General features: G+C 40.5%; 4 protein-coding genes across 5 annotated transcripts; 2 read left to right on the forward strand and 2 right to left on the reverse strand.

The window, feature by feature from the left end:
- Nucleotides 1-44,796: 44,796 nt before the first annotated feature.
- On the reverse strand, nucleotides 44,797-50,341 carry LOC139448027 (uncharacterized). The gene is made up of 5 exons (XM_071229528.1): nucleotides 49,679-50,341; nucleotides 49,238-49,366; nucleotides 45,921-48,238; nucleotides 45,131-45,401; nucleotides 44,797-44,934 (listed from the first exon to the last, which is right to left on the reverse strand). The coding sequence occupies exons 1-5, from the start codon at nucleotides 50,339-50,341 to the stop codon at nucleotides 44,797-44,799; spliced, it is 3,519 nt and encodes a 1,172-aa protein (XP_071085629.1).
- An 8,680-nt stretch (nucleotides 50,342-59,021) lies between these two features.
- On the forward strand, nucleotides 59,022-119,848 carry LOC139447395 (cilia- and flagella-associated protein 300-like). 2 transcript variants are annotated; one of them, XM_071228724.1, is made up of 7 exons: nucleotides 59,022-59,164; nucleotides 75,892-75,973; nucleotides 77,115-77,187; nucleotides 79,330-79,496; nucleotides 80,669-80,841; nucleotides 82,651-82,717; nucleotides 117,335-119,848. In XM_071228724.1, exons 1-7 carry the CDS (start codon nucleotides 59,154-59,156, stop codon nucleotides 117,461-117,463), a joined length of 702 nt encoding a protein of 233 aa, XP_071084825.1. In that variant the 5' UTR covers nucleotides 59,022-59,153; the 3' UTR covers nucleotides 117,464-119,848. The 2 variants fall into 2 exon arrangements, with proteins under 2 accessions (XP_071084825.1, XP_071084824.1); XM_071228723.1 differs by lacking the exon at nucleotides 59,022-59,164 and adding an exon at nucleotides 72,746-72,843.
- On the forward strand, nucleotides 66,405-68,753 carry LOC139447397 (uncharacterized). The gene is made up of 2 exons (XM_071228725.1): nucleotides 66,405-66,463; nucleotides 68,126-68,753. The coding sequence occupies exons 1-2, from the start codon at nucleotides 66,405-66,407 to the stop codon at nucleotides 68,751-68,753; spliced, it is 687 nt and encodes a 228-aa protein (XP_071084826.1).
- On the reverse strand, nucleotides 95,135-98,827 carry LOC139447632 (uncharacterized). The gene has a single exon (XM_071229044.1). The coding sequence runs from the start codon at nucleotides 98,298-98,300 to the stop codon at nucleotides 97,326-97,328; it is 975 nt and encodes a 324-aa protein (XP_071085145.1). The 5' UTR covers nucleotides 98,301-98,827; the 3' UTR covers nucleotides 95,135-97,325.
- Nucleotides 119,849-121,896: the final 2,048 nt, after the last annotated feature.

Here is a 121,896-nt window from a genome sequence, read left to right on the forward strand (position 1 = left end):
GAAAAAGAACAAATGTTTATCAAATTGAACTCTAAAATGTATTAATACATTTGTCATTTCAATCGTTAATGTTACACTGCTACTTCACAAATAAAGTATATTTTTATTCAAATGCCGCCCTACAATTGTTTAATTACTTGGTGTCATCGCTGGAATGTGTAAATACATTATGACGTCACAGTTGTAATTTATGACGTCATTAATGTGTCATTGTCCGTGCCAACGAAGAGCTGTCATGAGACAGTGAAAGTACTATGTCTGAAACTGATATAAAGAAGATGTTGGACTAACGTGGACATTATTATATATTACATGTATAAAATATATACGCACGTATTTGAATAATATTATATGTCTGAAAAGTATTGATCTGTCGTGCAACTGTGACTCATCCACTATACTCACTCAATAAATTCAATCCTAGGTGAGTTTTGTATTTTAACGAAAAGCTGGGAGATCTCATGAAATGATATATTAGATGTGGCTTCGATAATACAGTTGTCCATCACTGCATCCACTGATGAGATCTACTTACCATGATTACCGAATATGTTCTAATATTTGCATCCAGTTGTTTTGCGTTTTCAAACGATATATATATATGTTAGTTACACTGGTAAATTCGCGGATGAGAAAATTAGCAAAGGCAAACTGATCAGACTTATTTACGATAAACAACTAATTTAAGTAATCTGCGAGTGTTGTTAACTCTGAGATAGAGTACGCTATTTGACAGATTGTGTCTGTCCGTAAATGTAAAACAGACTCATTTGAGACATTTCAGGAAATGACTAGTAAGAATAGCCCGGATTTTCATGTAGTCAGACTGTAACATTCACGCGATTTGTGAATAATTATTTTTTCTCATACACATCAGTGACTGTTAGGGAGGCGGACATATTGTGGGTACAATAACAGAGCACATCACCAGACACCATCCCAACGTATGTAGGGGTCTCTGTAAACCTAAAAATGATGTCGATATAAGCACATTGTCCATGTCATTAATTGCTTCTAATAACCCTGCAGAGTCCTAGGACTTACTTTTGTAGCTCACCGGACTGAAATTGAGCTTATGTCATGGTTTGTCTGTGCGCCATGCGTCATTTCGTCCTCAGTTGACATACTGTCCTTAAATGTGGCATTATTTGATGTGTCACTTATACCAAGTTCTTTGATGAAACAATTAATTTTTTAGTGATGCTTGAGTAGAATGATTATGCTATTTGAGGCATTGTCAGTGGGTGAGTGAGTTGGGTTTAACGTCGCTTTTAACATTACTCCAGTTATATCACGGCGTGTCAGCTTAATGTGGGAGGAAAGCCCGTCTCAGACGTTTACCACTTCGGTGAAACCCACGAGGACGGGTATGGTGCTGACAAACCTAGAAATATAATTGGGGCGAACCGGGATTCGAACCCACAATCATAGGTTTCTGCACAGCGAATCGCGGCGCCTTAGACAACTTGGCCACCCGTGCCCCCTTGTCAGTGAACAGCTACAAACGTTTCATGTTGAGCTGCTCAGATTTTGGATGACAGCTGGCTGTGACAAAAAAATGCTTATTCCACTTCTGTTTCCTCGGTTTCAGTTTGTGCATTCTACCAATGACAACAGCTTAACCTCTTCCGTAAGACATTCAACAGGTTCCTCTTCTCTTTTGGCCCATTGTTAGCATATGCTTCGTGAGTATCCATAATGATTTTAAAGTTGTGATCACAATTTGTAAGAGGCTGATCGGGCCAGTTGGTCCATATTTGAATAACTGACAAAGGTTGGTATTGGACTAACAAGCAGACTTCATTTAATTCACAATAAGAATGGTTTGGATTGTTATAACAAAAGTTTTGTCGCTGTGTGTGTTTGTGGCTGCTTGTACTTGTCCGAACTAACGCTGAGTTTTAAGTACTAGCTGACTGAAGATACTATGCTGCAGTTTAACATGGGTACCCCACTCATTTTATACTGACTCTAAGCCAGTCAGTCTTTGTTGTATCTTTTAGCGTCTGTTGGTATGACGCGCCAAGGGATCGACCCTCTTCTCTATGCAGACGCTCTAACCACTACACCACGGAGGCGGTCACCAGCCAGATGATTACATACAACATTTTATGTTTTGCAATTACACAGAGAGAAACAACTTTTTTCTTTTATTTAGATCAAAACAAAATTGAAAGAAACAAACTTCATTATAACAAATGCCACCATATTTGACGTTACTTTCTATATAGAAAATGTTAAGTGCATTTTCAAGGAGATATCTGGTACAGCTTTGTGTTCTGTCAAAGAGTGAGTGAGGGAGTTGGTTTTCACGCCACTTTTACCAAGGCAGTAATATCAGCAAAGGGACACCAGAAATTGACTTCACACATTGTACCCATGTGAGGAGGCGAACCCTGATGTTCGGTGTGACGAGCGAAAGCATAAGGCTTCCCCACCGTCGCTATCAAAAAGACAAACATGATGTACACAATACATGCTTTCATGTTTATTATGGTCATGTACAGCTGGGATATATATATATATATATATATATATATATATATATATATACTGTACCTATACTGTCAGTATAAGTATTTATAACAAAATGTATGTACAAATGTTGTTGGTGTGATATTCATTTCATCCGCTGATCCCCGGTGCCGCTGTAACAAGAAGGGTGAACTTTAGTTAAACATAAACCGACATCGTCCATGTGTACAACGGGATATACAGTGGTTGTCAAATTAGTGGGGGGAGTGGTGGGATCGTTGTTCAAACATGGGATTCTTTTTTTCCACAATGTAGAAGCATTTTAAAATGGCTCTCAGTTCGATAATGTAAAACCAAGCAACATCGCCGTTTCCTCTGTATTGGCCATGTTATCAAACATACATAAGCATGCTTGTGAATGATCACTGTCAAATAAGTATGATAACAGGGGTTCGCGAAAAGGTGTGTGTATCCCCACACTGACACCCGTCACAAACACATGCAAAGTCAAGTTAATTGTCAACCTGAACAAACATGGGAACACATGGTACAAGTCAAAATAGGGAATTGAAAAATAGGGAAATGACTAACATAAACCTCAAAGAAACTTTACTTAGGTCTTGAATTACATGACGTAACCTTGTTCAAACGACCTTTGAACAAGGGTCATATGATGTTCCATGATATCAAAGAAATCACTCCCCCCAACACCCCAACACCCCCCACCCCACTCCCACCATCCCTGTGAATATGGTGTAGACATACAGGGAATAACTAAACGTTTTATGAACACATAGTGTTTTCACTGTATTTTGACGGTGGTTGGTGTATGTTAGGTTCCATTTCGTTAAGAGATGAGAAAAAATGGCATTTAATTTACCGCCCAAGTAAAAGCTGAGCACCACTGAATTGAAACGTTGACAAGGTGTAGGTATATACACTTTACTTTTGGGATAAGAGATTGAGTTTGGTTCAAGACCATTTTTAACAGTATTCGGTATTACGGTTATATTATGTCTGGATTTGAGAAGAAGCCCGAATTGGCACATGTCAGAACTATGTGGCATCGGGGTAGGTACCGTGGGGGCAAACCTAATAACATGAGTAGGATACATTAAGGATTCGAACCGACAATGACTTGTTACAGGCACCGTCAACAACTGGACACCACTTGGGCCCCGTATTACACATAAAAAACTGATGTTTGTTCTTAAACGCCGCACTCAGCAATATTCTAGCTATATGATGGCGGTATGTAAATAATCGCGTCTGGACCAGACAATCCAGTGAGTGACATCATGACCATCATGACCATCGATCCACGCAATTGGGATCGATGACATGCATCAAGCAAGTCAGCGGGCCTGACCACCCGATCCCGTTAGTCGCCTCTTACGACAAGCATGGGTTGCTGAAGACTAATTCTACCCCGGATTTACACGGTTCGATTTTAATAACTTACGACAAAGGGCTCCAAGCTCGGTCGAGAGAGTACAGCACTGCTCTAGGACGGAGAAACATTGTCCTGGTGGACACGAATTGATCCCTGGAAACATCAACATAAGATATAACCTACACATGAGTACAGATCTCTGAGTCATAAATATCATGTTTACTGTTTTGGTGTATGTTCAATGTGTTCATCGCCTGTACAGGCACATATCATTCTCATGAAAAAAGGGGCCATTGCAGTCGCTTGTGTCAGGATCAGAACTACAACATTGGTGCAACAAATGTTCGTGCGTGAGCTTTGAACAGTATTCCAGTCATGTCACGGCGTGTCAGTTTAATGTGGGCGGAGAGCCTGAAGAGATGCAGGCCTTTGACGTTTACCACTTTGGTTAAACCTAACCTGCAAGGGTATGGTGTTGACAGACATAGACATATAATTGGGGCGAACCTGGATTCGAACCCATTACCTCGGTTTTCGGCCTGTCCAAGGGACTCAACTCTGGACAGCAAATTGCGACGCCTTAGACGACTGGGTCACCGCTGGCCCCGCAACACGTCATCGCGAACTATTCACATAATTGTACCACTATTTGGCCTTTTTTGCTAAATGGCATCAGTTTGGGCAGATAATTGAGACTGCTTATTCTCTGGCGTTGACGTTATTAAAGAGAGACTTCTTCTGTAGGTATTGGTCTAGCTTATGCTGTATCAGCGTAATGTTTAAAGCATTACGGTAGATATCACCAAATCACAAGATTTCATAACTAATGTAGGCCAGTGACGCAAAGAATGATCCATGGAGTCAGGGTGTGATACAGCGCAACCGATTAGGTTGCCGAACCTGACCATTCGAGCCTCACTTTAGTCGTCTCCTGCCATACAATAAGGATACACTCTGCCCAACAATGGAGTTCAGCAATGTTGCCCCGTAAAGTAGTAGCATGGGTGACTCCTGGGATTTTCCAGGGCTACATTAGGCAAGTGACTGTTCACCAATCAGTGAATAGATACACTGTAGGATGACATTATAAAGTGACGAATAACCTTCTAGCGCCTCAGAGGCAGCATGGGTTGTATACTCCCCAGGGAGCTGAGAATGAGAATCTTGAGGTCACTGATCTAATGACTGGGGCAATGATAGGTTGCATGTACGTGGGATCTGCTTAGACAAGAGACTGTTCGACATATGCCTCTCTTCACCAATCAGTGAATAGATACCCGGTACTGCGAGATGGTAATGTGACTAAATCTTCTAGAGCCACACAGGCAGCGTTAACTGCCTACAGCGCCGGGGGCTGAGAATGAAACTTGTGTGGACACTGATCCATTGACCGGGATAATAATAATGTACTTTGGTGTAGAGGAATTTGGCGTATCATTAACAGACGTATTATTTTTTAGGAAAATATTTTGTAAAGGAAAAAAGAGTGGAAAGAAAGACTTGTTCTATTATATTAACGTAAAGCGCAAACCTAATAAAGATAATTAAAGGAATGCGCCTAAGGGGTGCGACCGTGCTAAGCGAATTCTGAACGAGCCCAGGGAAGATGAGCAATCCGATACCTTGGTATCAAATGATCCTTTGAAGTTATGCTTACCAATAATGGTTCTGGCTCCATTGGGAAACAGCCGAAAACAGATAAACTGACGGCAGTTATCTGGATTCCTCTCACCACTCAAAAATGGCCCGAGCTGACAGCCAAGACGTCCAATTCGAAAACCTGATGCCAGTGAAAATAACGACAACGCCACAAACACGGCGATGAGGTTCATTTTGAACAGGACTACTCAAACAAAGCGTGTATGCTAATTAATCTAACTTAAGTAGTTTTGAGTTTGTTATTTTTAAAATTGTGTATAGACAGTTATTAAACGATTAGAACATTTATAATTAAGAATAAAATAGAAATTAGTGCAACAAAAAGGTAAGATGTTTATCAAAAGATATAATTCTGCCTTGGGCAGGAAGATAACCATATCAGTATGCATTATTAAGCAAATATTCACATTTGATTAAACAACGCATGGAATTATTGCTACAGCAGATAACGCCTCTCCATTACCAGTTCACCGGGTGTGGGCATTTTTTATGTGAAGAGCCACAGAGTTTCCCCGAGGGCATGAATGAGTTATCAGTCACTCGCAGTGAATGTCATTCACACTGATAATCGAGTTTGCATTCTGAAAAAATAAGGTCTGTCGGATAGGCTCAGGTGTGCATATAGCTTGAAAAGGAAGGCTTTGTAAATTGACTTTACATATGAACATGATACAAGAACAAGTAAAGGGAGTGTCAGATGTACGTCCCATGGATGGAATAATGCATTCACTCATACGTGTTGCGCCAGTCCTGACTATAACACCTATAGCATTTGTCCCTTCTTACTGAAATTAATGTGTGACTGTATGGGCGTTGAGATTATTTGCGCACATTGGTGTGACAACAACTAGCAATGGCATCCACGAAATTGAAAAGACTGTTCGTAATCTGAGAGGATTATACTATTTGTTTGATTGTTTGTTGTTTAACGCCGCACTCAGCAATATTGCAGCTATATGACGGCGGTCTGTAAATGATCGAGTCTGGTCAAGACAATCCAGTGATTGATATGATAAGCATCAATCTACGCAAATGGGATACAATAACATGCATCAACCAAGTCAGCGAGTCTGGCCACCAGATCCCGTTAGTCGCCTCTTACGACAAGCAGGGATATTGCTGAGTGCGGCATTAAACAACAAACAAACCAAACCTTCTTATCAAGAGTGAGTGAGGTGGGCGTGGTGACATCGACGAGGATGGGGTGGTGCTGACACCGAAGAACAAGCTGAGAAGCTATTTATAGCGACATCGTGACAAGGAGCAATTAAAATACAGTTTCATACACATGGTTTCACATCACATATACCCACAGTTGATGTCATCACCTGTTTCATCAGCCTCATCCCCAGTCATTAACAAGCATGCGCGCATGGTATCATCACCGTAACAATATGTATGGGGACAGCTCTCGAGAGAGAAACAAATTAACATTTTCCAGTGGTTCGGGCCCTCTCTGATGTTACGATGAAGTAAATGTTTTGGGGTTTTGTGGCTATTCGAGGTTCAATTAATCAATATTAGATGTTTGTCAAAGTTTGAGACATCGACACAATGGTTTAATCTTCATGCCATCAAACAGGCCGACATTATCCTATTACACAATATGCACCAAAACAATTATTGCAATAACACAGTGATGCTTACAATAATCTGACATTTATCAACCTGAAAGAAAGTTCAAACAATCACATCAAATCAGGGATCCATTGCTTCAAGACCATGTGCGTATAGATCACAGCAGACTCAAATCAGAATATTTTTACGCCGGTCGATGGATCCGTGTGCACTCGACTTTAGTTTCCCCCTAGGGATCATACATCCCGCGCTGCATGTGGGGAGAGAGAAGATTACCAAAAAAAGCAAATGGTACAACTGGGTACCCATTCACTGCTGGCTAAACAGAGGCATATTATGTCGGTGTGGGGTGGGGCCTAGAAACCTTCAGTTGTCCAGCTGCTCTCCGCGACCAAATCACCTGATTTGTGACCTGTACACATGACTACGTGCCACAGACAATATTCCCTCTGAAAGGGGCAGATGAACATTTAATACAGTACTTATCCAGCAAGCCCAGCTTACCATGTTTTCCCAAAACTTCACGAAAAATGATACTTATTCATCATTTTTGGAACAATTTTCTTTCAACGAAAACATATTCCTTCCCCCGGAATACGGAATGGTAGCTCCCAAAACTGATCAAAAATAGATAACCCTCAGGGAATACAGTTCAACGGAGTACATAATAAAACTTGTGGTGACAATCTTGTGGCGTTTCGATAAGAGACAAAACTATGATTCATCGCACCTTTCTCCAGGAGAGTGAATGAGTAAGATAGGTTTTACGCCTCTTTTAGCAATATTCAAGAACGAACACGGCGGTGAACACCAGAAATGGGCTTCACACATTGTTCCCAAGTGGGAAATCGACCCGACACTCTTCAGAGAGATATTCTATTTTTGTGCTTCCATATTTGAAATTTCTAGACAGTAGCGCTGAAGCCCGATGCAAATTCTGTATTAAAATAACAATATTAGATTAACTGTAGTTTTACATTGTTTCTAGGTGCTAAGGAGTAAGCACGATATCGTGATCGTGAATGGTAAATCTTATCAATGTCCTAACCTGTGTCCATCGAAAAGTAAATGTAAAATATCAATATTGACTGTGAATATCATCATGGCTATCTTCCCGAGGCAAGGGAGTTTCCTGCCTGTAAAAGTCCAGTTTCAACCCTTGCCGAACTAGCTGGAATTTCAGTGTTACAACCAATATTAAAATATACCACCGACACAAAAGGAACTAATGGTTTGAATGTACCTATCGTTGAATGACGATGAATGAGGACGACACCTAGACAAGATCGTCTCATTCTCATAGTATTCTACGCAATAAATGCACATCTGCTGGTATAATAACAGGAAGGTGACTTTCAACATCTACCGTTGAAAACCAGCTCTATTCACCACGCCTGAAAGCAAGGCGTCCTGTGACGGATGTGATCTCAACAGCTTACCATAGGCGGCAAAGACTGGGGTGGGCTAGGCAACGCCAGAAACGGTCAGTGTGCCAATGGCATTCTTCACAGAAGAATAAAGGTTTTGCCTCCGGTTCACAGATGGCAGAAAACGTTGTTGATAACGTAGCGGCGAGCGGTTCGACATGGCAAAAAATCGTGACCATAGTCGCTATTGGGGTGGTAGTGTCGTGGTGTGGGGCGGTATCACACACGCCAGGCGAACTGATTTTGTCATTGTGAATGGACCCTTGACTGGCCAGCGATATGTTGACGAAATTTAGCGTCCCGCCGTCCCATTTGCATAAATTGTCGGCCGGAATTTTGAACTGCAAGACGACGATACCAGGCCACATTGTGCCCAATTCGTCTCCGATTATCTCCGACAAGAAGGCAGAGAACATTGAACTGGCCCCCTAAGTCCCCTCACATGTCCCCTATAGAGCATCTAGTGGACTCGGGATGTTGTCGAGTGGAGAGTGTTCGCCAGACACCCAGCACCCGCTAAAGTGGCCCAGCTTTGGGTAGCTCTTCACGCGGAATGGCGGGCAGTAGAAAGGGCAACCATGCATGTGTTATTCAACAGTATGCCATCAAGTTGTCGTGTATGTATCACCCAACATGGTGGACACACTATATATTGATCTGAAAATCAACTTTGCAGACACTTTTCGTCATTACACCTTCACTATGATTACATCAGTTCCTTTATTTTTTGTCGCTAGTGTATATATGTTTTCTCATTCTTAGAATGTTGCTGAAACGCGGCAAAAATAGTTCTCTCAATAAAATGGTCGAAGTGTTATAAAATCAACAAAATGAATGCCTCGCTTTGTCACAGATTAAAACCATTGTTACAGACAAGTAGAGATTGCTTCAATGCATCAATTGTTCCCATCAATTGGAGAAAACTACACTCATTCTCGTTAGATACCATTTTTACGAAACGAGTGGACTTTCTATGTTTACTGACGAGTTCACGAGTTTCGTAAAAATGATATCTAACGAGAAAGAGTGTGTTATTTTATTTATTATCCACGTTAAATTTATATTTGAGTATAAAAACATAACAACTTTTGTTCGTTTACAGATGAAACTGAAACCGGTTGTAAAATCTGGTTGCGCATGAATATTGATATATGCCCAAATATGGGCATGTCTAAGCACATGCATTAACAACATGCGCCTGCCGTTGTGTTTGCAAACACAACAGCACCGACGCTCAAAATCCTTTTTTAAGAATTTCTTCAACTTATGGTAATTCAAGCGCCATGTTGTTAGTACGCAGGACACCTATAAGAGCATTTAAAAGTCACATTAGCGCCGCGCTTTGAATATCATACCAACAGTCTGTCACTCGCACTGCCGGTGTCACGTCTGTGCAATCAAACTGGTTCGGTTTCCTTGATCTATCAGCTGAATTTATATCATGTCCGTACCATTTTGGGAGAGGGAAATCAGTGCGTTCGCCAAAGACATTCATGTTAACTGTACCACCCTATACTGAAGACGTGAAAATCAACAACCTCAAGTCTGCTTGCATGTCAGTGGCAGCTTCGAACGAAGGGTAAGGTCCCCATCGGAAAAAGACAACCGTGATCTTCTCAGCGTTTTACGCTAGAGATAGGGAATGTTATTGTTCACATTTTGAGATATTTTGGGCCACATAATTAGAAGTAATTAGAAGTCAGGCACATTTCCGCGGAGTTTTCGAATGATTTGTATCGGAAATATTCACTTTAAATGATCTGGTGGTGCTGTCGTGAACAAACAACTCCCGAAACAGTGTCACAAAATACGCTTCGAAGGGGACATTCATGGCACAACCGGATCACCCCAAATAAGTCTTGATATCAGTCTAGATAGTTTAAACTGACTTTATTTCACCACGCTTACCCTTTTAGGTTAAATCAAATTGACAGTTGCGAAAGTGGTCAGGTGCGTCACGCTAATCTATTGATCGGTAGTCGTACAATGTAAATGGATATAGCTTGATTATATAATGTCTGTAGAAGCTCTATGCATAACCTATATATAATGCAAACCGAATTCGAAGCGTGTGACTTTCTTATTTTGGTTTGATAAAGTGTTTGAAAATATCTCTAGCTCTCTTGAGATTTCTTTCAGTTCTGCCTTGTAGTTGCAAAATGAATGACGTCTCGCGATTTTTTATGAATGAAAAAAGTAGTCCCGGTGTGACAGAGGTCACTGTTATCCAATCAAAGTGAATAAAACATAACACGTAACTGGTCCTTTCAGGCAGAACTCGGTATATACCCACTATTAGTACCAATAATATAAAAGAATCATTGCTTACAAGTTCTATATAGATAACACAACAATTGTCATTCTTAAACATGTTTTAGCATCAAATATCAATATTTCTGGTCACAATTTTGGATGGCTTAAATAAAATAAACTTTTGAAAAAGTAAACACAAATAAATGCAATGAATCTACTGTAAATAAACTTCAGTCCAAATGTAAAAATATGGACACGCATTCATTAAGGGATTCCCATTTATCTAACAGCATGTTAAGAACATACAAATTGGTCATGTCATCTTTAAATATTGAGAATTATCTTACATATTGAAAAAAATAATTTCACATTTCTCAAAACATCGTTTAAGTAATCACAAACTAAAACTTGAAACTGGTAGATACAAATAAACAAATCCCATTGGAAAACGACTGTGATACAACCAAGAAAGGGAATAACAAATAATCCTCAATCATGATACAGAATTTGGTACACTCTGTTAAAAGCTTTAAGGAACAGTTCTTAATAATTCAAAAACAGTTATCCAGAAACAACTTCCAAGATCTGTTATTATATCAACAATTATAAACAAATTCCTTGTACATGTACACCATTACCACATAAGGAAGAGAACATATGGATGTCAACTTCTTTATTATGAGGAACACAACGTTTCGGAGTATATGCTTCCTCCTTCATCAGGTAAATGAATGCCATGACGCAGATAGCATAAATATGTACATGTAAGGACAACAAAATTAATAAGATAACAAAAGGTGGAAAGCCAACAGATGATTGACGCTGATGGGTGATTAGCCATAGACAATGGAAGCCAACACTTAAGTTATCATAGCTGAAAATGTGTGTGTGTGTGTGTGTGTGGGGGGGGGGGGGGGGGATTAGCACTGATAGTGTAAGAATGGACATATCAAAGACAAATTGCCTAGCTTCAATTTGCCCCTTGCTATGTCCGAAACGTTGTGTTTCTCTTAATAAAGAAGTTGACATCCATATATTCTCTTCCTTATGTGAATCACTTCTAAATGCCTTTCAAAGACATAACATTACCACAGTTTTGTTCAATTCTTATGTTGTTTCCATATCATTTTAATACATTTGCTTTAGAATAAAATCGTTATAATGAACCTCCGGTGTATGTCGAATGTACCTTTGTTTTTTAATTGCACTTATTGTGCATATATTTTGTAGTTTGTGATGGTGTAATATTGCCACTGTTTCTTCATCGGATGTTACGCAATACATGTCTCATCTAAAACATCTTTGTTGTATGATAGGTTGGCCCAATCGCCTCAGGCGCTGCAAGTCGTTATGCAGAGTTGTGTCTCTTGGGCACGCCAATAACCTATGACAGTGTGAAAGAATCCTGGTTCGCCCCGATTATGTTGTCAGCACTGTACCCGTGCTCGTGGGTTTCACTAAAGTGGTGAAAGTTTAAGACATGCATCACTTCTGGCTTTCCTCCCACATCAAGCTGACACGGCGGGATATAAGTGAAATACCATTCAAAGTGACGTTTAACCCAATTCCCTCACTCACTCCTGTGTATGGTTCCGTTTGGTTAACTGGGTTTGTGTTGTGATTACTTCCGGTTTAGATTTGAAGAATGTTTAGAAGAATGTTACTATGCTGAACCCAAACATCGTAAATATATCATGCAACCGTATTATGTTTCAGGAAAGTAATTGCAATCAACACGAATGTCACTGACCCATGTATTGTTATATATTATAGCTAAAATGGATAGAATTATCATAAAACCGCCAGCACGTTATCAGAAATGGGCGGGCCACTGTAACTTGATAATGCCCTCATATTGCTTGACGACGGGCCATTATCAAGCCCGTTGTTAGGTGACGTCATAGGGTAGAGAAAGTGATGTTACGTATTATAGTCTCCTTCGTCGGGCAGTTCATGGAAGACCTCGGGCTTCTGAAAATGATAATGCCCTGAAAAATAGTGTTACCCTTATAACAATACTTTATCAGAACTATGGACAACTATGACAACCTATTCAACAGTTAACTTCTTTATGTTTTAGTTTGATCAGTTAGAACAGACACATGTTACAAACAAGATACACGTTGCACTGATCGAAACCACCAGATCAATTTCACTGAGGCCGCGGATATGGATGTTGCGTTTTGGTGCATTGCACATGTTTGTGGTAAATTATTCTCTGTTTCAACTCTTAATGGGAAAAAAAATACATTCAGGGATGAAGTGACAGATAATATTGTTGTTACATTTAGGGTTATCACTATGAAATAATACTTTTCGGACATTCATGAAACTTTGCAGATTTTATTGATTGTTTCTTTGTCTAGATGTGCAAATGACTAATCATTTTTAGATTCCCTCTCTATAACGACCAATATGCAGGTTTTATAAACGGGTTTATGACCCCTGACCCTTTTAACCGATTTCTATCAAACTTACTGTAGTACAAAGGTTATCATGCGATACTCTACAGGGTAACCCCAGTTCAGTTACCGTTCTTATACCATAGCGATGGACAGGAGTTGACTATGGTTTATTGAAATTTAGTTTTTGTCTGAGTTCGTTAATTATGCTTATGTGTTATGGAAACCCCACACTATGCCCACACCAATGAACCTAATACTGCTTCGGCGAACTCGACTTTTCGGTGGAGTCATTTTGGAACGGACTAGATCAAGTCGTAGATGGTGGAGGGTTTTTAAAATAGACCATTGACAGAGTTTCAGGCATAAATAAATGGACATTTTGAAGCAGTATTACGCACATGACGGCCAAGCATACAACAGAACCATATGATATTAAAGATGCCAGGAATACGATTGCAGTGATGTTTTCACGAGGGTTTTCAAAAGGACTTCATATATAGATATTTACTGATTTAGATTTTTTATAATACGAATAATTATAAGAAACCGAGTAAAAACAAAGAAAAATGTAAAAGTGGCATAAAGAATGCTTTATTTCCAATCAAACTGTTTGTAAGAATATTTTACAATAACGGGCGATATGTACGATGTTTACCCTTAGTGTAAAAAAAATAAACTATTCATAAACGGGGATTCAGTACAAAAATGGGTCGAATGTTGCAATCAATCTACAAGGACGTTAATGAATGTGTAAGGTTTGATAATCATATGTCCGAGGCATTCGATTGCCCTTTGGGTGTCAGGCAAGGCTGTGTACTTAGCCCGTTCTTGTTCCAGTTTTATAAAAATGAAAAAGTTCTTGAGATGGAAGAGGAGTGTCCGTTGGTATACAGCTCCATCCAGACATTATCCATATCCTTTTACTTCTATTTGCAGATGATTTGATACTCGTTGGTGATAGTGTTTTTAACCTCCAGAAGAAATTAAGCGTCCTTGAGCATTTTTGTGACACTTGGAAAATGTCAGTTAATATGTCAAAGACCAAAGTTGATGTATTTAATAATGGTGGTTGTTTGTCACGTTTCGAAAAGTGGTTTTACAAAGGGAAAAGGGTTGAAGTTGCTTGCGGTTATACTTACGACAGTTTGTATTTTAATATTAGGCTTAACTAGTCTAAAACTCTTGATAAGATTGCCCTGCAGGCGAAAAGGGTATGGATAACTACACTCTTTAAAAAAAGAAACGCATAGTTAAAAAATAAGGATATTTATTAAGCGTATGTAAAAGTATCTACACAGAATATGCGTGAACACAATCAAATGAAATTAGACATTGTGGTCGACAAAAGCATCGTCGTCATTGTCAACATAAATTCATTTCAGTCACTGCACATGTGTAGCCACAAGGGGGCGTCATGGTCAGTACCTGGTCACACCACCTCTTGCAGCCGTCACTGCTCGACACCTCCTTGGCACAGATCGCACAAGTCGTCGGATTTGTTCGTGGGGAATTCTTCGCCATTCCTCCTGTAAGGCGTTGGCGAGTTAAGCCAGTGCGTGGGGACGCTGGTGACGTTGACGGACGCGTCGGTCAAGTTCGTCCCACAAATGTTCAATCGAGTTGAGATCAGGCGATTTGGACCGCCATGGAAGGACATTGATGTTCTCATTAACAAGGAAATTAACTGTTGCATGTGCTGTGTGGGGCCGAGCGTTGTCATGTTGGAACAGCTCCCTCTGGCGGTCTGACGCAGAATTTGGTCTATGTATCAGTTTACTGTCAGATTGCCCTGGACAACCACTAACTGTGATCTACCCGTGTAAGATATGGCTCCCCACACCATGACTCTCCCTCCACCAAATCGGTCCACCTGTCGAACGCAGTTCGGCGCAAAACATTCATGTCGACGTCGGTATACACGTTGTCTTCCATCCCGTCGTTGAAGAAGAAAACGTGACTCATCGCTGAACCAAACGCGTCGCCAGTTCCTGAGATCCCATGCCTGTACTCTGTTGCACCACCGCACACGTCGTTGATGGTGTAGACGTCGCAAGACAGGTCTAAATTTTGGTCGTCTCGCTCGAATTCCCACTTCCCTCAGACGATTGCTGATGGTTTGGTCGGAAACTCTTCGCATACCAGGCACTTGTCCTGCAGTGTCCGTTGCTGTACAAATCGATTCCGAAGGTGATGCAACCGGATGTAGCGAGCCTTAGCAGGGGAGGTCACTCTCGGTCTTCCACTTCTATGCTGATCTTGAGTCGAATTAGTGCGGATATATCGATCCGAAAGTCGAGATATGGTGCTTTAGTGAACGTTGAAGTGTCTTGCAACGGCAGACTGGGAATCCCCTGCTTCCAAACGTACAATGGCGATATGTCGTTTAGCTGCAGTTAATCTTTCATTTTTCGATCTCCGTTCACGTCAGAAAATTCGTAATGAACTGATGAATTTTGTACGGTCTTTTATAGTCAGCGTCTCTACTCTTGTTTCCAACATTTTGCACGTGCATTGTGCTGAAAACTTTTTCTGAAAGCAATTTCCATGCATCCTTTGCATTTTGGCTGATAAACGTTTAAAAAAACATTTTGAGATGGGTTTGCACGCAATGCACAACACACATGACATGATTAACGGGAATCAAACATAAGAATTGTCTTTATAACGATTGCTGGGGAACAAAATCTAATTGGAATTCTCAAAACACCTATGCGTTTCTTTTTTTGAAGAGTGTATCCTGAGGGGTATACATTCGCTACAACCTTTTTCACCACATTTCTGCTTCCCAATTTTCGATGCGAAGATCATGTCAGTGATTCTGTATGGTGCCGAGGTCTGGGGGTTTGAAAATGTTGAAAAAATGGAAACTGTGCAGTTACTTGCTTGTAAACGGTTTTGGGGTTTAAAATTATCCGCATCAAATAATGCTGTATTGGGCGAGTGTGGCAGATACCCTATTTGTGTATATGTTTTGACCAGATGTGTGAAATATTGGCTGAACATGCTAAAGATGCCAGACTTCCGTTTACCAAGAAAGTGCTGCAATATGTTGTACCTGTATGATGAACATGGTCGTGTCATTTGGGTAACTAAATTAAGGAATTGTCTTTGTAAATTTGGGTTCGGAGATGTATGGAGGTTCCAAATGTATGGAAAGTGAAAGGTTTTTCTTCATATGTTAAAACAACGTTTGAAAGGCAATTGTCAGCAGATTTGGCAGAGCGAACTTCTTGCAAGTTCAAAAATGTCATATTATGCTTGTTTTAAAACTTATGTTAAATGTGAACCTTATTTGTCATTCTTAAATTCGCAAAATATGAAAACAGACCGCACGAGATTCAGACTGAATTGTCATACTTTGGAAATTGAGAATGGACGTCATCACAAAATCCCAAGAATTTTAAGAAAATGCAAACTTTGTAAATTAGAGTGTGTTGAAATCGAGTACCACTTCCTGATTATTTGTCCTTCGTATGTAAAGTTACGGCAACTATATCTCAAAGCAAAGTTCTATTGTCATCCCAACGTTCATTAATTGAATATGCTTCTGTCATCACCAGATACATATATTATTACAAATCTTTTATTTGCAAAATATCTATATTATGCAAATGAAGTAAGAAATGCGAAACTTAATGTTTAAAACTTTTGTACACAAAGATCTGTGACCTATATGTATTGGAAATAAAATGATTGATCACATCAACATCACAATGTCCACTTTTCGCTGATCGCCCAGCTGATGATGGCTTCGCTTCGCTGCTTTCATGAGACTGTTCGGATAACATTGATGCGCAAGGATATGAATTTTCTCCTCGTTGATTTACGATACATATGTAACATCTCTGTTTGTATGTATATGTTGCGAATGGAATATTGACAAGGTCATCTCAAGCAGAGCTTCAGCATTTGGAAAATCGATAGTGGTTATTTAGGAGATAAACCTACTGTGTTTTGAAATTTGATGTAGTCCCACTGTAGAATAGATACCTCTTTATTATAATTTTGAACCGAGCGCTTAATGGTGACGTGCGATGTATAGCGAAAGCCTTGCAAAAATTGCTTTGTTTTCTTTAGGAAATTTTATATTTGCAACAAAATCGCAATACTTTCTTTCACTCGACTTCTTCTTTAAGGGGATAAAACCAGGACTCAGTATACTGTGTATGAGTGGGGAATATATGTTACGATGCGGCATAATATCTCAGTAACCTAGCACTGTAAATCTGGCATTTAGTCAGGACGAGTTCATACAGCCACACACGCACGCACACATACGAGCATGCACGTCGCTAAATAAGTGAAAAAATCTTGAACGCGACATTAAACCCCACTTCACCTCACCTCTCATTTCAGCCACGTTCTCAAGCTTACCAATTTCTAATATTATTTACAAACTGACTTATATAAATAAAGCGACGAAACCCTTTCCATATCCAATAGAAATCTCTGCAATCATGAGCATGTGTTTATGAATCACTATCAAATAATAATGATACCAGGCGTTCGCGACAAGGTGAGCGAATCCTGCCCCACCGGTGTTACCCGTCACAAACACAAGCAAAGGCAAGTCAATTGTGCACCTAAAACATGGTAATATATGGTACAAGTCAAAATAGGGAACTGCATTGGACATCATTTTTGTCACTGATGCATCAAATTTGGAAATGTCCTCCGCATGTCTACCATAGAGCTTCTTGAAAGCTTTACTGACGCCTTGAATGTTGCAACCTTGATCAAACAACCTCAGAGCAAGAAAGGAGACGCTCTTTGAAATTTGAGAGGTCATGCTCGATATATAACTTACATGTTCTCATCTATGCAAACATATGATTTCCGTTGATATCTTCAGCCCTGTCTAAATCATGTGTCACTGGAAGGCTACGAACAATGTTTCAAACCATTTGTTCAGCGTGCGGCGAAGGAGTGATTGGAGTCTGGCGAAGAATTTATTTCTCACAAATACTTATAGGTTTCGAGAAACTTGACATGAGAAAAAGACATTAACTTAGTGGATGGTTGCAGTGCAAGACATGCATTATACTCAGATGGCGGTCTAGAGGGGAAACGCACAAACCAGTCTCTTCGTGTGTCAAGAGCAACTCAAGTGAATGATGCCAGGAGAGATAAGCAGATCATGAGCTCAGTGTTATGCTAACAGACATGCATGACGTCACAATGAGGACGGTGTCATTAATTTACACATGAATGTTACAAAATTTTAAGAATGTGACCTTTGTTAAAATGCCTTTGCCTAAGAATGCTTTAGGAACGTCATTGCTATTTGGAATTTAGTCGGGGTGGATTCCGTTAAATATATTGTAGGATATATGCATGAATGTTAAGAATGTGAAGGATGTGATCTTTGTTAAAATGCCTTAGCCTATGAATTATTTAGGAATGCCATTGAAGCTATTTGGAATGTAGTCGGGGTAGATTCCATTAGATACATACAAGCATGATCATCATCGAATGGGACCGCCTCCGTGATCTAGTGGTAGAGCGTCCACCCAGAGAGCGGAAGGTCAGGGGTTCGATCGCCAGCCGCTGCATATCAAAAGACGTTAAAAGATGGTGCTTGTTGTTACCCTGTCTGGCGCTCGGAATTAAGGGGCTAAATTAAGGACTTGTCACATCGGAGTCAGTATACTGTGTCTGAGTGGGGTATTCGTGTTAAACTGCGGCATGGTATCTCAGTGGGCTATCACTATAAATCGTTTAAAGATACAACAAAGACTGACTGACTTAGAGTCAGTATAAAATGAGTGGGGTACCCATGTTAAACTGCAGCGTAGTATCTTCAGTCAGCTAGTACTTTAAACTCAGCGTTAGTCCGGACCAGTACAAGCAGCCACACACACACACGTGCATGCACGTCGCTATATAAGTGCAATAATCTTGGACGCAACGTTAAACCCCATTTCACCCCACCTCACCTCATCATCAAATGGAATGTCATCCTTTCATGACAGAATGTGTTAATGCCCTTCTCGGTTTCGCCTAGGCTATTTCTCTTTACAGTAATAAAACAGAACCAATCACTTTAGATGTTAATTATAGATCTGATTCACGGCACATTCATTTCTGGAAGAAGACGTGAACGTGTCACTTCTCCTTTGTGCATTGAGCGTCGCCAGCATATTCCTGATACACAACAGTGGATACAGCCCTTTGAACATAGATCTGGCCTGCAGTGAAAGGTCGTCTTCGATCCATCATGATTCCTCTATTATCTACTCCAGAACGCGCAGCGGCAACGAGTCGAGGGTCCCCTAAATTAGAAGTGACGTCACAAAACAAGGATGTGGTCGAAAAGGCTGAGGCCTCTTAGATGCGAGACCAAACTATTCGTTCCTCATAATAGAAAGGTTTACATCCATAAATTCTCTTCCTTACGAGACGTATGTCTGAAAGTCGGCAAGCTGAGAATGAATACTGCTCTGGTTCTATTTCAGAAGGTCAATGCACTGTCTCCTTACATAAAAAAACGAGCATCAGAGAAGCCAGTATTAGTGCATCGCAGACTTGCTTACTTCTAGACCACTGTCATTGTCGGTTTCGTAAGTAAAGGGATGAGCGGTTCTTACACTCAAACTCCGTTCAACTCCCAGGGTTCAATCATTGCAACAGTGTGGCTGTCTCTGTGTTCCAGGTAGACCGGTTGAGTCAAACGATATCTATGTCAACTTGTTTGAGGGAATTAAGACCTGTAGAGAGAACAAAGGCAACGATAAAGAAAGACGGGAGTTTCAAGTTGGCAACGCGCTGATCGTCTTCAATTTAGAATCCTTGTCCATCGATGTCAATTATTTAAACTTAGTCCAATCAGGCAACCCCCGAACCGAAGCACAATTCGAGACGGCTCACACCAGTACACTCAACGCCATTATAGTCTCTCAGTCGCCCGCTCTTTTGGAAGTCGATCAAACACGTAATGTCTTTGTAAAGTTAAAAACATGAACGAACAACAGCTACGGTGTGCCATTGACAACAATCTCATACTACGCAAATGTGCAGTAGGAGTTTCTTTCATCGAGTTACGGAAGGACGGAGATATTTTTACGAGTGTCGTGGCGACGTTGCACCACCCCTTGTAATTGCGACTTAAAAAGTAGTTTCGCAACCTAAAACATCTTCAAGACTATAAAACAAAGTAATAAAAGATATTTGAGGTCACTAAAATTCTTTATCATACATTTGGATATGATTATATTCAAAATCAACTTTAAAAAAATATTCTTGAAAGCTACCAGCTGTTGGAAGCTGGCAAAGTAACAAAAATGGCACTTTGCGAAACGACATGTCTCGATTGACGAATTAAATGAGAAATGTACAGTTCTATAAAGAAACATTTTCAAGAGAAAAATAACGTTAAGAAGCGTTATTAACTCCATAAATGACCATCTGTCATTATTTTGCATTGTCAATGTGGAACTATCGTAAAATGGACGACAACAGTTTGTGTACGGGACAGATACTTACGATAAAGGGAGACAATTTGAGATGAGGTAAATCCTGTATGACAATAGTTCATGTCATGTCATGTTCACTGCAGTGAAATATCATGTTGTATGGTCGCTGCAGTGAAAATATCACTTTTCTCAGCCTCAGAAAAATCAGTATTTCCCACTGAAGTACATAATAAATTACGATTTCCTTAGGCGAATATTAGCATTCATTGACAGACGTGATATTTTGGAAGATATTATATTATTTTCTATGATCGAGATCGATTTTCAGACATGACTGATCTTATACATACCAACTTAAACTATCTCACCCTACTTCAAGAAGGGAAGGTAAGGCCGATCATTTCGTTATCAAGGATTCATTCAGCGAGTGAATGTGAATGGTGATAAGAAGAAGAAGAAGAAGAAGAAGAAGAAGAAGGAGATGTTTATTCTCATGAATCACCTAGGTGACATGAAGAAGTTGACAAGAGAGACATATATACAAAGAAATGTGACAATCGCTAGTGGAGCATACACAGTCCATATTTTACATACTGGGCTAGTCGTAAGAGGAGAGGTTTAAAAGAACAAGTCATAAGTGAAACAAATTTTCCAGTTTTTGGATATTTACAATAATATAAAGGGAGATAATTATTTCTTAAATGACCCAATTCATGGCATTCTAGTACAAAATGGAATTCATCACCATTTTTATTTTTACAAAGAGAGCAAAGCTTATCTTCCCTGTTGATGTTATACCATCGGCCAGTTTCAATCGGGAGTCGGTGGTTGGTGGTTCTGATTTTAGAAAGCCAGATGCGTAAATTATGAGGTAAATACAATAAGCAGTCTTCTACTGAGAGGATATCTTTAAACAGATTATAATAAGGTCCTTATGAGGAATTTACTCTGCTACTCCTCCAGCTTTGTAAAAACTGATCTATAAGGACAGTTTTGACGTTAGCCTTTATCCATTGTACACTGGGAAATTCCTGAGACAGCCAAATGTGATTCAGACCTGTACTGTGTAAAATACGTTGGATTTCATTTACAAGTGGGAACTTAAACTCTGGGTGGGCAATTTGGAGTTTGAACATAAGTTTGTACATTATACCTGATAATTTGGTTTCTGACAGAACTAATTTGCTCCAATATGATACCATTCTTACCTTAACATGGATGTAAATGGATATCTCCCTAATTCCCCGTACACCATGAAATCAGGGGTAGTTTGCTTAACCTTCAAAATGTATTTAAAATATCGTAAGTGAACACGTTCCAGTATAACAGTATATTCGAAGCCCCAAACTTCGGATCCATACAACAATAAAGGTTGAACAAGATAATCAAACAGTTTAAGTTGACAGTCAATTGGTACTTCTATTACTCGTATTTTTCTAAAAATAGCAAACATTGCTGTAGAAGATTGGTCAGATAACCGTTTAATGCCTTTACAAAATCGACCGTTGCTTGAAAATAAAATACCGAGAAAGACATATTGTTTTTCAATAAGGAGAATCACCAGAATATTTACAAATGTATTACATAGAGCATTGTCAAATTTATTTACAGTTGTAGGTGGTATCATCAGAGAACTGACACATTTATTTTTACTTACAAGGCTGACGGGGATATATTTCAGCGAAGAGGACACACCACAATGTACATCAGATATAGGGTCAAAATCACTGATATAAAACGTGTCTATAAGGTGAAAGGTTTTTGCTGAAGCAATACAATAGTCAACTGTACCGGCGTCCTTACAGGTTAACTTTCCGTGTTCCGAGACGGCCATTAACGATATAAATTCCAGTATTCTTACATAAGTCTAACAGCTTCCTCCCGTAGTTGTTTGCCGATGTGTCCGTTGCAGCACGGTCAAGTGATCATGAGATATTGTTATTTTCAAGTACTTGAATACTCGGGTATAATATATCACATTCAATATTGTCTTTCGTCACGAAAAAATCATCAATTGTTACAAAATCATGAAAATTCTTAGTTCTTGCATTAAAGTCACCTGCTACGCAAGTATAGTCAGAATGAGTAGAGAAGTTGATTATATCATCCTCAAGTGTAAGAAAGTGGTCAGGTGAGGCGTATCGACTGTTCTCAGGGGGTATGTAGACACATCCAAGTTATACGTCATTATCTACAGGGAGTAGGTCTTTTGATAGCAAACACCATATTATTATGTCGTTTGATTTGTCTGATACATGTACATGTTTCTCAATAGACTGACGAACAGCGACTATGATGCCGCCTGATGTCCTACAGTAATAATCATTCTTTCTGTTATTCATAAAGATGGAGAATCCGGGTATATTTATATCGTCAGCATCACATGTTTTGGTCTCGGTGAAACACAGAATGTCATATTGTAATACTTTGTTCATGAAATCAGGGTTTAGCAGTCGTGACTTCAGTCCACATACATTAAGGGATAACACATTTAACTTACAATATATATACAAGGGATCTGTAAAAGGGGAGGGTTCTGTTGATGTACACTCCGCGTCTTCCTAGCTCCCCGTCGACGATGTCGTTCCGCTCGGTTTAGCTCTCAGTTCGTCAACATTATGAGGCTCCCTCAGAACATCACCCCTGGACTGTGTCACTGCCTTTCCCAGTGTGTATAATGTGTCTTCTATGTACAACTCGTCCTCTACTAACAGAGCCTTGTCTCCTGACCGCACTGCTTCGCGCCTGACTGGATACAGTTTTCTTCTCCTGTCGGGGGCACGGGTGGCCCAGTCGTCTAAGGCGCCGCAATTCGCTGTGCAGAGTTGTGTCCCTTCGGCACGTCAGAAACCTATGATTGTGGGTTCGTATCCCGGTTCGCCCCGATTATGTTTCTAGGTTTGTCAGCACCATACCCGTGTTCGTGGGTTTCACCGAAGTGGTAAACGTCTAAGACCTGCATCACTTCGGGCTTTCCTCCCACATTAAGCTGACACGCCGTGATATAACTGGAATACTGTTAAAAGCGGTGTTAAACCAAACTCACTCACTCACTCACTCACTCACTTCTCCTGTCCTCTATCTCCTTCGGAAACTGCTCGTTGACATAGTACTGTGTTCCTCTGAGATGTTTGTACGCCGCTTGTCTCACCATCTCTCTGTCCTTGTATTCAGAGAACTTTGATATCAGAGGTCTTGGACGTGTCCGTCCCGGGAAAAACGAATCGGTCCCACATAAAGCACAGCCGACAAAAGATAAACAGTCAACTCGCAATACATCAACGTTTAAGTGTTTAAACTGATGATTGGTCAACGCATGCGTGTCCGAGAGACAACAAATTAAAAATCATGGGAGATATTGTACAGGACGCAACTGATGCACATTTGATGGGACGCATGTGGAACGCTTTAAAACAAAATGATGTTAAATGGAATGAGGCGGATAACATCATTACGAGAGAGGGACACGTCGTACAATGGGCAAGTCATTAGCTATACAATATTGTCACCATCAGCAATACCCACCCTTCCGCAACCCATAGGCAACGAGACCTTTACAGTTAATGAAATAGTATCATGTTCCAATATACTTCTTTCAGATGAAGGCAGGAAAATTCGAAAATAATCACGATTAAGAAATTATAAAGACATATATTTATAACAAGATTACACATGGTGTGCCTGGACAGATATCATCAAAGAAAATGAAGTCACTCGAAGTTTTCATCGTGAACGCATGTCCATCACTTTAACCGTAAATGTTAATAGAGAATGTAAATATAACTTTGAAGTTTCATAGTGGATGACATAGTTTCTTTTGTCCTTTAAAGTTGACAAAAGTTTGGATCCGGAAGGTTTCTCTCTTTTACCCTAAGCTCTGTCAACAGAGCGTTGAGTACCGGTATAGGGTATGCTCTAGCCTGTTGGGGAAATGGGTAAGGAAGCATGGACATGATGTAATTCGGGAGGATAAGATAGATCAACCTCCAAAATGTATCCATGAGGTCCCTCAGAGTCGAGCGATAGCCAATCGATGGTGTCTATCTCTTGCTTCGATAACCAGTTCACGATAAGTTGCCACGTGTTAACGGCTTAGACATGTCTGCCCCGTACAAATTGTTGACGTCATATTACATCAAATATGACTGGCCATTGCTCGAGTCATAATCAGCCATGTGTTTATTTAGTAAGGATAAGATATTTGGATAAAACAGCTTCTCTATTACAATTGGGAGGGACGTTTGGGTGTAGGTTCTAACACCGTTGTATGATGTACACTTTCTTGATAACGGTGTTAGAACCTACACTGAAACGTCGCTCCAACTTCTAAATGCCTCTCAAAGAAGTAATGTACTTATTGTTGGCCTCCACGCACGCCTCTCTCGATAAAGGTACGAGGGCTGGCTGAAAAGTTCTAAGCCTAACTGTGAAAGTGAGCGAGTGAGTGAGTTTAATTAAAGTCACGTCGGCAATATTTCAGCCATAAAGTGACTTGAACAAGTTATACCAAAGGTATAAAAACTGTCGACGAGGGACAGTATAATAACTAGCAATATATCACAGATTGATTTAAAACTAGTTGTAGAACATTAAAAATATCTGATTATTGAGATACGACACAATATAAAAATGGGGCTATAGATCACCAGCAACAAGGTTAAGATCACCATACTGGGGACCAAGGGGACTTACGGTACCTCTGCTACCTGCATGGTTCCCTAGCAGGATTTACACCTTTACCCAAGTTACTGGTGATTGGTGCGAGTTTAGCCAGAGATTAAAAATTAAAATATTCTGCAGTTAAAATAGAGGTAAATATAAATATACTTTGAGGTCTTACATACCCTCCCAGGGGTACAATAGTTTTACGCTACTTCAACCCGTCGAGGGTAAAGCCAGGAACAGTCTCAGTTACTAATTATACACTACCTATTTATAAAATACATAACTTGTTACATCAAAATTTATTAATTAGTTCTATATCTTTTAAAAAGTTAATGATTAAACGTGAATTCTACCATGAATTTGGAATTTACTCGATTATGATTGGTCAATCAGAGGCTATTAAATCACAATAAACCCCCTCTGATTGAAACAGCTGGTTTGACGGCCGCATCACCGCGGAAGCTAATATTCATAGAATAGTACTATTTTCAGTTATTGTCGGTAGGCATATTTAAATAATTATATCTACAATTACAGGTTACAAAATGCACAGATGCGGTTACTACAATATTGAAAGGATGTGTGTCTATACATTCCGTGCTGAAAACACGATAGAAATCTACAAAGGGAATGTATTTACGTTTTGGAGACAAGAGAGCTTGGAATTTTGGCGCTTTTCTATATACGACTGTGACGTCATATCTTTTGCGTCACAATGAGCGATATGACGTCATAACGGTGACGTGCGATGTGGAGCGAAAGCCTTGCAAAAATTGCTTTGTTTTCTTTAGGTATGCCCACCTCATGTTAGCTTACCGAGTTGCCGTGCTTATCTGCTTTCAATTCCTGTCATAAATTCGAGTGAAGTATTACAGTGTAAACAAACTGCTTGCGTATCTACAGCGCCATATTTTGTTCGGTGATTCCGTAATTCAGATCGATAACCCACTCAAAACACTGGACTCAACCCATGCCACTGGACTCAACCGCACTAAATTTAACATTTGAAACCTCACGCTTCGCGTTCGGTTCCAAATTCAATTTAGCGGGGTTAAATCTCCAGGTTACCTAGCTCTACATTGAAAACACAGTATGTTTATCTCCTAATTAACATTGCTAAAAACTTCACAATCCTAAAATTTTAACATTTTGACCAGTTATCATTGTGGGCCCTTATTGTGTATTCAAACATTAATGGCCACGTATTGTCTTCAGATAACACCCGTTGTTGTGAAGGTGAATCGATCAAACTCATGTGCACAGCACTATAGTGCCAAAAGAGGTTTTTCACGTGCAACTGGTCACGTGGCGATAATACCGCACGTGTTTTCATCCATACTTGTTAGCAGTCATTAACAAAAAAAGAAAAACACAAGAAAACAAAAGTCTTTACGGCCATTTGTCATGCCACGCCTTTCAAATGTGCAACGTGAACGTGCCATCGACATGTTGCAGACGGGAACGTCCGTAGCTGAAATCGCAAGGGCGATTGGTTGTAGTCGACGGACTGTTTATGATTTACAGACGCGTCTACAGCAAACGGGTACCACCGCTGATCGCTCTCGGCCAGGTCGACCACGTGTGACGTCACATGCAGAGGATCGTCAGATTGTCTGACGTCACCTCCGGAACCCATTTTTGACGGCTACATCAACCAGAAAAGAACTGTTTTGGGGTAGACTGAGTGCGCAAACTGTTCGAAACCGTCTGAGAACTGCTCACCTTCAAGCACGACGGCCATACTGCGGGCCAATTCTGACTCAATTACACAGACGGCAAATCCCGATTTAATCTTCGATTTGCTGATGGTAGGGCGAGGGTGTGGAGGCGCCGTCATGAACGTTACACCCAGTGTTGTGTACAGGAAGTTGACAGATTTCGAGGCGGAATTGTCATGGCGTGGCAACCTCAACGCTGCTGCTTACCGCGACCAGATACTGGCACCAGAACTGCTGCCCTTTATGGCAGCACATGGACCCGGTTTGATCTTCCAACACGACAATGCCAGACCCCACACAGCAATTTTGACAAGGAATGCGGGAGTCAACGTCATGAACTGCTGGCCGTCAAGGTCTCCCGACCTCAATCCCATCGAACACGTCTGGGATGCTCTTGGCAGAAGTCTGCGCACTCTCCAGAACAAACCACAGAAGAGAAAACAGTAAAGAAAAATGCAAGTGCACGTAATGACATTCGTAAATCGTGCTAGTGGCTATAAAAAAAAGCAAGCATAAGCCAATAATTTGTCATTCAATTAACAACATTTTTCAAGTTCAAAAATGCCGAGACCATCTCCAAAGGACGTATCCAAAGAGGGAAATCACTGTCTTCTGTTGCACGCCACTTCACCACAGCACCATTTGCCGTCTTTGGGACCGATACACACAGTTCAATTCCACTGCAGACCGTCCGAGAACCGGCCGACCAAGAGCTATCATCGCAATGCCACAACTACGGAGACTGCAGGACGCATCCCTAGTTTGAGGAGGATATCTGACCAGACTGTCAGGAACCATCTTCGTGAGGCTGTAATCCGACTCAGAAGACCAGGTATCGTCCCTGTTTTGCAACAGATCCATCGACAGCGACGCTTGCGTTGGTGCTATACCTTACAGCCTTGGAATTTGAGAAACTGGAGACGAGTGTGGTTTAGCGATGAATCACTGGCGAGATGGAAGACAACGTGTTTATCGTGGTCGAAATGAGGGTTTTGCCCCACATTGTGTACGTGAATTCGACCATTTCGGTGACGGTAGTGTTATGGTGTGGGTGGCCATAACCTACACCACGAGATCTAACTTGGTTGTGGTTCAGGGAAATTTGACAGCAAATCGCTATATGATACTTCAAATACTTTAACCTCATCATCTTCCAATCATTGACCACCAGAAGAAGCTGTTTTCAACAGGACAACGCTCCACCGCACACAGCTCCTGTCACGGTAGACTACCTCCATAATGCCAACATCAACCTTCTGCCCTGGCCGTCTCCAGGTCTCCAGATCTCAACCCAATCGAACACCTCTGGGATGAACTCGATCCACGTGTACGTGTACGTGAACGTCAGAACACGTCGCAGACACTCCCACAACTGGTCACCGCGTTACAAGCAGAATGGCACAGAATTCCGCAGGACAGAATTCGTACACTTATCCAATCAGTGCTGCTGAGATGCAGAGCCGTGATTGCTACCCAACGGGGCACAACCTTGTGGCCTTATGTGACATGACAATGAAGAGTTTGCCTTTGTACAACTACATCATGTGACTATCAAGCTCCAAAATTTCATGTTTGTATCTATGACATTAAATTAAATATATCGACTTTATTTGGAACAATAAATTTACTAAAAATCTACCTGTGCGTTTCTTGTTTTGAATAGTGTAAATATTGGCGAGACAAGCTGTAAGGATAAGAGCACAATTGAATATATTACTCCATCACCTCCGCTATTAACCCTATTTAATAATTGAGAAAATTTTGAATCTAATGCTATGTTCTCGGATGTCCACTGTCCTTTTCTGTTTACACTGAAATTACGTAATGCTCAGATTAAAATCCAATGTTTACCTCTGCCATAGAAGATGATATTGGTAGTCTAATAGGTGCAGATGGCTTATCAAGTTTTGATAAAATGCTTATACTCATGCAAACTATGGAAAATGTTTAAAACATATTTGTGTTTTTATGACCCTTTTAAGCCACTAGGTAACGTCTTTTGGGTTACTTACAGTATAAACTTGATAAAAAAACTTGATAAAAAACCTGAATGATGACATTAAGTCACGCGTTGGTGAAAAAAATACTTCTTCTGATTATTGTCATAATTTTAGTCGGTCGTAAGACAAGTTGAAAATCTCAGCACTTGTACACAGCACACGTAATTCAAAATTGATACTAAGTATATCGTTTTCAGTTTTAAAAAAACCCAGTAAAATGCGCTATTGTGTGACGGGATGTGCTACCTGTCCATGTGGATGGTTCCTAACATAGAGGATAAATTTGTCCCTTCACGGTAAAGACTTTCAAGATACAGTTCTAGGTAATTAATAGATAAGCTAAATGGTAACAGAGAAAGGTTTTCTACCTGCCTGCCACATGGAAAGTTACCTGGAGGGAAACTACTAACTCTCACACGTGGTTTTATTCATTTATTTTTTTCTGGTTTAAACACGTATTTATTTCAACACATATATGCAGAATGAAATGGGGATTGTAAAACAAGCGTCAACGCTTTGATCAATACCGCTCCAGATGTAACAACATAACAGAACGGTTTACTTAATGATCAGCTCATGGACCACCAACGTTTATTTTGTTTTGTTATTGTTTGGTTGTTTAACGCGGCACTCAGCAATATCCCAGCTATATCTGTAAATAATCGAATCTGGACCAGACAATCCGGTGACAGACATCATGAGCATTGATCAACGCAATTGGGATACCATGACATGCATCCCGATCTCGTTAGGCGTCTCTTACGAATATTACAGTGATAGTCCGGCAGAGAGGACAAAATCCAAGAATTGGGGGATAAAGTTTTTTTTATTGCTGGATTTGTTTAAGTACACATTCTAGGTTATGAAATTGACTGATGACACTCTGTCATCTTTGGGCATTTTAAAATATTCAAGATGGCCGCCAAGATGGCCGCTAAAACATGAAAATATCTCTTCCGTGCTAATTGTATGGAATATAGGACTACTTTTGGTGCATATCACTATTGTTTTGCCATCAACATATTAGAATATGTTATTCTTAATGAAATAGTTTCATTTGGAATTGTAATTAATCAAAATAATAGGCAATATTGTCTATGAAAAACCCCAAATCAGTATATATCGTTATATATACATTTGTTATTATATTATTCAGTGTCAACTGGGATGCTTGTGGATTTTCTAACGATTGTTAATGTTCTATAGTTACAAAATAAGATAAATTCCCACTGCATTTTGAAATCAAATTATAAAAAACAATAAAGATAAATAAAAATAATAGTAACCTCAAAAGAGGTGCAAATAAAGCAAAACCTATTATGTCTGTTATACACATGATTATGTTAAATTGTGTTAAATACTTTTAAGAAATTCATGCCAAAACAAACTGGGCCAAAAAAGATTGGGCCAACTTTTTTGGAAAAAAAGAATGGAACAATTAATGACTGGTCCCTTTCAATGGCTGCCTCAAAGCTTGAACTTGACATCTCAGCAAGCACTGCAAACACGAAAACGACGTTTTTTTCCGTATATGGTCATTGGACGGAAAAACAACTAAAAATTCATTAAAACTGATTAATTGGTTAGCGTCTAGTAAGTGTCCAGAAAAGCGTCGAGTTTTTCAAGCGTAAAATGGACGGAAAAAAAAATGCTTTTTGCTCCGCCTTGTACAACTGTTAACGGCCAATCAGATGGCGCTGGTCCCCCGACGCACGTGATACCCAAGGCTTCTTTTCGGAAGCATTAGGTTTCGTATTTCTGGCATGCCTTGCTCTAGTATCTGTCGCGCGCAGTGCAGCGAGATTTGCTGATAAGTCAGTTTTAGGATATGTAACATGGTAATGGAATTCAGACACGCGCCAAGAAGTCAAACCAAACCATGCTACCAAGTTTATTGAGATAACATATCCCTCCACTATGCACAGTTACCTCTATCGGATAATGGGTTGTGTTTCATTTGGTTATAACAGTAGCTAATTTTGTAATGTGAAGTTTACACGATATACGGCTTTTCCATAGGACGAGAGGTGGGTCACATGACGTTTATCAGGTGACTGTATTCTTGAAATTACGTAAACACTGACTACTTCTACATTCCTGGGGAAAACCCTGGGAATTCCCAAGTACGAATTCATACAGAAGCGTTGTTTTTCATCATTTAGACCCTTTAATTTTGAACGTAGCGTCTTAGCATACTCTGGGATAAGTCATAGAGTTTGGTTGCATGCCCGTTCAAGGATACCCATCCTAGAGAAAAAAAACAACCCAAAAATCCAAACTATCGTAGTGACAATCTATAGCAATCTATAAATTTACCTTAGTATCTATCTGACACATCTTTACAATCACCTTTCAATGATCGGCCAATTGATCAGTGATGACAAAGGCTTGAAATCGCCACAGGTTAATTAACAACTTCGGAAATATCTCCCGTCACGTTTATCGTGTCGGCCATTTTGTACTTGATGTAAATGTATGACAACGCTCTGTCATTGTGATTGACTTACTGAGGTAGTTCTTAACGGACCTTCTCATCTAATGAGAATATTTTTTGGAATACATTTCTTGTAAACAAACTAAAACAGATGTTCCTCGCTTTGGGGGGAACTATTTTATTCCGGAATGGCCTATTAAAGCTAATAGTAAGTCAAGGCACAATGCGTGTATATGATCTGTTATTATATGTGTTTAACAAATACGGTTTGGGGCGTTAATAAAATACACTGACGCAAGTATATTCTAATCAAATCAATTGGATAATTGAATATGCTTTATTTTACATATTACATAACATCACTACACAAAATTTGGACAGTTGCAGTAACACACTACGGTGATCGCATTAAACACCACTTTGAACAGTATTTTAGTTATATCACGGTGTATCAGACTGATGTGGGATAAAAATCCGAAGTGGTTCAGGCCATCCAACGGGTGTTCGCGAAAGGTGAGCGTATTCTGCCATACAGGTGGCACCCGTCACAAACACATGCAATGACAAGTCAATTGTCCGTCAAAAACATGGACGAGTATAAGCAATATGTTCCTACAGGTAATACATGTCATACATTTGACAAAATGTATTGGCTCAGAGCATTATTGTTCACCACAGCGTATAGACTCGGCATGCAGATGAACTCATCAGCGCATTTTTACACTTTATCTTTTAACTGGCATGTTAAACTTCTATTTCATAACTCAGTTTTATTTGCACGGATCACTATGGAATCTTGGAATGGACATTGTCGCGTTGTCGTATTGCCGCATTGACGCCTTTACAAAAACAAGCAAAATGTGTCGAAATTAACCAAAGGGCGACAATTCGACAACGCGATATTTTGGCCATTTGTCGCATTGTCGCGTTGTCGCATTGTCTCTCTTTGAATAATCTTTTTCTATATTTTACAAAAGGGCGACAATGCCGTAACGCGACATTTTTCAATGTCAAAATACGTCTCTTTGTCGCATTGTCGCCCCATCACAAATATGTATAAAAGGCGTAATGTTCAGTTAATGTTACAGTTAGGAAGCGGTAACCAAGTTATATCTGTCGTAGAAGTTCAACTTGATATATGTACGTCTTGAACTGAAAACACAAGTCCGTCCGCGAGTCCATAATAGTGTTTGTGTTCAACTCCCAGTTTCAAACACGTTGTACCTCATCAACAATCCACATTCCTCTAGTGCAGTGATAGTCCGGAAGATCTTACTCTTGACCGTATCAGACAACTGACGAGCGCACGCCTGACCTGTGACCTCGTTACACCCCCCATGAGGTGTTTGCAGAAGGGAGAGGGGCAGGAAATGTGTGCTCCAGCCCAGCGCGGAGCTCGCGACACACTGTATACTGCATGTTGTATACAGTAAATTGCAGTTGATATACTGTATACTGCATGTGATACTGATTTGCGTAAAAGCTGCAACTTTCAAGATTCAAGATTCAATTTGCATTTATTTCATATACAACAGACCGCCGTCATATATCACTGGAATGCTGCTGAGAGCGGCGTTAAAACAACTTGTTTTCATAATGGAGCGCTGCAGTCATTTAAAATGGAACCGTATACATGTGTTGTACCAACTCAATCACTCTGTTTCGAATATTCAGCAGCAAAAATATATAATAACCAGCTGTGAGGAGAGATATAAGATTTTTATAAGCAGTCAAATATGGATGATAAAGGACCCCTCACTGATTAGGTTCTTGTTTACTTAAGAGCAGAGTTGGCCATGTTAGATGATATAACGGTGTCCTCCCAGATCGCCTAATTTCTCCCCACAAGGTACCAAAATACAATTAGGTGATGTGGGTATGCCATGCCTGGATGAGATTTATAATTAGGTAATGTGGGTAGTTGGAACAGTCCACTTTACTGAATGAAGGGATGACAAGACAGCCAGAGATACATACATATTTTAATCAACAATATATTATAACAAGTAGCCTCTATCAAAAACTATGTGTCTCTGTGTCTCTTGTTGAATTAGCATTAGATAAGGTTGAGAAATAATTTGGAAAGTGTGTCGTCTCCTACCCCAGCGGCGGTATTGATTTAAACATATTTTATTTCGGAAAACCAAATGGATTAGGCACAAGTGACACACTTACGAGGCCTTCTCCTATTACATTGTAGCTCCAGTGTCTGCTTCAACCAACTCACTAACCGTGTTGTTGATGATGAGGAAGAAACCTAAACTGATTGTATGTATGTGAAGAAAACCTTGAGCCAATATTCATTTTTGAAAGTTCAGAATAATCAATTATCCTTGAAAAGAATGCCGTGCTTGTTGACTTTATAATGTTTCGACAGGCATTTTGCCAGTTATCACATCACTCTGTTTCATAATCTAGAGTACATCATTAAACAAATCCAGCAATAAAAAAAAACTTTATCCCCTAATTCTGGGTTGGGGGAAAATATTCATTTCTCTGCCGGACTATGAGTGAGTTGGGTTTAACGAGGCTTTTAACAGTATTCCAGTTATATCACAGCGTGTCAGCTTAACGTGGGAGGAAAGTCCGAAGTGATGCGGGTCTCAGACGTTTACCACTTCGGTGAAACCCACGAGCACAGGTATGGTGCTGACAAACCTAGAAACATAATCGGAGCAAACCGGGATTCGAACCCAAAATCATAGGTTTCTGGCGTGCTCAAAGGGACGCAACTCTGCACAGCGAATCGCGGCGCCTTAGACGACTGGGCCACCCGTGCCCCCACGACTATTACAGAACAAGTAAAATATTACTTCCTTAAACACTTTCGTAGTTAACATATAGACCGTTAAAGAACGCTGTATGGATGGCTAACCGAGTTATAAATGAACATATGAACGGATGCAATTATGCTAGGTGTGTCAACTTATTCAGGTTTGGGACACCATTAAGAACTGTTTGTAAATTATATCCAAAGTAGTAAAAATACATATCGTGCATAACATTTGTATATTTTTACACGTGAACAGATGGTGAGTGACGTCGTCTATTTGGTGACCACATGAACAACTATTAACCTTGTCAGCCTCTTAATCACTAAACCCAAGCCTGGGGCGGCGGGTATTTGGTGTGAGGCGGGTGTTGGTTGTGTGGCTTGTGTTTGGTAGTGAGGGAGGTGTTTAGTAGTGAGGGTCGTGTTTGGTAGTGAGGGTGGGGTTTGGTGGTGAGGCGGTTGTTTGGAAGTGAGGGAGGTGTTTGGTTGTGAGGTGGGTGTTTGGTAGTGAGGTGGGTGTTGGGTAGTAAGGTAGGTGTTTGGTAGTGAGGGAGGTGTTTGGTAGTGAGGCTTGTGTTTGGTAGTGAGGCTTGTGTTTGGTAGTGAGGGAGGTGTTTAGTAGTGAGGGTCGTTTTTGGTAGTGAGGGTCGTGTTTGATAGTAAGGGTGGGTGTTTGGTAGTGAGGGTGCTGTTTGGTAGTGAGGTGGGTGTTTGGTAGTGAGGCTTGTGTTTGGTAGTGAGGTGGGTGTTTGGTAGTGAGGGTGCTGTTTGGTAGTGAGGTGGGTGTTTGGTAGTGAGGTGGGTGTTTGGTAGTGAGGTGGGTGTTTGGTAGTGAGGCTTGTGTTTGGTAGTGAGGTGGGTGTTTGGTAGTGAAATGGGTGTTTGGTAGTGAGGCTTGTGTTTGGTAGTGAGGGTGCTGTTTGGTAGTGAGGGTGCTGTTTGGTAGTGAGGGAGGTGTTTAGTAGTGAGGGTCGTTTTTGGTAGTGAGGGTCGTGTTTGATAGTAAGGGTGGGGTTTGGTGGTGAGGCGGTTGTTTGGTAGTGAGGTGGGTGTTTGGTAGTGAGGCTTGTGTTTGGTAGTGAGGTGGGTGTTTGGTAGTGAGGGTGCTGTTTGGTAGTGAGGTGGGTGTTTGGTAGTGAGGTGGGTGTTTGGTAGTGAGGTGGGTGTTTGGTAGTGAGGCTTGTGTTTGGTAGTGAGGTGGGTGTTTGGTAGTGAAATGGGTGTTTGGTAGTGAGGCTTGTGTTTGGTAGTGAGGGTGCTGTTTGGTAGTGAGGGTGCTGTTTGGTAGTGAGGCTGGTGTTTGGTAGTGAGGTGGGTGTTTGGTAGTGAGGCTGGTGTTTGGTAGTGAGGTCGGTGTTTGCTAGAGAGGTCGGTGCCTGGTAGTGAGGCGGCTGTTTGGTAGTGAGGGTGCTGTTTGGTAGTGAGGGTGGTGTTTGGTAGTGAGGTGGGTGTTTGGTAGTGAGGTGGGTGTTTGGTAGTGAGGGTGGTGTTTGCTAGAGAGGTCGGTGTCTGGTAGTGAGGCGGCTGTTTGGTAGTGAGGATGGTATTTGGTAGTGAGGGTGGTGTTTGGTAGTGACGGTGGTGTTTGATAGTGAGTGGGTTATTCTATTTATTACCCATATTCATGTTAAAGACATGGTTCAAGAAAAAAAACAATCACGTGTCGCCGATCAAGAATCAGCTGTTTTGTATCAATCCGCGTGTGAAAAAACACTGTCCACTCACCCCAACCGCATTACTCAATCAAAGTCTTGCTACGCGTAGAAATATGGTTCTGTTAACAAAACTTTAAAGATCACATTATTGCAGTTATATTTCTGTCTGAGTAAACTGAGTAGACTGCGTAGTCTATCAAGCATTTATAAAAGCAGACAATTTTCAAAAAAAGGTTCAACAGGCTTTTTAATCAAGGCTTGTTTTGACAAAAGCTCTCATTGACAAGACAACAGCCGTCGTGCATTAGCATGAACATGAATTTCACATTGGGAAGAGGAAACACGGTAAACCTGTCAAAAAATTTTCATGTGCCATTCGATAAAAATGCCAAAACATGTATCAACAACACAGAAGGAATGTACAGAAGTCATGTGTGATTGAGAAAAGTAACGAAAAGTAGGTAAACTTTGAAAAATACGATTGCTGTCAGTGTCGGAAAGAATGACCCGACTTGACCAAGATTTGAGACAGCTGAAACCAAGTTGCAAGTTTATTCCGGACAACAAGCTCTATAGACTACTCAGAGTCAGTATCAATGAGCAGTCTTCTCTTTTGGGCCGTTAGATGACTGTCGACAGTGGAGTGACCCGCGTCGTTAGAAGAAATGGTGAAAATAAAAAAAACCTCCATATATGGGCCCCGAAAACAGGATGTGCACCATGTGCAGCGGCATTGCCTTAAAGTCGGGCCGGGCCGGGCCGGGCCAAGACGGGCCAAAGTGTTATTGGCTAATTACTTCATTATCGGCGACCATACCTACATATTATTGATGCAACATACACACATGACATTAATGAACAATCACCAACCAAAAACGTGAAACATAATTAGGTATTTCGGAGTAAATCGTTTGAAATCCAGAAAGTGGAGCTGTGCGTAAGCGTCGCTGATCTAGGTAAGATGTAAAAGAGCAATCGTTAAACGAAATAAGATTTGAAACGTATCAAATACTTCTAGCTATCGCGATACAAATTTCCATCTGTCGGCATTGCGTTTATATTTATAGGGTAGTACTATATCTATGTAAATACCACTTAATAATGTCACTGTTCATCGTGTATAAAGCAGACATGTTGGTTAAAGTAGACCTCTTCTCCCCATACTCTCAACAGTCTCACAAGTGTTCGGTCCGACTTGGCCCGGGCTGTCAAAATCAACTTAAACCTCACAGATGTAACATGAAATGGATTCACACCTATAGATTAGTATTATATCTACCTAAATATCTCTTTATAGTGTCTCATATCGCGGTTTTTAAAGAAAACAAGGAGGTTAAAGTGAAGCCCTTTTCCCTCTACATTCTCAACATAGTCTCTATCAGAAGTGTTTGGCTTTTGCTCGGTCCAACTTCTCCCGGGCTGTCAAAATCAATTATACACACAGATGTATCATCAAATGTGTTAATATCTGTAGCTTAGTGTTGTATCTACCTATAAAACACTTCATAATGTCACAGTACATCGTATTTAAAGAAAACTTGGTGCTCAAAGTGAAGCCCTTTCCCCTCTACATTCTCAACATAGTCTCTACCAAAGTGTTTAGCTTGTGGTGGGTCCGACTTGGCCCGGGCTGTCAAAATCAACTTTAAACACACAGATGTATCATCAATGTAGAGGGAAAAGGGCTTCACTTTGAGCACCAAGTTTTCTTTACATACCGCGATCTGAGACACTATAAAGTGGTATATAGGCAGATATAATATCATTTTCTTTTGGAACATCTATAAGATGTACAGCTACATGTATTTACCAAAAGAAAGAATCTACGTTTTTACTTCATTAAATAAACATTCACTCATTGAACATCTCCAACAGTTTTGTCCATGTTGAGATCCACTGAAATGGTTAGTTCACTTGTTACATTTATATAGAACAGAACGATATTTGTGATTAAATATGATTGTGGATACATTTACCTTGGCTATATTTTAAAAGTTAACAATAGCTTGCGTGTGGTTTGTTTGGAAGCATAAAATCAACTATTGTTTGTAAAAACCATTTGTGTGTGTTAATATATATGTTTTTTAAAGGAAGAGGTGTTTGAATAAATAATTATTTGTGTGTTCACAAACCCCTATCATGTAATTATATTTTCCTGAATAACATGTTGTTAACATGTAAAATAAATGTCCCTGTTCACCTATGTAGAAAGTCAATAAGCGAAATAAAACTGAGTAACAGACTGTGTATTATAGATCCATAGAAATACGATTGCATAGACGATCAATTCAGAATACAACAGGTGTAAGGTGTGTCTAATTGAAATGTATCTCGGTGATTAATTGAAATGTATTTCGCAGGTAATAATCAATAAACATTGTGACAGAAAAACAAGTGAAGGATTGAGTTGAATTTTAGTTTTGCGAAAAATGTCCGTGGTTTCTGTGGATGAAACTAAGTTTGACAATGTTGCAAATGATCACTTTCTTTGACTTCATTACGGATTCCTCAACCTGTATCGAGGAGAATTGTTTACAGTTAAGTAAAATTCTAATTAAGATTTCTTAAAGCTGTCACGGTGGCAAATTCAAACTTCGATATCATGGTACACAGTTCTATTGTAAAGTCAGATTGGGAGTTCGAGATGGCGCTATGTATTTTTATCTCGAATTTGAAATAAGCTGTTAAATTTATATGTTTTGTTTGTTTGTTTTTTTGTTTAACGCCACACTCAGCAATATGCCAGCTATATGAGGGAGGTCATGCAAATAATCAAGTCTGGACCTGACAATCCAGTGATTGACATCACGAGCATCAATCCACACAACTGGGATAAGATGACATGCATCCAATCAACCAAGTCAGCGAGCCTGACAACCAACTCGATCCCGTTAGTCGCCTCTAACGACAACCATAGTCACCTTTCAATACAAGCATTGGTTGCTGAAGATCTGTTCTAACCCTGATCTTCACAGGTCCAAATATATATGTATTTTTATGGTGAGGCGGTCGTGATCGGAGAATAGGTTCGAGAGTTCGGTATACACATTCGTGGTCAATATCTCTCATGTTGTGGATGATAGGGATTTTGTCATGTTTTGAAGAAATGTCATCACTGGCATGCTTTTGATGGTACACAAAACGTAAGCTTTACCTCGAACATGCTAGTTCCGGTCACAAAATATATGCTTTATCTTTTACTGATTTTTGTATTAATAACGTTACAACGTTTCTCAAGGTTACAGACTCCAAGGATTCATTAAAGTGCATTTTAAGCACCTAAAATTGACAACTAACACCCTGATCGCAAAACTCCTAACGATTTTTACTAAAAATAGATACGAAAACTTTTGCTGAACCCGAGATTTGAATGACTGACAAATCCGTACTTTCTTGTGTTCTCATATACATGAAACAGCAGTGTAAACATGATCTAACATGGCTTAATGTGGAATGTGTCTAGGATTGTAAACTGTCCATACTATTCCAAATTGTATGCATACACATGTGTCATGTCTTTATTTGGTTTTATGTCTCTACCCGCAAACATATGTGGCAAGATACACCTTCCAGGATAGTGGACGATGTGGACACTGACGAAAATTTCTACAACATGTCCAAACATTCCCAAACAGACAGAATCATATGCTTTCTGAAAGTCAATCCAGCACATCGTTGCTGTCGTTGTCGTTTTTGTCATCATTATCCTTCAAGGACAGTGGACGGTATGGACACTGGAATATTTCGAATATTTGGAAATGTGTGCAATTTAATTAATATAAACACTATTTTAAGCGTCAGGAAACGGGATTTTTCATTTTTGTCATGAATGGCGAGTATAACAACTTGGGAAGCTAGCTTGACATTTCGTTAGTGCGGTCCTCATTCTGTCTTTGCCTTGTTTCTCCTGAATCTCATTAGTTTCAAAAGAAACAGATAAATCGGTCATACAATGCTTTCATTGGATTTATCAAAAAGGACCATATCAGGTTTGTTCGCTTGGATACGTCTGACTCTGTATGTGGGCGTATTCCAAAGAATTTTATATGTAATTATCCTTTCCCACGACGCTCTCTGCATATTCTGGGTCGTACCATTGATGGTCTCGGAGTCAAAACCAAACATTACGGTAACAGGAGGATCGAACCATGCCAAAGATACTGTGTTTGTGTCAAGCTGGACATCAACTTTGACGCAAAATCACACATTGACGTTTTCGAGTGGCAAGTGACTGGTTCTGGGTCGATTTGATATGGCACTTCGCTTGATTGACACTCATTTCTGTACCGTCCAGCACCATCAACAAAATAAACATTAACATTGATATTCAGTACTGCATCAATGGGTCGTTTAGGAAAATCCATTGAATGACTTGTTTTCAGTCTTGACATTCTTCACAAGAGGATATTCAGACAAATAAATATGTGCAATAGTGCACGATTAAATTCAATCATGAAAGGCCTCCTTGTTAATCACACCATAGACGTTAAAATATGGTGATGATCCTCATCATAAACAACTATCATCATCATTATCATTATAATGTTTATGTCCCCGTCACAGTACATCGTATTTAAAGAAAACAAGGTATAGATATAAACACATTTGATGATACATCTGTGTGTTTAAAGTAGATTTTTACCGCCCGGGCCAAGCCGGACCCAACACAAGCCAAACACTTTTGATAGAGACTATGTTGAGAATGTAGAGGGAAAATGGATTCACTTTGAGCACCTTGTTTTCTTTAAAGACGATGTACTGATACATTATAAAGTGGTATTTAGGTAGATATAACACTGATCTATAGATGTAAACACATTTGATTATACTTTTATGTGTTTAAAGTAGATTTTGACAGCCCGTGCCAAGTCGGACCGAACACTTTTAAAAGGGATTTTCTTAAGAAAATACAGTAAAAGTGCTTGACTTTAACGGCTCAGTTGTCTTTGAATGCGATATACTGTGACATTATAAAGTGGTGTATAGGTAGATATATCACTAGTCTATAGATGTAAATACATTTAAAGATACATATGTGTGTTTAAAGTAGATTTTGACCGTCCGGACTTAAGTCGGACCTAACACAAGCCAAACACCTCTGATAGAGACTATGTCTAGGATGTAGAGGGAAAAGGGCTTCACTTTGAGCCCCTTGTTTTCTTTAAAGACGATGTACTGATACATCATAAAGTGGTATTTAGGTAGATATAACACTGATCTATAGATGTAAACACATTTGATTATACTTTTATGTGTTTAAAGTTGATTTTGACAGCCCGGGCCAAGTCGGACCGAACACTTCTTAAGAAAATACAGTAAAAATGCTTGACTTTAACGGTCCAGTTGTCTTTGAATGCGATATACTGTGACATTATAAAGCTGTGTATAGGTAGATATAACACTAGTCTATAGATGTAAATACATTTTAAGATACATCTGTGCGTTTAAAGTAGATTTTGACCGCCCGGGCCAAGTCGGACCCAACACAAGCCAAACACTTCTGATAGAGACTATGTTGAGAATGTAGAGGGAAAAGGGCTTCACTTTGAGCCCCTTGTTTTCTATAAATACTGCGATCTGTGACATTATAAAGTGGTGTATAGGTAGATATAACACTAATCTATAGATGTAAACACATTTGATGATACATCTGTGCGTTTAAAGTAGATTTTGACCGCCCGGGCCAAGTCGGACCCAACACAAGCCAAATACTTCTGATTGAGACTATGTTGAGAATGTAGAGGGAAAAGGGCTTCACTTTGAGCCCCTTGTTTTCTTTAAATACAGCAAACTGAGACACTATAAAGTTGTATATACGTAGATATAACACTAATCTATAGATGTAAACACATTTGATGATACATCTGTGCGTTTAAAGTAGATTTTGACCGCCCGGGCCAAGTCGGACCCAACACAAGCCAAATACTTCTGATTGAGACTATGTTGAGAATGTAGAGGGAAAAGGGCTTCACTTTGAGCCCCTTGTTTTCTTTAAATACAGCAAACTGAGACACTATAAAGTTGTATATACGTAGATATAATGTTAGTCTATAGATTAAAAGACATTTGATGATACATTTGTGTGTTTAAAGTGCATTTTGACAGCCCGGGCCAAGTCGGACCCAACACAAGCCAAACACTTCTGATTGAGACTATGTTGAGAATGTAGAGTGAAAAAGGCTTCACTTTGAGCTCTGTGTTTTTCTTTAACTACTGAAATATGAAACAAGAAAGTGGTATCTAATCAAATATAATACTAATCTTTAGATATAAAGAATGTTAGGAACTTTAGAAGTGCTTGGACAGTTATTAACACGTGTCGTGTCAGTTCTTTGACATTCGCGAATATCCACTTCCAGGAAACATCCTTGTATGGTTTTACACGAATTAGTAAAGGTTAATTGGGGATGCCCAACACGTTAATTAATGAAAGAAGAGTAGTCAAAACATTGTCGTTTCCTGCCCAGGACATCACACCCCTACATGCTAAGGTCGGTGAGAAGCATTCTAATCAAAGAATACACACACTCAAAACACTGACTTTTCTACGAGACTCACGGTATGTAGTCATAATCATCAGTTTATTACATTGTTGAAGGTGCATTTTTATTCAAACTCAATTAAATGAGCAAAACTATACGTTTGAGGACATTTGAGATCTGCCTAGATATGCGCGTTTCGTTTTATTATTCTGCAATCCATTTTTAGTATTACCCGCCGGCCCAGCCCGACTTTTCTTGGCCCATGTGCAGCGAATGGACGTCGTGTGTGACTGATGGGAAACTAGTGCATCTGGGATTCTGGGAGGACTTGACAAACCCGCTTGTGGAGTGGACATAGAAGATGACAGGATTTTGTTGATATTTAGATGTTGTGATTCATTAATTGTAGAATAACTGTTGATGGACTGGACGTTCTTTTGACCAGAAACCTGTATAATCTGATGCGCTGGGACACCAAAGTCGGATCAAGTTTGGATCATTCGTTTTCTAGTGCTGTGGTTCGTCAACCTTTTGTCTGAGGGCAGTCTAGCCCTGGATGCCATGGTCTTCATGAGAGAGCATAACTTCAGATTTTACCCCTAACTGTGCAAGATAAAATGGACTCTCATCATTGCTAAAGTCTCACGGGTGGACATCCCGATACAACCTGTAAACTACCACCGGACAACATTCGTCCCCAGGTTGAGCCCACGCTTTTGGTGCCAAGTCAAAGGATTGATCGCCTTGTCGTGTTTTTGACTGACGTTCCAAATACTGTAACTATTCCTTATTATCAGAATCAGTTTTGAGTGTGACGTCGCCCCAATGCATGCGTCTGTGGGGCGTGGCCGACCTCAGTGCAAAGTAGACTGTATTGTTCACATCATCTGGAGACTTAGTGCCAAGCTGTCTGCATTCACGGAGTTTATTCAGTTCCATACCGGACACAGGATCAGCTCGCTGGGGTAAGTTTCCTTTTCCTTGCAAACCTCCCTCAGTTTCTGCCAGATAGATTCCGCCAGCAGATGTTTGTAATCGTGTCGCTTGAGGCAACGCTCAATGCTAGCCTTGATCCCCTTCAGAGTAGACGGTTCGTATTCCGCAAAATTGTCCCGTCGTCCAACGAAAATTGACAATTGTAGATTCTACAGTAAGTCCATTTTTCATTTTTCATATTTTTAAAAGATGTCAAAACTTCCTCATTGTAACTCACCTTCGAGGCTTAATTGTTGTGGTGTGCTTGGTTTTGGAATATTAAAGTCTTTAAGCATAATTATCATCTTGGTCTACGTTTCTACATGTCTGTGTCGTGTACAACTGTTGGTAATATCCCTGGGTTTCGTTGATATCTTTTGTTTCAGTTATGGTATGTCCATTCTTTGTTTCTAGTTTAGCTATTGCCTTATTCAGCTAGTTCTTTTTTCTAAGGATAAGAAGTATTTTGTTGGCTTTTCTCCCATTTCTCTTCATTCTGCCCGAGATCGCATGATTATTCCTTCTTTTTTTATGTTATTTATTTCTCCCAGTTCAGTGTTTGCCTCTTTAAGTTTGTAGGTGATACGCTTTGGCCATTGACACATAACCCAGTACACTGTCTTGAATGGTTTATTTTATAACTTCAGCATAGATTGATGAATACATTTTTGATTCAGTCTTGAATGATTGACAGATATTTTGTATTATGTCTTTCCTTTACTGGCCCTTTAATTGTAAGGCCTATTGTTGACAGGTACAAGCTATAATAAAAAACAAATGGGAAATATTACAACTTGTAACTAAGGTAGTAAGTACATGTACATGTTATTTTCAACATTATTTTCCGGATTTTAAACAAAACATCTGTGATACACACTTCAACCTTTTCAACATGCAATTACCCTTTTAACACCATTTACATTTGTTATAGCATTGCTAGATATGATTTACATGTTGTTCCTTATATATATTGTTAATACTTACAAATTTTATGGGCCATTTACACCCTACACAAGTTCATGTCATTCTGCTTACGTCCACGTGCTTGTCCATGCACTGACCATAACCCGGATGATTAACCAGGACAAACCAAAAAAGTAGAGAACTTAAATGAAGCTCTCATAAAAGAACTAAAATGACTTATCCTCACAAGTGGTATCCTACATTCCCGGCCCCTTAAATGTGAAACATTTAACATTATAACTCCATATTAAGGTCATATCAGTCCTTCACATTCAATGTTCAACTGCTCAGGTTTTCATTTCCATCTCACATCGTGGTCTTTTGTTTCATCACTTTCATGCATCATAAACTGATTCAAGTAGACACACTTTGCTTATTGGCCTTATTAACACAGAGTCTTTAGTTTTCACCTCAATCGATCGCACTAGACCATCGTTGCCCGGAAACACATTTGTGATTCTCGCGAGAGGCCACACACATCTTGGAGAATTTTCATTCACAAGTAGCACTATGTCTCCCACTTTGAGATTCACTGTAGATTGTAGCCACTTTTGACGGAGCTGTAAGCCTGGTAAGTATTCCTTGAGCCATCGTTTCCAGAACTGGTCCGCAAGGAACTGAACATGCTTCCAGCGCCTGCGGTAAGTGTCATGTACTGAAAACCTTCCTGGAGGTAAGGAATTTCCTGATCTCAGCAACAAGATATGATTTGGTGTAAGTGGCTCCATATCACTGGGACTGTCAAATACAATGGTTATTGGCCTACTGTTGACAATTGCCTCCACTTCACAGAACAATGTTGACAATCCTTCATCATGCAGACCATGCTGTTGATACAATAATGCATTCAGTACTTTCCTCACGGTCCTAATCTGTCTCTCCCAAACTCCTCCCATGTGAGAGGCAGATGGGGGATTAAACATCCACTGAATTTCTTTCTGTAGCATGTGTTCCTGGATTTCATGGTGATTCCATGCACGAATTGCTTCTCTTAATTCCTTCTGAGCTCCTCGAAAGTTGGTTCCATTATCAGAACGTACTATATCTGGGACGCCTCTTCGTGCTTCAAACCGTCTCAAAGCATTTATGAAGGAATCCGTGTCCATGCTGTCTAGCTTCTCAAGGTGAATAGCTCTTGTTGTTAAACAGGTAAAGATACAACCATAACGCTTAACTTCGCTTCTCCCACGTTTGATCAGAAACGGTCCAAAACAATCCACACCTGTGTGAGCAAAAGGTGGTTTTCCAGGTGTGACTCGGTCTTCTGGTAGATTTGCCATTTTCTGATGGGAGCGTTTTCCTTGTAATCGTTTGCATTTGACACAGTCTTTCAGTACTTTTCTGATTGTTCTGCGAGCACTGATGACCCAGAACCTTTGTCTTACATGTGACAGAACATGCTCAGTCCCTGAATGACCTAATTGTTTATGATAACAACGAACAATCAACGTGACAATATCATGTCCTTTTGGTAGGATCATCTGATGTTTAGATTCTTCAGATATTGGAGCATTATTCAAACGCCCTCCTACACATAGTATTCCATCTTGATTCAAGAGCGGTTCAAGTAAGTAAATTGGGCTTGATTTTGGTATGGAGCGGTCATTCAGAAGATATTCCACTTCAAGCCGAAATGCAAGATTCTGAGTGTACCTAACAATTTCAGTTTCAGCTTGTTTCATCTCGGAAACAACAAGAGGTTCCATGGAAATCCTTTCTTCAGAATTTCCCTCTCGGACACGTCTTAACAAGCAGTGCTTTAGTCTCAGTATCCAAGCAACCATTTTCTTGAGGTGGTACCAAGAGGAATATCGGCTAAGGAGTCGATCTGTAGTGGATGGTTCAACCTTATCAGAACTTGCAAAGTTGACCTTCACTTTCTTAACTTCCAAATCCTCTCCTGACACAGGAAGTACTGTTGGTGTTTTTTGCCAAGTATCTTTATTCTCCCACAGGAAGCTCGGTCCCTGCAACCAGTTTTCCTTTGCAAGTAGTTCATCAGCATCAAGTCCACGAGATGCGTCCTCAGCAGGATTGAGTGATGATTGGACATATCTCCAACTTTGTGGTGAAGAACCTTCACGAATTTGTGTCACTCTGTTGGCGACAAACGTTTGGTATCTTTGAAAGTCATTTTTGATATAGTGTAGTACTATCATGCTGTCTGTCCAAAATGTAGATTGTTCGGTTTCCATTCGCAGTTCTTTGCGTAACATTTCATCAAGTATTACACTCAGCACAGCCGCACAGAGTTCAAGCCTTGGTATTGTGATACTTTTGATTGGCGCTAATGTCGACTTCGCCATCAGAAAGGAGCAATGGATTCTTCCACATGAATCAACGATTCTGACATACGATACAGGACCATATCCTGCTATAGAAGCATCCGCAAAATGGTGTAATTCAGCAGACATCATTTCACAAAAGTCATTTGGAATCACACATCTTGAGACAGTGAAGTCTTCAATATGACACAGCTTAGACAGCCAGTTTGACCACCTTTCATGGCTGATTGATTCCAAAGCGGTGTCCCATCCTTTTCGGAGACGACATTCATCCTGAAATATCATCTTTGCCTTTAAGATCAGTGGTGACAAGAATCCTATTGGATCATAGACAGAGGTAAGTATACTGAGGAGACCTCTCTTGGTTGCAGGCCTATTCTTTGGTTGGAATTTGAAACCAAGCTGATCAGTTTCAGTGTCCCATTTCACGCCAAGAGCCTTCTCTTGAGGGAGCTCATCATCGCACAGATTGATGTCTTTCAACTCTTTGGCTCTTTCCTCAACTGGGATACTCTGGAGTACTGTTCTACTATTACTGGTCCATTTTGTGAGCCTAAAACCTCCTCTCTGTAGGAGATCATACACATTCTGAACCAACTTGATACCTTTCTCCTTGGAATCAACAGATTTCAGACAATCATCTACATAAAAATTGTCAGTAACAGTCTGAATTGTATCTTTATCAAAATCATCCGCATTGTCTGCTGCAGTTTTCCTCAGTGCATAATTGGCACAACTGGAGCTCCATATGCCACCAAATAGATGTGATGTCATCCTATAGACCTCTATATCTCCACCTAGTTCACCATTCTTCCACCAAAGGAACCTCAAAGCATTGCGATGTTGATCAGCAACCTTTACTCTGTGATACATTGATTCAATATCACCGGCGATGGCAATCCTTTTCTCACGGAAGCGCAACAGTACACCCATCAAAATATTGGTTAAATCTGGACCTTGATGAACTGATTCATTTAAGCTGATTCCACCAAACTTGGCTGAACAGTCAAACACAATTCTGAATTTCCCTGGCTTCTTGTCACTAGTGACTACATGATGAGGGAGGTACCAGACTGATCCATCATCAATACATACTTCATCATCAGGAACCTTCTCTGCGTAGCCTTTGTACACCATGTCATCAATACCTGCTTTGTAATGCTCATACATATCATCATTCCTAGACAGCTTCTTGGTTAATGATACTAGGCGGGTTTCAGCCATGCAGAAATTGTTAGGCAAATTAGGGGGATTTACTTTGAAAGGTATAGGTAACTTGTAATGCCTCCTCTCCCTCTCAACAGTATTGTCCCATAATTGAATGACCTGCTTGTCATGGAATGAAAGTTGTGATCTTCCATCACTCACATTGTCCAGATGCCAGAACTTCTCGACTTGTGATTCTAAGTTAGCTTCAACTTGCACAAAGTTGGACGTCATGTCTTGCTGAATGCCTCTGCGTAAAGGTCCATTGATGGCCCATCCAAATATTGTTTTTGTGGCATAGGGCTCATCAGCTTTCCCTGATCGCACCTCAAGTGGCGTTAAAACTAACGGATTGTCTTGACCTATCAGCACTGTCACTTTGGCAAATTTGCCTTCAACCATGGGAAGATCAATCCCTTGAAAGTGTTTCCATTTGTCAACATCACACTGTGATACAGCACTGCCTTCCAACACAGGCATCTGAGAGAGCACAAATACATTTGACATGTTTGTAGCATGTCTTCCATTGATGTCTGTTAAGCTAAGGGAGACAACCTCTGTCTGAGACTCATAGCCTTTGTCAGTAAGAGTATTTAAAGAAAGCATAGCACCACTGCCATCCAACTTCAAAGTATTTGCCAAGTCTTTGGAACAAAAGGTATTTGTGCTTCCTGGGTCCAACAAAGCATAAGTCTTAATTACTTCATGTTCACTACATCCTTTCACACAGACAGGAACTATGGGGAGAGCTATTCTTGTTCCTCCGGCCCCATTGACTCCATACACTGAACTTGACTAAATCTTGTTCTCTGCATGCTCACTGCAACTTGAAGATCGTAACATGGGATTCATATCCTGGCTGTCTGGCATCGGCTCTTTAACAGATTTTAAAGATGTCCTTGAACTGTCATGGAGCAAACTGGAATGCTTCCGGTTATGTTGTTTACAACTGCTATTGTCACACATGCTGTCCTTCATACATCGGGATGACAAATGCCTTGATGAGAAACAATTAAAGCACAACTTCTGTCTTATTGTAAACTCCAGTCTCTTCTGTAAATTCATCTTCTTGAAAGTAGGACACTGGTAAAGAGGATGACTGCCAGTACAACATTTACAAGCTCTCTGTGGCTGTTCATGAAGGTTTCTGTTTTCCTGAGTAATGTTCCCTTGTGCAATAAAATTGGAAGCTGACTTACACTTGAAGCTTATCCTTTGTGGAGGTGGTTTCTCTGTAGAATCCTTTACATTGATTCCAAACACCGGGTCATCCAGTTCTTCAGCAACAATTTCTATAAATTCAGCAAGATACCCAATTCCTGGATACTGACCATTGCGCTTTAAAACATTTACAGCTTCTTTTCTCCATCTACCTTGAATGAAGAAGGGAAGCTTCTCAACAATCTTTCTCATCCTCAATTGATTGTCGATTTCGCCCAGCCTGCTCATTGCTGTAAGTGAAACCACACAGCTTCTCACAGAATCCGCATATCTTCTCAGTCCAGCACTGTCATTAGGTTTCAAGTTGGGGACGTCTGTCACCTTATCCACCCATGCTTTAGCGATGACATATTGATTGCCAAATCTCTCCAACAGTAACTTTCTGGCCTGAAAGTAACCAATCTCTGGATTCATGATTACACAGCACTCTATAACCTCTTGAGCATGCCCAGTGCAGTACTGTAAAAGCCTATTCAGTTTAGCACTATTGCTGATTGATGTTTCCCCTATACTAATGTCAAAAGACCTGATGAATGCCCAGTATTGCAGAGGATTTCCATCAAATTTCATGATTTCAACTTTTGGCAACTGAAGCAAATGTAACATTTCATACTGCGTATTATCTGGCTGTGGTGGTTGAATAGTATCATTATGGCTTGTCCAAGACACTGCATTTGGATTGAGATGCTGATCACTCACTCTGTCTGTGGGTATTGGGTTACTTGACACTAAATGCACTGTTTTGGGATTTGTGCCCATTATACCATCATCTTTAACAGAAGGGGGTCCATCGATTTCATTGATTGCCTTTATTTCAGCTTCAGCGGCTGCAAGCTCAGTCTCCATTTGAAGAGTCTCTTCTTGTAATTCAAGTTCAAATTTCTTTAACTTCAGTTCCTGACTCTTCTTCAGAGCAGATTGTTTGACTTTCAGTGCAGCTCTCCTTGCTGCAATCTTCGATCTCGTGCTTCCACTACTTGCATGGCTTCCTACCTGACTCGCTGAATCACTTGGTTTTACTGTATCATGATGCCACATCTGTACACTAGACATCACTGTTTTCAGTCTATCTGACATCTTATTCATGTACATTTCTAGTTTACTAATCTCTTCTGCATCATCTTGCACTATCTCCTTCAGGTGATTTACTTTCTGTGTCAAACTGTCAAAGATTTTCTCAATTGATTTCACTGATCCTTCAACATGTTCAATGTCTGTTTGACTAGCATTCTTATTTACAATGAGACCATTTATCTGATTTTTAGTTCTGGTGAATGCAGACTGGATACCCGCTCTTTCTTTATTCAGTTGAATTATCCTTTCACTCTGAACTTCATCTTTATTTATTGTTACATTAGACATTCTGTCTCTAACAATCCAGCTGTCTGTGTCACTTCTAATGTCTGATGATAACATTCTTTGTTATGTATAAAAATTTCTTGTACTTTTATGTAGGTGATACGCTTTGGCCATTGACACATAATCCAGTACACTGTCTTGAATGGTTTATTTTATAACTTCAGCATAGATTGATGAATACATTTTTGATTCAGTCTTGAATGATTGACAGATATTTTGTATTATGTCTTTCCTTTACTGGCCCTTTAATTGTAAGGCCTATTGTTGACAGGTACAAGCTATAATAAAAAACAAATGGGAAATATTACAACTTGTAACTAAGGTAGTAAGTACATGTACATGTTATTTTCAACATTATTTTCCGGATTTTAAACAAAACATCTGTGATACACACTTCAACCTTTTCAACATGCAATTACCCTTTTAACACCATTTACATTTCTTATAGCATTGCTAGATATGATTTACATGTTGTTCCTTATATATATTGTTAATACTTACAAATTTTATGGGCCATTTACACCCTACACAAGTTCATGTCATTCTGCTTACGTCCACGTGCTTGTCCATGCACTGACCATAACCCGGATGATTAACCAGGACAAACCAAAAAAGTAGAGAACTTAAATGAAGCTCTCATAAAAGAACTAAAATGACTTATCCTCACAAGTGGTATCCTACAAAGTTTCTTTAGTATTTCGTTTTTAATTTCTATATCCTTTGAGGTGTCTAGATTGATTTGCAATGCTTCGATATGATTTTGTAAGTAATTTTCTTTCTGTTCTCGCTTTCGTTTCCCTTCCGAGGAGTATTTTATAGTTTGACCTCTTATCATCAACATTAGTGTTTCGAAAAAAAGTTGGTCGTATATATTAATATGTCATTGCCTTGTTCATCGACACCTGTTTTATATTGTTCTATTGTATTTCTAATTACTTCTTCAGTTTTTTCAACAACATTTTTGTTGTTTAGTAGGGAATTATTGAACTTCCAGTAGCCTCTTCCTCTCTCGATACTATTAAGTTTTAACGAGATCCAATGTATAGAGTGATCTGATCTGTAAGCAGGGTCTATACAAACTTTATCTACGGCTTTTTCAAGGTCTCTTGACAACAAGAAGTAATCTAATCTGGCTTGTTTTATGGGTTTGGTTTGTCTCCACGTATATCGTCTCTCGTCTGGGTTCATATCTCTCCAAGGGTTCAAAAAAGGATTGTTTATCTATGAATGTGATATTTTATCTCTGGCGTGTGGGTTGTTTGCATTTTTATAGTTATCGATATCAATGTCTGGGTTTTGGAAAAAATTCTAATCGCCACAGATGAAGCAGTGATCAGACTCTAACACATTGACAATATCTATTATTTTTTCAAAGAATGCTTGCATGTCTGTATTTTGACCGTACAGGTTGATTATAGTAAATGGGTTTTTTCTCTCTTAATTGCATTTTAAGAGCAAGAAAGTTACCAAATTTATTATCATGGACTTCTTCAAAGATGGTAGCTTCCCCTCGGGTGTTACTTTTATAACAACTAAATATACAATGTTTTGATCCCCATTCTTGTTTACTTATATTTTCTATGTTCTTAGTGAAATGAGTGTCCTGCAGGCAATATATATTTGCTTTTTCAAATTTTGAAAAACATCTATACGTTTTTTTGTTGTTGTTCAGGCCTTGGCAGTTTGTGCTGATTATTTTCTGCAGTGTCATAATTTTGCATGTGAACTCGATAGATAAGAGTATCTTGTGTACACGGTGTATTCTGTAACAAGAAAGGAATGAAAGAACAGGAAAGTAAGAAGCAGATAGGACACAAAAATACGTTTAATCACAAGTTAATATGGTCTACCATGGTGCGGAGTTGGAGTTTTCCAGAGTCTTTGTCAGTTCTTTTGGACACTGGGAAACAGGCGGCGTAGTTGTTATAGTTAAGTGCAGGCTCAGTGAGAGTGGAGTGGCCAGATCCGCACGATTACAGATCCAGAAGAGAAGTTACGGCACGTGTGTCTCAGATCTAGGTTAGCTTACCTCTTGGCATATACATATAAAAACATGCCTTCACACACACACACATCACACACATCACACACACACACACACACATACATACATACATACATATATATATATATATATATATATATATATATATATTACATACATACATACATACATATATATATATATATATATATATATATATATATATATATATATATATATTACATACATAAACCTATCTATGCATACTTCCATACATTGGTCTTGCCAATTGTAAGGGACAATAATTATGAATAATAATGTGATTAAAGTGAATTTGATATCGTAGATTGATTATGTTGTTAAAGCATTATGTTTAGCCTATGTTTTTTCAATATAAGCAGGACTGCTATTCATATTAATATCTGTGTAAGTCATGGTGTTTTGCATGCATGTTGCAATAAAAGGATTTTTACAGTAGAAATGTAAACAACATTTAATGCAATATTATCCCCAAGTACCATGCTTTGGTATTAAATTACATGCAATTATTCATATTATTTGTGTATATTTTTGATTAATATGTTTCATTTATTTTTGCATGCATATATTTTGGTTCTATAGGAGAGTTTTATTGTATATAGGATGTTTCGTGTGGGGAGTTTCCATGCCATGTGTACATGTGTATGTTGTTCATGTGTTATATGTACAGTTTTTAATGATGTGTGGACCGCCTCCGTGGTCTAGTGGTAGAGAGTCCGCTCGGAGAGCGAAAGGTCCGGGGTTCGATCCCCGGCCGCGTCATACCAAAAGACGTTAAAAGATTGTACTTGTTGCTGTCTGGCGCTCGGCATTAAAGTGCTGAAACAAGGACTGGTCGGCTCGGAGTCAGTATACTGTTTCTGAGTGGGGTATTCATGTTAAACTGCGCCATGGTATCTCAGTGAGCTAGCACTATAAATCGGCATCAGTCCGGACTAGTACAAGCAGCCACACAAGCACGTCGCTATATAAGTGCACTAATCCTGGACTAATCTTAAACCCCATTTCACCATCTTAATGATGTGTGATCTTAATTTACTGTTGTAAGCTGAAAAGCATCTATTCTATTGCGATTTATACATATATTGTGTATTGATAACTATGCTGTGGGAAGAATATCTATTTTTATGGAGCATGTTGTGTTTATACTATTTTGATGTGTGGATTGGTGGGATTCTTGTTGAGGTGGCTATTACTTATTGGAGGTGACACATTTATATTATTTCTGTTTAATTTACTTCAACATGTGCTTAGTGCATTGAAACATATACTAGTGTGGTAGCATATAGTTTGCATTTACATATCAATAAATGACTTTAACAATGTGTTTGCAGTGTGATGTACACATAATATTTCATGTTTCCATACCTCTTTGTACAATATACAACACGCTACATATGGAAGGAACGCGTTACATCATGATCTTCATGAGTATGTTTTTACACCAAGATTAGCAATATTCCAGCTTTATCACGGCTAATCAATAATAAAGATAAAACATGGCAGGGCAAACATGGAGATGTTTTCCATGTCGATAGTCTATAATGTTAAACAAAACAAGGTAGGGCAAATAAGCATACATGTGTTTTGGACATAATCTATAGTTTAAAAAAGAAAACTTGGTAGGCCAATTGTGCATATATGTTTCATGGTTCAGGCATATAATGTAAACAAGGTTTTGTGGGTTTATTATGCATAACATGGCAGGGCAAATACGCATATTTGTTTCTTGGCCATAGTTTGTAGTTTAAACAATACTTGGTTGTCCTGCGTTGTGTATGCGTTCTATGGTCATGATATGTAATGTCAACAGAGCATAATGCAGGCTTATGATGCTAATATGTTTATGGTCATGGTCTATCATGTAAGCAAAACTTGGTAGGCCTATTATGCATATATGTTTCATGGCCATGGTTTATAAACCGAAAAAGTTGTAGACATATTATGCATATGTGTTTCTTTATTGTAGCATTAAGTGTAAACAAAAACTTGGTAGGCCACTTATGCATATAGGTTATGTGGTCATCCCATATAATGTAAACAAAAACCTAGTAGGACTATTATGCATTTATGTTTTTTCATTGTAGTCTATAGTTTGAGCAAAAACCTGGTAGGCCTATTTTGCATATAGGTTTTATGGTCATGGCATGTAATATAAACAAAAACTGGTAGGCCTATTATTCATATAAGGTTTATGGTCATGGCATAAAATATAAAAATAAACTTGGTAGGCCTCTTATGCATATAGGTTTTTGATCATGCCATATATTGTAAACAAAGACCTGGTAGGATTATTATGCATATATGTTTCTTCATTGTAGTCTATAGTGTAAACAAAATACTCGGTAGGCCTATTATGCATAAAGGTTTTATGGTCATGGCATGTAATGTAAACAGAAAACATGGTAGGCCTATTATGCATATAGGTTTTATGGTCAAGGCATGTAATACAAACAGAAAACTTGGTAGGCCTATTATGCATATAGGTTTTATGGTCATGCCATATAACGTAGACAGCAACTTGGTAGACCTATTATGCAAACATGTTTCATGATCATGTTCTATAATGTAAACACAACATGGTAAGCTCATCATGCATAAATATTTCATGTTCTACAGTGTAACCATAAAATGGTAGGCCTATTATACATATATGTTACATGGTCATGCTCTATAGTGGGAACAAAACATGGTAGGTCTCTTGGTATTATACAAATATCTGTATGCTGCGCGTTCGGTTTCCAATTCAATTTAGCGCGGTTAAATCTACAGGTAACCTTGTATATATAATGTTCTTATGAAATCTGCATACAGACAGCGTTGAGTGTTTTTGTGCACTTGTCCCTTAGGTGTTATTGAACAGTTTATCATTTCAAATGGGGGCTCCTTCTTCAAATGGGATTCGCATAAATATTAACTAGTGAGGGACAATTTCGGAGGTCTTTCAGAAATCCATTTACTTCAACTCCATCGTGTGACCAACAAGTGAAGCTTTGTACGGGGAGTTAAGCGTTGGTTGTACCGTCTTGGCAAGCTTTTGGAGGTATTTGGAACAACTTCGTTTCACAGTGCAAGTTGGGAATTGTGATATATCTACTCGACATAATTAATGTCTGTTGTTTCATTTGTTGGGCAGACGAGGTGTTGAATGGTGCAGATATACGATAGGCCCTCAAAGTGTCCCTCACTCGTATACTTGGCAGTCAGTTAATATTTATGAGATTTCCAGTTACAATCAGAGCGTGTTTTGAGTATATTAACAACTCGTGGCGTCTGACGTTGATTAATGAATAATTTGCATACTCGTATATGCAAGAGGCCGACATATGGTTCTCAGTAGGAAGTGACAACTTGGAGATGATGGCTTGCATTATATACAGTTTTACTTTACACATATAGATATATACATACTAAAGATACTATGTGCCAGGTCAGCACATAGTGGTAGTGGTTGTTGTCTAGGTGCCCCAGAGCACCCAGCCTAACCCTAGCTAGGCTAAGGGTAAGACCTTTCTTTCTTCTTTTTTTCTTTCCTTCCTGGACCAAAGCTTATATAGCCAAGGTCACCTGACATTTAGTGAGTAATAAATATAAATGTAAACAGTAATTCATCAGCAGGATGGCAGACGGTCGATGTACACAAAAATGGTGATTAACAATTAGGATTAGCATCTTATGAATAACAGCAATTAAGAGTTTCAAGGCATATAGATGTCATGGTTCCATGGCGAAGGCGAGCTGAAAGATCTGATGCTATAGAATTTGATGATTGATATGATAAGACGAAATCTAACCAACTCTGCATACATTTATTGGCATTTGGTAATTTTATGACCATGTCATGCCCTCTGCATTTACTAACTCACCGCAGTAGTTATTAAGTGCTAAACACACAACTAATTGCAGGTGACCATTTTATGAAACAGCTCAAATAACAACAAAATTACGCGATATTTAATCAGCTGCTCAGCGCACGTGACATTGCACCCACTTTTACTCACGATCATACCAGCTGTATGATATTGACTGTTCCTTTATTTCGCCTCACACGAAAATACTAGCTTCTGATTGGTTAACGAGCGGGAAATTATTTTCCATGTAGCCTGCTCATGTAGCCCGACGAGAAATCAATTGGAACACAATGACGGCAACTTGCATATCTCGAATAAGTATCGTTGAGTTGAAATGAACCGATGTTTATACAAGTAACTCGATTCGTTTGCGGCGTCTGCTATGAGTTTTGCTAACTCAGCGAAACTGCGGGCATATATTGCGGACCTGCTTGAAAGGATGTCGGTGAGATAAATTCGTTGCCAACCGATCCCGTGGGGTATATGGTGTGGCGTATCCTGTGCATGAACCTATGTACTCCGTGCCGTTGCGTCGTCTGCTGGAGAGAACCTCGAGTAGGCTGTTAATCTAAAGTAGCGTCCTTCAGGAAACGGACATTTAGCCGCTGAATATAATTTGGAAATATTCCGGAAATGTGAATCTTAAAGCTCCCTTATATGATTATTGGTGAATGTTGTTTTACGTTAAATTGATATCAAGCGTTTCGACCTTTCGATCTATGACACTTTGTAAATTAAACTTAAACAGAAATTGTTGAGATTTTCTATGCAAGTACTAGCATGCAAAGTCCATGCTTCTTCTGCTATCAAAGGAGGTGTATTTAACTGCCATGTTGATGTTTGCTTCAGGTTACTCTCCAGCTGTGCGACGGCACCATGTAATGAGAAAGTGAATAAGTTTGCTTTGACACCGCCTTTCAAGGTATGGTGAAAACACAAACACAATCAACAACATAATGAACAACAATGCAAGAACAAATCATATTCACTTATTATAGCAGACACCGAAGAGTTAAGTTCATTAATTATGGTCATACCCAATCACATGAGGATCTTTTGCTTTCTTTATTTTGAATGCTCATAAAACATATCTGTCATGACTTTTACATTTTCTTTCAGATGTACAGTACAAAACGTCAGATATATCTACTTATTGTCCTTCTGATCACATCCTTGTTCTTATTGTGGGGCAACTATGACGAGTAAGTATATATGATATGATATCCAATGACAAAGTAAAGCAAGTTACAAAAAACACAATTGAAATACTGTGTGTTGCAACATCCACCACCCAAGGACAGATTAGCTATAGTCATACGAAATATAGGGGGTTCTTTATCTTCTTCTTTGATTAGTTTATATTACAATTCTTCAGTACTCAATGAGATATGTCTGTACATCTTCATTTGTTGTATGAATGAACTAGGAAGGTGTTCCAATGCTGCATGAAAAAATGGAAGTAACCCAAATACAATCGTTCTTGATAAAAAGCAAGAACATCCTTTCCACCCATATTCATATATAATATCGACCCGTGAAGATCCGGGGTAGAATAGGTCTTCAGCAACCCATGCTTGCCGTAAAGGGTGACTAAGCGGGGATTGCATAAAAGTCGGGCCAAGAAAAGTCGGGCCGGGCCGGTCCAGCGGGTAATACTAAAATGGATTGCAGAATAATAAAACGAAACGCGCATATCTAGGCAGATCTCAAATGTCCACTAACGTATAGTTTTGCTCATTTAATTGAGTTTGAATAAAAATGCACCTTCAACAATGTAATAAACTGATGATTATGACTACATACCGTGAGTCTCGTAGAAAAGTCAGTGTTTTGAGTGTGTGTATTCTTTGATTAGAATGCTTCTCACCGACCTAAGCGTGTAGGGGTATGATGTCCTGGGCAGGAAACGACAGTGTTTTGACTACTCTTCTTTCATTAATTAACGTGTTACGGTAATTAACCTTTACTAATTCGTGTAAAACCAAAACAGGATGTTTCCTGGAAGTGGATATTCGCGAATGTCAAAGGACTGACACGACACGTGTTAATAACTGTCCAAGCACTTCTAAAGTTCCTAACATTCTTTATATCTAACATGTCTAAAGACTAGTATTACATTTAATTATATACCGCTTTCTTGTTTCATATTTCAGTAGTTTAAGAAAACACAGAGCTCAAAGTGAAGCCTTTTCCACTCCACATTCTCAACATAGTCTCTATCAGAAGTGTTTGACTTGTGTTGGGTCCGACTTGGCCCAGGCTGTCAAAATGCACTTTAAACACACAAATGTATCATCAAATGTCTTTAAATCTAAAGACTAGCATTATATCTACCTATATACCACCTTATAGTGTCTCAGTTCGCTGTATTTAAAGAAAACAAGGGGCTCCAAGTGAAGCCCTTTTCCCTCTACATTCTCAACATAGTCTCTACCTAAGTGTTTTGCTTGTGTTGGGTCCGACTTGGCCCGGGCCGTCAAAATCAACTTTAAACACACAGATGAAAGATGGGCGAGTAGTACCCCGGCGATGGTGCCGATGTCCCTAGGCGAAGTACGGCCGCCTTTTCCACCAACAAATCGATGGCCTCCGTCAGCCGATCCGTTGGTGGAATGTGGAATGTCGGGGATGACGTCAGTGGTGGCGTCGATCTCAGGCGTGGCGCGTAGCCTGTTGTCAAAATGTTCTGAACGTAAGGGTCGTTGAGGAAAACCCACTTGCGGGACGGCTGTCAAGGCACGTCCCTACGGAAGGCCCGATACACATTCTCGTTTCGGTAACGTCGTCGTGGGGCGTTCGAAACCGGTGGGCGTCTGGACAGGTTGTGTGAAGCCGAAATGATGTCACGCTCGGCTTCCCTGGAGTACTTGTCCAGAACGTCGTTGGTACGACCGTCAAACAACTGTTGCGATGACCACGGGGCCCGTAGGAGTGACCTGCCATGACGATCAGGTAGGTCAGTGCAGTCGATGTAACCATGGCGACGTGCCGTAGTAATCTGGCCCGATACATATCGGGACTGGGCGAGGACGTCCGAGATCCACCGTTGCATACAGGTGAGGACCGATGGCACCGTCCTGCCGTCCTCGTCCTGGGGTCCTTTCTCCTCAAAGTACACTGAGATGGCCTCGATCGCTGTCGACAGCTTAGCAAGCGGTTGTAGCTGGTGACGAACAGCAGTGTCCATGGATTCCAAATGCCTGTATTCTACTAGAATCTTGGAGGGCGCTGGTTTCTTGAAGAGTAGCCCCCAATCCAAATCCCTAGTCATGGGTGACGAAAACGGCATAGATCGGGTAACGAGATCGACCATGCGGCTTGCAGAAGCTCTGTCCAGGCAGAGCAGAGGCAAAGTTATGGTCCATATCGTGAGCCATGGCTCTGAAGACATCGGGAGGAGAAAACTGAAGAGACTGCGGTGTATCTCCGACCTTAAAACCCGCACGCGTCGGTTTGTCGTCGTCTTGTGATAACTCAGGTAGAAAGTTAGATAGCCAAGCAAACAACGCACAATATATGACGTCACAGTCGTATATAGAAAAGCGCCAAAATTCCAAGCTCTCTGTTGTCTCCAAAACGTAAATACATTCCCTTCGTTGATTTCTGTCGTGTTTTTCTGCACGAAATGTATTGCCACACATCCTTTGAATATTGTAGTAACCGCATCTGTGCATTTTGTAACCTGTAATTGTACGTATAATTATTTAAATATGCCTACCGACAATGACTGAAAATAGTACTATTCTATGAATATTAGCTTCCGCGGTGATGCGGCCGTCAAACCAGCTGTTTCAATCAGAGGGGGGTTATTGTGATTTAATAGCCTCTGATTGACCAATCAGTATCGAGTAAATTCCAAATTCATGGTAGAATATATAATACATCCATACTCCTCGTAGTATATGAGGTAACATATTATTAATGTGCAGTTTACACGATATACGGCTTTTCCATTGGACGAGGGGTCGGTCACATGATCGCGAAACTGAAGTTCAAAAGTGTACGAACGACATATAATGACGTCCATACGTGTTCACGAGACTGTATTCTTGAAATGACGTAAATACTGACGTACTACTTCCTCATTCTTGGTGAAAACACTGGGAATTCCCCAACGCGAATAAATACGGAAGCGTTAGTTTCTCGTCATTTAGACCCTTTAATATTGAACTTAGCATTTCAGCATATATTGGGATAAGTCGTTCAAGGATATCCTCGCTACAACCAATCCTTGAGATCAAAGCGAAGAAAAACACATCCAAATTATCGTAGAATCGACTCTATCCGTGTATAGACTACAGTGAGTCTACACCAATCTATGAATTTACCGTAGTATTTATCTGACACATCTTTACACTCACCTTTCATTGATCGGCCAATTGATCAGTAATGACTGACACTTGTAATAGCCACAGGTTCATTAACAACTTCGGAAATTTCTCCCGTCATAATTATTGTGTCGGCTATTTCGACGTCTTGTACATGATCTAAATGTATTGCGACACACTGTTGTTGTGACCGATTTACTGAGGTAGCTCTTTCTCATCTGACCAGTTAAGATCCGGGTTACAATTGTTCTTGAGCAACCCATGCTTTTCGTTAGAGGCGACTAACCGGATTAGGTGGTCAGGCTTGTTGACTTGGTTGATGCATCTCATCGTATCCCAATTCTCTGATAAATGTAAATTTTCTAAACCAGAGCACTGACAAGTCATCAGACACGTGTCTCCAGTGATAGAAAGTTTGAAAACAGATTGTCAAAGGGGGAATCCCTCTGCCTGCGGTCATGTGACGTTGTGACCTTGGCCTTGTCAACGAACGATTAAACTTGGTTTTTATTATTTTCGAAACATCACCGCAGGTTTCGCAGGAAATTCATTAAAGTAGATTTGTTGTGGAAAAAAGAGTGTTCGGGTGTTTTCTCCATTGGAATTGCTAAAATTTTGATATTATAGTTGCACTTGACGATGACTATTTAAATTACTCTGTATTCATACGCATGACCTGATTTGAACCCGGGAAGTGACTTACCTGAGTCAATCAGCTGAATTTTACGTAGGTACAAATGACGAGTAATAAATAAAATACTGAACTCGCTCCCGTGTAATAACAGTTTTAAGAGGAAGTACATAGGAGAAGACTTTAGGAGAGTTTTTGTGGACATAAAATAGGAGCTATATAAATTATTGTTTGGTATAATTTCAAATCAAAATGTTTGATAATACAGACAATTATTACCTACAACTAAATTCCTTATGTCCTACACTGAGCCAAACCTACACAAGCAAACCAATACGTTCAGCCCTATTTTACTTCAGCATCCGAGTGGCACAAACATGGTGGAAAAAAGGTGATCGGGATAGCAATTAGTGAAGAACCTTATATCTTACTATATATCTCAATAACAAGAGTGCAGGTAGCCGGACATCTATGTTGATTGCAGTATCAAGAAGTCATAAACACATATTTCAAGTGCTAGTGAGAGTGGATAGTGATCACAACGGAGAAAACATCTTTCACTTATCATGTTCAGATGATAATACTGGTGTTATCAAATATCTACCAGTTGTCGGACTTTTATTTTTGCGGAAGTCCTCGGCGGCTGAGTGAGTTGGATCGCAGACTTTTTGTGCTGCGATTGGATGCCTAACTTTGGTACTGTACTTTACTAAGAAAGTGTTATCCCAAATACAACATTTGTTATCAAATATATGCTGGCACATGTTGTACTCAACATTGACAGCAAGGACGTGTTGTAGAACTGCTATAACGGACCCGTGAAGATCGGGGGTAGAATAGATCTTCAGCAACCCATGCTTGTCGTGAAAGGCGACTATGCTTGTCGTAAGAGGCTACTAACGGAATCGGGTGGTCAGGGTGGTGCATGGCATCGTATCCCAATTGCGTGGATTGATGCTCATGATGTCAGTCACTCGATTGTCTGGTCCAGATTCGATTATTTACAGACGGACGTCATATTGCTGGAGCATTAGTGAGAGTGGCGTTAAACAACTAACAAACAAACTGTGTAATGAAAGCAGCACACAATAGCCAGAGAAAAGATCTGCTGGTGAGAGAGGAATGGGACCTGTAGTGGATGATGATACCTATAACAATATCCTTCATCTTACTTGTACTGGTGGCAATGTAAAAATTGTCAATTATTTCTTCACACGTGGACTACATAGAACAGAGAGAGGTGAGGAATCTGGGAGAACACCAGTGATGTTTGCAGCAGAAAATGATCAGGGAAAAACTTTTGATCAACTGATGTTTAAATGTGTAAATCTGCAAATAGTTGCTGACACAAGTTACAACATCCTCTATCTCGCTTGTTTAATGACAATGAACAGATTGTCGAGTACCTTATCATACACGAAACAACTGCCATAGACTATGATAGAGTGATCAGGTTTCTGGTAAATAATGGATGTGACTTTCGGTAATAGATTATACAGGTAACAACATCCTTCATCTCGCTTGTTTAATGACAATGAACAGATTGTCGAGTACCTTATCACACACGAAACAACTGCCATAGACTATGATAGAGTGATCAGGTTTCTGGTAAATAATGGATGTGACTTTCGGTAATAGATTATACAGGTAACAACATCCTTCATCACGCTTGCATGGGTGACACTGACCACGTAGTTGAGTACCTCATCACCTCTGAGATTGCAGAAATGGACAGCAGAGGTCAATGTGGCACGACGCCTGTGACGTGTGCAGTGGAGAAGATTCAGCAGAAGGGGTTTCAGCTCTTGGTTAGTAAAGGATGTAACCTGTCAGCAGTGGATGATACATGTCGCTTGAATTGGTGGCATTGCACAAGTTGCAGAATATATCCTCACACGTATTGACAGCAAAAGTGAGGGTGGACCAACGCCAGTGATATTTGCAGCAGAAAATGGTAATAACACAATCGTTTGATCTACCAGTCAGTGGGTGATGTTTTTTTATAAGTCGGTGGTGGATTAGGCAACCATATATCGCCTGTAGCCTATTATAGTGACAATGAACACATTGTTGGGTATCTCATCAAAAACGGGAGGTAGACATTGAAAGTAGAGGTGAAAATTGTGCAAAATCTTAGATGGTTTCTGCATAGAATGTAGAAATGAAGGTACATGTATTTGATCCTCTGTTGAGTAAAGCATGCGACCTGTCAGAAGTGAATGCTGCAAGTAACATCACCCTTCGATTAAGTCGATTAAGGCGCCGCAAATCGCTGTTCATAGTTTTTGTCCCTGTGTCACGCAAGCAACCAATGATTGTGGGTTCGAATCCCGGCCCCAATTATGTTTCTAAATTTGTCAGCACCATACCGTGCTCGTGGGTTTCACCGAAGTAGTAAACGACTGAGAATTGCATCACTTTGGGCTTTCCTCCCACACCAAACTGATCCGCCGTGATAAAACAGGAATACTATTCAAAGCGGCGTTAAACCGAACTCACTCACTTACTCATGCAGCTGTTATTGGAGAAAATGTACACATCGTGGAAATGTACGACGTCTACAGTCAGGCATGGAAGCAACAGGTGCAAGCATGTATTGCCTGACTTCAGTGTAGGTTGCACCCCAGTACAAGTGTGAGGGTATTCCGAGGACTCTCGAAGCTGAAGGCAGCACGATAAGCTGAGTGTAGAGGTCGTTACTTTTCTCCATGTATGGTAGTGTCAGGCGTTTGTGAGAGCGCACGATACTAATTTGTAGGAAGGACAGATTAACATTATTTAGAAGGTGTTCTGTAGGAAATTCGATCCAACGATCGGTGAATCCTGGTACAGCTACAGATTTGTTTAAAAGAACTGGGCCATCCAATGACCACAACTGTAAAATCATTAAAGGTTTGACAATGCATTTGGATTACCGTATTCGACGTAATAAGCGCCCCGCTCTAATAAGCTCTAATGGCGATATTTTGTTAATATATTGGCTAGTGAACAATCCCAATTAGCACCCCTTCCGATTGATCAATGTACACAAGACTTATTTATTCGTGTATAATACGCACTCGTGTGTTATATGCATCCTTAATTATGGGCAATTAAATTCTGGAAAAATATATCTGTCGTATATAAACAGGTTAGGCTGTCAGCATAAACCACGAAATTTATCTTTCACTTGGGTTTCTTTCCCACCAAAATACCATTCTAATAAGAGCCCCCTATTTCTATTTTTGATAGCGCCCTGGGCGCTTATTACGTCGAATACGGTATGTGTCTTTTATTAGTTATCATAACTGGCTACCTTAGTGTGATATGTAAACAATGTTCTTGGCATGACCAGAATCCAAAGTATGTAGGTTTCATCAGGGACGGAATCTTGATCGGGGGTACTTAATATAAGACATAATTGCACAGGTATGCACTTAACTGCTTGGGATTGACTTAAAATGTGCACATTTATACGCTTAATTATTAAGGCCTAGGGTTTGACGTCAAATGTGCACAGTTATGCATTGAATTGTTAAGGCCTTTGGTTTGACTTAAAATGTGTCTCATAGTCTCACTGGTCGGTGCATTTGTCACCATTTCTCCAGTGTCATAGCAACGGCATAACTGTAATGTATTCTGTCTTTTCCAAATATCTCACGTTGCCTAACCCTGAGGATCGTAAAGCGGGGTTAGATTGGCAAGTGCTGCCTAAGGATCGTGAAGAGGGTGTTTGATCGGACAGGGGTCCAAGAGCTGGGGATAACCTATAAAGTCCTGAGAAATATGCGGCGCCCGGTAAACTGCATTGTTGACCAAAATAGTCGTGTACAAAAATAATGTACATAATTACGTGAACATGACATTATACTGCATAGGCAGACAAAAACCACTGCTGATGCTTTGGACTGAGACTACATTGCAATTTCCTCCAAACTAATCGTGAATGCTTCACGGGTTTGTATACACCACGATCTTCCATCGCCCATAAATGGTATGGCAAAAGCTTTTGTCACAGGATTTCGAGTGACTTCCTAAGCTGAACCCTACTTTCAAACATTAAGCTTCACATTGAGACTTTTCATTGACGCAACAGACCCACGTGAGGCCATGTTAACACGATCTGGCAGGCACGAGCAGTTCTTTTGTGAGGAAGTGTAATCCGTCTTCATGGCTGATATACTTATCTACCGCAACGGTTAAAAGGGCTTGAATAACAAAGAACGCTTCTCAAGTGGCATTTCGGAAGGTGTTGTATTTTGTTGCTGGATCTAAACAATGTTCGGCTGATAGCATTCTGGATCGTTATCAAACGCAAGTAGTGTCTTAGATCAAATATAACTTTCACATGGCGTTATCGCGCTCAATCTTAAAATTTGTCTTTTCTCCCCCAGCAATTTTCTAACAAATAGTTTAAACTACTCCAGTATTATTATTTTCATGAATCTCGTAATTAGTTATTGCCGTAGACGCAAAGACACAAATCCACACAAGGCACTTAATACAACGTGTAGGGCTCCACTGAAAATGTTCGTCAGACCTCAAAGTTTACAACCTCTTTGTGATCCCGGAAGATAAAGATCGGCCTTTAAAGATACGATTTGATTCAATCTAAAAATCAGTAATGTGGCCTTTGGTCTACACATTTTAGGCACACATTCAGTTTGTGTTTAGAACTACATACCTCAAATTGCATTCATCACATATGCACTGAGGCCAATACTTTCAATCTTACATTTATCAATGGTTCAGGTTGTATATAACACGCGCGATCGAAACCACCTAAGGGAGACAACTGTAGTTGTATCAATGTCGGCTACACGCTCTCTGATCTGTAATCTGTATTCACAGAAAACAAACGTATCGATGCATGTCAGAATTAACAAAGGACGCAAAGGAGAAACTGATAAGAGAGTGTGCTACTAATCTGCACTACAGAGGGCTAAATATACTCATGTCATGCTAGTTGAAAAATTGAGGTATTTGATTTCAACACTTGGTCATTTGAGATGCCAGAGACTACCGAGCTGTAAACAGGTAAGCGAAATCTGTGATACAGATTTGAGACATGACATGATATGCCTATATAAGAGAGTCATCCCCAGGTAATCATGTCGTGCATGGGTATGATTAAATCAAGTCAGATGCTCTGACGATATGCCCATCATTATATATCACTAAGAAATGTTAAATAACTGTGCGCTTTTCCACACCTTCGTTACATTCGGAAGTGGAGAGACATACCTTTGCAAAAATGAACTCCAGGCAACTCCGTCTTTGCAATCGGCATGCCACAGAATGGCTCTCCAGCAGGTGAGGTTTTCATTTGGTGTCCCTGTTTGTTAAGGAATAAGAACATCATATAACATATCTGTAGCCCAGTGATTCATTTCAGTCGATAATAGACGTTGCGCATGATACTCAACCACGCATAATATTAATACAATATATCTAGTTTTATATTTACTTTAGATTATGCAAACATTATATGTCATAGGCCAGCTTTGTCCATGCAATAATTAGTAATATTAATTAAATAAAAGTTGTCTAATATGTGCTGCTGACATTTCGAATTATTAGAATATTTACAAAACAAGGTAGCGAGGTCACGGAGACCTTCGCTAAGTATAAATATGCGGGTACACTTAATACTCCAAGTTAATTATTGACGCTATGTAATCGGTAAGGTTAGCCTGTGTGCTATTTGTAGTAACTGGATATTGAACAAATACACCACATATATACATCACGATTCGAATATAAATGAATGTGTTAAAGGCATAGACATTTAAATCATGCAGTATGTAATGGCCAACTCATTGCTAATGTATTTGGTGTGCGTGGAGACACCACAGTGATAAAACTTGAGACAAATACCAATACGAACAAGAACTTTTGATTGACATTCTTGTATATCATTACCAAATTAGAAATCATTATGACATTTTTCGACGACAATCAGTCAATGTCAAATAAAATAAAACGAGCTGAAACCTGTACTAAACAAACATTAATCGGGTGGCACATAATTGAAAGAGTGAGTTGGATTGTACGATCTTATCAATATTCTATTTTATGGTATGTGTGTATATATGTAGTAGACGGTAGACAGTCTAGTATTAGACTAGGTGTACTAGGTCTAATATATACTAGACTGTATATGTAGTTGGCGGTAGAATGTTTAGTATATATAGTAGACGGGTGTGATGAAGTTTAGTGGGGGCGAGATAATGTAATCGGATGGTGGCTACTTTGGGAGCAGATGGTATATAATGCATTTCGTGGTACACAGTGGTTTCAGTGGTATACTATTAGTCGACTTGTATTAGGTGTCGTCTAAAGCGTTAGTCGAGTAACGTATATTGCGTTTCATAACGTAGATGGTTGAAGTGATAATCATAGGGTAGGCCAATGAATATAGTACAGTCGGGTGGCATGTAGTGTGTTGATGCAGCGTTAGAAAATGGCACTCGTCCTACAGTCCAAACTGCCCAATGGTTGTATCCAAAGGACCAGTAGAAATTTGCCCTTTCTATGGGTTTTGCCATGTGTCAAGGACTAGGGTGCTAACACTGATAGTTTCTATCGCTGTGATTTATGTTGTGCCATGATGTCGTGTGGTAAACCGTGTGGAGGGGTGACATGTGGGGAAGTGTTGGGTACTCCTCTAAATGTGCTTAGGTTTTTAAGGGGATCCTGAGTGATGGTTGTAAAATGTTCAACGTTGCGTTCTAGATTACTGAACTTATACAACGAGGTGCACATGGCCTTGTACGGCAAAAACAAAAGATGTAATCGCAGCCAGTGTTCATATTTTTTGCCCGGTATGTTCTGATCCGTTAAAACTATCATGAGGCCGAGCCAGTTCTTTAACAGTTAGCAGATAAACCTCTCAGAGCTTATCAATCTAGATGATCTGTATACATTATAACGATTACTATATGTACACTAAGCTTGATGTCTGTTTCTCTGCAGTCAGGACGCTGTGGTGAGCACTATGCCGGAGTGGCTGAGGGAGTACGAGAGAGTGGCTGTGAGACAACAAGAATATCTTCAGAGAATCAAGGACCTGCGCAGGAGCCTCGAAAACAGAGATGAACACTTTATGATGATTGCTATAGAGCGCATGCGTACACTTAAGAGGGGGCGTTTCCGTGATCCGAAGTATCCGGAAATATCTCAGATGCCACGAAAGATGTACTGCATGGGACCGGAGGCATTTCCCCAACGTTCATGTGTCTTGCACGAGCGACAGGGACGATTTTACATGGCGCCGAATGTGTTGCCACGAAAACTAGCTCCACTTGTGAAAAACAAACGGAGATTAGCACCGTTACCGCCCTATGGTCCAGTTGACCGTCTGAAGACTGACTATGAACCTATAGAAAGTATTGCTGCTAGGAATAAGATAAATTTACAGAATTACGTGAAAGTTAACCAAGGCGACAAAGGTTCCAGTGGCCCATCACCACGACAACCGTTGTCAATAACAACGGTGACGGTACAGAGTAGTGACGATGAGGGAGATGTCGAGGACGTGTCCATGGAGTACATTACCGACGTCAGTTCCAGGAAGACCATCGTTGATCCCCGTAGAGTATAGTTTCCTTGGATCATGAAACTGACATCACTTCAAGCAAGACAATCGTTGATTCTCGTAGGGTATAGTTTCCTTGTAGTAAATGACTGACGTAAATTCAAGGAAGACCACCGATGATCCTCGCTGACTTCAGTTTTCGCAGGATGTACAGCGAACATCGTGTCGTGGGATGTCTTTGTTCCTCCTCAAAGAGAAAAGTTTTTGTGGATTATATATATTATGTAACTAAGACCATGTCCTGGAAGATCGCCGTACACCCTTCTCGAGGAGTGTATCCCTCGGGTTGTTTCAAAGAAGACTAACATTGATTATCGCACAGTTGGGTATCGTTGAGTGTCGATGGAAATAGGGATCCTCGTAGAGAATAGTTTTAGTGGATTACAATACTTTCGTGGAGTATATTGTTTAACTGACATTCCATGTAATATCGTAGCTAATCCTTGTAGAATAAGTATCCCTCGGGTATATATAACTGGTTGGCGTCTGCTCAAATGAGTACATGGTGAATCATTATAGAGTTACTGTATCATATTTTCGATTAAATAACTCAGTCCAAGGAAGACAATCGTTCTCGTAGCACATGGTTTCCTTGGAGTACATACTTGTCACCATTTCATGGGAGATCATCGTTGATCTTCATTAAGATAGCGTTCTTGGATTATATAACAGGCAGTAATTATCATTTCGTGAAGTATATAACTATCCTCATGTCGTTGAAGATGGCTGTCGATCCTTCAATTCTGTTCATCGGGAATATTTCTGCTTTGCGTCATCTCAATGGCGTCAATCGTTGGTCGTGACAGAGTGACGAATTTTCGAATATATTACTGATGTCAGTTCAAAGTAGACCATCGCAGATGTTTCTTGGATAATAACTGGTGTTATTTCGTGGAAAGTGGACTGTTCTTATGGTATACAGTATAGTCAGCTAAAGGGAGCCATCACTGGTCGGAGTAGAGTGTTCCACTATCGAGTATATGTTATATAGATTACCTCAGCTTGAAGTTACCGGCGCTGCGTCGTTGACTCGCGTTGGACATGGAGCCAATCGATGGCATCTCAAGGATGGCACTAAATGGTAATTGCAAAATTCATTACCCCAGGATGATTTACGAAAGAAAGACACCATCAACCACCGTTAACTATTTCTGGACCGTCTGACTCGCAACGTTACTCTCGGTTGAGCATTTTGTCAGCAGCTTGCTGTTTTCTGTATATAGACTTCGATCTCACAGACTACATAGACCATATGATGAAAATCAAAGAAAGATTGTTATTGTTGATTTCCGTGTTGATTCCTTTTTTTTAAGTTTTGCGAATAAACAGCATTTTTCTATTTTCTTGAGTTGCTGTAATGTTTGCCCATTTTTCTACATATACTAACCGAATGGGATACTGGGTAAAAACAGGTCCCATGTAACTTACGCTGGTACCCCGACGGCGTGGAGCGCTGATCATGATATCAATCACCTGTTTGTCTGATCCAGGCTCTATTATTTACGACTGCCTCCGTGGTCTAGTGGTAGAGCGTCCGCCCGGAGAGCGGAAGGTTCGGGGTTCGATCCCCGGCCGCGTCATACCAAAAGACGTTAAAAGATGGTAGGTACTTGTTGTTACCCTGTCTGGCGCTCGGCATTAAGGGGATAAAACAAGGACTGGTCGGCTCGGAGTCAGTATACTGTGTCTGAGTGGGGTATTCATGTTAAACTGCGGCATGGTATCTCACTGGGCTAGCACTATAAATCGGCATCAGTCCGGACTAGTACAAGCAGCCACACAAACACACACACGTACATGCACGTCGCTATACAAGTGCAATAATCTTGGACGCGACGTTAAACCCAATTTCACCTCGCCTCACCTCTATTATTTACAGGCTGGCGTCATATAGCATGAATATTGAAATGATCAATACATACGCCTCAATTTATCGTATGAATAGTGAAAGACAAAATAGTTGAGCCCCTGAGACATATTAGTAATGTTATCAAGTTATCAACAACAAACCTATATTTATACAAAAGAAATAAAATAAAAAGATGTCCCCAATAGCCTATGAAACTCGAAGAACGCCCTTCAAATTGGTCGCTTCTATGAGCATTGGTTAAACAGAACATTTGCGGAGAAAGGATTGAAACTTGTTGAAATCTCGATAGGCCCTGTTCAATTCATACGATGTGTATGCGTCCGCCTCCGTGGTCTAATGGAAAGGGCGTCTGCCCGGAGAGCGGAAGATCGGTGATTCGGGTCGTCTTAAATGTACAGTGCCAGTATGGAAAATGTATGCTTCCTCTGTAGCTATGAACCTAATGTCCTTCATGGTATTCATAATGCATAATAGTTTCTAAACTACATGAACAACATATCGCTCATTATGTAAGTTAAGATGTCCCCAAAATCAAAACTTGTGCCAAATAAGTATTTTTCTGTAATACTTATCTTTCAAGTTTATATAGCGTACCAAACATCATATATTCATCTTATTGGTACCATGTCTTCACAATGATAATTTTGTTTTCTAAATAAGTAGGACATATTATCGGACACAAAGTACATATATTGATCTAATATAACGTGCTGAGTGATCCAACAGAACCTTAAAACTCACACAAAACACTGTTTAATTAGGTGCATAATGTTCCAATGTTAATATAATAACACCAGTCACCAAATATGGCATCAAGTGAGTGTTAGCTCGCCCACCACTCAAAATTGCAAGAATATCAATGTCACGTTCCTGGTCCCACCCTACACTGGAAGAGTACGGTATGTCATAGTCTATCACGTACTCATGCATTTGGGAATAACATGCATCTTCAGATCTACAGATAAGCAGCGTATTTGCGTAAAATACCCCCCAATAATACTCAAAACCCAATTACTTTCAATTAACTTGCGTACAGAAACGCATGCATTAAATGAAAATGTATGAAAACAGCTCGCGTAAATTCCCAATGAAGCCTTTTTAGGATGCGTACAAAGGAGCTATTTTCCGAAACACAATTACGATCAAATTTAGATATACAGACTTTAGATAACATTATTTCATTTTTTTTTAAATCTTGAAATGTTCACTAATTTTGGGAAACCCCCAATAAATTGATGCATAGATGAATAAAAAAATATTGGTTACCCAATGAAAAATGCAATAACCCAATTAAAATAGAAACCCTAGAGTAAAAACTCTCAAAAAGTTATTCGGAGCTCTGCATCTTGTGGGGGTTATTTAAAAAGCGGCATATATATGAGACTGGGGTGCAGAGTTTCAGATCGGTTCATTTTCCGGGACATTAGTTGATTAAGTAATATGTTCTTTCTCTCTGAATTCAATTAATATAATAAATATCATTTCGACATTAATAGTTCATTATAGGGACCATTCTATCGGCACACTGAATGGGATTTTGTGTCGGAATGAACGTTTTCTTTTCGAAACGCCACATCAAATAAAATAAAAGAAGCCGATTATGTCTTCATTTCATGGAAGCTGAAGCAAATGGAAACGATAAATTCAATATCGTTGAGTACTTACGCTCACGAACCTGCAAATCCTGTCAAACAACACCGGTCTCGAGCAGACGACAAATTCAAAACAAGGGAGATAATTCACCAATGCTTAGTCTGTTATTACAAAAAACATCTGCGCTGTCCCGACGAAAAGAAGAAAATTATGTCGGGACACAAATCGCTATAACTCCATTAGAAAAAAGGCCAACAAACCCAAGAGTCCAAAACCATACATGGAATAACACCCATGCATTATGATTATTGTAGTACACTGGAACATGAGTGAAAGCGCACATAAAATCACCGTTCGTACGACTTGATCCCAAGTAACAATGATCTTACTATATTTTGACACTCATACATATTTCACTAAGTAACCAGACATATTCTATTTTCTAAAACATTCATTATATTTTCTTAGAAAAGATTTATAAAGAAAGTAAATCTAAATTCGTTTTGATACTTTTAGTAAAACCCATACTATCAAAATGGCCGACCGCGAAGTAAAATTCTCGTTCAAACAGCTAAGTGGAAAGCGTTTCGATGTTGTTGACGGAAAAGACAACCAGGACGATTTATTGAAATGGTGCTTAGAGTTTCCCTTTTTGAATCTACACCGCTGTCAAATAAATTATCACCATAAACAGTTACACTTAGACAGTTGCTAAGGACTCCGAACAGGCACGCTCAGTTTGTGAAATCTTAACAACTCATAAATAGCGATGTTTAGACCATTAGTAGTCCCAATACATGTGCTTGTGATAGAAGACCTATGCTTTAAAAATATCAATGGACTAATAATGTAATAATGTAATAATGCTTGCGACTTGAGCGTGCTAATGGGTGAAATTGATGCTATATAAAAATCCACATTATTATTATTGTCATCATCATCATTATCATTATTATCATTATTATGAGATTATTGCTCTTCCTATCAATCACTGTTTGTCATAATTATTTATATGCTGGGCCTACCTTTAGAATGCAGTACCAGAAACTTTTCAAGCACATTACAACAGCCTATGATGGTAATTTGAAGCATTTTGTTGCCAGTTACACCAGCGAAACAATGCCGTGGGACTTCACGTGTCATTGAGGGTGCATAAGCTTCTCTCAGTGATCTATCATCTCCACACGCATTGTCACTGAATAATCCGAGCAATACTTAGCGTTTTGATATTTGTTTACTAAATATAGACTGCGGCGGCTCATTTTACACCAACAACTAGTTTATGAAATCACTATTGTTTTCAATATATTTTTTATGTCGTATTTTTCTGAATGCAAGTGGATGGGAATTGATATAAGTATATTATTTTTTTTCGAGTCAATAACTTTTCATTATTATGCACAGGAATGCAGTTTATTAGGTATATTATATTGGTGCTGAATACATCAAAATGTCGCCAGTGTTTGGGTAGGTTACTTCGAACTCTATCCTTAACCATTGGACCTCCTTTACGATCAATCAACCATTTTCGATCATTAGGGTTAGGTACCTGTGAGTGGCTGTTAGATTACCCAAACTCTATCCTTATCTCTTGGATCCCCTTTACGATCTATCAACTCAAACATTACGATCATCAGGGTTTGGTACCGTTTATTGGCTACTATAGCTTCTATAGTGGCTCCTAATATTCTTCCCACAAACACATCGAGAAAGCAGGATGAAATAGTTTGGTGCCGTATAGTTTGGCTACTGGAAACTATCCAGGAGCATTCACACATGCCACTTTCACCTGCTACATTTATTCAGTAATGATTCAAATGTGGACTCACCCTTTTGGCATCACCAGACATGCTTCCTTGTTCCTTACAATGATCCACATGATCCTTACAGTGTTCCCTACCATACTTTTCTGTCACAAAAATAACCTGACGAATTATTAAATACAATGTCATTCATGCGTACAGGCTCTACGACGTCTGACGGCTGACAACGTTTTCAGTTCCCGAATTGGCTCATTCCTAAGCACACGGTATCTTTAAGATTACGCAATGGGACGAGTATGCCAAATGGCATCGAGATCACTAAGTGTCCATAGACTTTTCGTTCAGCTCTGTAATGTCGTAGGCATGACTAGGTAAATTAGTTCCACAGTGTGGATGTAGCTCAGTCGGTTAGCTGTCGGACTAACAATCCGAAGGTCGCGAGTTTGAGTCCGACGGATCCCCATAAAAACTGGTTGCTTGTCTTTGAACATGTAGCAAGGCGTGGAGTCATCCCACAGATGACATCCTTACCTTGTCAGCTTGCTGACGGGGTTAACCTCTTTGGTCATGTGGACAAACCGTTTGACCTCTGATCAGAAGGTCCGTGGTTCGAATCCCATCAAGGGACTCGGAAATTTTATGGCCGCTACATTGGCGCCCAACGTGAGGCTGAGCACGTTCATATTAAATTTGAGCAAAATAAGCCTCAGTACCCTACTATGGGGCCCGGGACGTGCCTTCTGTTGACGGGGGAGTATGTAGCAGGGCGTGGAGTCGTCCTACAGATGACATCCTTACCTTGTCAGCTTGCTGACGGGGTTAACCTCTTTGGTCATGTGGACAATCCGTTTGACCTCTGATCAGAAGGTCCGTGGTTCGAATCCCATCAAGGACTCGGAAATTTTATGGCCGCTACAAACACATGACCTACGACAGAGATCGTCCTCACGAGAAGTTGTGGTACTGTATTCTAAATGTGCTCCATATGCTGCCATTATAAAAGCTGGAATACTGTTGACTGTTGCTAAATATCAAAGAAAACATATTGTCATCACAGAGAATATCTCCTCGAGGCAAGAGAGTTAACTGACTATAAAAGTCCAGTTTCCACCCTTGCCGAACTAGGCTGGTATCATGGAGTTACATTTTGGCTGGAGTAACGAGTCTATGCATAGTCCAATCAAAATCGTGCACCAAAATCGAAATTCGGTTTGTAAACTGTCATGCAGATTGCGGTCGATTGCAGGATTTGCAAAACATGTGCACCGCCAACTCGTTGTCAGCAGATATTTTCCCAATCTTTTCATGTTTTTAATCAAGGTGTTCACGTGAATTGGTGCATTTCGCGATGTAAGACCCGTTTTATTACAATATCAATCTTGATTATCTATCAGATCACCCTGACTGGGCGCCACCATTTTGTGTGAAGCAAACGCAAGTCATACGAGAGGTGTATCCCATTGGTCCATAGGAGAGGCTTACAGGGGACAGGACATAACTGGTAATAGCCACTGGTGGCGCTATGATCGAGCCCAGTAATTCCAGTCTAGTTCAGCAAGGGTGGAAACTGGACTTTTAAAGTCAGTTAACTCTCTTGCCTCGGAAGATGCACAGACAAGTGACATGAGCGGATTCCAAATGTAATAGGTCCCAAGCTCATATGAATAAGCAACCCATCGAAAAAGGTGATCGTAGGAACAGGTGGTCAGTCTTGGACACATGGTTGATAGCGTGTCGACCCTGACAGCTTGAGTTGTTGCTCACAAAATCAATCACTGATTTGTCTGGTCCAGACCTGATTGTGTATAGGCCACCACCAAAGCTGGAATATTGCCGAGAGCCGTGTGAAACAACAAACAAAGTGATATGAGGGGTCCTTAATTACCATGTTTACTATAGAACATAATTTGTTTTTCAGGTCAATGAAAGGGAGGATAAAGTTACAGATGTACAGTTTTGACCAACCATTTCAAGCTTACCAGAAGGAATGTTTTGTTCAGGTACAGCCAGCTTAACTGCCTTTACACTCACACTGTTTTAGAAGTTTATTATTTATTATTTATTACTAGAAATATGGCTGAATAGCATGGCTCAAATATGAATGTTTCGACATGCAAATATAGAGCTACAGATAAGCCGGGTATTTGTATATAATAACCCCCCCAAAATATTCAAAACCCAATTACTTTCAATTAACATGCGTACAGAAATGCATGCATTAAATGAAGAACTCAAATATATAAAATAAGCATGCTTAAATAGAGTGAAGTGAAGTAGAACAGTTATATACATCTAAAATATTATTTCATTTATTTTAAATCTTAAAATGTTAACTAATTTTGGAAAAAAAAACAAAAGAGTGATGAATAGATGAGTGAAAAAATACCAGTTACCCGATGAAAAATGTAAAAACCAAATTAAAACAGAAACCCTAGAGTAAAAACTCAATAGCTTAAAAAGTTATCTGGAGCTCTGAAATATCATGGTTTCCTTTCCTTTGCTTGTTCGATTTCCTTCTAAAAGATTGGTGTGACACTTTCGCCATGTTGCTTTTCCACGGCTTGGAGGAAAGCCTTCCTATTCTAGTTAAGTCTTGGCATGTCAGCTTAATGTGGGAGGAAAGCCCGAAGTGATGCAGGCCTCAGACGTTTACTACCGTTGTAAAAAGCACGAGCACGGGTATGGTGCTGACAAACCTAGAAACAATTGAGGCGAACTGGGATTTGAACAAATGATCATAGGTATTTGGCGTGCCCAAGGTCCACAATTCTACACAGCAAATTGTGTCACCTTACACGACTCGGCCAGCCCTTAATGAAAAAGGCTACTTATATCCGATTTGTTTGATAATCTTTGCAATCATTTTAAAAAAAGTTGGATTTTGAGACTGCAAGTTTTGTGCATTAGACTTTGTTTTTCTGCTCAGAGGATTTGGGCGGTGGGGTAGCCTAGTGGTTAAAGTGTTCACTCGTCACGCTGAAGATCTGGGTTCGATTCCCCACATGGGCACATTGTGTGAAGCCCGTTTCTGGTGTTCCCCGCCATGCTATTGCTGGAATATGCTAAAAAGCAGCATAAAACCATACTCACTCACTCACTCCTCAGAGGATTCTGTGTATTAAATCTCTCTTATCATTACAGGACTTTATGAATGATCCTGAAGTTCTGTCAACGTTGCAGACTGTGTCCGCTACCTGTCGCTGGAGCCCTGTGGGTAGGTAATAGGTTGGCTGTCACTGCAAGTTGAAACATGCGAAGAGTATGTGTAAACGCGCTAAATTCCACACATGAAATGTTTGCTGAAAGCAGTACATACCCCAGTAAACATATCACAATTCGGCTGGTGGACCCCAGGGAGCTGGACTACACCCAAAACATGACCCTCTGTTTTTTCGTGGTATGTGTCCAGGTGCCGTTGTACAAAACAACCTTTGCGCTACGACTGTCGTATTTTAAGGTGCAGGTGTTACGATCACCTTAGCGCTAAGATCACTTTGTACAACGGCACCCGGGGATTTGTCTAGGAGGGTCATATTGAGCTTGAGGTATAGAGCAAATGTAAGCAACCCCAAATTGGAATTAATTAATCCAAAGTTAAACTTTTATCATCTATAACACATGAGGGTAATGATTTAGTTTTGCACAGGTGACTTGTGTTTCACTAATGACAGGACTGACAGGGCTCCTGATAAATGTTTTAGCTATTACGTAAGTATTTACTAACACATTATCAGAGCTGAGTATGGCCTGGTGTCTTGCCATTCGATTCGTATCACGACTGACGATACTACTGGTATCACAATACACATATAATTGTAAAAAATGATGAAATCACTGAAAAAAGATTTAAAACCTCTTTCTTTATACTTAATTGTTATGTGAAGAACTTTTATAAAGAAAAAAAATTAGACAAAACAGTTTTAAATGAAGGGATGGTTATTAAACGTAAAATTATTTGGCAGGTTTTCAGGTACCACGTCCTTGTGTTCTGCCATGCTTGCAGGTAGCGCTATGCTACTTCCGACATTACAGACAGTAACTCTATTAGATCCTGGTCTATTTATGGCACATCATGATCTCACAAGATGAGGAATAGAGTATCATGTGAACCTAAGTATCGATGATACCATAGGTACAGCCGTACAAATTATCATTCACATTGGGTATTGATAGTTGATGTTCAATTTTTTTACACACTCTGGTCCTGTCCATTGGGTAGCTTTGCACCAGTGATGGACATTTTATTTCAATAACTCTGCTTAAAATGCGGTTTCATGTGGCTTCTAATTTGTATCTGTTCAAATGCTGCCTGATGTGTATAGCATGGCACATGAACCCATACAGCAATATGCATGTCTGATTAACAATAAGCTAGATGTAACCCCCTTTGTGATGCATTATTCACTGTGCACTCAGAGATCATGTATGTGTGATATGTGATGCCTGTAAGTATAGATCTGTAAAGAGGACGCATACGCAGCTTGGAAAGGATGCATTGGCAGCGTTAGAAACTGACACTGTGATCCTTGCCAAATTGCCCAATAGTGAAGGTATCATAAGGACTAGTAGAAATTTGCCATTATTATGGGTTTTGCTATATGTTATCATTGCAAGGACTAGTGGATTAAAAATGTTTGTTTCTACTGTTGATTGGGTAATATGCAGAGAGTTGTTATACTATTGGGGTTTTACAATTTTTATGCGTATTTGTACATACGTAACTCAAAATTAATTGAGTAATGGTGATTTGATTTGTGTGTTTTACACAACCTATCATGAGCTCTGGACCAATAAAGAAAAGAAAAAGCTTCAATACTTTGTTCGACCTCATTTCAAACTGCTGTGATAAATAAATTTAATTTGAAAAAAAAGGACTTATGACGGTTCCAGTTTTGCGAAAAAAAAGGTGCTTTTTGCCTGATCTGCATGCTTTAGATAATATGGTTATAAATCCTGGATAAATACCTGAGTTCTTATGCTCTGAATGTTTCAGAGACATGTCACAATATGTTCACAGGTGATTGGGCCTGGTATGTATAAGTGCTAGTGTCAGTGATAGCATCAGTGATGCATGATTGTGTCAGTTGGCAAAAATTACAGCCATCCCAACAGATATGTTACCTGGCACAAGCAGACAGATATTTCCAACTCTGAATATTAGTTCATATACCGTCGCAATATGGCTGAAATAAGCTGATGCAACAATAAATTTTGAATCACTCACTCTCATAGAAACAATTATGTCTGATAGGCATTAGTCTCAAGCTTCAATCGTGAGAGTGGAACCTGGTTTTGTTGGTTTTACCTGGGTATGAATCCTGGTAGTGTTCTTATCTGTATCATTCCTTCCCTCCAGGTATCCCAGCCAAGTCCGTGAAGGTCAAGGCCGTTCCGTGTTCTGTTCTGTCCATGTCGTTTTTTGACCGGCTCTACGAGAACAACATCGCCAGAGAAAACGGTCATCTGCATAAATGTCTTGATGAATTCAATGAAGACTTTACAATCGCAGATGAACTTAGAAAGGTATTGATATCATTGATCCTGTCACTGAGTTTCTGAGGTCAGAATGTGTGATGATTTCCGTTATCAATAAGAATATACTCCTGTGTCTAGGCCTCTGCAAGACACCTTGCATGGAAACTATATATTTCTGCTTTAAAACAAAAAGAATTTCATTTTGCTGTTTTTACAAATCTGAAAACATATCAATTTCAGAAACACTTTTGTTGTCTATCATAGACTCAGGATGAGTAGCTGGGAGATTGCAGTGTGGAACAGGTTAAGCAATCTCAGCACTAACACTATAATAGTCTATGTTAAAGTATGGGCGGTACAATGTTTTTGTGCGAAGATTGCTTTGTGCAAGTGTCACCAGGTGTGTATGTGTCTGCTGTGTGAAGTGTCACCAAGTGTGCATGTGTCTGCTGTGTGAAGTGTCACCAAGTGTGCATGTGTCTGCTGTGTGAAGTGTCACCAGGTGTGTTTGTGTCTGCTGTGTGAAGTGTCACCAAGTGTGCATGTGTCTGCTGTGTGAAGTGTCACCAGGTGTGTATGTGTCTGCTGTGTGAAGTGTCACCAGGTGTGTTTGTGTCTGCTGTGTGAAGTGTCACCAGGTGTGTATGTGTCTGCTGTGTGAAGTGTGAAGTGTCACCAGATGTGTATGTGTCTGCTGTGTGAAGTGTCACCAGGTGTTCATGTGTCTGTTGTGTGAAGTGTGAGGTATCATCAGGTGTGCATGTGTCTGCTGTGTGAAGTGTCACCAGGTGTGTATGTGTCTGTTGTGTGAAGTGTGACCAGGTGTGTATGTGTCTGCTGTGTGAAGTATTACCAGGTGTGCATGTGTCTGCTGTGTGAAGTGTCACCAGGTGTGTATGTGTCTGCTGTCTGAAGTGTCACCAAGTGTGCATGTGTCTGCTGTGTGAAGTGTCACCAGATGTGTATGTGTCTGCTGTGTGAAGTGTCACCAGGTGTTCATGTGTCTGTTGTGTGAAATGTGAGGTATCATCAGGTGTGCATGTGTCTGCTGTGTGAAGTGTCACCAGGTGTGTATGTGTCTGTTGTGTGAAGTGTGACCAGGTGTGTATGTGTCTGCTGTGTGAAGTGTCACCAGGTGTTCATGTGTCTGCTGTGAGAAGTGTGCAGTGTCACCAGGTGTGTATGTGTCTGCTGTATGCAGTGTCCCTTGTACATTACAGGTGTTGCTGTTGGAGGATTCTGACAATTACGACACGTTCAGTGATGCGGACCGGGATGAGTTCCTGTTCCGCCTGTTCAAGCATGTGTGTCTGGGAGGCAAGTTATGTCAGTATGAGGACATGGTGGACAAGTACCTGGAGTTTACCAAGACTCTCTACAAAGACCTCATAAGGTAGGGCATCTCTGGCACTGTTACAGACTAACACAATGACAGACTGACACAAAGATTCACTGACAACAATTCACTGACAAAATGATTCACTGACACAAGTATTCACTGACACAAAAATTCAGTGACACAACGATTCACTTACAAGATTCACTGACACAATGTTTAATTGATGCAATGATTCACTGACACAACGATTCACTGACACAATGTTTAATTGATGCAATGATTCATTGGCACAACGATTCACTGACACAATGATTCACTGACACAACGATTCACTGACACAATGATTCACTGACACACCAATTCACTGACATAATGTTTAATTGATGCAATGTTACACTGACACAACCGCCTCGGTGGTCTAGTGGTAGAGCGTCCGCCCGGAGAGCGGAAGGTCCGGGGTTTCGTTCCCCGACCGCGTCATACCAAAAGATGTTAAAAGCTGGTACTTGTTGTTACCCTGTCTGGCGCTCAGCATGAAGGGGCTAAAACAAGGCCTGGTCGGATGAGAGTCAGTATTCTGTGTGCGAGTGGGGTATTCATGTTAAACTGCGGCATGGTATCTCAGTGTGCTAGCACTATAAATCGGCATCAGTCCGGACTAGTACATGCAGCCACACAAACACACACACATACATGCACGTCGCTATATAAGTGGAATAATCTTGGACGCGACGTTAAACCCCATTTCTGCTCACTACACTGACACATTAATTCACTGATGCAATGATTCACTGACAACCATGCACTGATGATTCACTGACACAATGATTCACTGACACAATGATTCACTGACACAACAATTCACTGACACAATGATTCACTGACACAAATTCACTGACATAATGTTTAATTGATGCAATGTTACACTGACACAACAATTCACTGACGCAATGATTCACTGACACAATGATTCACTGACACAACGATTCACTGACACAATGATTCACTGACATAACGATTCACTGACACTATGGTACACTGATGCAATGGTATACTGACACAATGATACACTGATTCAATGTTACACTGACACAACGATTCACTGACACAGTGATACACTGATACAATGGTACACTGACACAATGGTACATTGATTCAATGGTACACTGACACGATTCAGTGACACAATGATACACTGATACAATGGTACACTGATTCAATGGTACACTGACACAACGATTCACTGATACAATGGTACACTGGCACAACGACTCACTGACGAAATGATTCACTGACACAATGATACACTGATACAATGGTACACTGACACAATGGTACACTGACGAAAGGATTCACTGATACAATATTGCACTAATACTATGATACACTGATACATTCATAGAGAGTGGCCGGTTTGCTTCCGCAGTCTAGTGGTAGAGTGTCTGCCCGAAAAGTGGAAGGTCGGGCATTAAAAGATGGTACTTGTTGTTACCCTGCCTGGTGCTTGGCATTAAGGGGCTAAAACAAGGACCAGTCGGATGAGAGTCAGTATTCTGTGTGCGAGTGGGGTATTCATGTTAAACTGCGGCATGGTATCTCAGCGGGCTAGCACTCAAAAATCGGCATCAGTCCAGACTAGTACAAGCAGCCAGACATACACACACATGTGCATGCACGTCATTTTAAAATTGCAATAATCTTGCGATGCTAAACTCCATTTCACCTCACGGGTGTAACTCTTGCTGGAATAAGATTTCTCTCTGTTCTGGAAAGCTGTCTAAACAGATCCTGCCTATACAGAATCCTCTGTAGTTGTATTGGTCGCCCTGGAACAAGCACATCTATGTTGTATTGCATTTGCAGTGTACAGAAGAACCCAGAGACCAAGGAACTCAGCATTGTGTCCAACGTCTTCTCCATACAGGCAGAGGTCAGTCACTTTCTCCATTCCAGTTTATTGCAGGCACGTGATGTGGCATCCAAAGTCAGAATTCTGTCTTTTTGATCATTTTGATTATGATATTTTGATATCAAACATGCGTCTTTAGAGAAGTTTCTTGTTTGCCTTCCTCAGCAAAGAAGACAATTCTTTCAGTCTTTTTTATCATTCATCAATCATATGGCTGTTCATGGTCATCTTTAATTGTGAAGGTGACAGTGCTTGTTGTAAGAGGCATGTCAGCCTATCCCAATTGCTTAGATCGATGCTCATGATGTCAATCACTGGATTGTCTGGTCAAGACTCAATTATTTACAGACCCCCGTCATATAGCTGAAATATTGCTGAGTTTGGCATTAAACAACAAACAAACAAACTTTAATTGTGAAGATGTTGTCTTCCTCTTTGCATAGAGCTCTGCCAACTGTCCTGATTCGTTTGTATTTGTTACCGGTTTGTAACTGAAATACGATTTTATGTTTTCTTTCTCGGTTCATACAAATAATATGCCATTTTAGGGGGTTTGCAATATTTTATCATTATAAGGACTAGTGGACTGAAGACTGCCTCCGTGGTCTAATGGTAGAGCGTCCCCCCGGAGAGCAATATGTCCAGGGTTCAATCCCCAGCCGCGTCATACGAAAAGACGTTAAAAGATGGTACCTCTTGTTACCCTGTCTGGCGCTCAGCATTAAGGGGCTAAAACAAGGACTAGTCGGCTCGGAGTCAGTATACTGTGTCTGAGTGGGGTATTCATGTTAAAATGCGGCATCGTATCTCAGTGTGCTAGCACTATAAATCGGCATCAGTCCGGACTAGTACAAGCAGCCACACACACATGTGCATGCACATCGCTATATAAGTGCAATAATATTGGACACGACGTTAAACCCAATTTCATCTCACCTCACCTAGTGGACTGAAACTGTTAGTTTCTACCCCTGTTATTAAAGTTGATAATTTCATCGCTTAGTTTCTATTCACACAAGTAATGTGTCTTGATTGGACAGATGCAACACTATAAATAGACTTTATACCAGTCGCTAAGCAAGACACAGTCGTAGCAGATGATCTAAAGCTAAATAATGACCCTCTCCGTACCAGTGTCCATGAAAATTTAGTCCTTGTGATCTTTTTTTGTAAGGTTGAATTTCTACTAGCCCTTATGATACCTTTACTACTGGGCAGTTTGGCAAGGACTACAGGACTAGTGCCAATTTCTAACTCTGATTACTTAGTTGCAGAATCAAATGGCTGCAGTGTACTGTGCTAACTCCTTATGCAATACACACCATTTCTACCCATGTATTGATTCATGTTTTCATTCTGTATCAATTTTCAAAAAGCGCAAGAGCTACTGAGGCTAAAGATTCTTTACAGCTTATCTTGAAACATGATGCTAAGGATATTACTATTAGCATGATTTGCGTGAGCCTAAATTTCCCCTGCATGTTGATGGTCCGCACTGCACCTGGAGAATTCAGTGCAAAAACAGCACAATTTATTTTGTGACTCGAGAATCATGATATGCATTTTTTCTCTAGTGATTATATCGCTGTTCTGTTGGGATAAAAGCCCTTTAACCATTTGCTAAATATAACAGATTAAACTCGTTTGAAATCCTGTGCTTATTTGGCCCTATGTGATATAGAGGTAAGATGGCGACATCTCCCCTGAAGGAAATGGGTCCAATGTAAGGGTGTGCAGCATTATCGGTATATCAGTAAATTGAGGTTCATTCTCTCCACGATATGTATCACAATATCATTATCGGGCGGAGGGGCGGTCGGGTAGCCTAGTGGTTTAAGCGTTCGCTCGTCACACCGAAGACCCGGGTTCAATCCCCGATATGGGTACAATGTGTGAAGCCCATTTCTGGTGTCCCCCGCCTTGATATTGCTGGAATATTGCTAAAACCATACTCACTCACTCACTCATTATCGGGCGTTTTCAAATATCAATTTTTATCATGTGTTTAATGTTATATACTTGCCAAGTGCCTTCGCGGCCCCGGAGCATGCATCCGGGGCCCATAGATGGCTGCGTATTTGTAGCGGCCAAAATATGTCCGTGTCCCGTGATGGGATTCGAACCACGGACCTTCTGATCCGAGGTCGGATGCCTTGTCTACATGACCAAAGAGGTTAACCCCCGTCAGCAAGCTGACAAGGTAAGGATGTCATCTGTGGGATGACTCCACACCCTGCTACATATTTATTGACTGAGTAAACATCATGTTGTACCAGCATCTTGTTTTGTTTCATTTGTGAACGTCAGTTCACACCTTGATGTATCAGATTGCTTCTGAATTCAAAATTTAGAATTATACAATTTATCGTGATACGTATCGCAATTCGGCCTTGTACATCGCTAATTATTATGATACACTTTAAATCTCCAACAGCCATCCCTAGTCCAGGGTATTGATCACAATAGAGTGGAGATACTATACTCTGGAGAATCGAGACCTTACACATGAGGTTGGTGAATCGGGACACGTTGTGGGTAGTACATAACATTGTTTCATGAGTATCATGAGATAGTATATGGATATAAAACAATAGGATTCCAACAGGGAACAAATAATTATTATTGATGTCAAAATTGGGATTTTTTGTGTAGAGACATTTTTACACTTGAACCTTTGTATAAATGTCATTCTTTGACTCGTTAAAAGTCTTATTTGTTGTAGTTTGACTATAATATGTCACCATAAAGTTTTTGCAATTGCCTCGATAATGATTGGTCAAACTGTATAATGCATAAAAAACATTCTGGCAATAGCGATCACCGGTACAAAATTGCCTGACTTATGGTTATTATTATTTAAAATATATACATACTAAAGCTGCAACAAAATTAAAACGATATTGGAATATATTATTCCTGATAAAATAATACTAATAGTTTCAGATACAATTCTTCGAATCATTGTATCAAAATAAGTTGTATAATTGGGTAATTTTGAACCATATCACCAGTAGATTGGGAGAAAACGTGTGTACAGCTGATCGCTGTTTCCGGCTTAGTTTACGAGGAAATACACTGTAATCTTTATCTTTGCTCTTAAAACAATGCCTAGCAGAACAAGAAATACAATTTAAACACGGTAAATCATAATGTCTAATGATGTTTAATCTCAAATTTAAAGTTTGTCCAAGTTTGTTATCACCTGTTCCTGTACCTGTATTTGCTGAAAAAAAATATTCAAAATACTGAATCAGCTAGAAGGGGGTGCTTGGGTTTACGCTATACTGAACATAATGTGGTATTTTATTGAATTTGATTAAGAGATGAATTGATACGATTGAAATATGTACTTGCCTGGTAGGACAAGCATTTGTTCACTTCTTTCTCACCCTGCACCAGCGGCGACGAGTGGATGTTACGAGCTTGTGATCTGGGTGATGCCAGTGATGTTTCAAGGGAGGTTACTCTGACAAGCCAAGACACACAGCTGTGAGACAGTTCAGTTTGATGGTTGTCATGATGGTTTAGGGTTTGACGTATATTGTACAGTACCTATTTATAAGAGCCCTTCAGCAAAATATGATACATCCCTGAGACCGATCTTGTCCACTCCCCACCCCCACCCCTGGCGTCACTCCCACCCCTGGCATCACCCCCATCCCTGGCGTCACTCCCATCCCTGGCGTCACTCCCACCCCTGGCATCACCCCCATCCCTGGCGTCACTCCCATCCCTGACGTCACTCCCATCCCTGCCGTCACTCCCATCCCTGGCGTCATCCCCATCCCTGGCTTCACTCCCACCCCTGGCATCACCCCCATCCCTGGCATCACTCCCACCCCTGGCATCACCCCCACCCCTGGCATCACTCCCATCCCTGGCATCACTCCCATCCCTGGCATCACTCCCACCCCTGGCATCACCCCCACCCCTGGCATCACTCCCACCCCTGGCATCACTCCCATCCCTGGCGTCACTCCCATCCCTGGCGTCACTCCCATCCCTGGCGTCATCCCCATCCCTGGCTTCACTCCCACCCCTGGCATCACCCCCACCCCTGGCATCACCCCCATCCCTGGCATCACCCCCACCCCTGGCATCACCCCCATCCCTGGCATCACTCCCACCCCTGGCATCACCCCCATCCCTGGCATCACTCCCATCCCTGGCATCACTCCCACCCCTGGCATCACCCCCACCCCTGGCATCACCCCCATCCCTGGCATCACTCCCACCCCTGGCATCACCCCCACCCCTGGCATCACCCCCACCCCTGGCATCACCCCCATCCCTGGCATCACTCCCACCCCTGGCATCACCCCCACCCCTGGCGTCACCCCCATCCCTGGCGTCACTCCCATCCCTGGCGTCATCCCCCATCCCTGGCATCACTCCCACCCCTGCCGTCACTCCCACCCCTGGCATCACCCCTATCCCTGGTGTCACTCCCACCCCTGGCATCACCCCCATCCCTGGCATCACTCCCATCCCTGGCATCACTCCCACCCCTGGCATCACCCCCACCCCTGGCATCACCCCCATCCCTGGCATCACTCCCACCCCTGGCATCACCCCCACCCCTGGCATCACCCCCACCCCTGGCATCACTCCCACCCCTGGCATCACCCCCACCCCTGCCGTCACCCCCCATCCCTGGCGTCACTCCCATCCCTGGCGTCATCCCCCATCCCTGGCATCACTCCCACCCCTGCCGTCACTCCCACCCCTGGCATCACCCCTATCCCTGGCGTCTCTCCCACCCCTGGCATCACCCCCATCCCTGGCATCACCCCCACCCCTGGCATCACCCCCACCCCTGGCATCACTCCCATCCCTGGCATCACTCCCACCCCTGGCATCACCCCTATCCCTGGCATCACTCCCACCCCTGGCATCACCCCCATCCCTGGCATCACTCCCATCCCTGGCATCACTCCCACCCCTGGCATCACCCCCACCCCTGGCATCACCCCCATCCCTGGCATCACTCCCACCCCTGGCATCACCCCCACCCCTGGCATCACCCCCACCCCTGGCATCACCCCCATCCCTGGCATCACTCCCACCCCTGGCATCACCCCCACCCCTGGCGTCACCCCCATCCCTGGCGTCACTCCCATCCCTGGCGTCATCCCCCATCCCTGGCATCACTCCCACCCCTGCCGTCACTCCCACCCCTGGCGTCACTCCCACCCCTGGCATCACTCCCACCCCTGGCATCACTCCCATCCCTGGCATCACTCCCACCCCTGGCATCACCCCCATCCCTGGCATCACTCCCACCCCTGCCGTCACTCCCACCCCTGGCATCACTCCCACCCCTGGCATCACTCCCACCCCTGGCATCACTCCCACCCCTGGCATCACTCCCATCCCTGGCGTCACTCCCACCCCTGGCATCACTCCCACCCCTGGCGTCACTCCCATCCCTGGCGTCACTCCCACCCTAATCCCATTAAAATCAGACCTTAGTTCTCGCTACCGCTAAACAAAGATCTGAAGACATCACATTAGGGTTCACGTCAGAACAATCTTTTATCCGACCAATCAGAGCGTCGCTTAGCAGATTATGAAAGTGACTGTCGGAATATGATTTCTCATCATGCAACCTCGAAATCTTTATTCCGAACGATAGTTTCGCGTTTAACGACTGAATCCAGACAATCTAGCCTAACTATTAGCCATTCAAGAATGTTCTTTTGTTCAGGTTGCAAATTTGTAGTCGAGAATTTGTCAAAATATGTTTCGAATCATAGTCGCCAATTTGAAATCAGTGCTGTAAAGCACAAGAAAGCTGCCTTCTGATTGGTCATTCCATTGGTCGGTCAAAGTTTGCCCAAGGTCAGTCTGACGTGACCCGTAATGGGATGTCCTCAGATCTTTCTTTAGCGGTAGCGAGGGCTAAGATCTGATTTTAATGAGATTGCTCCCACCCCTACAATAAATGACCAGACCCTTAAAATAAAGGGCGATCCTTGGGGCCTTTGAGTGTATGATTAATGTATTTGAATCTGGGTCTCCCCAAGTCTTTAGCATTTACCTTGGGAGACCAAGATTACGAGGACTTTAACTTTTGTATCCTGGGTAGAATAGGCCTTGAGCAAGCCATGCTTGCCATATAAGGTGAAAAGGTGTCGTAGAAGGCGACTAACGGGATCGGGTGGTCAGGCTCGCTGATTGGTTTGATGCATATCATAGTATCCAAATTGCATGGATCGATGCTCTTGATATCAATCACTGGATTGTGTGGTCCAGACCTGATTATTTACGGACTGCCGTCATATAGCTGGAATATTGCTGAGTGTGATGTTAAACAACAAACAAAACAAAAAAACAAAAAAAACTTCAACTTTATGACAATGACCCCTTGACTTTCATGCTTAACTTTGCATACTGAAATAGAAAAATAGTAACATGAAATAGTGGTGGAATCTCTCATGCTTGTGTTAACTTTACTTCGCTTGCATTGAAGATGTTTTTGCTCACTGTGATTGACCCCAGTAGGGATATCTGTACTCAACACGCAAACAAATGACAATGGACGCAAATAATTTCCACTGTCCCACTGGATGCAAAAGTTTGTGGATGTTGGAATGATTGAAACTAATTACTTTGAAGCATGTGTGTAAGATTTAGCTGATGTCTTTGTTCTGATAAATATAGTCACTGTTAGATTTTCTTCACTCAAGCACGATGTCTCCTGCTTGAGAAATCCATGCAATTTGGATACTATGATATGCATCAAACCAATCAGCGAGCCTGACCACCGGATCCCGTTAGTCACACATATCGTATATGACCGCGTATAAGCTGAATTTTGAGGACCAGAAAAAAGATTCTGTAGAAAGGGGTCGGCTTATCCACGGGATACACTTTCATGATAGTATTTTTCAGATCATGATCTGTCAGAAACATCGCCTGAATGACGGTCCGATAGATTACAACTTCCCGAAAGTTTGGAAGTTGCCACGACTAGAGCCATTATTGTTATAAATTATCAATAAAGTTATTATTATACACCAATGTTGTCATTATTAAAAAAATGTTATGCATGTTACTACTTCCGATAATAAGTTTTCAATTGAATGTTCAAAGTTTATCGTTCTTCGTAAACTCCACAATCTTTACATGTAAAAATATATGTAATTCACAGCTATAATATATAATCCCCAGATAAAATCGCCAATAGCTATTACGTATGTTTTGCAAAGTTCATAAATTGATAGTGAACAAGTGTCTACCTTTATTGAAAGAGCCAAATAAACAACTGTATCGGCAAGTCAGTATTTAATTTGCTGGTAGTACAGTGGTCACCCTGGGAACTATATGTAACGCCTGGACAGTGGTAGAAACTTAACATTTTTAGTCCACTTGGCCTTATAATGATAAGATATAGAAAAACCATTAAAATGGCAAATTTCTACTAGTGCTTATGATGGGTCCTACTATTTAACGTCCGGAAACGTCCGGGAGGTTTCATCAGACATCCGGAAACGTCCGGGAGGTTTCATCAGGCGTCTGGGAATTTAAAAATACAGGCATTTCCCCAGGCATTTGGGGAGCTAACTGACTATAAAGTTAAGTTTCTACTCTTGCCGGACTAGGCTGGAATTCTGAAATCGACATTTGGTACGTAAACTACAGATTTTGGTTGATTGCAGGATTTGCAAAGCATTTGTACCGTCAAGTTAGCGTCGACAGATATATATTTTCCAAATCTTTTCATGTTTTTAGTTGAGGTGCTCATGTGATTTGATGCACTTCACGAAGACCTGTTTTAATACAATATAGATCATATCTAGATTATCGATCAGATCGTCTATGCTTAGCGGTGCCATTTTGTTTTAAGCAAATGCAAATGATATGAGAGGTGGAATCTGATTGGTCAATAGGAGGGACATAGAATGGATCGATATAATTCATAATAGCCACTGGTGGTGCTACGATCGAGCCTGGAAATTCCAGCCTAGTTCGGCAAGGGTAGAAACTGGACTTTTACAGTCAGTTGACTCCCTTGCCTCAGGAAGATGTTATAATGAAAGTTTTTGTAAGTGTGTTGCTTTGGGAAGGTATCAGCTGATGGACTAGTAATCAACTCAACCACGACCTATGTGGCTGTCTGGCAAGTGGGGTGTCTGACAAGTGGGGTGTCTGGCAAGTGGGGTGTCTGACAAATGTGGTGTCTGACAAGTGGGGTGTCTGACAAGTGGGGTGTCTGACAAGTGGGGTGTCTGACAAGTTGGGTGTCTGACAAGTGGGGTGTCTGACAAATGGGGTGTCTGACAAGTGGGGTGTCTGACAAATGGGGTGTCTGACAAATGGGGTGTCGGACAAGTGGGGTGTCTGACATATGGGGTGTCTGACAAGTGGGGTGTCTGACAAGTGGGGTGTCTGACAAATGGGGTGTCTGACAAGTGGGGTGTCTGACAAGTGGGGTGACACCATGAGGTGTCTGACAAGTGGGTGTCTGACAAATGGGGTGTCTGACAAATGGGGTGTCTGACAAGTGGTGTGTCTGACAAGTGGTGTGTTTGACAAGTAGGGTGTCTGACAAATGGGGTGTCTGACAAGTGGGGTGTCTGACAAGTGGGGTGACACCATGAGGAGTAAGAAGATTCTGTGGATAACAACTTCTGGTTTTTGCATCTAGCGACATTTCAATGTAGATTCTTACACCATTATCATGTTGACCTAACCCTAACTTGCAATATACCAGAAGTTGTTGTCCATAAAGTTTGACATTTTCGTACTTATTCCCCAACTTCAAGAATGCCCATCAAAAAGTTACAATGAGGCAATGTGGCGAAACAACGGCCTGCCCGCCTGCCCATGGCTGGGAACTTTTCAGATGGCTGCATGAAATTTTCCTCCACCTGCTACAGGCGACACTTATGGGTCACCTGCCTGACTGTCTTGTTGGGTCCATTTCAAACACTGACGAGGAGTACCATCATCAGTATTCGATAACAGTCATTGTGACATTTATTGAAAAATATCATGCTACACTAACAGTTGGGGGCGAAGTCATCACAGATTTTCCCGATACTGATTTTTTTGGCTTCTCAATATCGTGTGACTCTTGTTTGTGCGTGTCACAAAGGTAGTATCATGTCCAACCTTTGTCAAAACCTTAATGTCAATATTGACAGATTTAGGTGCTCGCTAGATTCAAACATAATGGCGGAAAGCAAGGATCCAAGGTAACAGTCCCTTAATTCCTGAAACTGCACTTTAGACGAGTATAAGCATTTCAAGTGTTCACCTAGTTATGGCAGTGCCATTGAAAAATGAGTAAATAGTCATGAGGTCACATTTGAATATCCTCACTGAAAAACAATCTATTACGAACAAAATGTTTGAAACTAAACATTATGGGTCCTTGTCATAAGCTTATTGTTATAATTTGAAATATTGATAGGGGTCGCCAGACACAAATACTGTGGACGAAAACTTCAAGGAGACCTGGACACCGCTTCACAATTTGAAAGCTAAACAAAAGAAAAGTCTGGAATGTTTAATAGATGAGCGAGATTGTATGGCAGTTTTACTTTTATTTCTGTTTAATTTTTTTTTTAACAATCTTTAAATATTCTGTGTGTCGAACACACGACCCCAGCATTGAAATGCTACAATACTTAAGAACAACATGGCTACATTGAATTTATTGCAAACAAAATTTGGTTACATACCAGTTTGAACAACCAAACAAAACCACCGCCCTCACAATATTTTCAAAAGCCATTGCCTGAGAACCAATTCTAATATTTTTTAAAGCCTTAATTGAAATCACTGTCATCAGCTAGTTCTTTGCAATAACAACTGTTAGATTAAATACCATGGTTATTCAGGTTAGTGTTCTGCATATAGATGTCTGTGGTAGATAACAGGTTGGAGTGATACATCAGCTAGTACCTTGTGCTGAGATCAGCTGACAGATCAGATGAACGTACGGCATAACTCCTCTTGTAGAGCTATAGGGTTTGTGATGACAATCTGTGTGATATTGATCTGCTGAATCAGCATCAGCCATGCTCGACACACTGCACGAAGTGATCTCAACATTAACACCATCGTAGTCCCCTCCTCTGATATAACTTCACATTCGCTGTTGACACTGATGCTGTTTTGTGTTAATGGGCACTTTGTCTGCTGCGTGAGAGCATTATCTCGAGAGATTCATTTTCTTCTCAGAACTCTGAGTAATGGTAACATTATTGTTAAGAATAAGACATTTTCTCCTTCCCCCTTTGAGGACATCTTCAACATAGGTTGATTGCTTCAGGCGAATGGATGCATGCTTGTATTTTCCATTACTGGTCTTGTTTTTCAAGGGATCAGAAACCCGGGTTGATTCGGGTTGGAATAGGTCTTTAGCAACCCATGCTTGCCGTAAAAGGTGACAATGCTTGTCGTAAGAGGCAACGAACAGGTTCCCATCATATCCCAATTGCATGGATCAATTTTTATGATATCAATCGCTGGATTATCTGGTCCAGACTTGATTATTTACGGGCCGCCCTCAAATAGTTGGAATATTGCTGAGTGCAGCGTTAACCAACAAACTGTCTAATATCTGTGATATAAACAAGAAAAGATGTCTGTAAATTTTCGTTCTTCGCATGGGGACCTTTTTCAATCACTAACATATTGGTATAGATGTTGGTGGAGGGGGCACTTTTTTGGAACAGGGCACTCAATAGTGAGAATAGGATAATAGATTCACATGTTTTCAACAGTATCATCAGGTAAGCAGGGTTTCTTGCACTGTTTGGAATAAAGTGAAGATCCGTGGTAGAATAGGTCTTCAGCAACCCATGCTTGCCGTAAAAGGCGACTATGCTTGTCGTAAAAGGCGACTAATGGCATCGGGTGGTCAGGCTCGCTGACTTGGTTGATGCATGTCATCGATCCCAATTGCATGGATCGAAGCTCATGATATCAATCACTGGATTGTCTGGTCCAAACTCCATTTTTTACAGACCACCGTCATATAGCTGGAATATTGCAGAGTGCTGCGTTGAACAACAAACCAACCAACCAATCAACGTAAATATACCCGGTGTATATATCAAACAGTGTTCCAAAATAATAACTATAAGGGGTCCTGGGGTCCTGTGTTTTTTAATCTAGGGATCCCTAAATTGTCAGTTGTTTACATTCAGGTCATGACAACAACACCTTGCCTTTTATGCTTACTTTCGAACATTGAAATGGGCCTAGATTAACAGGGCTTTTCTGTTTACAAACTTTCGCACAAGTCTGCAACTTCCCCACCGTTGCCCCAAGTCTGTGTCTTGTAAAATTCTGTTTGGTCTTGTAAGTATGGCACATTAAATAATAGTCCATTTGATAACACTAAGATACACTAAAAATGATGCTGAGAGCCAAGGTGGCAGACTCGAGCATTTTTGGTACAGACTGTCTCAGATTCCGCAACCCCCCTCCTGTGTTCATAAGCCTATTGTTAGCACAAGGAGATAAGTTATTCATGTCACCATAGTTTCAGGTATGGATTGAGTGAGTGAGTGATTATTGCTTAATACTGCATCAGCAATTTTGCAGCTATTTGCGGCTTCAGACATGGAACTAGGAATGTTGGTTTTATCATATTTTCCTCTAAAACATGGTAACATGGTATATATCATTCAGTTGTCCACTGATTTAAGGAAATGGTGGATATGTTTTATCAGTTAGCACACTCACATGTTCTGATTAATTTAATTTGATTTAATTTAATCTAATTTAATTCAATTTGATTTGGTTTGATTTGATTTGATTTGATTTGATTTGATTTGATTTGATTTGATTTGATTTGATTTGATTTAATTTAAATTAATTAAAATAAAGTTAACTTAAATTAATTTAATCAATTTTATCACCTTGAATTTTGCTAAGAGGCCTTGTGGTGAACGCTTAGAAGTATTCGTTGCAAATTGGAAATTTCAGTTGGCATGGTGATCATATTATTCCTATCTTTGAGACAGTTTGTTATGCCTGATGTGTAACAGATATATCTGGACCTTGGACACTTAACAGCAGCTTATCTTACAAGTAACAGATAACATCAGCTCCTGATGTGTCATATGATACACTGGGCGGTCGGGTAGCCTTGAGGTTAAAGCGTTTGTTCGTTACGCTGAAGACCTGGGTTCGATTCCAGATATGGGTACATTGTGTGAAGCCCATTTTCTGGTGTCCCCCGCCGGGATATTGCTGGAATATTGCTAAAAGCGGCGTAAAAACATACTCACATACTCATATGATACACTAGATGTCAAAGATTTGTCAAACCCGATGTGTAACAGATCTGTCTGGCCCTTGTGCATCCTGTGATACACGAAGTGTCAACAATTAGTCATATCAGATATTTATTGGATGTCATCGGCCTTTTCTGTTTCATATTACACACTTAAGATGTCCACAATTTGTCATCCTGTGGTTACAGTTATCCAAGGCTCCATGCACATCAGACACAAAGTTGTCAACAATGTGTCATAGTCTGGTTACAGTTATCAAAGGTTCCATGCACATCAGACACAATGTTGTCAACAATGTGTCATAGTCTGGTTACAGTTATCAAAGGCTCCATACATATCAGACACAAAGTTGTCAACAATGTGTCATCCTGTGGTTACAGTTATCAAAGGCTCCATGCATATCAGACACAAAGTTGTCAACAATGTGTCATAGTCTGGTTACAGTTATCAAAGGCTCCATACATATCAGACACAATGTTGTCAACAATGTGTCATAGTCTGGTTACAGTTATCAAAGGCTCCATACATATCAGACACAATGTTGTCAACAATGTGTCATAGTCTGGTTACAGTTATCAAAGGCTCCATGCATATCAGACACAAAGTTGTCAACAAGTGTCATAGTCTGGTTACAGTTATCAAAGGCTCCATGCACATCAGACACAAAGTTGTCAACAATATGTCATAGTCTGGTTACAGTTATCAAAGGCTCCATGCACATCAGACACAAAGTTGTCAACAAGTGTCATAGTCTGGTTACAGTTATCAAAGGCTCCATGCATATCAGACACAATGTTGTTAACAATGTGTGATCCTGTGGTTACAGTTATCAAAGGCTCCATACATATCCGACACAAAGTTGTCAACAATGTTTCATCCTGTGGTTACAGTTATCAAAGGCTCCATGCACATCAGACACAAAGTTGTCAACAAGTGTCATAGTTTGGTTACAGTTATCAAAGGCTCCATGCACATCAGACACAAAGTTGTCAACAAGTGTCATAGTCTGGTTACAGTTATCAAAGGTTCCATGCACATCAGACACAAAGTTGTCAACAAGTGTCATAGTCTGGTTACAGTTATCAAAGGTTCCATGCACATCAGACACAAAGTTGTCAACAAGTGTCATAGTCTGGTTACAGTTATCAAAGGCTCCATGCACATCAGACACAATGTTATCAACAATGTGTCATCCTGTAGTTACAGTTATCAAAGGCTCCATGCACATCAGACACAAAGTTGTCAACAAGTGTCATAGTCTGGTTACAGTTATCAAAGGCTCCATGCACATCAGACACAATGTTGTTGCCAACATTTGTCAGCTTCTGTGTGGGACATCAAGTTGTCAACACTTTTCCGACTATTGTAACATATGTTGTGTAAACATGAAACTGTCTGTATATCTATCCACATGTACAAGTCATTCACTTGAAGGGGCAAAATGAAGCCCTGTAATGGCATTAGAAACAATGAAGTTTTTATCTATAAACGTTTCTTGTCTTCATAACTATGTTACATATACAGCTGCATGCATGTGAGACACTTTTGTCATGGGACACTAGCTGCCAACACTGTTTTACTGTCTAGCAGAGTTGATCTGCTACTGAAGATGAAATTCAAGTTGTCATCAATTTGTCATCCCAGCGGTGTACCACATATCAGCCATGGGACACTAGCTGTCAGCATTCTGTCTGACTGTGTTGCAGTTATGATCAACTTCATTCATATGAAACAGATGGCAACAGTTTTTCATCCCAACTGTGTACCACATATCAGCTGTTTGATGGACGCTATCTGTCTGAATGTGCTGCAAGTTGATTGTCTGCTCCGCATGCATGTGAAACACTTGTCAACATTTTGTCATCTCAACACATAGTCTGCTTGCATATTGGACACGAGCTGTTGACGATTCGTCTTAGTGTCTTGCAGAGTTGACCGGCTCAGTGCAGCTGAAAAAGGGTCTTTCAACAGTTTGTCATCTCAACTTTGTACCACACAGATGCTTGACGGACACAAGCTGTCAACGTTCCAAGGCCGTAGTTAACTTCTTTTGACAGGGGGGTCAAATATTTGTACAAGTATCACTTGTCTCAAACTTGTATTTTCACAATTCAAATAAAACTGTTTTCTATAATAAATCCAGGGGGGCCAACTGTCCCCCCTGCCCCCCCAGCTGGCTACAGCACTGACATTCTGTCTGACCGTGTTGCAGTTATAATCAGCTCTATGCAGATGAAACAAATGTCAACAATTTGTAATCCCAAAAGTGTATCACATCTCAGCTGCTTTTGTATGGGACACTAGCTGTCTAGCTTACTGCTTTGCAGTTATAATTAGTTACTTACACATGAAACATGAGTTATCAACAATTGTCATACAAGCTGTGTAACCGATGTCATCGGTTCCTCATGTGAGAGTCTCATCGGTAATGCTTCAAACTCATACATATCTCGATTATCCCTCCGAGACTGTCGTACCCCACAACAGTACTGTTGTTTTAACAACACAGCACAACGGCACCACAACAAGTTCAACAAACACAGCTTCAATGTCCACCCTGCCCCTATGTCAGTTTCATCCGTGTCCTTTGTCGAACACTCCCGGAACTCCGGTGCATGGAGAATGTGCTCCCTTCGTCTGTACCCGGGAAGCTTCTTGTCTCGATGTTGGATATAAAACAAGGACATGCTCAACATTATGTACATAATTGATGATAAAAACATCAGTGGTAGAGAAACGGGGTAATATTTGAATTTAATGTTGGTGAGGGATTGTATAATAATACTGGAACATGCTTGCATATTTTTGTGCGGGAGTGGGTCTGAAAAAAGGGAAATGATTTCTGTGCAGGTTTGTGTTAGAAGGGTGTAAATACTGGAACAAGTTCGGAAGTTGTTGTCAACAGTGTATGTTGTGTTGCTGACTGTGTTATTCATAACGACATCAATGTCACCAGCACATGATGAAAGTGTGTTGTTCAAATCAGTCTCGATTTGACCAAAGTCCTGATTTAACTGTGTAATGTGAAGATATATGGAAACACCAACGTCACAAATTCCGAGAAATATCAAAATCACTGAAGTTGCTTTCCGTCCCAGACATCCAAACCCAAGGACTGTCACCAACAGAACTAGTGACGCCATATAGGCTGGGATACCTTGACCTATGCAAGGGTCAACGGAAAGGTCAAGGGTCAACACAAGGTCGCGAGCACTTCTTCGACAAACGAGCATGAAAATGACGGTACAGGTTATCTGGGAAGCACTGAGTAGAACTAGCAGGGAGAACACCATGCGTGTAGCATAGGTCAGAAAACAGGGATTGTTGCAGCATCCCTTCTTCTTCATTATCAGTGTTGCATAGTAACTCCAGGTGAAGAAATACAAACTGTGCGCTGGCCAGTATCACAGAAATGCCACATGGGAAGTGGGCCTCACATTTAAATACGTTTTCACATAACAAACCGTGACCTTGAATTAATCTTATTTTCCATGTCGTTTTGGTTCCATTGAAGATGCTGAGTTCACAACAAAGCCAACTGGAAATAGAACATTATCCTTGAGACGTACTTGCCACTGGAAAGCACTGAAATCCTTCCATTCATATTCTTGTAAGTGTCAGTTATATTTAGAATGTAATCATCATTGTGCTTGAGTTGAAAGAAAAGAGAGTGTCAGACGAGGAGATGGCTGTGATTGCATCCTTTCTGAATTTTATGTCTCAGTCATCTGCATAGTCAATCCTGACTGCAGTGCTGTGAAGCTTATGTGTCATGGAAGCCAGGCAGATAATGCACTTGGATTTGCATTTCAGCTAATATTGATAGATGCCAGTTGCTGGGAATCAATAACTCTGATTGACTCAAGCCTCTCTCTTGTACATACCACAGACCACAATACACCCTTCAAACTTCATCATGGCAAACTGATTGATTAGAAGTTCTTTCAATCCCGGGCAGAATTTCTAGATTGTTCCGACCACTGAAACCACACCTTGTTGCTGGGATCCTGCTGTGATAATTGGATTAAAACACCCTTTGGAAATAAATAATTAAGCGCAGGAATCTTGTGGGTATGACTCCATTGTGGTTGGATTGCCTTGGGATGTGATGGTGTAAGAAATGGGGCATATGTCTCCTATGTTGATGTGAGGCACTGGTGTCTTGTGTTGGTGTGAGGCACTGGTGTCCTGTGTTGGTGTGAGACACTGGTGTCTTGTGTTGGTGTGAGACACTGGTGTCTTGTGTTGGTGTGAGGCACTGGTGTCCTGTGTTGATGTGAGGCACTGGTGTCTTGTGTTGGTGTGAGGCACTGGTGTCTTGTGTTGGTGTGAGGCACTGGTGTCTTGTGTTGGTGTGAGACACTGGTGTCTTGTGTTGGTGTGAGGCACTGGTGTCCTGTGTTGTTGTGAGACACTGGTGTCTTGTGTTGGTGTGAGGCACTGGTGTCCTGTGTTGGTGTGAGGCACTGGTGTCTTGTGTTGGTGTGAGGCACTGGTGTCTTGTGTTGGTGTGAGGCACTGGTGTCCTGTGTTGGTGTGAGGCACTTGTGTCTTGTGTTGGTGTGAGGCACTGGTGTCCTGTGTTGGTGTGAGGCACTGGTGTCCTGTGTTGGTGTGAGGCACTGGTGTCCTGTGTTGGTGTGAGGCACTGGAGTCCTGTGTTGGTGTAAGGCACTGGTGTCCTGTGTTGGTGTGAGGCACTGGTGTCCTGTGCTGGTGTGAGGCACTAGTTTCCTTCGTTTGATGTTCTGCGGTTGGTCAACATCTTGAAAGATCCTGAATGATCACGATGTGGTAATTAGGCCTGTTAATCATGTATATTCATGATTGATTAAATTTGCAATCAGGTAAACAATCTTGAGGTAATGAGGTCTCCATGGTGAAGTCATTCCACTGATTTCAGTGTTAGGGCCGCTGCATCCCCTGAAACAAATTCATCATGTGTTAATGGTATATCCCAGTTATGGATGAGGGTGGCAGGCTGCTATTAATAATAATCATCTATTTATGTAGTTCAAGCTAGGCTGCTCTCTGGCACTTTACATAATCCTGGTCAATGGATCAGTTTGGACTCAATTTTCATTATCATCTCCCTGGGGAGTATACAACCCAAGCTGTCTGTGAGCTGCGAGAAGGTGAATGGTCTCATTTACCATCATCAGTATTCTAACACAGTCACACAGTCACCCATCCACTTACTTTCTGCGACCAACGCTACCTATCTTCACCTGATGAGTGACTTGTGCGGGGCATGTGCAGCTACAATACCACACTATAGGGTAGGGACTAGTCCAAATTTACCAGGGTACCAACGCCCTATTACCCGACCCTACACAGACACTCGCTGCAGGTCTCAAGAGATAAGTACAGAATGTCCGATTGGGAAACATTTGACCGTACTCCTGTCAAAATGTATTTAGATACAGGTATAAAATGATCTGGTCATGCAAAAACTGAAATTGACTGAAGTTTTATCTTTATGCAAACATAAAGTCAAAAGGAATGTGTGTACTGTCGGAAAGAAATGTGAACATTTGTCACTTATAGTGTAACCATAGAGTTCTAGATAATTTTGGCCATTAAACAATATAATCAGGTGACTAACCACGGGTCCGGGTAGTACTGTGGGTACCCGGGTCCTACTCAGTACCCACCCGACCCGAGTACCCGAGTTACCCGTCCAGGCCCTACCACACTATCTGCAATATAGCTTCAGAAAAAGAATATTCAGGGTGTCCCTTTCTACCACTTGCTCTATATCTTGGCTGATATCCTTGGCCTTGGCCTTATCCTTATATATATAAGGGTATGTAGCGCTAGATCAATATGTGTGACTTCATGTTTACACTGACATCCATACAACAGCCAGATGTATCACGGAATAAAATAGTTACCCCAAAAGAGAGGTGACATGAGCCTGTGTATTCTTAACTTGCTCTACAGGAACATCTGTTGTAGTTTCTTTACAAGACAATCTTCCCGAGGCAAGAGAGTTAACTGAGAGTTAAGAGTCCAGTTAACATACTAGTTTGAACAAGAGAAAAAAAACAAAAAAACAACCATCGCCCGCACTATATTTTCAAAAGTAATTGCCTGAGAAACAATTCTTTTTTCTTTTTTTTAAAGCCTTATTGTTTTCAGAATAATCTGAAAGCATTTTTTTTTTAAAATGTCTCAGCTCAGCTGTTGGCTACATTTCTGTTGCTGTTCGAAATAAGAAGAAATCACATGTAGCCGAAGGTCTGATTCATTGACAGCTGTCATGCAACTACCTGGCGTAAATATTGATAGAGATTCAGGTAGCAGGTCTTACAGAGGTAATCTGGTATACGTGTGTGTTGTTTTGCCTAGCAACCAGGCAGTAGCCGTACACAATTGATCAGCATCACACCTAATTCATCTGATTCCATAAGATGATTTGTGACAAACGTCTTCACCTCTTCAATCATCTGGGTACAATGTGTGAAGCCCATTTCTGGTGTCCCCCGCCATGATATTGCTGGAATATTGCTAAAAGCGGCGTAAAACCATACTCACTCACTCACTCACTCTTCAATCATCAGGGCTTGATTTGAGGAACTTGATTTACCCTGCACAAGCTGCATGTGACATGAAAACCAAGCTGCACCTGACTAGTTTGTTTGTTTGTTTGTTTGTTTGTTTGTTTGTTTAACGCTGCACTCAGCAATATTCCAGCTATATGATGACGGTCTGTAAATAATCAAGTCTGGAACAGACAATCCAGTGATTGACATCATGAGCATCGATCCACGCAATTGGGATACGATGACATGCATCAACTAAATCAGCGAGCCTGACGACCCGATGCTGTTAGTCACCTCTTACAACAAGCATAGTCGCCTTTTGCATCAAGCATGGGTTGCTGAAGACCTATTCTACCCTGGATCTACATGGGTCTTGCACCAGACTAAACCAGGTTGCACCTGGTACCATACATTTATCAAAGTTGAAACACTGTGAAGCAGGAGTTTGTTGCTTCAGACTGGAAAACATTGTTATGTTATCAAAGGCATTAATTGGCGAAGAAGGGAAGAATAATCCATATATATCTTGGTGTTGGTGAACCAATCCATATTACGGAATTCAGTCGAGTGTGTCATCATTACTAATTCCCTGAGGTCAAACTAATAAAGACTTTGCTTGCTGTTATTATATGGGGACTCACTACCAAAAATAATTTCATATTCTAGAAAGTATTACTTAAAACAAGATGAGATAAAACAAGAACTACTACCTGTGGGATTATAATGAGTAATAACTTTTCGATATTTGCTCATGTGCATTTTAGCGATTATCAATGCTGACTGGCCAGTTGAAGCCATGATATGACATATTTGTTGACACAAATATAATATCATGTACATTGTTCATAAATTGAGTACATGACGTCATCTGAACAATAGGCTGACTTCAGTGAATGTTCTCTGCAGAGTTGACATTCCATACATTATTTCTTCATTTTCACTCTTAAAATGTCATTGAGTAATATATAGACTAACCTCCTTGAAACCATCTTCCCAAGGCAAGTGAGTTAACTGACTTTAAAAGTCCAGTTTCCACCCTTGCCGAACTAGGCTGGTATTATGGAGTTACATTTTGGCTGGACTAACGAGTCTATGCATAGTCCAATCATAATCGCGCACCGAAATCGAAATCCGGTTCGTAAACTGTCGTGCAGATTTCGGTTGATTGCAAGATTTGCAAAGCATGTGCACCGCCAACTCGTTGTTAGCAGATATTTTCGAAATCTTTTCATGTTTTTAATCAAGGTGCTAACGTGATTTTATGCATTTCGTGATGTAAGACACAATATAGATCTTGATTATCAATCAGATCATCCTGACTGGGCGCCACTATTTTGTGTGAAGCAAACGCAAGTGATACGAAAGGTGGAATCTAATTGGTCCATAGGAGAGGCTTGGAAGGGCCATCACTGGTAATAGCCACTGGTGGCGCTACGATCAAGCCCAGTAATTCCAGCCGAGTTCGGCAAGGGTGGAAACTGGACTTTTAAAGTCAGTTAACTCTCTTGCCTCGGGAAGATGCCTTGAAACTGGGAGTTACGGATTATCTGTACCTCATGCCGAACGCTGTAAGTCCCTAGACAAAGGCTCAAGATAAACACAGTTCATTCATTCAGGACAGATAGTCTGAAATTGCTCTTAGCTTGCTGGTAATTCTCTAAATGGACACCTTTAAGAAATTTGTTCTTAAGACTTTACAAGATATGTAATGAAGTAAGAAAACCTCTTAAGACAAGTAAGTGTAGGAATGTTTTCTTAAATGAAAGAATTTTCTTGGGTTTAGTTCAAATAAATTCCATTGTCTTCTTTTGTCCTCATTTTCTAATGGACAAATTATCTTATAGTGAAGAGTCATGGATGAAAGTCAGTAAATTCTATAAACCTACCATGTATAATATAAGAAATATATTCATTTAGGAACCCGGGAAGATCCGAGTTAGAAATGACCTTCAGGAACCCTTGCTGATGCATTGTTTTCGTATCGCAATTCGATGCTCATGATATCAATCACTGGATTTTCAGACTTGATTATTTACAGACCACCATCATACAGCTGGAATATTGCTGAGTGCAACATTAAACAACAAACAAATAAACAAGATACATTTGGAAGTACTTTTCCAGAATACTAAGTTATCTATTAAAATAAGAAGCTGTGTCCCAAATATTCACTTTTGACCAAAACATCTGACAGGTTTTAATGTTTTGATCTTTATTTAGTGTCAACTTATTTACATGTACAGGAAAATGTACTTCTATCATAGATCCTAACACACATTCATGGCGGTATATGGCAATAGATATACAGTGAAAGAGATAGGGACACCCAACAACATATATGATTTAACCATACTACACGAAAAGTAGAGCATCAACCAGGGATAGAATTAAGTTTTAGTAGGCGAGGTGAGGTGAAATGTAGTTTAATGTCGCGTCCAAGATTATTGCACTAATATAGCGTCATGCATGCACGTGTATGTGTGTGTGTGTGGCTGCTTGTACAAGTCTGGACTGAATTATAGTGCTAGCACACTGAGATACCATGCCGCAGTTTAACATGAATACCCCACTCACACACAGTATACTGACTCCGAGCTGACCAGTCCTTGTTTTATCCCCTTAATGCCGAGCGCCAGACAGGGTAACAACAAGTACCATCTATTAATGTCTTTTGGTATGACGCGGCTGGGGATCAACCCCGGACTTTCCGCTCTCCGGGTGGATGCTCTACCATTAGACCACGGAGGCGCTCAAGTATTAGAAAGTATACCAGACTGATTAGTGGTAACATATAGAAAGGGTTCAAAATTCTACTTGCCTTTGGGATACCTTTATCACTATTGAAACACAGGTTCAGCCTAGTGGGCTAGTGCTAATTTCTATCCCTGTCAATAACAGACTGATATAGTTTCTGCAACGAACATATTATTCATTATTTTAGTTATTGAACAAGTTAATGGAGTGTCTGTTAATGTGGTGTCACCATATATATCAAGACAATGGAGTTTCTGTTAAAAAGTATCACCATATCTTTTCAGAACCTTAAATGCTCTGAAAAAACATATGATTAAACATCTTCTACGAGGCTTGATTAATCCAGTCAAGAGCTTAATGTTGGCAAAGTAAGTCAAATGATGCTGAAAACATACATACTTACTGAAACAGCTTGTGTCATATTTACGTTCTTCTCACTGCTGTGTGATATCAGACTTTAATAGATCCACATTTGAGTATGAGACACACTGGGTACATCATTCACCACTGGCAGATTCCAGTAGGAATCACCTTGGGAAAAAAACATCAATCTCTGGGGTCTATTTCCAATAATGGACCCAAAAACCTGTTAGTTGTAGAGTGATAAAATAAGGTCCTGTCATGGCCTTGACCCTTGACCTGGCCCCAGCTGGTTCCAGGATGTCTTTGAGTGTCCAGAAGACCTAGGTCTGGAAGCACTGATGTCACGCCGACATGGACTCTGTACATGAAAGTACAGACCTATCTCCCCTAGTACATACGCACATGCCCCCAAATTCCATAGATGCTGCCGCCTGGGACATATTCAGAACTGCTTTACCACAGCAACATGCTTGAAAGCCAGATCAATAAATTACTGAAACGGAAAATATAAACATTGGCGCCAAAGTCTATGTGTAATACCTATAGCCTCCAGCCAGACACAACCTCCATGTCGGTCAGATGTGTGTAATCATGTCATTACCTGGATGACCGAGCTTTTCGTTCCCATGACGTACGTCCACAGTTGTGAATGAGTCAGATTGGGAGTCACATGACTGATCTCATTGACTCACTGCCAGTATTCCACTACTGAGTCCACCTGCTTTTTTCTGCTCTGTAAAATCAATAGGCCATTTCCACAGCGCTGAGAGTCTGCCGCCGATGTTCATATTTACATCTTCCCCTGTCGTTGTCAGGCCAATGGCATTGTGCCGGATTGAGTCATGTCAGAATTGCATAAATCGGCCGGATATTGAGTTTGTGGTGGAACCGGGTGTCATTCTCAGCTGAGGTTTCATGAATGACTTCATTACTTGAAATAGTGGGGATTATATAATGGTTGCTGGGTCTGATAAAATTATTTGGAAGGTGGAGTTTGTGTCAGAACTGATGAATAAATAATACTGTATCTTGGATGAAACCTGTAAAATGTAAAGGTAAGGTTCAAGAACTTGATTGTACCAGCACACACTTGTCACTTGACATTATCTCTGGTAGAGATCGTGTTGAGGTAGTTTACACTGATAAGAATATTATATATTATATGAATGATTATACTAATAAATTACCAAATTTCTGTGGATAAAATTGTGCAATTCTGCGGTAAATTCTGCGGTAAAAACATAACAATATTTCTATAAAAAATAATAGAAACTAATTCATTATTTTTTCAATTTTAATCTTTTGCATTTGGACATTTAAAGACATAAGATTTTGCAAAAAAAGAATCATAGCGTCACTGTCATCTGTTTATGGTCAGATGTTTATGAGGTCATTACATCACAAGAACATGTGAAAGTGAGAACTAATTATTTCATATTTTGTTTAACTGTAGGATTAAAATGTTGTATGTTCGAACTGCATGTTAAATGTCTGGGCATCACTCAAGTTTTAATAAAACAGTTTGAATATATAGAAAAAGAGTGTATTGATTGATGAAAAATGGGAAACCTGCAATTTTTCTGCAATTCTGCTGTAAGTTACATTTTCTGCAGATCTTTCCATGATCTCTTTCTACACAATAACACTGATTTTTTTTTTCTGCCTCGATATACTGTAATGTTTTGGGCATAGTTTTATTTAGTTGTCAAAGATTTATTACTGCCATTGTTTAATGCCCGCCTCAGCAGTGTATTTGGGCCGACAAACCAGAGACTTATACCTATGCTTGTTGTGAGAGGCAACTTAATGGATTGGGCAGTCAGACTTGTTGACTTGGTTATTTGCCTGTTTTCAGAACCCTCAGGATGTTTGAGCGCCCCCCCCCCCCCCCGTCAGACCGCCGTCAACAACAAACAAACCCTCCCTATAATGAATGACTATTCCCTAAATAATGATCAAGATTGTGACTTGTTCGTTGAAAATATAGGAGCGACATTTTGACATGTACCTGCCTTAATCGCACCCCCAACCCACAACCCCCAACCCCCCAACCCCCAAATCCCCCAAACCCCTTCCCTTTCTAATAAATGACCAGTCCCTAAAAGTCCCCCTAATGTCACTTTCCTTGGTTCTTTATGTAACTGTCTGGGAGTTGGTTTGAAAAAGACCACTGATTCTATTTTCATACATGAAGCTATATGATACCTTTGATATTCACAATCAGGCAACAACAATGTCGATGAGTAAATCCCCACCCGACTGAAATCTCTATTGGGCAATCTGTTGTGAGCTAGTTGAACAAACAGACCAGAAATACCTCATAGTGCAGTGTAGAAATTGGCACTAGTCCTATAGTCCTTGCCAAACTGCCCAATAGTTAAGGTATCATAAGGACTAGTAGGTTACAGGTTTTGCTACATGTTATCATTATAAGGACTAGTGGAGTAAAACTGTTAGTTTCTACCGCAGATGATGTTGTAGATCCCAATACCATCGATTATTTCCAATAGACAGGGTGCACCAATGGCTCCATCACTCAACTTCCCTCAGAGATGCCTATCATCCAACCATTGCAGTCCAGAAATAACCACGCGCCTATCTCAGAATCACCTCAGGAGACTCCCTCAGCCTGGGAGATTGATTGGGGCTAAATGATCTTCCTTTGCAACATCGGAGACAAGTGTTTGCCAATAAGGCCGGAAACACCATCCCCCGGACACAATGATCAAGTGTTAATGATTGGCTAAGCTGACAATTGGATGCTGCAGGAGATGAAGCCATGATACTATCAATCTACACCGGTCAGCCAGTGGGGACGGTCACCTGGTCTGTGGAGGGTTGGTTGGTTGTTTTTTTGTTTAATGCCGCACTCAGCAATATTCAACCTATATGACGGCGGTCTGTAAATAATAGAGTCTGGGCCAGACAATCCACTCATTAATATCATGAGCATCGATCCACAAAATTGGGAATGATGACATGACTCAACCAAGTCGGCAAGCCTGACCACCCACTGCTGTTAGTCGCCTCTTACGACAAGCATAGTCGCCTTTTATGGCAAGCATTGGTTGCTGAAGACCTATTCTACCCCGGAATCTTCACGGGGATACAAGCGTGGGTTGCTGAAGACCTATTCTACCCCGGAATCTTCACGGGGGGATACAAGCGTGGGTTGCTGAAGACCTATTCTACCCCGGAATCTTCACGGGGATACAAGCATGGGGTACTGAAGACCTATTCTACCCCGGATCTTCACAGGTCTGGTCTGTGGAGCGGATGGTGTGGTCATCTATGCTTCATCAATCATTGTTTTGTCTCTCACATGAAATAAATCTCGAGTTGTCCCCAGTGATCCGCTTAATATCCACTGGCTATTCCTGACTTGATTGGAGACAATGAGTTCCTGAGCTGTGTCTAATTGTAACAGTGTTATGAAATGTGCCAGTACCAACCAACCAACCAACCAAACCAACATCATCAAAAACTGCATCAGTATCCTTATAACCCTAGGCAGTCGGGTAGCCTAGTCGTTTAAGCGTTTGCTTGTCACGCCGAAGAACCGGGTTTGATTCCCGACATGGGTACAATGTGTGAAGCCCATTTCAGGTGTTCCCTGCCGTCATATTGCTGGAATACCGGGGTATTGCGAAAAGCAGTGTAAAACCATACTCACTCACTCACCTTATAACCCTATGAAGATCTGGGTTAGAATTAGTCTTCAGCAACCCATGCTTGTCATATGAGTCAGTTAGAATTGTAACTTCACATTGGCAATATTTTCAGCTTGTCGGGGAGGCAGCTGATAGGCTCTAGAGGTGTAGCAATATGCTGGGGATCGCGATCCGATACATAACTCGATACCATGGGTGCAATACCTTTCGTATCCCAATACAGTACTTTTATTCTTTCTATCACATCCCAGACTCATTTCATTTCAAATTTCAGAAATTCAGGATGGGATTTTGTGGGCCAGAAACATAGGCTTGAGGGCAATGTGAATTGTATAATTTTTATAGCCAATCAGTAAATATCTAATCTACATAAGCTGGTTGTGTGACAGTGCCTGTTATTGTTCACATGTTTCTACATTTCTATTGTAATGTATCGCATGTATAGTGATACAGGGGTTGTAAACTGATGTTTTGTATCATGGCCAGCCCTCTAAGTAGCGACTATTTTGGTGGCCAAATGCGACAAAAGTCCATGACAGGCAACCTAAATTTATCTCTTGCTTACCACTTAGCTTCCTAAAAGTATACATTACTGGCGACAATATCTGTTTAAGATATATATTGGCTCCTAAAAACTTAGGGTTGACTTAAAAAACGTATCATGGTGTATTCGGTACTTTAAAAAGTCACAGAGTGCATACACCAATAATATATTACAATGCTGAAGAAGATTAACTGTATAAACTGCTAAAGGATTAAACCACAGACAGCCACTACAGACAGGATATTACCAGTTCAGTTATGAAATAGGTCACCATCGAGGTGTCATATTTTTTAAATGATAATGGACAAATAAATATTGTTTAATGAGGCGTCTGTAATAGATCAGTCTTCTGTATCACTGTAGCAACACCCAGGGATTATTTTTATCCCAAACATCTTTTGTCCTAATTCTAGGGCAGCCTCTGTCATTGTTTCACCTTGAAGCAAGGATAAACTGGTGATAGGGTGACTGACAGTTTGTGTGTCAATGTACAGCGCGACTGTCAAGTGCTCATTTGCCTGGTGCAGACTAGCTAACTTCCAGGATTTGAATATATCTGTCCACGGCTGTGTTCCGGCATTCTGCAGTCACAGAATATTTTGCAGAAACACCCATGCGGTGCAGAAATGTACCTTTCTTGCAGAAAATCACATTTTGTTCCGAACATTTGCATTTATCTCCTGCATAATTCATCAAATAAACTGCAGAATTTTAACATGTGAGTCGAAAGTTGGTTTTAGACATGTAAATGGATATCTATTTTATTTTGATGTTCAGTTGAGTTTTTTATCACTGATTACCAAAAGTGCATGTCTGTATGTTTACACTAGTGATTTAGGTTTATGATGAAAATGCCTGCCCAACAGGTGTAAAACTACGAAATTCACAAAAAGCAGGCATAAAAGTTCCCAGAATTGAGTGCAGAATAATCAAAATTTGGTTTTCACAAATTTGATTTTGTTATCTGCGTAATACAGGAGACTCATCAGATATGGAGAATCTCACTTGAGTGTCTTTCTATACCAACTATATCACCACAAGTCTATTAGACATTAGACCACCTCTGTGGTCTAGTGGTAAAGCGTCCGCCTGGAGAGACTAAGTGTTCGATCCCTGGCCGACGTCATACCAAAAGATGTTAAAAGATGGTACTTGTTGTTACCTTGTCTGGCGCTGCAATACTTTATGTGATACCCTTTAGTTTGTTGGTGTGTTTTGAGTGACCAGAGTCCAAAGCTACACACACGAACACAAACACCAACACACTCACATTAACACACACACATTAACACGCACTAGCACATACACGGCTCTTTAAGTGCAATGCACCCTGGAACGTGCATCCACTCCCAGCCCAGAATGTGCTCATGCAAGCCTGATTCACAAGGACAATTTATCATACATGAATTGCTGTATCATCAGAAATTCTTCACTGACCTTTAGGCTTCTATACGCGTCCTCCTCAAGGTATTAAGAATGTCTTGCACTTTTAGCAGTTTCGTCGAATATAGATTGTATGATGACCTTTTGTTACCAGTGGAAACTTTAAAGATCATAAGATCAATCCGAGAACATTACTGGGAATGCATATATTTATATCCCTCAGATGTCAAAAGGGAGGCAGGTCAATTAGCATTTGGATGGGGGGGGGGGGGGGGGGGGGTGGAGGGGTAGTGAGATTGGTCTCAAGACACTATCATATTTTGCTGACACCCCCATGTATTTTATGTATTTTTTTTTTCAACGGCATTGTCAATCTCGGAGAAAATGAAGGGGATTTGTTTTCAAGTTAGAACTGCTTATTATTAGCTCATGGTGGATGACATTCACTGAGTTTGAATATGCATCAAGAGTTTTCTTCCAGTTGGAGTGAGTGAGTTGGGTTTAACGTCGCTTTTAACAGTATTCCAGTTATATCGCGGCGTGTCAGCTTAATGTATGAGGAAAGCCCAAAGTGACGCAGGTCTTAGACGTTTACCAGTTCGGTGAAACCCACGAGCACGGGTATGGTGCTGACAAACCTAGAAACATAATCGGGGCGAACCAGGATTCAAACCCACAATCATAGGTTTCTGGCGTGCCCAAGGGACGCAACTCTGCACAGCGAATCGCAGCGCCTTAGACGACTGGGCCACCCGTGCCCCCTCCAGTTGGAAGATTTATATCGTGTAGGACTCCCTGAACGTCTTTATGACTGCCCTGGGGCACACGTGATAAAAATACCTATCCCTGAAGTGTGTGTTGGGTCTGCCAGTATGGCCCGAGAGACACCTGCCTGTACTTATGTCAGGGCAGACTGTCAGTTCATAGCAATGTGGCTGACATCTGCCAGGTCATAGCAATGCTGAAGAGCATCACATTCAACAAAGAATGACTTACTTACATCTTAAATCAGTTTTTACTGCTATCAACGCTGTGACCTTCATACGACTGCAAGGTATTGCCATCTTCTCTAACCATGAACTCGTATTGCAATATTTTTTCTGTGTTCCAGTATATTGGTTAAAATAAAATCTAACAAGTTTTGTTATTCTTTGTATCATTTAACTTTAATTCTAGACAGAAAATCATTCACAATGATGTTTCCTTTCAAAATTGATTAACAAAAGTTATTTTTCTATCACATTGTTATTGTATCCATGACTACAAAATAACAATGACTGACCAAAAGTAATATTTACTTTCATATGAAGGAATAGAATCTGCATGTACAATCAGTGTTAATATAATCACTGTCAAACACTTTAGCTCCCAGTATATCATAATACATATAGAGAATCTCACCGAGTGTCTTTTGATATCAAATATATCAACACGTGTTGATAAAAGTGTAAAAATTTCGAGGTATGCCAAGGATTTTTGCCACTTTTATCAATGAATGTTGATATATTTGATATCAAAAGACACAAGGGTGAGATTTTATTTATCATCCAACATCATTCTTCCAACTTTTTCAATTTGTAGACAGTAACTAGCAGTGTCTTCAGTGTAAAAAGTACTGCTAACAGCTTCAGTAGCAGAGTCATTGGTGATGTCATTTGATTGTGACGTCATGGTAACCAGTGATGTCACAATTGTCTGCAAAGCATTGTGATGTAATTTCATTGCAGCGATATCTACAGTGTAGATATTGCTTGATCTCATCCAAGCCATATCTCCTGTGGGAGCCAGTTTTGGATGATAAATCAGAATACAGGTACCTGTATCACAATATATTGCAATACACAACTTGGGGCAAGACGCAGGCTTAATATTATAATCTCTACAGTGCTAAGAATCAGACTTTCATTCCACACTTTGTACAAAGTAGATATGTTGAAACCTGCTATTAGTAATATCCCATGAAAGTGTGATTCAGTGTTGCACAATTTCAGTACTGGTCACCAACTGTGTGCTCTAATACATACTCCATTGTGATGGAGTAGATTGCAACAGAAAATGAATGTTTTTGGAGAACAGATTATGCTCTATATCCTTTATGTACTTTTGAATGCACAAATACTCAATTGATTAGCAGCCCTTCAGTCGTGTTGCCCATGAGATTAAAACCAGTATAACTACAGTATAATGACAAAGACTGTATTGGCAGAAATATTGTATTGCAGTATATTGTAATACAGGTATCTGCAGTGCGATACTTATTGCTGTATATGGGTGCTTCGTCACTTCCACATATCTGCATTTTGCCACCCACACAATTCCGTAGGGAAAAGTCAGTAGTGAATCAATTTCTGTGTAGATTTTAGTCAAATGCTACAAAAAATGACAAAACTTGTCTTTTTTTTTACCCAAAGTACTTGAACATAGAAAAAAGACTGTATGGTTTAAAAGGCATATTGCAGTCTACAGGTTGCAGCAGGGAGTCCTGACTAGTGACAGTACAATGACAGATTACAGTGAAATTAGCACATAAAGCAGTTGATGTGTTTGTCTAGCTCAGTATCAGCTGTCTGTATTTCTGTGTGTGGAGGGTGTTACCTTGATTTACAAAAGTGGGGGTGAAAAAGTGACCCCCAATAAGTAATTCTAGGGTCTTTGCAGGCAATATGAACGTCCTGTAAAGTAATGAAATGGTTTAGTGTATTTTATGTTTAGATAATTACTTTTGAGTCTGGAATAATTCAATGATCGTGTGGACAGAGGTCATGCTTGTTGGATGAAATGACAGATACCCATAACTGCTCTTGATGCGCTGTAGATACAATGAATATTATCGTGCATCCCACGGCACACAGTATGTATATCCTTGCCGAACTAGGCTGGAATTCCCAGGTTCGATTGTAGCACCACCAGTGGCTATTATGAGTTATGTCCCTTCTATGTCCCTCTTATTGACCAATCAGATCCATCTCTCATATAACTTGCATTTGCTTCAAACAAATTTGTGGCGCCCAGTGAAGACTATCTGATTGATAATCAAGATGTATATTGTAATAAAACGTGCCTTACCCGCAAAGTGCATCAAATCCTTGAGCACCTTGAACAAAAACCTGAAAAGATTTGCCAAATTTCTGTCAACGCCCAGTTGACGATACAGATGCTTTGCAAATCCTGAAGTCAAAAAATGTCTTCACGTTGAAATCCATGTTTACGAACCGGATGCCTAGTTCATAATGCAATTTTGATTGGACTATGAATAGACTCAGATGTCCAGCCAAAATGTAACTCCAGAATTCCAGCCTAGTTTTACTAACGCCCTTGCATCAGGAAGATGATCCACAGTAGACATGGTATAAATGTAATGTTGACCTACACTCTGAAACCTTGTTTCGAAGTCCTGGGACCATCAGTTGTACATCAAGTTAACAGGAGTATGAGACAAACAGTTTGCTGATATTGATAATAGTTATCATATTGTCTAGTTGAGGCATTCAAGTGAGGAAGGCTTCACTGTACAGTATTCTAACAGTGTAAACTGGGTTTACTCACAGCAGAAATGCACGTCATTTGCACAAATGTCTAGAATGGACGCAGGAAATAAATAAAGTGTACATATTAAAGTATAAATAAAGTACATGTTACAGTACTTTGAGCTACACCTTTTCGTTACTTTACTGGACCCTCCTATTGGTTTTGGTTTTGGTTTTGGTTTTGGTTTGTTGTTTTACGCAGCACTCAGCAATATTCCAGCTATATGACAGCGGTCTGTAAATAATCGAGTCTGGACCAGACAATCCAGTGATTGATTTCATGAGCATCGATCCACGCAATTGGGATCGATGACATGCATCACCCAAGTCAGCGAGCCTGACCACCCGATCCCGTCAGTCACCTCTTACGACAAGCATAGTCGCCTTTTACAGCAAGCATGGGTTTCTGAAGACCTATTCTACCCCGTATCTTCACGGGTCGACCCTCCTGTACTATTGCCTGTATGGACACTTGAAATTGATTATTGGGGTACCCTGGACACTTTGATTTGTAGGTCAAGGGAAAACCATGGTGTTAGGTTACACATTATTTATTTTACACTTTCCAGATTACACTAGCCATAGCTAGTAGTAAAGTCATGCTAGACAAGGCATCCCAAATATCCTGAAGAATTTCTTTCAGATGTGGTAATGATAATGGAAATAAAATTCATGAAACTGCCCCAATGCCATCTGTTTCTAACAGAATTACTGAACTGAGAAAAGCAAATCAAATTAACATTACATTTGCCTAACCTTTGTTCAGTTGATTAATACAATAAAAAAACCTGTAAACTAAAAATATGCGAAACAAAATATAACAGGTGTGGTATAACTACACGTAGATTGTTTCTACAGTGACTCTAATAACTTACATGCAGAGAACGTCCAAGGTTTGTCCACCTTCCCTTAGTCACTAGGCTGAAACAAGTGGACTTTGGGTAACATAGCTACAAGCACCGCACGAGATACAGACTTTGTAACATGTCCTAATATGTGCCCTGACTAAGCCCTGCATCTTGCCAGGTTTGTTTGTGAGGATTTATTCCCAGGTGACTTATCATTGAGACAGGTGAGGAGGTCGGGTGTGACAGCCTACTCAATCTTGCAACAAATTATGACTTTCCTCAACAACTTGCAAGGAAATTACTTTTTTACATGTTTACATGGTCTTAATTTGTAACAGTTTGTAAAATCTGAAGATTTGCAACACTCCAGTCACTGATAGCTCATAGTGAGTGAGTTGGGAGGTTTTACAGAGATCTTTGGCAATTTCCTGTAATGTGACAGTAAGAGACACCAGAAATGTTCTTCTTACACAGATCCCTTGTAGAGAATTGAACTCTGTCAGTCTTTTTCAGATTTTCATTCATTTTCATAAGGGCAACAAATTTATATTTTCCCACTTGCCGGTACTTTATTATAACAGTTGGGCAAGTCGGGCATAATTATTGAACACCCCTGTCTAAGGACTGTTGTGGAGCTGCATTGTTTGATTAAAGGGTGACCTGAGGTATAGAAGTTTAATGCTGCTCTGGTATTTGAAAATAGCACCATCTAAATAATTTATTTTAATTGAGGTCTATGATGAGTACCCCTTGACATTTATGCTTAGAGACAGATGAAATTTGAGGGTGGGGCTGTGAGTTGGGATTTTGTATGGAAACTGGATATTGTTTCAGCTACAACTGCACATCCAGGTACTTTTTTTACAACTATGACTATGAGCCTAAATATATTCTTTTAAAAAACCCTCCATTGTGGTGGAGTAGATTGCAACAGAAAATGAATGTTTTTGGAGAACAGATTATGCTGTACATCCTTTATGTCCTTTTGAATGCACACATACTCAGTTGATTGGCAGCCTTTCAGTCATGTTGCCCATGAGAATAAAACCAGTATAATTACAGTATAATGACAAAGACTGTATTGGCAGAAATATTGTATTGCAGTATATTGTAATACAGGTATCTGCAGTGCGATACTTATTGAGATATATGGGTGCTTCGTCACTTCAACATTTCTGCCATTTTGCCACACGATTCTGTAGGGAAAAGTCTGTTGTGAATTAATTTCTCTTTAGATTTTAGTCTTAACGATACAAACAAAAATAAAAGTCGTCTTTTATTTACCCCCAAAAAGGGCTGTGTATGGTTTAAAAGGCATAATGCAGTGTACAGGTAGCACCATGGAGTCCTGACTAGTGACAGTACAATGACAGATTACAGTGAAATTAGAACACAGCACATGAAGCAGTTGATGTGTTTGTCTTGCTCATTGCAACAATGTAGTTTCTGTGGCAGACTGTATTGTCCCTTTGTTTCCAGTACAGGGTTATGTTTGCTGTTGGTGGTGTGAGTCAGGTCCACAATGTTGTAATGCCCTGTATGCTTGCTGTGTGAGTCAGGTGTACAATGTTGTAATGCTGTGTCAGGTGTGAGTCTGGTCCACATTGCTGTAATGCTGTGTGAGTCACATCCACATTGATGTAATGCTGTGTGAGGTGGGAGTCAGGTCCACATTGATGTAATGCTGTGTGAGGTGTGACTCAGGTCCAAGTTGATGTAATGCTGTGTGAGGTGTGAGTCAGGTCCACATTGTTGTAATGCTGTGTGAGGTGTGACTCAAGTCCAAGTTGATGTAATGCTGTGTGAGGTGTGAGTCAGGTCCAAGTTGATGTAATGCTGTGTGAGGTGTGAGTCACATCCACATTGCTGTAATGCTGTGTGAGGTGTGAGTCAGGTCCACATTGCTGTAATGCTGTGTGAGGTGTGAGTCAGGTCCACATTGATGTAATGCTGTGAGGTGTGACTCAGGTCCAAGTTGATGTAATGCTGTGTGAGGTGTGAGTCAGGTCCACATTGTTGTAATGCTGTGTGAGGTGTGAGTCACATCCACATTGCTGTAATGCTGTGTGAGGTGTGAGTCAGGTCCACATTGATGTAATGCTGTGTCAGGTGTGAGTCAGGTCCATGTTGCTGTAATGCTGTGTGAGGTGTGAGTCAGGTCCACATTGATGTAATGCTGTGTGAGGTGTGAGTCAGGTCCACATTGATGTAATGCTGTGTGAGGTGTGAGTCAGGTCCACATTGATGTAATGCTGTGTGAGGTGTGAGTCAGGTTCACATTGTTGTAATGCTGTGTGAGGTGTGAGTCAGGTCCACATCGCTGTAATGCTGTGTGAGGTGTGAGTCAGGTTCACATTGCTGTAATGCTGTGTGAGTCAGGTCCACATTGTTGTAATGCTGTGTGAGGTGTGAGTCACATCCACATTGCTGTAATGCTGTGTCAGGTGTGAGTCAGGTCCACATTGCTGTAATGCTGTGTCAGGTGTGAGTCAGGTCCACGTTGCTGTAATGCTGTGTGAGGTGTGAGTCAGGTCCACATTGATGTAATGCTGTGTGAGGTGTGAGTCAGGTCCACATTGATGTAATGCTGTGTGAGTCACATCCACATTGATGTAATGCTGTGTGAGTCACATCCACATTGATGTAATGCTGTGTCAGGTGTGAGTCAGGTCCACATTGCTGTAATGCTGTGTGAGGTGTGAGTCAGGTCCGCATCGTTGTAATGCCCTGTATGCTTTTTCTGCAGGATGAGAAGGAGAACATGTACTACCCAGCCGACACCCACCACGAACAGAACTTCTCCTACCTGGTGGTGGACCCACTCAAGAGACATGTCACAGTTCTCTTCCACAAGTTCGGCAGCAGTGTCTACTGAGGAACTGGACGTGGACATACCCCAATCAATGACTGGACACAACACCACTTCAGTACAAAGCCATCTACACAACCAGATTAGGCCACACTGTTAAAATAGGTGTCAGTCTTTTGACATGAACTTGACTTCTCTTCCTTGTAACAAACTTTCTAACCCATGCTTATCGTAAGAGGTGACTAACAGCATCGGGTGGTCAGGCTCGCTGACTTCGTTGATGAATGTCATCGTGTCACAATTGCAGAGATTGATGGTTATGATGTCAATCACTGGATTGTCTGGTCCAGATTCAATTATTTACAGACCGCCGCCATAAAGCAGGAATATTGTGATGCTACGATACGTATCCCCATACCCTGCTCACGATATGAATTCTATCTCAATGCCCCAGAAGCACAAAATATGTATAAAAAATGAAAACACACATGACTTACATGAGAGTCAATGGTATTAGCAATGTTGAAGCCTGTTCTATCTGTAGGCCATCAAGTTTATAAACAGCACACACCTCGTGTAGCAGCATACGGTTGTTCTTTTGTTACTTATGTAAAAATGTGTATAGTACTGTTCTGTATCACAATACAGACACAAATATATGGTACCGAAGGCCAAGATTTGCATTGTATCGTTTCCCCCTTATTTAACACTAACAAATGTGTATGCAGATGGTAGGGTGATGAGAGGTTGTGTGTTATACTGATGAAATGTTTCATTATTTATTCACCAGATAATCCATGTTCTGTTTGCAGTGTAGTCTGAATTGTGTCTCATCTCATTCCCTTCATTGGGCCATATTTGGTATGAAATATTGTCAGAAATAGAAAGAAGATCATACAGTGGAATTGGTCCAAATCGGTTCAAATTCTGATTTCGGTGAAATACATACTTTTTCGCCGGTCTGCTCATTTCCTGGATAAATCATCATTGCTCAAACTGACCTACAGCTCATTCAGACCTTGTACACTTTTACACAGTATTTGGTGGCTCTTAAAATATTTTGATTTAATTTTATGTAGGGAAGTGAATAAAACACCATCCGTGTTGTGGTGCTGTCTCTGACACACAGTGAGTGACCACACAGTTAACATTTCTGACAATATTAAACCAGAAATGATAACCAAAATAATGTCATATCCAGTGTGAAGATGTGGTAAGCATGCTTAAGTGCCAGTTTCCTTCTATGACCTTGTTAATGTGTGCAGCAATGATGATTTTATTAAAGCCACAATTTTTCGATTTTAACAGCAGCCATTCTGATGAAATATATATGACCACTCACTGTGTTTACGCTGCATGATTTAAGTATTTAGTGGTCCGCCAAACTATAAAGTCAGATGACTCAGCGTTACAGTTTTCAGCTCTGCCTGACTCTGAGACAGTGTTGTATTTTGCATGCATTTTTAAAGTGGATGTGTGTTTGGGCAAGACAAACACGTTAGCTTCAGGTAATCAATTATTGCAATATATTACTGCTGACAAGTAAGTCAACATGCTGTATCACTTCATGTTCAGATATCACTCAAGATTTGTTACACTTTTGGCCTTCATACATGTAGAACATTTGCAGGCAATGCAGTTCCTTCCATATTAGGGCGTGCCCATTTATATGGGGGCAGTGGGATTAGGCATCATATTTTGCCGACCCTACACCCATTTTATGTAACATATTTTTTATGACGTAACCCCCCTCTCTATAATAAATGATACAGTCCCTAGATAATGTTCAAATCTATAATTAGGTTTTCATCTATAATCATTGAACCAAACCATTTTTTCATAACCTTTGCTGTTAGCCTTCCCCAATTGTATTTCTGACTACAATATTTCCCTGATGACAGCATTTCAAACTTCTTCATGTAAAAGTGTTTGTATTGAATCTGATATGATTCCTTTTATCTAGTCAGAGGGGTTATGGTGTTGCTCTGTGGTTAAAGTGTTGAAGGCCGGGGTTTGGAGTCCACAAATGAGTACTATATTGCTGACTAGGCACTTCTGGGATTGCTGATCCAGCTCTTCACACTCTGTACAGTAGCTGAGATATTGCCGACCAAGCTCTTCACTTCACAGGGGTTATGGTTGGCCCAGTTTACAAAAGCCTTGCAATTTGCTGTACAGAGTTGTGTCCCTTGGTCATGCCAGAATCCAGTGACAATGAGTTTGCGTTCCAGATTAGCACAGATCATGTTTCTATGTTTGTCAGTGATTCGCACATGCTCATGGCTTTCACCAAACACACATTTCTTTCTATTTCTGACAATGCAGTTGTGACTGTTGATCGTAGTCCATCGCAGGTGTTCCCTCACATGTTTTGTTTGTTCCGATGATGCATGATGGTTGCAGCAAATTTTAGGATGGACATAAATTCATCCTGTTATGTATATTTTTCTAATAAAACACTTAATATGAAATACCCACTGATGTTTTTATCACTACTAGGCCTGATTCAGATTGCAACATTGTTGAGATATTGCTCATTAATATTGCTGAATATGCAGCTCTATGCTAATCAAGCTCTTCACAGTCTGTAGAGTAGCTGAGATACTGCTGACTAAGGTCTTTACAACCCTTTAAAGCAGCTCAGATACTGCTGACTAAGATCATTACAACCCTTTAAAGCAGCTCAGATACTGCTGACTAAGGTCTTTACAACCCTTTGAAGCAGCTCGGATACTGCTGACTAAGGTCTTTACAACCCTTTAAAGCAGCTCGGATACTGCTGACTAAGGTCTTTACAACCCTTTAAAGCAGCTCAGATACTGCTGACTAAGGTCTTTACAACCCTTTAAAGCAGCTCGGATACTGCTGACTAAGGTCTTTACAACCCTTTAAAGAAGCTCAGATACTGCTGACTAAGATCTTTACAACCCTTTAAAGCAGCTGAGATACTGCTGCCTAAGATCATTACAACCCTTTAAAGCAGCTGAGATACTGCTGACTAAGATCATTACAACCCTTTAAAGCAGCTCAGATACTGCTGACTAAGGTCTTTACAACCCTTTAAAGCAGCTCAGATACTGCTGACTAAGATCATAACAACTATTTAAAGCAGCTCAGATACTGCTGACTAAGGTCTTTACAACCCTTTAAAGCAGCTGAGATACTGCTGACTAAGATCATTACAACTATTCAAAGCAGCTCAGATACTGCTGACTAAGATCTTTATAACCCTTTAAAACAGCTGAGATACTGCTGACTAAAATCTTTACAACCCTTGAAAGCAGCTCAGATACTGCTGCCTAGGGTCTTTACAACCATTTAAAGCAGCTGAGATACTGCTGACTAAGATCTTTACAACCCTTTAAAGCAGCTGAGATACTGCTGACTAAGATCTTTACAACCCTTTAAAGCAGCTGAGATACTGCTGACTAAGATCATTACAACCCTTTAAAGCAGCTGAGATACTGCTGACTAAAATCTTTACAACCCTTTAAAGCAGCTCAGATACTGCTGACTAAGGTCTTTACAACCATTTAAAGCAGCTGAGATACTGCTGACTAAGATCTTTACAACCCTTTAAAGCAGCTGAGATACTGCTGACTAAGATCTTTACAACCCTTTAAAGCAGCTGGGATACTGCTGACTAAGATCTTTACAACCCTTTAAAGCAGCTGAGATACTGCTGACTAAGATCATTACAACCCTTTAAAGCAGCTGAGATACTGATGACTAAAATCTTTACAACCCTTGAAAGCAGCTCAGATACTGCTGACTAAAATCTTTACAACCCTTGAAAGCAGCTGAGATACTGCTGACTAAGGTCTTTACAACCCTTTAAAGCAGCTGAGATACTGCTGACTAAGATCTTTACAACCCTTTAAAGCAGCTGAGATACTGCTGACTAAAATCTTTACAACCCTTGAAAGCAGCTCAGATACTGCTGACTAAGGTCTTTACAACCCTTTAAAGCAGCTGAGATACTGCTGACTAAGATCTTTACAACCCTTTAAAGCAGCTGAGATACTGCTGACTAAGATCATTACAACCCTTTAAAGCAGCTCAGATACTGCTGACTAAGATCATTACAATCCTTTAAAGCAGCTCAGATACTGCTGACTAGGATCATTACAACCATTTAAAGCAGCTGGGATACTGCTGACTAAGATCATTACAACCCTTTAAAGCAGCTCAGATACTGCTGACTAAGATCTTTACAACCCTTTAAAGCAGCTCAGATACTGCTGACTAAGATCTTTACAGCCCTTTAAAGCAGCTCAGATACTGCTGACTAAGATCTTTACAACCCTTTAAAGCAGCTCAGATACTGCTGACTAAGATCATTACAACCCTTTAAAGCAGCTCAGATACTGCTGACTAAGGTCTTTACAACCCTTTAAAGCAGCTGAGATACTGCTGACTAAGGTCTTTACAACCCTTTAAAGCAGCTCAGATACTGCTGACTAAGATCATTACAACCCTTTAAAGCAGCTCAGATACTG

Source organism: Haliotis cracherodii, unplaced genomic scaffold (genome assembly GCF_022045235.1).
Source record: "Haliotis cracherodii isolate W230 unplaced genomic scaffold, xgHalCrac1.p SCAF_7, whole genome shotgun sequence".
Classification (NCBI taxonomy): domain Eukaryota; kingdom Metazoa; phylum Mollusca; class Gastropoda; order Lepetellida; family Haliotidae; genus Haliotis; species Haliotis cracherodii.

Coding starts and splice junctions, on each gene's coding strand:
- LOC139447395 (XM_071228723.1), top strand. CDS start 72,746: ATGGCCGACCGCGAAGTAAAATTCTCGTTCAAACAGCTAAGTGGAAAG. Junction 79,497..80,668: donor TCGCAGATGAACTTAGAAAG/GTATTGATATCA, acceptor TGTACATTACAG/GTGTTGCTGTTGGAGGATTC. Junction 80,842..82,650: donor CTCTACAAAGACCTCATAAG/GTAGGGCATCTC, acceptor TTGCATTTGCAG/TGTACAGAAGAACCCAGAGA.
- LOC139448027 (XM_071229528.1), bottom strand. CDS start 50,341: ATGTCTAATGTAACAATAAATAAAGATGAAGTTCAGAGTGAAAGGATA. Junction 48,239..49,237: donor TGAGAAGATATGCGGATTCT/GTGAGAAGCTGT, acceptor GTGCTCTCTCAG/ATGCCTGTGTTGGAAGGCAG. Junction 45,402..45,920: donor GCTGAAACTGAAATTGTTAG/GTACACTCAGAA, acceptor TTTAACAACAAG/AGCTATTCACCTTGAGAAGC.
- LOC139447397 (XM_071228725.1), top strand. CDS start 66,405: ATGAACTCCAGGCAACTCCGTCTTTGCAATCGGCATGCCACAGAATGG. Junction 66,464..68,125: donor ACAGAATGGCTCTCCAGCAG/GTGAGGTTTTCA, acceptor GTTTCTCTGCAG/TCAGGACGCTGTGGTGAGCA.
- LOC139447632 (XM_071229044.1), bottom strand. CDS start 98,300: ATGAAGAAGAAGGGATGCTGCAACAATCCCTGTTTTCTGACCTATGCT.